This window comes from Zalophus californianus, chromosome 14 (genome assembly GCF_009762305.2).
Source record: "Zalophus californianus isolate mZalCal1 chromosome 14, mZalCal1.pri.v2, whole genome shotgun sequence".
Taxonomy (NCBI): Eukaryota; Metazoa; Chordata; class Mammalia; order Carnivora; family Otariidae; genus Zalophus; species Zalophus californianus.
In genome coordinates this window covers 2,934,657-3,053,227 of record NC_045608.1, presented here as the reverse complement: position 1 = coordinate 3,053,227, position 118,571 = coordinate 2,934,657, and the positions used below count along the sequence as shown (strand labels likewise).

The 118,571-nt window shown below is 49.4% G+C and overlaps 1 protein-coding gene across 1 annotated transcript; it reads left to right on the top strand.

The window, feature by feature from the left end:
• Window positions 1–6,027: 6,027 nt before the first annotated feature.
• GLT1D1 (glycosyltransferase 1 domain containing 1) lies at window positions 6,028–85,604 on the top strand. The gene is made up of 12 exons (XM_027576248.2): window positions 6,028–6,157; window positions 17,391–17,539; window positions 26,434–26,539; window positions 31,843–31,894; window positions 48,194–48,230; window positions 49,791–49,847; window positions 57,214–57,309; window positions 57,887–57,936; window positions 69,429–69,472; window positions 70,660–70,780; window positions 80,485–80,583; window positions 85,010–85,604. The coding sequence occupies exons 1-12, from the start codon at window positions 6,090–6,092 to the stop codon at window positions 85,169–85,171; spliced, it is 1,041 nt and encodes a 346-aa protein (XP_027432049.1). The 5' UTR covers window positions 6,028–6,089; the 3' UTR covers window positions 85,172–85,604.
• Window positions 85,605–118,571: the final 32,967 nt, after the last annotated feature.

Here is a 118,571-nt window from a genome sequence, read left to right as displayed (position 1 = left end):
ATGATTCAGCTCGTGATACTAAGGGCATGCCCAACACATGGAGAAAAGAAGGGATTATTCGGTGAATTCTGTTGGGGTGAGCGACTATACACAGGGGAAAAACAGGCTTCACATTTCAGACTAGCATAAATTCTAGCATAAATTTTCTCTCAAAAACATTACATGAAACTATTGGCAAACAGAAAATCTCAGGGCAGGGAACGCTTTCCTAAGCCTAACACCAAGGCCATAAGCCATAACAGAAAACATTAATTGATCTGGCTGCGTAAAAACTTAAAACTTATTTGCATAAAAAAGGATAACTGCAGTTGGCAGCAAACAGACTTTAAAAATACTTGAAATATGTATGACAAAGTTAATGTCTTTATAAGTTCTTGGAATCTTACGGGATTTCTTGGGTAAATATCCAATAAATAAAACTGGCAAAGTGAATGTTCAGGCGTCGTAGAAGAGAGCGGTCCTCCGGTGCTGCTCAGCATCTCTTCTGCTAGGGGCACCTCGCTTTTCAGCTTCTGGGGTGGTACAGGCAGGACTGGCCGTCCCCTAGGCTAGCTGTGATCATGGTCATGTGACCTAAGCCCATCCAATGGCAGGATTCTATCTGTTGAGCTACAGTGATAGGCTCAAAGACGGACCCCATTTTGGTCTAATCAGAGCTGATCCCTTGACTTATTCTGGAGGACCAGGAATGAACTGTTCCTTCTTCTCGATTTGTAATTCTAAAGATATAAGCCTAGAGTTGCCAGGGGCCATCTTGTAAAACTTAGGAATGAAACAACTCAGAAAAAAGTAGGGATGAAGAGAGAAAGACCTTGTTTGAAAAAGACATGTTCCAGGTCTAGGTTCTGCCTATCGCCTAAAGTAGCTTTTTTCTTGGACATTTCAGTTGTGAGCCCATGACTTCCCTTTCTGATTAAGCAATTGTGCCTTTCAGTCCCTTGCAATTGGAAAAGTTCCAGCCAATACAAGCAATACATACACATGCATGCACACACACACGGAAAGAAAATGCCCTTCAAGGGAAAAAAAAAAAAAAGTCAAGTTACACCAGTAATTTAAAAATGCAGAAAGAGGGGACATGTCACTTGAGCTGAAAAATAGTCAGTGTTGGCAATTGTTGGGCAGTCAAGTGAGGGTACTCATAAATGGTCAACGGAGAGGTAAATTTGGTACAAAGTTTTTGGAGGGCAATTGGCTGTTTATATCAAAACCACATTTGCCTACACTGAACGTGCAGTGCCACTGCTAGAAATTTAAAAATGCATGCAGAGACTTAGCTATAAAGTGTTCATCACAGTGTTGCTTAAAAAGCAAAAAAAAAAAAAAAGGGCGCCTGGGTGGCTCGGTTGGGCAACTGCCTTCGGCTCAGGTCATGATCCTGGAGTCCCGGGATCGAGTCCCGCGTCGGTCGGGCTCCCTGCTCAGCGGGGAGTCTGCTTCTCCCTCTGACCCTCTTCCCTCTCGTGCTCTCTCTCAAATAAATAAATAAAATCTAAAAAAAAAAGGAAACAGCAAGGCACTGATTAAATTATAGTGCATGGGTACACTGGGATACTATGTAGTCATTGAAATGATGCAGGATTCTGAGGTGGAAACACATTCAAGATTCACTGTGTTCGTTTTCTATTGTTACAAAACAAATTACCACAACTCTGTGGGGGCTCAGGCAACACCGTGTCAGCTCACGGCTGTGGGAGCCACAGGCTGGGCATGCTGGCTGGTTTCCGGCTCGGGGTCCCGAGCAGAAGTGAAGGTGCGGGCTGGGCTAAGGTCTCTTCTGGAGCTCTTTGTGGCTCCTGTGATCGTGGCTGAATGTAGTCCTGTGAGGTGGGGAGGAGAGGCCCACTTCCTGCTGGCTCTCAGCTGGGGGCTGCTCATAACCCTGAGCCCATCTGCGCTCTGTGCACCTGGCCGCCTTTGGCCCCAGTGCCAGCCCCAGAGACTCCAGAGGATCCCTCACACCGGAGTCTTGGAGACATCAGGAAATGTGCAGCGCCGTTCAGTGACTGGGTGAGACTCACCCTGTACGACCTCCCTATTCTAAGGGTGACTAATTTGGAAATTTAATCCACAAATTCTCTTCACCTCATCACATGGATGGGCATTTGATTGAATAACTGGAAGAAGGCATAAATCAGGAGGCTGGAAATCTTGGGGCCATGTTAGAATGTGGCCTCACATGGGGCAACCCTGTCGCGACCCCTCTCTGAGAGCTTTTTCTGTATCCTTGCTTAATAAACTTCTGTCGCTTTACTCACTAAAAAAGGTGGGGGGGGGGAATTGCCTACCACGATTATTAAGTTTTAAAAAAAGGCAAACAACAAAAAACCCATATAAAACATTTTTGCTTTTTGTAATGAAATGACAAACACAAAGCAAAGCAATAGAAGTCGACAACAACAAGGTCCTGTGTTCCTGGGTCCGTATAGCGGGGCTGAAGGGACTCTAGAGCCTGTACGGTCTGCATCACTTTGGGAGACGTGCACCTCCTCGAATCTCCCGTTTCTCCTGTAAAGTGCTGAGAACAGGAGTACCTGCAACCTAGGGTTGGGGGGAGGACGGGGGGGATGGGCACTGCCAGCTGTGTGATGGGCACCATGATTTATTCATTGAGCCTGGAAAAACTTGAGACCAGAGTATTCATAGCGGTTATCTTAGGGCGGTGGGATTCTGTGATGTTATCTGTGTGTGTTAATCCTCTGTGTGTGTGTAATATAAATGAAAAAGGGGCACCTGGGTGGCTCAGTCGGTTAAGTGTCCAACTCTGGATTTTGGTTCAGGTCATGATCTCAGGTCATGAGATAGACCCCTGCATCAGGCTCTGCACTCAGTGGGGAGTTGCCTTGAGATTCTCTCTCCTTCTGCCCCTCCCACTGCTCACATGCTCATGCTCCCTCTCTCTCAAGTTAAATCTTAAAAAAAAAATAGTAAAAGTTTAAAAGAATAAACACAGGTCAGTGCTCACAATAGGGTGTTGTTAGCATCAGTTAACCTCTGATGTGCAGTGATGGGACCTCTGTCTCCCGCATCGTGAGAACCGTGAAGCCCTAGAGCTGCAGCAGAGCTCTCAGATGTCCTGCCCCAGTTGGCAATGATGAGCAGCTTTGGGATGAGCGTCCTTGCACTGCAGAGTTAAGAACGCAGTACACCCCACCTTCAACACAGCAGTGGGAAGAAAGGCCCACTTTTTTTGCCAGAAGCTCAAAGGGAAAATTGTTTAGTTCTGGTTTACTTCCCCATGTTCATTAAGCAAGACTGGAAGAAACTAGTTATTTTAGACCAACAGCTTGCTTTTGTATTTGGTCACATTCGAGTGCTGTCAGTGAGACAGGAAGAGAGAGCACAACAGTTCTGCCTGCGCCTTTTGTGTTTAGGAAGATCTCTCTCCCTGTCTCCCCCCTGCCCCCCCCCCTTCACACACATACACACACATCCCATAGTTGTAGTTCTCAGTATGGTGGGGAAGAATGATCCTACAGAGATTGGAATCTGCTAGAAAAAGAGGAGAGTGCCCCACTTGTTAATGTCATGAAGGCAAAAAAAAATGTCAGGTGCTGATTTTTGTCATGAACCATTTCTAAAGTCAATATGCCCATGGTGCTCTCCCCTGAAATGCTATACTTTTATACAGGGTAGATAATAAACTTTCATTTTCCTTGGTGCCGTGAACTAGAGAAATAGTCTGAGCAAACACTATGATGAAAGAAAAAACAGATTTTGCTTTACATCTATTTTAAGACCCTTATGTTAGAAGCATCTGGAGAAATCTTATGAGAGGCTTACAACCTTTTCTGTTCTAGCTGTGCCCCCCCCAGTAATTATTTCTGTATTACCCCATAATAACACATTTTTTGTCTTTGTACCCTTTTCTATTACCTACTTGGGAGAATCATAAAAGACTTCACCAAAATGACCTAATTAGCTATGATACTGTGTAGTCTTTCTTGTCTTATAAATGGGTAAGCTGAAGCAATGAATGAATAAAGTAAGGGGCCCTCAAAGATATGTCGGAACCTCTTACCTTACAGGCGTATTTCAGAAAAATCCAATAAAAGTGAATTTCAGCCTAGGAAATCCTATTGCAGCACTGACTTCCATTAAAAAAATCAGGAATGCGGGCGCCTGGGTGGCTCACTTGGTTAGGCGACTGCTTTCGGCTCAGGTCATGATCCTGGAGTCCGGGGATCGAGTCCCGCATCGGGCTCCCTGCTCGGTGGGGAGTCTGCTGACCCTCTTCCCTCTCGTGTTCTCTATCTCTCATTCTCTCTCTCTCTCAAATAAATAAATAAAATCTTTAAAAAATATCAGGAATGCATTATCATAGGAGTAAAATTTCACAGCAGTGCACAGTCAGTGATTTCATTTAATTCAGCAAACATCTACCAAGTGCCTTCTCCACCCACAACATGGTCCCAGGCAAGTGGAAGTTGGAGCATGAGTGAGCTCAGACCCCTGGAGACAAAGGGGCTGGCTGCTGATTATTATGCAGGCTGGGACCAGCATGGGGGAAGGGACAAAGAGCCATGGGGGTAGAAGTGGGGAATAAATAGTGCCTTGTGCGGGAGCCAGGGCCTTCATACACACATTTTTGAAATGGGCCAGTTAGTGGGTCGAGTGGTTGCCCCGAAAAAGATATGTCCACATCCAGGTCCTTAGAACCTGTGTTCTGTCTTAGTGACCATTTGATGCAGGGCGACAGTGCGCCCCACTAACAGACTGTACTTCCCGGCTGCCGTGGATGGAAGATGTGGTCATGTACTCTATAAGATAAAGGCTTCAGCCGTGTGACACTCCAGGAGCTCCTAAATGCACCATGTCGGGTGCACCCTTGTGCCCACCCTCCCTGCTGCCTGGAGCCTGACTGATGGGCCGGGCTGCGGCCGTCATGCCGCACTTTAGGGACATGTTGAGAACAGAGGCCGGACCCTGGGATGCTGGACTTCGAAGCCTGGGTCCCTGGTGATGGTGGAGCCATGAAATAAACGAGTTTCTTCACGTTCAGGTGGAGATCATGAAGGAACTGAAGTGAGCCTCCACCACTGTGGTGCGCTGAAGAGCTCAGGCCCCCTGTGTCAGACCGAACCAGGACGCTAGACTGGTGGGACTCCAAAATCTGGGAGCTGGCGCACCTAAGCCAAGACACAGCCCTGTCAGTGCCTCGGGGTTAAGGTTCCGAAATGGAAACGTCAGAACAACCAATCACAAATGGTCAACCAGGCTTTCAGCTGGAGCCAATTAACATACTTCCTTTGATTCTGCATTTTCCGTATGAAAGTCTCTCCGGGAGTTCCTGCCCCTCCCCCACCAGCCATTTCCAGTTCAGTACTGCTCCATTGGAGTCAACTTTGGCTCAAATAAACTGAAAAATCTTACTATGCCTCAGTTTATCTTTTAACACATCTAAAGGGGACAAGACAGCTCCTTCTTATATCTAGTGGACTGTGGAAATGGTTTAAGATTGCCACATCTCTGATTTTTCAAGCCATTCAAGAGACCCTGGTCCTGATACTCCTGGGGCAGACTCTGACCACCCTGGTGCCCACGAGGCCGTCCATGGTTCCTGAGGGAGGGCATCTGCAGTCACCCCTGCTGCTGGTCCCTGTGGGAGGGGACCCAAAATCACCGCTGGTGCTAGTCCCCAAGGGAGCAGACCTACAGCCTCCTCCCCATGGGAGTGGACCCATGAGAGTACACCTGTGATCTCTTCTGGTTCCCATGGGAGGGACCCGAGGAACCCCTGGTGCTCGTCCCGTGGGAGCGGTCCTTGTACAAATGGCCCCGCGAACCCCGGGGCCCGGGGCCCCGGTCCCCGCGGGAGAGGCCTCGCGCTACCCTCTCTCCCCCGCTTCCCGCGCGCCGGGAACCCGGTGCCAGAAGCGGCGAGCGCGGGCGCGGCCTCAGGAGCGGCGGGCGGGACCGACCCAGCGCCACCGCTCGCCGCCCGGGCGCCCGCCCCCCACCCCCTACCCCTGTCCGCGTCCCCGCCCCCAGTCCCCCCCCCCCCCCCCGCCCGGGTCCGCGCTCCCGCCCCCGCCTCCGGGCCAGGTCCGCGGCGGCGGCGGCGGCGGCGGCAGGCGGTCGATGGCGGCATGCGGCTCCTGTTCCTGGCCGTACTGCGGCGGCACACCGGCAACGCCGTCACGGCCGAGCGCGTCCGGTAGGTGCGGGCGCCGGCCGAGCATCCGCGTTGTGAGCGCGGCGCGCTCGGTGGCCCCCCCCCCCCCGGCCGCCCCGACTGCGCGCCCAAACGGACTGGCGGGCGCGCAGGGGGCCTGGGCGGGCGCGGGGAGGCGGCGGCCCGCGGGGGGGCGCGGGGAGGTGGGGTCCGCGGGCGCGCAGGGCCCAGCCCCGGCCCAGGTGCCCCGGCCCCGCGTGGACGCGGCTGTCCTCACGCGCACCCACTGGCCTCTGGGGTTGTCTGGGGTTGCGGGGGGGGGACTCCGCTTAGGACCCCGCACTAGGGCAGGATGGTAGGGAGAAGGCGCTGCAGGGGCTGCCGGCCTGCTCCGCACGCACATCTTCCGTGCCTGGTTCATTGATGCTTTCTGTGCATTAGGAGCGCCCTAGGCTTGGGGACTCTGCAAGGAGAACCGAGGTCGGGTCTGCGTGACGCTTACATTGCCGTGGGGCAGAAGAGAGTAAAAGCGCATGGATGCCTGCCGTGACCGACGCAATGTATATAACCTAACAGGGTTAGGGGCTGCTCGTGCACGGGAGCTGTTTCAGGCAGGGAGGCCCTGGGGAGGCCTCCCTGCCTAAGTGACGTTTGTGCAGAATCCTGAGTGCGAAGGAGGGTCCCCGGGAGCCTGGAGCTGGGGAGGGTTTCCAGGCCCAGGGTGCAGCAAACGTGCAAGCGCTCCCTCATCCTTCGGGTGGGCCCTGCTGACCGAGGGGGCCTCCCACCTCTGCTCCCAGCATACCCTGTTCCATCTCCCCCTCCTGTGTGCTCACCTTCTCAACACTTACCTTCTGCTGCAATGATCTAGTCATGTGCTTATTTGTGTTTTTTCTCTTCTCCTTTCTGCACTGTAAGCCCCTCAGGGCACGCACAGACCAGAGTAGTGCCTGAAGCTTAACGGAGAGTCATTGTTGCTGTTTTTAACTGACTTGCTTCATGAAATTTCTCAACTTACTTCCCCTCAGTGGGTCTGTTTCCCCATCATTAAAATGAACGACTGGGGGCAAAGCCAACCCTTTAATGTCCCTTTCCACTTAAAGATGTCACAGTTCTCCACCAGAGTATAAGTGGCAATGACTGATAGAGGATAAATCAGTTTTCTGAGGCTTACGATTAGGATTTCACAATGAGGATTTTCATCATACAGGTTTATCTTCAGTCTAATTTCAGTGCCCCTGCTTTCACTCATGGGCACACGGAGGGAGGAAGTGCCCTGTGGCCTCTGCTCTGATGAAGCACATTCTAGCAGGGGGTCCACAGAATTAGAGGAGGCAGTTTCAAATGGTGGTGAGGGCCACAGGCGGGCTGGGCCGGGAGCCGTTCTGACTTGGTGATGGTTAAGCTCAGACCTCTGTGACCAAAAGCAGCAGCTCGCTCTGATCTGGGAAGATGGTTCGGGAGGGGGTAATAGCAAGAGCACAGGTCCCGAGGCCAGACCGAGGTTGACAAGCCTGAGAAGCAGAAGGCGGGGTTCTCTGGAATCTAGTGCTTCCGGGGCAGCGGGGGGGGGGGGGCACACGGGGGGCAGTGCCTGGAAGGGGGGTCAGAGAGAGATGCCAGATCCTGTTAGGGAACTAGAGAAAGCATCTCTTTGTTTAACATTTTGTTCCCGATGTGAACTGTACATATGAACCCCAATATTCCAAAGGCCCCTAGGCGCCCCCAGCCCAAAATGTCAGTAGTGCTGAGACAAACCCCGCTCTGGGTGGAGTGGGTAGACATGGCTGGAGACGTGGGCAGGACCCATGTCATCCGGGACCCGTGGTTTTGTGCCACGAACAGAATGAAGCCACCAAAAGCGATCCAGCATGTCCTGAGCTGAAGGCAAACGCCCAACGACTGAGCCACCCAGGCACCCCAAAAGCGATCCAGTTTTGAAGAAGGTCGTTTGAGCTGTGTTTTGGAGGGTGGATTGGGGGGGCAGAGGAGGTGAGCATTTGGGTCTGACATATTTCAGAAGTAAAGTAAACAGGGCTTGGCTGTTGAATGTGGAGCATGTCGCATAACAAAACCACAACTATTTAGTAAGGAAATTACCGTCCTTTATTCAAGGGAAAACGACCCATGGATCAGGGATTCCCTGCCTCACCAGCCGGTCGCACTTCTGTGGGATTTGGGGCTAGAGCGAGGTTCATGGAGCCTTAGAAGCAGCTCGGCGGGGACAGTCCTGGCTGGCTGGGAGGTCGGGGTTCCTCTAGCTAGCAGAGCTAGCAGGTCCTGCCTGCGAGGGGCAGGTGAGCTGGCTAAACCGAGCTGGAGGAGCCCGACTGGCCTGTGTTGGATTTCCTCAACAGAGATGCATTTCCTGGCCAACTGCGGCTCGGGTTTGGGACGTGGGCCAGGCCACCGGGCAGCCTCTGTATTTTGTGGGTCCTGCTGGATGCAGTGGTTTAGCCGGTGTAGGCAATAGCCGGAGGGAGGGTGTTGGGGAGGAATGGTCCGTGTGGGGATCGATAAGCAGAGTGACTGTTTTATTGTCTCTGCGCACTTTGCCCTTCCATAGACCTGCGTGCCACGTGGGGGAGTCCGTTCACCTTGTGCCTGACCCAGCAGCTGTTAGTTAAGCCTTTCTACATACCTTCATCGGGCACCTCCTTCTGGAGTGGTTTCTGAAGCCCTGCGAATGTTAGAGGGTTTGTTCATTAGCGTGAGGCATTCAGGAATAATTATCGCTGTTGAGGGTCTTTGGTTTGCTGGAAGGGTTAAGGGGGCCCCTGTGTGAACACGAGGTCGGGGAGCCCGCACCCCTGTCCCCACTGCGGCGCCACACTCCACTGCCCAGGTTGGCTAGTCTGGCTCTCAGAGTGGTCCAGCGAGGGGACCGGGGTTCCCCGCTCACCTCCCATCCCCTGAAGCTACAGCCATTTTCCAGAAGAACCTGACAGTGATCCTGACAATGCCTCTAAATCAGGCAGATGTGTTCAGGTCAGTTCCTAACAAAAAAGATCACAAGGAAAAGCTGCTCTGGTAAGTTAAAAACAGGATCAGGAACCTGGGGAACAAAGTTCTCTAGAGAACAAAGTTCATTTCATGGGTGATGGAGAAATAAATTGCACAAGTAATGGATGTGAAAAAAAATATTCAGAGTTGTTGTAGTGAAATAGTGGTGGGTCCACAGTTTGAAAGGGCGCTGAACTCAGGTGGGAGGCCGGTCCTCAGAGCCCTGGAATAATCAGCCAAGGCTGGGCCAAGTTGGGCCCACAGGCCAACCAGACGCAGTGGCTGTTTCGTGAGGAAAATCTGGGGGACAGGGCGGCGCCCTGCGGCGCTGGTTGCCGCCTCCCCATCCCCCCCGTGGCAGTGGCAGATCTGGGCAGTTGGATGGGGACCCAAAGCTCTGCAGTCTCCAGCCCCTTCCAGGAAAGGGTTTCTGACCCCCGTTGTACACGGCGCTCGCCAGAGTACCGGCGCCAGGCCTGCGGTTTTGTCGGCAAAGCTCCTCGGGTTCAGGCCGCTCCGGTCGGAGAAGGGAATTCTGAGGGTCATTGTGGCCCACGGATGCACGTGTTGGCGTCTGCATGAATGTGGGGAGCTGGCCTTGGAGCCGAGGGTGCGGCTGGCTTGTTCTCCTCTGGCACAGGTGCGTGGGGTAACAGAAGCAAACAGAAGCGGTGTGGAAAGGTGTGTCAGGAAGGGAGGGGAGGAAGTGCAGAGCGGCCCGCCTGCAGGCCAGGGCTGACTCCCATCCCCACGGCTGCCCGCTCTTCGGACCTCTGGATTCTGCTGTGATCGCCCGACCCTTGGGAAGAAGAGCCCGAAGGAAAGTTCTCTAGGCTTCTAGCTCTTCTTTAGCAGATGCCAAGGAAACTTCGGACGTCTGTGAAGTCAGTAGGAAAAGGCTTTACTGTTCCCCCTCAAGTAATAGTTTTTGAAAGTCACTTAATATTTTCATTCAGCAAGTATTTATTATTGAGTGTCTCCAGTAGGGCATGGTGCCCGAGGGTGCCCTCTGTCTCCCGAGCACACGGCCATCAGCTCTGTGCTCAGCAGGTGATTGCAGAGAAGGTTCTAGCATTCCTGCATGGCAGACGAACAACATACATTTGCAGAAATGGCTCAGTTAATTGCCTTGTGATCTGTGCAGGAAGAAGTGCAGGGTGATGAAAGGAGCAGGCCTTCTGGAGGGTCTGGGGAGCTCCCCTGAGAAATAGCTTTTTCTTTCTCCTACAGTTTGCTTTATTGAGATATAGTTCATGTACCAAAAAAATTCACACTTTCAAGGTGTGCAATTCAGTGCTTTTTGGTATATTCGTAAAGTCACGGAGTCATCTCTACGGTCTGATTCCAGAACATTTGTCTCACCAGATGCCCCAGCCCCCACTCGTCTGCTCTCTGTCTGCGTGGCTCTGTTTCTTCTGCACACTCCTGTACATGTGACCACCCACCATGCGGCCCTTCCCGAGGACTGTGCGTACGCATCACTGCCGGACCCTCTGATAGCCGAGGCGTTCCGGGGTGGGCACCACGTTGTGTTTGTCTCATCCTCGATCCTCGGGTGGAGGCCACTTGGGAAGTGGAAGGGAATAGCGCCCACGTTGATAGATGGGCTAGGTAATGGATGACTCTCTAAGCCAGAGCCCGGCAGGTGAGCTCGGTGAGGACCGAGATAGCTGGGAATGGCATTCCCGGCCATGGGAACCATCTGTGCGGAGGCCCAGGGGTGGGAGAAGCAGGGGCACCGAGTGCGGCCTGAGAGTAGCTGGCTGGGCAGGTGGAGCCACGGTGAGGGTTCTGGACACAGAGCGCTCACAGGACCGCAGGCCTGGGAGAGGAGAGGGCTGGCTCTGCGGCCTGGTGAGCACCCAGCCCCGTGTTCACGGAGTGCGGCCACACGCCCACGGGTGGCTGTGTGCTGCGAGCGTGCCCCGTGTGCCCGTCCGACCATGGGGACACTTCTGGCCCAGAGTGGGGCCCACGCGTGTCAGAGCCAGGGCTGCGATGGGCAGACGTGGGGCTGGGAAGCAGGTGGCTCTGGGGGAGCCGAGGGAGGGGCATGTTCAAGTTCCAGGGGTGGGTAGCCACCCCGGTGATGCGAGGGGTCCCTGAAATCATGGGCCCGAGCCGCGGCCGTCCCACACCCACCGCACTCTCCCACGCCGCTGCAGCGGCGGCCACCAGGAGGTGGGTGGCTGGGGCGTCCTGCGCTTGCCTTGCCAGACGTACCTGGGGCGCTACAAAAGGCCAGCAGAGGAGGGGTTAAGGTATTGACAAGCAACTCACTAGACCAACAGGAAAAGGAATCTTTGTGGGGCTGGGAGGACACGCAGGAGGGGCTGCTGGCGGCAGGCGTGGAGGCCGGGGCCTGGGAGCTCTATGAGGTCAGAGGTCTTTGTGGTTGAAGTGATTGAGGAGCCTGGGGAAAGATAATGATTGTGCTCAGAGACTGGATGACTTTAGGAAGAGCTGGATGTAGCAAGCAAGTTATGCATCAAATGCCAATAAAAGCTCTAAGCTGCTTGTCTGCAGCGGTATCAGAGATTTTCAGCTTTAAGTAAGTGGAAACCCAACCCCAACTGCCTGGACAGTGAAGGGAATTTAGCGGCTTATCCGATAAAAGGTCTGGAGGTGGGGCAGTCTTCAGGCTTGATTTTGCAGCGAAGATGCTAAGGACAGGAGTCTGCTTCTTGCCCCTTCTTGGGTCCACTTCCCATTCTTGCTAGGTTTTCCTTGCCGGCACCTCCCATGTCAGGCCTTGCAAGAAGGAGGGTCTGAGTCTCTGCAGGGGCAAGTGAGGGCCCCCAAGTCCTAGAGCTGCATGTCTGTGGTGGGAGGACCGCCAGCTGGGGTGCTCTGATTGCCCTGAGCCAGCAGGAGCACCTCTACCTGGGGCTAGGGCACTTCCCACTCAGATGGGCGACAGGGACATTCACAGTTTTGGGAAGAGGGGACATGGGAATGCACACTCCAGAGGCCACAGACCCGGCAGGTGTGAGAGCTTCACTAAGTCTCATAAAGGAAGGGGGAAAGCAGACGGCAGACGTCCATGAACTTTTGAAGATTTAAGGGAATAACAAATGTTGGCACTGAAGGAGCAAGAAATACATTTGGGAACATTAAAATCAGGAAGTTTTCCATAGAAATTCAAATACCAATCCTCCCTTGGTAAGATGGCAGAACCGGCAAAGGTGAGGAGCATGTCTGCCTGGTACCAATAGAAGCAATTTGAATGCCCCCCTCATTTTACATATTCTGGTGGTCACATTAAACAAAGCACAAAGAAATGGATAAAATTAATTGTAATACATTCTTTGGAACTCAGTATTTCCAAATACCATGTCAATATGTCATCAATACAGAAATTATTAGTGAGCCGTGTGCATATTTTACACTTAGCGCATCTCTCTTCAGGCCCTTAGCGCATCTCTCTTCAGGCGAGCTCATCACGCCTCATGGTTGTCACTAGCCTCCCCCCACAACCCCATTCATATTTCATTAGCCCCATCTCAGCAGACACTGGGGCTTGGGACACTTCCTGATCTGGTCATTTTGCCTGTTTTCTTGTGGAACTTTGCATTCTTTTAAAAAGACTGGCTTCACCACAGTAATCTCTTGAGCACCAGAATCCCATTTAAAAGGTAGATAGACTTTACAGTTTAGAAAACACATTGACATCACTATTCTAAGTAACACGCTGTCCTGCAAATGTGTTATTATCTCCCTTAATCCACAGAAGGTTACATGGGGCAGTGTCCTCTCTAGTTCACCATTCCAAACTAGAACCTGTGAATTTGTGCAGGCTGTCACACAAGGGCCTCCATCTTCATGAGCACCCTCATCATTCCAAGACCAGCATGATTTCTTTTATACATTAGAAATTCTTGAAATACTGTCCAGAGAGCACCATTTTACTCCAGCCCCCGCCAACTTTCCCCCACCAGAAACAGCACATCCCTGCTTCTCCCCCGTAGGTGCTGTGTCACTGGGCCTGGCCAGGGGCTCACGCCCTGAGAGGCCCACGGGGTGGGACAGCCCCGAAGAGTACTAGGGCCCTGTTCCCATCTCGGGGTCACACAGGGTCACATGGGGATAGAACAGAATGCAGTTGGTATTGCCTACCCTCGTTAAGTTCCTCCTGCAATTTTTTTAATCCAGACATCATAGTTTATGCAAGTTTGCCTAAGTTAAACACACACAAATGAGCAAGGTTCTCTACTCCCTCAGTTAGAGGATGGTTTTCAGCCAGGTGGAAGCAGGTAAATCCTACTGAATCTGAAGTCGGGCATGTGCAAATGGGTTCATCTCTTCCCAGAACTGCCAAATCATGCTTAAGATCTCTTAATTTGTGAGAGATGCATTCCTTCTCAAAACAGCCTTCAGTCGGGGCACCTACGTGGCTCAGTCGGTTAAGCATCTGCCTTCGGCTCAGGTCATGATCTCAGGGTCCTGGGATCGAGTCCCACGTCAGGTTCTCCGCTCAGCAGGAGTCTGCTTCTCCCTCTGCTCCTCCCCACCGCTTGTGTTCTCTCTCTCTCTCTCTCTCAAATAAGTAAAATTAAAAAAAAAAAAAAAAAGCCTTCAAATAAACCAGAACTCCTTGGACATATTAGGTGCTCACAGAGTTTATTTGAATCACATGATCACTTAAAGAAGGAAGAGGGACAGAGCAGCTTAAGGGCATTAAAAGTCAACCAGAAACAAGGGTAAACTCTTAGTCACAGAGAATTAAGATTAAAAAAAAATTGTTTTGGGATATTTATAAGATCGTAACGTTAGTGTTGAAATGTCATTTAAAAATATGTTTAAAAGACCAAGAACAACCCATTATGTGTACCTAACCACCTCCATTCCATATGTCCTATCTTATCAATTCTTCATAAGACAGAAATCTCTCAGGAATGGATTCTCTAAGTAGAAATCCAACTGCTTCTTTTCCATTTATCAACACATTCGTTTTTGGTTTCTCATTTCCTAGAGTTTTAAGAAAATGGAATAACAACTACTCACCCATGCTCAGAAGCACACTGGATTCTTATTTTTGTAAAATACTAACTTTGAGGCTGATGAAAGCTGGCTCTGTTTGTCCCTTGCTCACAGCCCTTGCAGAAGAGTTGAGGTGGGGTGAGGTGGGGAGGGGCAGTGTTCCCGGCTAATAATGACTGATCAACATTAACAGTGGAGATGGTAAGATCGAGATACTCGTTGTACTTCAATAGCTTAAGCAAGATCTCCGCTTCTTATTTGCCCAGTGACAGCTGCAGCATTGTGCATTTAATTACAGAGAGAGAGAACAATTATCATTTGCAGAGTAGCGCAGGTGATGATGCTCACCCTACTCCCCAGAGTGGCTGTGAGCAAGATGTTTGAATCTGCTCTTGCCTCAAGAGTTCCTGAGCATGGGCGCCTGGGTGGCTCAGTCGTTAAGCATCTGCCTTCGGCTCGGGTCATGATCCCGGGGTCCTGGGATGGAGTCCCACGATGGGCTCCCTACTCAGCGGGAAGCCTGCTTCTCCCTCTGCCTCTCCCCCTGCTTGTGTTCCCTCTCTCGCTGTCTTTCTCTCTGTGTCAAATAAATAAATAAAATATTAAAAAAAAAAAAAAAAAGAAAGGGCGCCTGGGTGGCTCAGGCGGTTGGGCGACTGCCTTCGGCTCAGGTCATGATCCTGGAGTCCCGGGATCGAGTCCCGCATCGGGCTCCCTGCTCAGCGGGGAGTCTGCTTCTCCCTCTGACCCTCCCCCCCCATGCTCTCTCTCTCATTCTCTCTCTCAAATAAATAAATAAAATCTTAAAAAAAAAAAAGTTCCTGAGCTTGTGTGTGGCTCCCACATCGCAAACAACTTGGCCATTTTATGACCACTTTGCTTGAAGATTCTAGCTCCTTCATTCTTTTATTCTTATCCTTATTTGTTTTGTACACTATTACTCCTAAATGCAAGCCCCTAGTTCACCTGGTGTTTAGCTAAAGAAATAACAATCTGTTTTATGGCTGGAGTAAAAAAAAAAAAAAAAAAGAAGGGCTATGTTGGATTTGAACTTTGTACTAGAGCGACTTCTGGATGATTTTAGAGATGCTTGAGGGTAATTTTCAGGGAACTTGATGGTCACCTACGTGCTGGCTTTGTAATGGAAGCCTAAGTGCGATGGGAAGGATCGCAAGAGAGACTCTGCACAGTGGTGGTGGTGGGATCGGGGGCTGTGGGGTCTCCCAGGAGTTTGCATTAGGAAATGGACAGTCATGGCCACGGGCACTCAGAATGCACGCTGAATTGGGCATCTCGCAAGTAGAAGAGTGGGTCTGGAGCTAAGGTGGGTGGAGTGGGGGGCGGCCGGCACGCGGGCTATGAAGGGCGCCCACTGCGTGCCAGGCTAAGGCGTTTGGGCTTGATCCCGGAGACGCATTCAGCCATCAGTTCATTCAAGAAGCAAGGCAGATTCGGGCCCCATTCTCCCAGAGTTGTTGGCTGAGCTGGCTACCCTGGGAGGCCCGGGTGGGTTCGTTGATGTACACGTGCACGCACACCTCCAACAACTATAAAATATAACATCTGCCCATGCGTAAAATCCGGCAACACGAAAGGGCGTGTCCCTGTTTCTCCTCCGTAGACATAATCATTGGTATCTATTTCTTATGTGCCCTACAGATACTCCATGCACACACACTATATATACACAAAGTATTCTTCACTTCACCTCCTCTTCATTAAGGACATTATCTTGGAGTTGATGCTAAATTACACTTGACCCTTGAACAACTCGGGGTTTGAACTGCATGGGTCCACTTACATGTGGAGTTTTTTTTCTATAAATAAGAGTACAGGACTGTAAATATATTTTCTCTTCCTTATGATTTCCCAAATAACCTTTTCTTTTCTCCAGTTTATTGTAAGAATACAGTATATAATATGTATGACATGCGACATCTGTGTTAATCAACTGTTTATGTTAGTGGGAAGGCTTCCAGTCAGCAGTAGGCGGTTAGTGAAGTTTTGGGGGAGTCAGAGTTATATGTGGATTTTTGACTGCATGTGGAGGTGGTGACGCCCCAACCCCCACGTCGTTCAGGAGTCAACTGTATTTCACTGCGATCTACTGCATCCCTTTTTTGGCAGCAGAGCTTGGTGGTGTCGAACGTGCCTTAATGTAGCAAGTTCCCTACTGACGCGCACTGAGGTTGTGTCCAGTCTGTTTGGGGAGTGAGACGCAGCTGCAGAACCTCGTCTGGGGGGCATGTTTTTGCACGCATATCCAAGGGTAGTTTGGGAATTGATTCCTGGAAGTGGAGGTGTTTGGTGACAGTTTGTGCGTCTGAAGTACCCTAGCTGTGGCTTCATTACCCACCAGAATTTGTACCAGTTTACCCGCTCAGAATAATGGACAGGCGTGTTTATTTCACAAAGCCTTAGGCAGACTTTTGATCTTTACAAATATTCTACGTAAAAAAGATGACTGAAGTCCAGCACCATTTCCTGTATCTAAAAGCCCAGTTGAATTTCTTTTTCGAGGGCCTGCAATTTTAGGTCCATCCCTAATTTGCCATCAAGTTGTTACTTGTTTTTTTTTTTCTTATTGATTTATGAGAGCTCTTTATTTATTAAGTAAATTAGCTTCTTTCTTTCTGTTAAGTGTTTTAAGTAGTCTTTCTCAGTTTCTTATCTGTCTTTTGATTTTGCTCATGCTGTGTCATCATTCAGAAAATTTCTTTTATTAGATTTGTATTTTAGATTTATGTTACAAGGAGCTGAACCAGGATGAAAAGAAAGATATGTTCTTGAAAGATATTTTGGAGGCAGAATGGAAAGGCCATGAAATATCTTTAGAAGCTGTGATAATGGGTGACTTTGGAAGTCTTTATTAAGAACTGGATGTCAGATGCCTAAAAGCAAACTTTGGGTATCATCCATAATTAAGGGACAGGAGAAAAAAGGTGGAGTCAAGGAAATTTAAAAAAGGAGCTTTCTGGCCCAGCAAATGCCACTGAATACTCTCAGTGTGTGCCTTTTGTCTCAGGACTGAATTAGCCCTCATCCCGCTGGCCTTGGTCCAGCAGAGGTCCCAGGGACCAGACACTGGTGGGCGAATCATTATTGCCACTGATGGTGAGCCTTGTCCTGTATTTTAGGAGGGTTGCCCCTACAGGACAATTCAGAAGATACAGTTTATTAACTTTTTGATTTAAATAATCTTTTGATTTAAGATGTTCATCCCCGTAGCCACCTGTGGCGTATTTCTCCTTTGCCCTCATCTTTTTTTCTCTGTTTATATTTTTTGGTAAAGGGACCATCTAGAAGCTGCCGGCCATGTATGTCTTCTGAAAGATGCCTTTGACCTGGAAAGCTCATCTGAAATCGCCCACCTCATCAAGGCTGAGAACTTAGAGGCAGCATTGGCTCTTCACCTGTACAGAGGAGGCCGACTCTTGCAAGGTAATCTTCTTTCTCTCCAAAGGTGAAACACTGGAAATCATGGAAACCAGAAGCACTTACAGCGTCAAATAAAACAGTTGAGGGGCGCCTGGGCGGCCAGTCGGTGAAGCGTCTGCCTTCGGCTCAGGTCATGATCCCGGGGTCCTGGGATCGAGCCCCACGTCATTGGGCTCCTGCTCGGCGGGGAGCCTGCTTCTCCCTCTGCCTCTGCTGCTCCCCCTGCTCGTGCTCTCTCTCTGTCTGTCTCTCTCATGAATAAATAAATCTTTAAAAAAACACAACAGAGCTGAGATCTCAGTTCATCCTGTTGACCCGGTTCAAACCTGGAAGGATCACCCTCATCTTCTTTGCGTTGTCCTTCTTAGGGCCTCATTTTCCAAAAGGATGTAACTCTGCCGACAAGAATGGATGTGTGCTGAAGCCGTTGTACCGCCTCCCCAGAGAGCTGTCCTGAATGTCCTGAGGTACAGCTCCTCACTCAGAGTATAATTTTCAAAAGTCAAACATACGCGCCTCTTAGAAACACAGAATGGGCACGTATGAAACATTTTATTCCACTGATTTACTAACAAGGCAAACACTAAGATCCTGAAGTAGCTTAAAGAGCACCTGAGGAACTGGGAGTTGAGTGGGTGCTTTAATGGAAAATATGAAACTAGCTTGCTAGGTTAGCTACGGAGCAGGGTCACGTGCGATGGGCCCTCCGGGACATTAGTCAGGGCTCTCCAGAGAGACGAGCCCAGGAGTCTGTGTGTACAGACACACAGAAGAGGAGATTTATCACGGAGACGGGCTTACGGGATGACGGAGGCCCAGAAGTCTCGCGGCCTGCCCTCTGGAAGCTGGAGACCCTTTCCGTCCGGGTCTGAAGGTCTGAGAATCTGGGGGCTGCTGGTGTCAGTCGCTGTTTGAGTCGGAAAGCCCGAGAGCTGGGAGCCGGCATGGGGGAAGATGGATGTCTCGGCTCAACCTCGCCCTTCTGCTCCAGAGGCCTTGAGCAGATGGGGTAACACCCACTTGCCTCAGTGAGGGCGGCCATCTTCCTCCCTCAGTCTGCCAATTCAAATGCTAGTCTCAGCCGGAAACACCCCCACAGACACATGCAGAAATAATGCTTTACCGGCTGTCTGGTTGTCCCTGAGCTCAAACATAGCGTTAACCATCACCACCGCACAGAAATGATTTACATCGCTACTTGACCCAGACCAGCAAAGTACGTATTTTTTTAAGTAAGCTCTACATCCAACATGGTACTTGCCCTCGGAACCCTGAGATCCTGCCATTTGCAACAATGTGGATGGAACTGGAGGGTATTATGCTCAGCGAAATAAGTCAATCAGAGAAAGATAATTATCGTATGATCTCAGTCCTATGTGGGATTTAAGAAAGAAAACAGATGAACATAGGGAAAGGAAAGGAAAAATGACAAAAACAGAGAGGGAGGCAAACCATAAGAGACTCTTAATCATAGCAAACAAACAGGGTTGCTGGAGGGGAGGGGGGCTGGGGGAAGGGGTACCTGGGTGAGGGGCTTTAAGGAGGGCATGTGATGTAATGAGCACTGGGTGTTATACGAAACTGATGAGTCACTAAATTCTGCCCCCGGAACTAATAATACACTATATGCTAACTAAATTTAATTTAAATAAATTAAAAAAAAAACAAACCCAGAGTCCAGTGCTCTCAGGCCGAGCCAGCCAGGCACCCCAAACTGCAAAGTATTTGATGCAACTTCACAGAGTGTGAGCTCTTAATTAGTAGTAAATAGTGAAGTTGAACAACAGTACCCTCTCTCTTAAAAACTTGACAGCTCAGTCCCCGGGGGACCCTAAAACACAGTTCCCTCGGTCACTGAAAGGACATGCACGCACCTCGTTTTGACTTCAGCTACAGCTGGGGGCTCTTTCTTAACACTCCCGAGGCCGATGTGACTTCCGTGAAAGCACAGAGGCACCAAGTGAAGGCAGAAGAGACCACTGCGTTGTAGCTGACCGATGAGTGCCTTTTCGCAAACGTGGATTAACTGACATGGCAGTGGCATCACATTTCAGGAGGCGGGATGTCATTTGAGGGCCAAAATGATCTACGGTCATCTTCATAGGAGAATGGAGCTTCCGTCAGCAGAATGTGCCAAGCTTCGGAAATTTCCGGCAGTCTCATTGCTAAAGGTGACTTTCTGCCTCACTTCCTCTTCCTGCTCTCCCTCCCACCTTCTGCCCGCAACAGGGAGCTGGGGCTCACTGGCTGGGGCCTCACTGGATGCTCGCTTCCTGCCTGGGCACATTGGACAAGGTGCTGTTTTTAAAATCTAAGCTGCTACATGCCCACTTCAGTCTCCCCCCAGCACAGAGTGAATGTAACTAAATGATCAAGCACAAAAAGGAAACCTTTGTCCCACTTCTCATTCCAGCTGTCTAATTTGTTATCCGCGGAGACAACTAGTTATCATTTCCTTGTGTATTCTCCTGGAAATGTATTACAGGGACTGTGCTAGTTATCTGTCATTATGTAACAAATTACCCCCGAAAGTGAGTGACTTGCATTTACATGTAATAGTTTCTGTGGGTGACTAGTAGTGAGTGACTTGCATTTATATGCATTTATATGTAATATAATGCATTTATATGTAATAGTTTCCGTGGGTGACTAGTAGTGACTTGCATTTATATGCATTTATATGTAATATAATGCATTTATATGTAATAGTTTCCGTGAGTCTGGAATTCAGAAACAGCTGTGCTGATTCTGTCTCAGGGTCTCTGGTGAGGCTGTAGTCAAGACCACGTAGGATGTGCTCCGGCTGAGGCTGAGTCATCTGGAGGCCCGACTGGTCCCACACGAGCCACCTGCTGTCAGCAGGAGGCCCCAGTTTCTCACCACGTGGGCCTCTGCCGAGGTTGCTGAGTGTCCTCAAGACATGGCAGCCAGCTTCTCCAAGAGACAGCCATCGAAGGGAAAGCGCATTGGAAGCTGATTGGCCTATTATGACCCATCCTTGGAAGCCCTAGGTTCCAGAGCATCTCCTGCTTACACCAATCAGCCCTCTGGGGCATGGGAGGGGACGTCATTGAGCGTGACCACCAGGGGCTGGCCTCCATGTAAGCCCAGGCACATATCTGTACGTATCTCCTCCTTGAAAAAAAACATAAGTGGGAGCATGCTATAAATAGCGTCTTGCTTTTTACCACGATGCATCTGGAGATTTTTCTGCAGCCACACGTGTACAGATCTGCCTCCTTCTGTCAATGCTTGCAGAACCTTCCAAGCATGGGAACACCCATCATCTTGCCAGTCTTCGATTAAGGGACATCGGAGTTGTCTTCCATGTTTTTCTCCCACAGTCATGGCAGCGAATATCTCTGTATGGACGTCTCAGCTTAGGAACCTTTGAGAATCTACCTGTGTCTCCTTATCTTTGCAACCCCGCTTGAACCATCAGCACAAACTGCTTCTATCAGTGGGGAGGGTGTTCGTGAAAGTCTTACTCCCAAGAGCTCTTTTCCTCTGAACAAGCATGACTTGGGATTCTGTTGCAAGTGTCCTGGGAAACAGAGTCTGAGGTCGATCTCAAAATAGGAAGGAAGTGCAGGGGCCAGGGTATCGTTCATAGCTCTTAAAGCTCTTGGAAGTCTTTACAAGGTTGTCACTGACCGTTGTAGGTCAGTTTTGCACTCATAAGCCTTCAGGCACTAGAGTTGGTGAGATCTGTTTACCATCAGGTGTATTATTGTCCATCAAACTATGTGTTTTTAATGTCTTGCACACATACACGTGGAGTATGCTCTATGTCCACAAATGGAACGACACTGTAAGTACACACAGCTGAGTGATCTTTCCAAATCAGCAGAGCTCCTCCTGCCCTTTTTCCTGGCTGTGTGGTATTCCACCAGAAGAATGCACCATGTTTATTAAAAATCTGTCTCATGTTTTGCTATTGCAGGTAAGGCCACAGCAAGTTTGATTGTATTTTTTACTTTGTTCTGGGGGGATTTTGGTGGATTAAATTCCTCGAATAACCTGTGGCCAGAGGACTGTGTATCTTTCATTGGGATTGACAGGGACATGCCCCAGAAAGGTCAGTCCAGTCCGTGCTCAACCAACAGACGGAAGGACCTGTTTCCTCTCGCTCTGGTCATATCACCAGGTTTTCTCCTTCAAAGTCCAGTTCTTCTCCATTTTGCCATTTCTTGGCCTTTGCTTCAACTAAATGGAGGAAAACCACAAAGTCAGCTAAAGCTTTGCCTCTCTCACAAGTGGTAGGAGGGGAGAAGCCCTCTCTAGAACCCGTGGCACGAGGGGACCGGGTCTTCCTGCTTTGGTCTAACAAATGCCAGGACCCGAAGCGGCACCACTGTTAGTAAACATAGTCTGACTTCGGCTTATCCCCAGTTGTCGTCTCCATGGTCTTTACGTATTTCTCAAGCTCATCTCTTTGAAAGCACCCTCTCCCTGAGCAGCCAGCCATGAACAGCATCACAGCCGCCGTCGGCAGGTAGAGAAGGCGCTGCACACCTTGTGATTCTCACCCGATGCATCGAGGGGCCTCTGTCTCCTCCGTTCTCTACGCTGAGCTGCCCTGTGCTGACAGCCGGCGGGGCATGATTTCCGACATTTCTAAGTCTTCCATGGATTCAGCTATTACAGATTTTAAAGATATATATTTTTTAAGATTTGTTTATTTTAGACAGGGAGAGAGCATGAGCGGGAGGGGCAGAGGGAGAGGATCTCAAGCCGACTCCATGTTCAGCGCAGAGCCCAACTCGGGGCTCGATCTCACGACCTTAAGATCACAACCTGAGCCAAAACTAAGAGTCAGACACTTAACCGACGGCACCACCCAGGCACCCCTAGATGAAACTATATTAAAATATAGAGCATTTAATGATTAAAAAAAAAGTTACATGATTTAGAAACTTCCCACAAGTACAAAGAAGGAAATAGAGCCCCTTGAATTTCACTACCCAGATGTGCCTGCTATTTCCTGGACGTATTCGGTTTTACCGATTTTGTGTTTTTCTTCAAAATTAACTTTACAGAAAAAAGATCCACTCTTACAATATAAACTTGCAACTTCTTTTAAAGTAATATTAATTGATGCTCCCTGGGCTAAGCACCGTGGATGCTGTGTCTGACATTCTCATCTTTCTCTGCAATTTGTGGCTGTATTTCTAAAATCGCGATCGTACCACAGTGTAGCAACCTGTCTTACCTACTGGTGTCAGGAACACTTCCGCCGTCATTGAATGGCCTTTGACGGCATGACTAGGAACAGTCATATCTATCTGTTTGCACTACCCCCCTCAATTGTAAACGACGTTGTGATGAGCAGGCGTCTGCAGAGCCCGTTCACTTTAGGATTTTCTAAGTGTAGCACGGCCTCCCCACAGGATGTATCTGTGCATTTTTACTGCAGATACATATTGGCAATTAATAACTGGCCACACTTACATGTCTGTGCATAGTAAATATATCTAAATAAAACCTTAACGGCATGGACAAATGGAAGCTTGCTTTTCTTTTTAAAAACCAGTATTTTCTGAGTGAATAATTAAGTAAATAAAATTGCTAAGAAGAATATTCAAGCGATGAGAAATAGCGCCGTAACAATATTAATATTTATTGTAGCTATTTTGCAGGCACAATGCAAGTATTTTTTTTCTAAATATGAATCTTAATGTTTTATTTAAGTCATGGACCAATTACCAGATTAATTTTGAAGTAACAGGTTGCCCGTGTTCTTCCGTCTTGGACATGTCTGTGAAAGGCGTTCGACGTGTACACCTACCGGTCTTTCAAGTGCATGGGAAGAGAACTTTGTACCTATCCCCGTCTAAAACGTAACAGAAGTCTGCTCCCATGCAGGATGCTTCCTGGGCTCTCCTTCATCTGGCATAAATGGCACACAAAGAAAACGTGCCCCGTGATCCGACAGTGGCAGAAAACTGGATGAGAAGCACTTTCATGAAGCTCTTTCTTTTTCTCATTGAGAATCGGCTTCAGGCTTGAACCTGCTGAGGAAGCAGGTGAAGTCAGGTGGCTGATTAAAGAGCCAGGTTCAGGAAACTGTGATGTTTTTTCTCAGCAGACTTCTGGGAATGACAAATTTTCAGCAGAGGCACTGATCGATGAAATAGGGCCAGTTGCTTGGGCGGCTCCAAGTAAATGCACTTGGAAAGTAGTTTGCAGACCACTTTTCAGGCTCAGTTCATTTCCACAAAGGCTGTTTGAAGATTTAACTTGTAGCAGGCATTGTATCAGGAGCAAGGGGTACAAAATTAATAAGCCATGGTGCCTGTTCTCGAGGATTTTCCAGTCTACAAATCAATCCTAAAGCCTATGATACGTGGTATGGCATTGGAGTGGGGGGATTTACTTCCGATGGACCCAGAGAAGACTTCAGAGAGGAGGGCATGCCTGAGTGAGGTTTTGAAGGGTCAGTAGGAGTTTGCAGACATTTTATATGCATCATGCTGTAGCAGAGGACTTCTAGAATTTTCCACTCATAATTATGGATGCATTGCCATTAAGACTAACACGCTAACTTATTTAAAGCTTTGTCTTCTCATCAATAGAATGAATATTGAAAAAATAGGAAAGCAAATGAAATATCCCACATTCCATTCCCCCGAGCGCTAATTTAATTCAGCGAGCTTCTGGATTTATATATTTACAAAACGTGTTCGGCGGAAAGCACGGTGACACCAGTATCACATACAGAGTCCGTCCTGTGTGTGTGCGTCATATGTACTGAGTCATTTAACTGCACGGGTAAGTCAGCTAATTAGCTTGACCTCCATTTCACAGATGAGATGGCTGAGGTTCAGAGAAACCTGGTGACTCGCTCAAAGTTGTACATTTTCCAAGTGGAGAACCAGATTCTGACCCAGGATGGTGTGGAGTCAAAGTCTGACGTTTTTTCTTACTCAGTTTGATTTGATGTATTTGAGCGGTTGCCAGTAGGCAGGCCGCTCGCAGGCCGATCACTTAATTACTGAATGTTCTCATAACTTTGGAGCAGCGTCTGTGGTGCTCGGTGTGTATCTTTCTGGTGTCTACTGTTCTGTCTTTGGAGATTTCACTGAAAAAATGCTTTTTCTGCGATTTCTCTGACCCTAATTTTCCTAAACTGGCAGTTTTTATGGGGGGGGGGTGCTGTATTAGTTTCCTATTGCGTTGTCACGATTTACCACAAACCCAGTGGCATAAAACACACGTTTGTTGTCCTCTAGCTCAAGGTCAGAAAGCGGAAATGGGTCTCACGCGGCTAAAACCAAGATGTTGGCGGGACTGTGTTTCTGTGTGGAGTCTTCTGTGGCAAATCCGCTTCCTTATTTTCCGCCTCCTGGAGGGACCCACACTCCCTGGTTCATGGACCCTCCCAACCTCAGAGTCCGCACCGGCCCGGCCAGTGCCCCCCCACCAGACACGGCAGCTCGGGGAGCTCCTCCTCTGCCTGCCTCCTCCACATGTAAGGACCCCGTGATTACACTGCCCCACCTGGGTGGTCCAGGATAATCTCTCCCATTCAGGGTTAGCTGACTGGCACCCTCAATTCTAAATAGCCTAATTTGCCTTTCCCCTGAAACATTTCTAGGATCCAGGAATTAGGAACAGACATCTTTGGGGGTCATTATTCTTCCCACCTCACACCTCTCTCCGGCCCCCAGAGCTTCGTGTCAGTCCTACATGCTAAACCCGTTCACTGTCTCTCAACATCCCCCTGTGTGCTGCGTATTCGTTCATTGAGTTTATACACACACACACACACACATATATGAATGTTTATCATTTTTACACAATACATGCATACTCTGTTAACCAGCTTGCACTTGATTTTTCTCATGTGATAGATTTTTTTCAGTCTTTTTATGTCTGTGTACACATACACACAACCCCATATGCTTCCATTTTTTCTTTTTTTTTTAAAGGCTGGTCTTCACCAACGTGTCTGAGTTGTTTTCCGTCTTTTGCTCTTCCTAGCAGCCTCGCTGTGCCTGTGGGTGCTACTGTTGGGCTTTAGTATCTAGAGGCTGAATTCGTAGCCATCAGATTCCAGGGGAAGAGCCACCTCACCAGAGAGAAAAAAGAGAATCTGCTCATTTGCATTGACAGGAATAATTCTAAGGCAAATAAAAGGAAAGAAGAGTACCCTTTGAGGGACCTACTGAATCTCAGGAGGGATCGCTCGTTCGAAAAAGCCCTCTCAGGTCTGGTCTAGTTGGTGGTTTGCCAACCAGTGTCTCTTGAAATTTTTGGTTGACCTTTGGAAGTCCCTTTGGAGTGGCTTCTGCCGAGCACATCATTTAGCTCGATCTGTGCACGCCTGATGCCTCATTTGTCTGTGCTCATCAAACGTCCCTTGACTAAGCCTGTCACCGGCACAGAACAGACTTGCTCCCTGGTGAATCCACCCACACGTCACACGCACTTGTGTGTGGTTCGCAGGACAAAGAGCTGCATGCTCCCTGAAGTCATAGTGGCCTGGGTGCCTGACATCTCCCCTGGGTCCTCGGGACCACGGCACCTGCTGCTGGCATCCCCAGCCGGGCTGCATTTAACCTGCTCTTTTTCTGTCATAAATGCTCATTTCCCGGGAGCAATCAGCTTGGTTTTGATAGATGGCGGCCAGCACTATTTTTCATTTGTTAAAATGTAAAGCTAATTGATTTTAAATGGTGCTGGCACCAGGGGTCTGACATGATTAATCCCCATGTCCTGTTATGTATAATAGTGATTCCTATTCTGCTCCTCAGGTAAGCTGGAGAAAATGAAACAAACACCAAAACACGGTCCCCCAAGTTGAGGGAACACGGTTTCACATTTGCTCTGGGACGGGATGGCGAGGGCTGTTTCCAAAGCTACGCTCTGCTTCGTTAACTGTCGTAATTTTGCAGGTCATGGAATCCCTTTTGGAATCATCTTTGGTGGAACTGATTTAAATGAAGATGTTAACCAGAGAGAAAAAAATGAAGTGATGGGAAAGGTCCTCGAAGAAGCCAGGTAATGCCAAAGAGAACCTCACAGGAGTTAAGCATTTGGGGGGAGTTCGCTGAAACCAAAAGATTAGGAAGGCTGTTGTCTGGGAGATTCCCATCTTACCATAATAAAGCCAGTCTCTTTTTCTCATTTCATTTTTTTTCCTTTCATTTGCACATTTTAATTTTGCCACGAAGAGTCACGGTAAACAACTTCTTGTATGGGAATAACTGTTCAGCGACAGTTCACTTTGGGCCAACCTCCTCAGTAGTCCTGCCGGGGGTCGGCGCCGCACTGTGGTCCGCTTAGGGAACGGCACACACCAACTCCAGCTCCTTGAGCACATGCATCAGCATGGACTCTGAATGTTTGGGGCCTGGCTCGGAACTCCGTGGATTTCTGAGCTCTGTAAAACCGTCTGGGAGGGGGTCACAGTGGGCATTTGGGGCAGGACAGTCATTCATCGTGGGGGCCCTGCTGCACGTCCCGGAGCCCAGCTGGTCACTGCCCGTCGGCGACACCTGCCGGCCGCTGCAGCTGCCGTCGGACATGTTTCTAGCCCCTGGGGTGGGGAGTTGCCGCCCCAGTCCAGAATCCGGAGCTGCACTCCCCAACGTTTCCCTTGTCCGGGCACACTTGGAAAATCATATTTGTACAGCATTGTGAGCTAGAAGGACAGGCGGGGAAATCACCCCCATTCCTCTGTAACATGAAGATGATCATAACACGTAACATAATAACAGTATAGAAATCCTCTATGTCCATATGAAAGTTGTTTAAAAAGAAGTCAAAACAAAACCCAAATAGTCACTTGGCCTAAAGCCAAGAGCTCTTCTGTTCATCAGTGAAGAGGCGGCTGGCAGGCTTCCTGGGGTGATTCCACGGAAGGGTCGAGACAGTGCCACGTGGTCTGTCCCTCCCGGGCCACAGAGCAAGTCTTACCTGACCGTGGAATCACCCTGAACCCAAAGTTTACCAAGACCTCAACCTCTCAGCTCTTGTAAATTTTTGAATCGTTGTAAAAACAAAACAAAACAAAACAAAAACAATACAAAGCAGGCGATCGATTTTTTTTTTTTTTTTTTGATGTGGACAAACCGCTTTATTAGTTATTTAAAAAACCACTTGGTTGGGGCGCCTGGGTGGCTCAGTTGTTAAGCGTCTGCCTTCGGCTCGGGTCATGGTCCCAGGGTCCTGGATCGAGCCCCGCATCGGGCTCCCTGCTCTGCGGGGAGTCTGCTTCTCCCTCTCCCGCTCCCCCGGCTTGTGTTCCCTCTCTCGCTGTGTCTCTCTCTGTCAAATGAATAAATAAAATCTTAAAAAAAATAAAAATAAAAAACCACTTGGTTGAGGCATGACTGACATGCAAAGAGCTGTATTTAATGTATGTAAACAGCTCGATGAGTTTGAAGATGAGTCTCCGTCAGTGAAACCATCATCAGGGTCTGTGGCATAAACACCTCGGTCCCCTCCGAGAGCTTCCTCCCACCCTCTCTGTTACTATTATCGTGATAAGCGCACTTCACATGAAATCTACCCTCTTCGCAAACTCCTAAGTGCCCCTTACAGCATCGTGAACTGAGGAGGCCTCCAGGACCTGCTCACCTTGTACCAGTGAAACCTCGTGCCCTTGGATGAATCTCTTCCCGTTCCTGCCTCCCCCGGCTCCCGGCCACCACCATCCTACTGTCTGCTTCTAGGAGTTGGACGATTTTAGATTCTCACATCAGCGGGATCATACAATATCTGTCCTTCTATGTCTGGCTCACTTCGCTGAGCATCATGTCCTCCAGGTTCAGCCGTGTGGTTGCAAATGGCAGGATTTCCTCTTTCTTCAAGGCGCAATGATATTCCAGTGCGTGTGTTTACTACACTTTATCCATTTGTCTGTCCATGGACACTTAGGTTGCTCCCATGCCCCCCAATGAATGGCCAACCACGAAATGTCTGTGGCTCATCTCTAACCCTCTCGCGGCTGAGAAGGGTGTTCAGGGAATCCAGAACTCTGCGTCTTTCTGTCCCTGGAGCGTCCCTGATCCTTTACAAAGGATGCACTCCAGGTTCTAGGGTACAGCCCAAGGCAACCCCATCGCCTTTTCCTATGGCGGGAGTCAGTCTTGCTCCTGAAAACTAGGGTTACTGTGGGATATAATTCCATTTCAGGACCCACTTCTTCCTGAGAACTTCCTGGACATAAATGTGGCCATACAACCTTGTCCGAATAAAGTGCGCCAGTGTGCGCATCAGATGGAGAGACAGAATTACAGTAAACAAAGGTAGACAGAGTTTGGGTCGATCTTGAAACGTGATCTGCCATGATAGGTTTTCTCGATGTTGTTGCTCTTAGACTCTGAAAATTAATTACCTTTTGATTCATGCAGTTTGCACTGTCTTACGGAAGCGAAATAATTCTGCTAGGTAGAAATGATATTGAATGAATTCATCTTATGGATTATTGTTAGCATTATTCATTGCATTGTTATTAAAACACATTGAATTTCATTTGGGAGGAGTATTGATTGAAATCAGTGGGCAGGGAAGTCAGATGAATCCTAGATTTCTTGTCAGACAGCGTACGGCGTACTTTTCTGTAAAATAAAGTATTGAACTTGTCTCACTTTATAATGAGTTTCATTTTTAATTAAATACTTTTAAATAGTTACATTTTTCTTATGAGGTATATTTTTGAACTTTTTTTGTATTTAAAACTTTTTTTCTGTATGATATAGTATTGAAATTACTTCAGCATCAGCTTTTGGCTTGTATTATAATATGATAAGTATTTGGTAATTATGAATACCAAATTAGGTAAGGAGTTTGAAACTTGTGGAGGTTGTTTTGTGAAGGATCATCCGGGTGCACCTTAGAAAAACTTAATATTGCCCACAAATGAGCAAAAGAGAGTTTATATGAAATAAATTGCCTAAGAAATAGTTTCACAATTAGGAAATATATAGCACATGACAGGTTAGACCATGTGAAATTATAGGTCAAAATGGCTCAGTATCAGTCATTTCATACGGTTGTTCCTGAAGATTTTTTTGACCAACAAAATCACATGTGAAAGTGAGTACATTTTGAAATGGCAATATTCATCCCACAGGGCAAAAGTGGTAGTTTTACATTTTTTTGCTAAGAAATGTGCTATTTTTATTTTCTGAGGATTGTGGGGTCAGAAACCCTCTTATTGGTCATCGCCTAGGTAGGTGCGTATAAACCCAGGGCCGGGGTCTCTGTAGGGAGGGGCCGCAAGGACGAAGGTGTTACCTGCCACTCCGGGATAAACGGAAACGAGCAAGCTCACTCGGTCCGCCCGCTGACTCCCGAAACGTGTCCGTGTGCACTCTTCCTGAGGAAGGCCTCTCCGAGGCTCTCCTTGTCCGCTCTGGTCTTCAGCCGGGCCGTAGATCCCCGACGCCTGGTCCGGCGCGAACGGGGCATGCCGCCGGACAGGGTGACGGGCTGGGGACAGTAACAACAGCTGCTGGGCAGGGGTGCCCGAGCGCCTCTTCCGCGGTCAGCACCATGCACCTGATCTTCCTTCTTCCCTTGCTCTGACCCACGTCCTGTTGGAATGTAAGGCAGGACTCCCATCCGTGCGCTTGTTCATTTATTCAGTCTGTGGGCATTTTTGCCTGCCTGCTGGGTGCCAGGCAGGTGCTGGGGGAGTCACAGCGCACAGAGCGACGTCCCAGCCCATGCGGGGCAGGCGTGGGGAGGCGGTCATGCTTGCCAAAGGAGCGGATCAACCTTCCATGAGCGATCCTCAGGCTGCACTGTGCATTTATCTAGAGACGCTGTTATGGGGTGAAAGGCGTGATCCTCTTGTCATTGACCTTATTCTGTGCTCCCCAGTTTTTCTCTACTTTTGGGGTCTCCTCTTTTTTTCTTTTCTTTTTTGTAGGTTTGAAGCTGTCCAGTAGTCTGGTCGCTGGCCACGTGGGGTGCTCGAACCCCTTGCGCAAGTCATGGCGGTCGTGTTAGTCCTGGTAGAAAACAGTAACGAACTATCCGTTGGGCGTTGAATTCCCTGGGGACCAGGAGCCGCGGTGGCAGCTTACACACACCGTGCTCCTTGTTGGCGCCTCACGGTTTCCCACGAAGGAAGGTCCCTGCACTGTCCTTGCATTACGCCGTAGCTCTGGCTCAGAATAGTTTGTTCGCGCTCCCTGCCCACGTCCAGGGGCTCGGGGAGCGTCTCACGAGGGATGCGGGCGCACCCATCACCGCTGGGTCAGCCCACACCAGCTGCGTGCGGGGCACGGGGCGTGAAGGTGGCCCCGGTGCAAGGGGTTATGCCCTCGGTGCCTCCCCACTGCTCTTTGTCACGCCCACACAGAAGACAAGAGGTTTCCTCTTTCCTCCATTCATTCCTCCTTAAATCCGGGGCGTGTGAATGACGGGCGGGGATGGGTGGAAGGTGGTGGGGAGGGAAGGCTTGGAGAAGACAGGCAGGGGAAGGGGGGCTCCGGAGCCCACCCTTTGGGATGGGAAGAAATCGACTGTTACGGCGTCTTGGTCATGACCACTGTTACTGTGGAGTCTGCCTCATGGGGATTTTCCATTTCCACTACTCCTTCGGCATTTATTCACTGGAATTCTGAAAGGAAGAGCTGTTCCCGTTGGTCCCATGTGCTAGTCACTTCTTTGTGTGTATCAGTATGGACACGTGGGTATTTATTTTACTCTATGGGGTACCTGTCACTGTAATGTATTTGGGCGCTCAAATCATCCCCGCCTTGGCCACGGTAGGTGCTTTGAGCTGACTCTGGTGTTCTCCCAGCCTGCCCTCACCAGTTTCGAGCAATTTCTTACTGCCTGGCCACCATAAGATGACGTTCCTGGTTCATCCCATGTGTATCCGGCCTTACTTCTGGAAACAGCCATCGCTTGATAAATGTATACATTAACATTCCTGATCCACGTGCGTTCGGTAAATTTTGGGAATACTTTACCACAGCCTTCCCGCGCTGAAGCTAGTGGACTGGAGAGCCAGTCCTCGGATGTTCCGAGTGGATTAACTAAATCCTCTGCGTCTCCCCTGCATCTGGCTTTCTGACTTTTTCCCTGCTTCTCTGACCTTGCATGGAAGGAACAACAACAAAAAATTGAAATGTGGAGCTCCATGTGTTTATTTCGTGCATATACAACTTGTTTTGATGTGAGTGGAGACTGAACTGGAGGGCCACTGACCGCACGTGATGAAGATGGATGGCACTTGAAATTCAGCTTCTTACCTTGTCTCTCACAATTTGTTCCAAAGAGCTGTTCCCTAGTTAATTGAATTCTGCCCTAATTGTTTTCCTTATTTTTGTTCATCTTACTAGATTTGCTGTCGCTTTCACAGAGTCAATGAAGGAAACGGCGCAGACACAGTGGGTATGTGTTGATTTTGCTGTCGTGCTGGCTGAGCTGGGGAGGTGGCAGGGGAAGCTGGGGAGGTGGCAGGGGTGAGGGCTGCCTGGCACTTGGATGGGAACGGACAGTGTTTCTGTTGTGGCCACAAGAGTGTATGATGCCTCCCGCATACGGACGGTTTTTTAATTTGTGTAGATACTCTTAAGACTTGACTGATTTTTTTTTTTTTTATATTGCTGCCAAACAGCAAAAATAGCCCAATCGCCGAATATTTTTATGTTCTGTTTTCTTTTGACATGCTCAGAATGGGTGATTTCCAGGCTCTGCTCTAAAGGTTGCAGCCGCCCCACGTGCATGGAGAGCAGTGATCTTTTCGGTGGTAGATGTAGTTTGCAAGGCTGGACTATTTATCCGAAGAGCTTGCAGGAGAAGAGGACTTTGTAGCTCTATGTTAGGTCCCTTACTGACTCTGACTCGTGGTGACTTGGTGGCAGGTGGATGAGCCGGTGGGAGCTGAGCTCTCAGCGGGGAGTGACGGAAGCCGCGGTAGGGCTGGCATCTGCAGAACAAAAACAGCCAACCCAGGGGCCACTTTGCCCGGCAACCCACGAGCATGAGACTCTGCTGTTCGCCAGCGCTGTGGGTCCCCATGCGGGGCCAGCTCATCCGCTGTGCCCCCACGTATGCCCTTACCACTTGTCGGCATTATTCCTGTTGGGGTGTTGTACAGGTTCTATACTTTGTGTAGAATTTCGATCTGTAAAATCTAGTGCATGGAGACTGCTGCGTGGGGCGAAGGCACATGCAGTGCTCTGTGGGCCCGGTGGTCCCTGAGCAAGGCTCCAACCACTGCGCATGTGCGGATGCGTTCTTCCCTATGGCCGGAGCGTGCCTACCTCCTTCTTCACATCAAACATTCCCCAGGGAAGAACTGAGGGCAATTTAATAAACTGAAAATCTCAGAATAACAAATGACAAGCTTCCTGGTTTTCTGTTGTACCAGTTTGACTGGGCAGTGTCAGCACGGGGATCCCTCTCTCTTCCCGGGCCCCCACAATGCAAGCCTGTTTGCATCATAACACAGAGACAGTGTTTGCCTTCCTCAACTTTGGGAACTCCGTAAAACCGCCAACCCTTCATCCTAATGAAGGCAGCGGCCCCCATCTGAGCCAATCCTTGATTATTCACACCACCCCTTGTAGTTAAAAACAAAATCACTTTAAGATCTCCTTGATGAAGCCATAAACAATTTTCTTAAATATTAACCTTTGAATACATGTGTTCTGAATGTTCCGTGTGATGACACAGGAAGTGTGCATACTGCTGTCTGCTGCAATTCTGGATGAGGTATGGCATTTACCTAGAGGCTCTCATGTGCTTGAGTCGCAAACTGAACCAGATACATCTTCACACGATTTTGTATCCGAAAGAATAACTGGCAGGCAAACTGGTGATTCGGATGTGGGCATCTGTTAGACAGTTTCTTAAAAATGAGTGGATCGAGCCAGTCACATTAAGCAAAACCACTGGCGATAATGTTTGAATTGTTGAGCAACTATGAGAACTTTGGAAAGCACCCCGTGGTCAGCAGCATCCCCAGGCGTAAAGACCTCCCTGGTGAGATCAGCAGTCATATGAACAAGCAGGATTTTTGTGTTGATGTTGTGTAATGATACGCTTCGCCATTTGGAAGATCTGCATGACTCAGTGAACCTGGTCTGCCATCCCTCGTGAGGTTCTGCAGCAGGAGAGAGCAGGCACCAGGGAGAAAGCCTTCTTGGAACTTGTGCTTGATTAATGTTTGCTCCTGGCCTCATGGCCCAAGCAAGTCGAGGAGTGGGGATCCAGTCGTCCTCATAATGGGAGGGTCTTCGAGGTGGCTCTGCAGGGGCGCGGATGCAGGGGGGGATGCACTTGGTGCTTGTCCTGGCCTTCACCCTATGTGGTCATGAGCTCCTTGAGGACAGGGACAAAGTGGGGTTCACTAGTGCATCCCCAGAGGGTAACACACATCCTCGTGTTCAGTAAATATTTGTTGAATTTACCAGGGACGGACCCTTTTATAGAACTTTTTATTACAGAAATTTCTACACATGAGCAAAAGTAGCAAGAACAGAAGGGTGCACTGTACCCACCACCTGCTTAAATTCTTCCATTCTTACTTAACCTACTGTCATTCTCCCCCTGGCACAGGCACACACACACGCACACATACACGCACACGCAGGCATGCACTCGCACACACACGCACACATACACGCACACGCAGGCATGCACTCGCACACACACGCACACATACACGCACACGCAGGCATGCACTCGCGCGCGCTCACACGCACACGCAGGCATGCACTCACGCGCGCACACACACATGCACACATACACGCAAACGCAGGCATGTACTCACGCCCACACGCACACGCAGGCATGCACTCGCACACACCCGCACACATACACACACGCGCAGGCATGCACTCACACGCACACATACACGCACACACAGGCATGCACTCGCACACACGCACACGCACACACACATGCACACATACACGCACACACAGGCATGCACTCACACGCACACATACACGCACACACAGGCATGCACTCGCACACACGCACACGCAGGCATGCACTCGCACATACACGCACACGCAGGCATGCACTCGCACACACACATGCACACAGACATGCACACACGCACGCACGCACTTATTTTTTGGAATATTTTTTTAAAAGTACAGCCATCGTGCCATTTTACCTGTAAATGCACTTTGATAAAGATTTCTTTAACTTATGTACCAGGTTCTGGTTAAATTTTTGTGTGAAAAGACCAAAGCACGTAAGGAAGAAATAAAGTGGGACTCAAGGATATCAACATGATTTAAGATTTTTATCAATACATTTTGGAAGAACTCCAGTGAAGGAATTTGGAAAGGGAGAGGAGTGGACTCTCCGAGTCCCAGACGCACTGAATTAGAGACACCTACTGGACTCAGGTGTAACTATGGGGACCGCAGCTGCAGTGTGAGGCTGGCCTCGGGAGAGGGCGCCCGTGCAGGTTCGGAGCCCGAGTCAGCGGTGCAAAGTGGTCACTGACTGGGAACAGTTCTTCCTCCGTGAGCTGCTCTTTCAGGCAGTGAGAAGGGAACCGGCCTGAGGGCATAGAGCAGCCCAGTCCAGGCGGGTGGGACCGTCGTGGTGAGGATGTGCCCGTGGAAGGGCCATCTTCTGTCTCGGAGCCAAGTCCGCCCTTCGCTGTCACTCAGACGCACTGGGTGATCCTGGGTCAGGGGTCTCTGTTTTCAGGAAGATACTCTTCCAAGTATCTGACAAAGTATTAAAAAAAAAAAAAAAAAGTCGAGCAGGCAGCAAAAGTTTAGTCTTCGGTGATGATGGAAGAGACACTATAATAAAAGCTAATGATAAGGAAAGGGTGTTTCTGGTTTTAGAGTTTATAGCGGTGGGGGTTAGTTATTAGATTCGAATGTGAGCCTGTTTTTTTAATACAGCTTTCTGTCCTTTTTTTGGTGAATGATTTTTCAATAAAGTTCTTTTCAATACCTTTATCTGATTAGTTTTTACAAATAAAACGTACGTATAAATAATGTAAAGCTTCATTATTCAGCCACATTTGTATAATTATTTTAGATGGATTTTTGTAGAGTGATGATTTTTACTTATGTATTCCACACAGCGATGTTTCTTGAGTAATTAAATTTGGCTCTTCATTATCGAATTGCCAGGTTTTGTTCTTAATTTTGTGTTCTTTGTTTTAGGGAGCAGGCCTGACTCAAGGTGTCATTCAGTTAATCCCACCTAATTATTATCAAATCAGAATCAGATTTCAATAATCCCAGATTAGAAAGATTTATGGCATTTGCTTCTTATTGCACAGAACTCACTGGTTATTCTACTCATGGTTACGGTTTATTCTAGGGAGGTCATAGACTTTATCAGGCTATAATCAGCCACTTGGAAAACTGTGTAGGGCAAAGGCACCCTTGCCTTCTTCCCCGTGGAGTCAAGCCATTCTACCCTCTGGTTATTGATCTGAGACAGTATCGGCAGAGGATTGCCAGCCAGAGAAGCTTACTCAAGCTGAGCATCCAACATCTTTATTGGCGCTTCATTCTGTAGGCTTGACTGATTGGTGAACTGCCCACAGTAGAAGCCAGTGTCCAAGTGGACAAATGCCACTCGACTCCAAGTCCCCCCCCCAAACTTCGTGGGTGGTTTTTGTGGTATGGCCGGCTCCCACCCGAAGACCAATGATTGGGACTGACCCCACCCTAAACAAAGACACTCCTATCAGGTCTCACGCAAAGGACAAGTTCTTTTTCTTTTTTAATTTTTTTATTGTTATGTTAATCACCATACATTACATCATTAGCTTTTGATGTAGTGTTCCATGATTCATTGTTTGTGCATAACACCCAGTGCTCCATGCAAAATGTGCCCTCTTTAATACCCATCACCAGGCTAACCCATCCCCCCACCCCGCTCCCCTCTAGAACCCTCAGTTTGTTTTCCAGAGTCCATCCTCTCTCATCGTTCGTCTCCCCCTACAACTTACGCCCCTTCATTCTTCCCCTCCTTCTATCTTCTCCTTTTTTTTTCTTAACATATATTGCATTATTTGTTTCAGAAGTACTGATCTGTGATTCAACAGTCTTGCACAATTCACAGCGCTCACCATAGCACATACCCTCCCCAATGTCTATCACCCAGCCACCCCCTCCCTCCCACCCCCCACCACTCCAGCAACCCTCAGTTTGTTTCCTGAGATTAAGAATTCCTCATATCAGTGAGGTCATGTGATACATGTCTTTCTCTGATTGACTTATTTCACTCAGTGTAACACCTTCCAGTTCCATCCACGTCGTTGCAAATGGCAAGATCTCATTCCTTTTGATGGCTGCATAATATTCCATTGTGTATATATACCACTTCTTCTTTATCCATTCATCTGTCGATGGACATCTTGCCTCTTTCCACAGTTTGGCTATTGTGGACATTGCTGCTATAAACATTGGGGTGCACGTACCCCTTCGGATCCCTACATTTGTATCTTTGTGGTAAATACCCAGTAGTGCAATTGCTGGATCGTAGGGTAGCTCTATTTTCAACTGTTGGAGGAACCTCCACACTGTTTTCCAGAGGGGTTGCACCAGCTTGCATTCCCACCAACAGTGTAGGGGGGTTCCCCTTTCTCCGCATCCCCGCCAACATCTGTCGTTTCCTGACTTGTTCATTTTAGCCATTCTGACCGGTGGGAGGTGGTATCTCATGGAGGTTTTGATTTGGATTTCCCTGATGCCGAGCGATGGTGAGCACTTTTTCATGTGTCTGTTGGCCATTTGGATGTCCTCTTTGGAAAAATGTCTGTTCATGTCTTCTGCTCATTTCTTGATTGGGTTATTTGTTCTTTGGGTGTTGAGTTTGATAAGTTCTTTATAGATTTTGAATACTAGCCCTTTATCTGATATGTCATTTGCAAATATTTTCTCCCATTCTGTCGGTTGTCTTTTGGTTTTGTGGACTGTTTCTTTTGCTGTGCAAAAGCTTTTTATCTTGATGAAATCCCAATAGTTCATTTTTGCCCTTGCTTCCCTTGCCTTTGGCGATGTTTCTAGGAAGAAATTGCTGCGGCTGAGGTCGAAGAGGTTGCTGCCTGTGTTCTCCTTTAGGATTTTGATGGACTCCTGTCTCACACTGAGGTCTTTCAACCATTTGGAGTCTATTTTTCTGTGTGGTGTAAGGAAATGGTCCAGTTTCATTCTTCTGCATGTGGCTGTCCAATTTTCCCAACACCATTTGTTGAAGAGACTGTCTTTTTGACATTGGACATTCTTTCCTGCTTTGTCAAAGATGAGTTGATCATAGAGTTGAGGGACCATATCTGGGCTCTCTATTCTGTTCCATTGATCTATGTGTCTGTTTTTGTGCGAGTACCATATTGTCTTGATGATGACAGCTTTGTAATAGAGCTGGAAGTCCGGAATTGTGATGCCACCAGTTTTACTTTTCTTTTTCAATACTCCTGTGGCTATTCAGGGTCTCTTCTGGTTCCATACAAATTTTAGGATTTGTTCCATTTCTTTGAAAAAAGTGGATGGTATTTTGATGGGGATTGCATTGAATGTGTAGATTGCTCTAGGTAGCACTGACATCTTCACAATGTTTGTTCTTCCAATCCATGAGCATGGAATGTTTTTCCATTTCTTTGTGTCTTTTTCGATTTCTTTCATGAGTATTTTATAGTTTTCTGAGTACAGATCTTTTGCCTCTTTGGTTAAATTTATTCCTAGGTATCTTACGGTTTTGGGTGCAATTGTAAATGGGATCGACTCCTTGATTTGTCTCTCTTCTGTCTTGTTGCTGTATAGGAATGCCACTGATTTCTGTGCATTGATTTTATAGCCTGCTACTTGACTGAATTCCTGTATGAGTTCTAGTAGTTTTGGGGTGGAGTCTTTTGGGTTTTCCACATACAGTATCATATCATCTGCAAAGAGTGAGAGTTTGACTTCCTCTTTGCTGATTTGGATGCCTTTGATTTCTTTTTGTTGTCTGATTGCTGTGGCTAGGACTTCTAATACTATGTTGAATAGCAGTGGTGAGAGTGGACATCCCTGCCGCGTTCCTGACCTTAGGGGAAAAGTTCTCAGCTTTTCCCCATTGAGAATGATATTCGCTGTAGGTTTTTCGTAGATGGCTTTTATGATATTGAGGTATGTACCCTCTATCCCTATCCTCTGAAGAGTTTTGATCAAGAAAGGATGCTGTACTTTGTCAAATGCTTTTACTGCATCTATTGAGAGGATCATATGATTCTTGTTCTTTCTTTTGTTAATGTATTGTATCACGTTGATTGATTTGTGGATGTTGAACCAACCTTGCAGCCCAGGGATAAATCCCACTTGGTCATGGTGAATAATCCTTTTAATGTACTGTTGCATCCTATTGGCAAGTATTTTGGTGAGAAGTTTTGCATCCATGTTCATCAAGGATATTGGTCTATAATTCTCCTTTTTGATGGGGTCTTTGGTTTTGGGATCAAGGTAATGGTGGCCTCATAAAATGAGATTGGAAGTTTTCCTTCCATTTCTATTTTTTGGAACAGTTTCAGGACAATAGGTATTAATTCTTCTTTAAATGTTTGGTAGAATTCCCCTGGGAAGTCATCTGGCCCCGGGCTTTTGTTTCTTGGGAGATTTTTGATGACTGCTTCAATTTCCTTAGTGGTTATAGGTCTGTTCAGGATTTCTATTTCTTCCTGGTTCAGTTTTGGTAGTTGATACATTTCTAGGAATGCATCCATTTCTTCCAGGTTATCTAATTTGCTGGCATAGAGTTGCTCATAATATGTTCTTATAATTGTTTGTATTTCTTTGGTGTTCATTGTGATCTCTCCTCTTTCATTCATGATTTTGTTGATTTGGGTCATTTCTCTTTTCTTTTTGATCAGTCTGGCCAGGGGTTTATCAGTCTTCTTAATTCTTTCAAAGAACCAGCTCCTAGTTTCGTTGATATGTTCTACTGTTCTTTTGGTTTCTATTTCATTGATTTCTGCTCTGATCTTTATTATTTCTCTTCTCCTGCTGGGTTTAGGCTTTATTTGCTGTTTTTTCTCTAGCTCCTTTAGGTGTAGGGTTAGGTTGTGTATTTGAGCCCTTTCTTGTTTCTTGAGAAAGGCTTCTATTGCTATATACTTTCCTCTCAGGACTGCCTTTGCTGTATCCCAAGGATTTTGAACAGTTGTGTTTTCATTTTCATTGGTTTCCATGAATTTTTTTAATTCTTCTTTAATTTCTGGTTGACCCATTCATTCTTTAGTAGGATGCTCCTTAGCCTCCATGTATTTGAGTTCTTTCCGACTTTCCTCTTGTGATTGAGTTCTAGTTTCAAAGCATTGTGGTCTGAAAATATGCAGGGAATGATCCCAATCTTTTGGTACCAGTTGAGACCTGATTTGTGACCTAGGATGTGATCAGTTCTGGAGAATGTTCCATGGGCACTAGAGAAGAATGTGTATTCTGCTTTGGGATGGAATGTTCTGAATATGTCTGTGAAGTTCATTTGGTCCAGTGTTTCATTTAAAGTCTTTATTTCCTTGTTGATCTTTTGCTTAGATGATCTGTCCATTTCAGTCAGGGGGGTGTTAAAGTCCCCCACTATTATTGTAGTGTTGTCAATGTGTTTCTTTCCTTTGTTATTAATTTCCATATAAAATTGGCTGCTCCCACGTTAGAGGCATAGATATTTACAATTGTTAGATCTTCTTGGATAGACCCTTTAAGTAGGATATAGTGTCCTTCTTCATCTCTTATTACAGTCTTTGTTTTAAAATCTAGTTTGTCTGATATAAGGATTGCCACCCCAGCTTTCTTTTGGTGTCCATTAGCATGGTAAATGGTTTTCCACCCCCTCACTTTCAATCTGGGGGTGTCTTTGGGTCTAAAATGAGTCTCTTGCAGACAGCATATTGATGGGTCTTGTTTTTTAATCCAATCTGATAGCCTGTGTCTTTTGATTGGGGCATTGAGCCCATTTACATTCAGAGTAACTATTGAAAGATATGAATTTAGTGCCATTGTATTGCCTGTAAGGTGACTGTTACTGTATATTGTCTCTGTTCCTGTCTGATCTATGCTGCTTTTAGGCTCTCTCTTTGCTTAGAGGACCCCTTTCCATATTTCTTGGAGGGCCGGTTTCGTGTTGGCAAATTCCTTTAGTTTTTGTTTGTCCTGGAAGATTTTAATTTCTCCTTCTATTTTCAAAGACAGCCTAGCTGGATATAGTATTCTTGGCTGCAGATTTTTCTCGTTTAGTGCTCTGAAGGTATCATGCCGGTCCTTTCTGGCCTGCCAGGTCTCTGTGGATAGGTCTGTTGTCAATCTAATGTTCCTACCATTGTAGGTTACATATCTCTTCTCCCGAGCTGCTTTCAGGATTTTCTCTTTGTCTCTGAGACTCGTAAGTTTTACTATTAGATGTCGGGGGGTTGACCTATTTTTATTGATTTTGAGAGGGGTTCTCTGTGCCTCCTGGATTTTGATGCCTGTTTCCTTCCCCACATTAGGGAAGTTCTCTGCTATAATTTGCTCCAATATACCTTCTGCCCCCCCCTCTCTCTCTTCTTCTTCTGGGATCCCAATTATTCTAATGTTGTTTCGTCTTATCGTATCGCTTATCTCTCGAATTCTGCCCTCATGATCCTGTAGTTGTTTCTCTTTTTCTCAGCCTCTTTCTTTTCCACCATTTGGTCTTCTATATCGCTGATTCTCTCTTCTGCCTCATTTATCCTAGCAGTTAGTGCCCCCATTTTTGATTGCACCTCATTAATAGCCTTTTTGATTTCGACTTGGTTAGATTTTAGTTCTTTTATTTCTCCGGAAGGGGTTTCTCTAATAACTTCCACGCTTTTTTCAAGCCCAGCTAGTATCTTTAAAGTCACGATTCTGAACTCTAGGTCCGACATCGTACTAATGTCCGTATTGAGTAGGTCCCTGGCAGACGGTACTACCTCTTGTTCTTTTTGCTGAGGTGATTTTTTTCATCTTGTCATTTTGTCCAGAGGAGACTAGATGAATGAGAGAACAAAATGCTAACAGGTTAACAACATCCCCAGCAAATATACTCTATACAAATCAGAAAAGACCTGAAACCAGGGGAAAAGAAAGGGAAAGAAAGAAAAAAGAAAGAGGAAAAAAACAAGAAAAAGATAAAAACAGACAAAAACAGAGCAAAACAAAAAAAACAGAATATGATCAAATATGATCAGGCTAGTGCATAGATCAGTGCCACACACTGGATTTTGGGCGTATTTTGGTCTGTTAGAAGAAAGTGCCTCCTAAAATTTTAAAGGAAGAAAGACTTATATATGTACAAAATAAGGGTTGATACAATGAAGGGATGGATGATGACTGTAAAGATGAAAATTATAAAAGATTTTATAAAAGGAGTTGATAAGTTGTTTGAAAAAAGAAAGATTTTTTTAAAAAAAAGGGAGAGAATATGATCCGGCAGGAGACTAGAACAAAGCCATACACTAGTGATTTAGGGTGTATTTTGATCTGTTAGAAGAAACTGTATCTCAAAATTTTAAAGAGAGAACAACTTATATATATATGCCAAAAATAAGGGTAACTACTATGAAGGGATAAAATATGACTCTAAAAACGAAAAATAAAAGTTTTTCTTTTTTTAAAAAAGGGATTGATAAGATGTTGGTTGAAAAAGGGAAAAAGAAAAATTCAAAAATAAAACAGTTAAAACAATTATCTTTGAAAAACTAATGAATCATGGTAAAAAAGCCATGAATTGTGTGTGCAATATTCCCCTAGCGCTGGAGTTCTCCCGTTCTCCTTGATCGGTAAACTTGGTCTTGTCTTGCTGGCTGTTCGTGCTGATCTTCTGGGGGAGGGGCCTGTTGCCGTGGTTCCCAAATGTCTTTGCCGGAGGCGGAATTGCCCCGCCCTTGTCCGTCCGGGCTAAGCAAGCTGCTCCGGTTTGCTCTCAGGAGCTTTTGTTCCCTGCAAGCTCTCGGTACAGCTTTGGAGGACCAGGGTGAAAATGGTGGCCTCCCAATCTCCACCCGGAGGAGCTGAGAACTCGGGGCCCCGCTCCTCAGTGCGCCCCCAGAGAAAAGCAGTCACTCCCGTGTCCCCGGTCTCCGGCCGCACTCCATGCTCACCCGGCCTGTGACCGAGCGTTTCTGTCTCTGGCACCCGACCCCGCTCGGAGTCTCCAAACCCAGCAGATCCCTGCAGTGCGCTCCTGCGCCGCTCCTCCCGGGGGAGGAAGGGGAGTCTCCCCGGATCTGCTGCTTGTTGGGTCCCTGCTGGAGGAGCCGTGCCCCGACTGGGCCGCGGATCACAGTTTATGGCATCCCCGAGCTGAGCGCCCGCGCCTCGGCTCCGTCTCTGCAGCCGGCTTCCCCGCTCCGATCCCTGGGAGCTCTGCCACACTCAGGCTCCCCCGGTCTTTCTGTGACCCCGAGGGTCCTGAGACCACACTGTCCCGCGAGGATTCCACCCCCCGCTTAGCCACTGGAGCGACGTCCCTCCGCGGAGCCAACTTCTAAAAGGTCCGATTTTGTGCTCCGTGGCTCTAGCACTTGCCAGAAGCGGCCGACAGAGGCCCCCTCCCCCGCCGTCTATCCTCCCGAATATCGCCTCGGAATCACTTCTCCGCACGTCCTACCTTCCAGTAAGGGGTCGCTTCTCTGTTCAGAGAGTTGTTGCTACTCTCCTGTTCGATCTCCTGTTGAGTTCGTAGGTGTTCAGAATGGTTTGATCCCTATTCAGCTGAATTCCTGAGACCAGACGAAATCCAGGTCTCCTACTCCTCCGCCATCTTGCTCCGCCCCCCAAAGGCCAAGTTCTTTATTGCACACTGTCTATATCCAGAATCTTATTATTTCAACATGTGATCAATATAAAAATGACAAATGAGATAGGTTTTTTTTGTTTTTTGTTTTTCGTTTTTTTGCATGAAGTCTTCAAAGCCTAGTGTACTTTTGCACTCAGGACACATCTCCTTTCAGACCAGCCCTGGTGTGGCTGGAGGCTGCCGCATTGGTCAGCCCAGCTCTGCACATACAAGTGGGGGATGACCTCTTTCAAGATTGCTCAGACACGTGCTCACACAGCATCAGGCCGTGAGAGACATCTTAAAAGAAATGTCCCCAGAAGGGGTACTGTGTCATCCCCGGGTTCCTTTCAGCCCTCTCAGAAAGCCGGGCACTACTCTGGAGGCTGTTTATGATCCCCTACCTATCTCTGGCTGATGACACAAATTAGTTTGATTGGATTTCAATAAGGATGGCTTTATGTTGTCTGTTTGAATTTGAAATGCCTTTGTTTGGGCTTGCCGTTATTTTTTTAGTGTTGTTTATATCAACCTTAATGTGATGTCGTACCTATTTTGTGAAGGGCGCAGTCCCGGTGGTTCTTCACCAGGTCTGCGTGCTGCATCGTTAATATTTATCACACAAGTTCAACACTGGTCGTGTTTTGGGAAAACACTGCTCTGTTGGTTTGTGAAATTATAACCTTGATTTGGCATTTTTAGGAATTTGATTCACTACTCACTGCTAACTTTGATGTATGCCTTATGGAAATGTAAAGCTGGTCTATACGGAGTGTTGGTTTCTTATGATGGTACGTAACAGACATTCAGCATGCAAATCTGTGTTAGAAGTTAAGGTTTCTTTCTCTGAATTCACCAGACTTTCATCAGAAAATTTGATTATTTAACAAGGAAGGAAAAAGAAAAGTAAAGCAAATGAGGTATGTGTCGTAACGGAAGGCTTTTCTCTCCACAGAAGCAAAGATCTTGGGTTTACTAGGTCTCCGTTGGGTTCAAACCCCCATAGGCCTCCAGAAAATTCAACTGCACTGTCGACCAGCTTTTTCCAAGAAGTACTCTGCTAACAGGACTTTCCCCAAATTCAAATATTTATTTATGAGCTAGCTGGTTTTTTAAACATCTTGAGTTTGAGTAAATGTTGCTTGAAGAGGTTATCAAATTCGAGAAAGCACGAGGATATAAGCAGAATGGCCCATCTGTACTCTTTGCCGAGGTTAGTGCTGAGCTAAGCCTTCTGGTGTCATTACTTTTTGGAGATTTTATTTATTTATTTATGTTGCATAGTTTGGAGACGGTGCCTCCCCAGCTTCTGGGGAACCAGTGTTGTGCCTCACCTCGGCACCCGTTAAAGAAAAATAACTTTCTTGAAGCAGTTTTGTGTGAGGCCATAGTGGACTTTTACTTTCAGTGTGTGCATGTGCTCATCAATATTCTTTTGGAAATTAAAATGCAGAAAGCAAGACAGATCTCACGGGCTATCACATGGTGAGCTCCCAGAGCCGACGCAGGTGTTAGCGCCTGCCTCTCGCAATGAGCTGCGCGTCCACTGATCGCTGAACTCTGTGTACCGAGCGCATGTTGTCCTGTGAACGCCTTACCCCTTCCTTCTGCATGGCCCGTTGCCCTGTACCTGACGATCTCTGAAAATCAGGCTGGCAGCAGCAGGAACCCACAGACCACAGCTTTGTTATGGTTTCCCCCGAACTTTGGAAACCTAAAACCCTGCATCTCAGGGGGTTCATCCTTAGATGCCCTCTTTGTCTGCGGCCCTCCCCGCAAATACTCTGTAGGAGAAACTCCAGGGACTGATCGTACCCTAGGAAGCTAATCATTTTTAATAACTTCTGTTAAGATTGGCTTTCCTCCGAGAGTTCTTGATGGAACTGGAAGTGTTCTTTGCATTTTTCTTCCCCAAATGAGATCCCTGGGAATTGAAAAGTTTTAGTGTCATTCTAAGGATGAAAAACTCATCAGTTCCAGAGCCCAGACCCCCGCCCCCCTTCATGAGCTCATGACCTGGGGGCTCAGACATCTGGAATGATCAGAATTGCTTCGAATTCATCAAATCACCAAGGCACAGAACGGCGGGGGGAGCTTTTGAATAACATCAATAATCCCCAGTTATTTACTCCATAGATGTAACTGTTTCTTAAAAAAAAAAAAAAAAAAAAAAAAAAAGCCTTCCCTCCGGTTTTCCTCCTGGCATTCCTATTTCTTGCATTGCCAGCCAGCTTTGGATTCCACAGGACCGGATCCCGATCCAGTCTTCGGAGACACTCCTCACCCCATTCACGTGTTTTTCTTTTCTCTTTTATTTTCTTTCCTTGCTTAAAAACCAACTTCTAAGGGAACAGGGTGGAGGGAGAAGGAAGGGAACCACATCCCCTGAAAAAACCCCAATTCCGGTGCGTTTTTTTGACATAGGTATATTTTGAGAGCTTTCCACCTTCGAGCCATGATTGTTCTAAAGCAATTTGTAGCTCTTTTAAAAATGTTTTTTCACAAAGCCACCGTCAGAAACTGCATTGTTATTTCAAAATAAAAATTAATATTTGTCACCCACACACCCTGCGATTGTATGTATATTTCAAAAATAACGTTTACTGTGGTTTCTACTTATGGAGAGCTGAATTTCAGAAGGTTATGTAAATTTTAAAAATGGGGTATCTATTTGTTGTTGCTCTCTGTTACTCCATTATAAAAAGGCATGAATTAGCGTTTGGGTCTGTTAGAAGGTCATGTGCATTTATAAGTATCTACCCAACAGGACACTGGCTTTTTATATCTAGGAATGGGCCAAATTTAGTAATGGTTTCTCATAGACACCATGGCGCATACTCCCTCCCCACCCCCTACACACACACACACACACACACACACAAGCACACACACACACACAAGCACACACGCACACACACACACACACAAGCACACACACACACACAAGCACACACGCACACACGCACACAAGCACACACGCACACACACACACACACAAAAGCACACACAAGCACACACACACACACACAAGCACACACACACAAGCACACACGCACACAAGCACACACGCACACACACACACACACAAGCACACACACACACAAGCACACACACACACAAGCACACACACAAGCACACACACACACACACAAGCACACACACACACACAAGCACACACGCACACACGCACACAAGCACACACGCACACACACACACACACAAAAGCACACACAAGCACACACACACACACACAAGCACACACACACACACAAGCACACACACACACACAAGCACACACACAAGCACACACACACACACACACACAAGCACACACACACACACACACACACACACACAGAGCCTTTTTCATTTTCTGCATCAATGAGCCAATCTTGCAAGGGAAGTGATGTACAAGAATTTTGACTCTTCTATTATTTCAAGGCAAGAGAAACAACAATAAATATTGAGCAAAGAAAGCTAATTTGTATTTAGAGCATTTCAATATAGATAATGCTTTTCAAAATCAATACAAGCCAGTTGGCTTTTGCCAGATTTCTTTTATTATAAAGATTAAAAATAAACCAGTCCAGATATTTTTTATATTGTAACTATTTTCTTGACTTACAAGGATAAGATCTTAAAATATCATTCATAACGTTTTAAATGTCCATATAGGACTTGATATTTATTTTCTCATGGTTTGAGTAGATTTAAGAGAAATAATGCTCAAAGATATGTAAAGACCAGCAGATAAATCCAGAAATTTCTACATAGAGTCCATTCATTCTGCTTATGGAGTTGGGATGCCAGTTTATTTTTGTTTGTTTCAGAAGGAATTTTCTTGAAGGGAGCATTGTGGGTTTATGCATTTCTAATTGCAGATGGAGCATATTTCTAATGGAAACAGAGGCAAGGCAAAAACCCTATTTTGCCTTCCCTTAATTAATCAAATCTATGTAGAATTATATTGAATCTGTTTTTGTCAAACGCTGGTATTCACTTTAAAGTTTAAATACCAGGCTGACATGTTTTTGCCAGTGTGTTAGCATCCCTTTCTCAGGGCTGCTCGAAGAAGCAGCAGGCCTAACCTCCTCTGCGCACCAATAAAAGTCTCTTCAGCTTTCCAGTGAAATTACAATTACACAAAAGGAGTAGGTTAGGGCTCTGGACTTCAGTTTCTAATTTCAAATTGTTGCTATCAGCCATTTTTTCCATTAAAATTAACATTTTTTTCACTAGTAAGGAGGAGAATTTTTTAAACATTTTTTTTTAAGGCTTACTATTTTAAGGGCATTTTAAAAGGGGGCGCATCCCCGCTGTGTGGTGAGCTGAGGAGGGCGGTCCGGGCGTTAGAGGTCTCAGCTACAGAACGTAACGGGAAGGACAGAAACGAAGCCAACTGAGTCGCGTCTGTGTAGGGAGTCGCAGCCCTCTGCCCTGAACACGGCGGGATGCCGCACCTCCCAGCCCCTTCCCTCTCCTCCCAGCCTCCCTCCCCCTCCCCATTTCTTCCCCACGTTTTGGGGGCTGGGTAGTGTACTCCTTCCATTCAAGGACTTGTGTCCCCAAACCAGGGTTCCCGAACGCCTGCCTCCAGCTTCCACACACGACAGGCTCCCCACGGGCTCGGCCATCGGCATGTTCACGGTCTGAGCTTCCGTAACTTCCTACTGATGTAGTAAGCATACAGTCATCATCATGCATAAGGCCTCGTCTAAGGGAGCTCTTCTTTTGTGCTTACCTTGAAGATGCCGTGTTTTTAAGGGGCTACCCCCCAATAAAAGGGAAGGAACTCTCTGCTCTTAGAAAGTAACTAGTGTGTGAACAGCTGTGTGGATGATGCTTTGTGACGTGTTCCAAAGCGATGGTCTCATGGCCTTATTTCTAAAAAGCAGTTGCAATGGACTATCCAATTTACTCTTTCCCTTTCTCCTTTCTTTTCAAAAGCCGCATGCCAGGGGTAAGATCTACGTCCAGAGTCAAGGTAAGAATTTTAAAATTTACGTATTCTTAAAAGATGAATCTTTTTAGAGACATGTACTGACGTGTTTGTGGATGAAATAATATGGTGCCTTAGATTTACCTATTAATAATTAGTAGAATGGATGTGCCTTTTATTTCCTAATGTGAAGATAAAGGACAAATACAACAACATTATAAAAGAACAATTTAAAATGCAGGTCCTTTAACATTTTCGACCAGTAGAAGGACAATGTGCTCTCTCAGGGGTATGTTTACAAAAGGAGAAAGCTGAGCTTCTCGGTTTTAGTTGAACTTGGGGGGGAAAAGGAGCCCTTCTGCTCCAACCTCACCCCTTCCTGCCGTCAGGCAGGCAGTCCCTCCCTGACGGTGGCCTCCACAGCCTTTCGGGAAACCCTCAGCATCTGAACGCAGCGAGGGAACCACTGTATTCTTGTTTAAACAATAGGAATCATGGGAAGAAGCCGTTGCAAAGTGGAGCACGTAACCCACTGCAAGCTCGGGTCAGCGCAGGTGCCGAAGCCCAGAGGGGCACAGACCCCCGAGTCCTGCCTCAGCTGCACCGTGCATTATCACGGGTATGCATTCTCCAGTGCTTTCAGTGATATTTTTAGCAGAAGAATCACTTACCAAATAAGCCCTTTCTTGGAACACCCATTTTAAAAAAGATGCACCGAGTCTGTATGTATAAAAGGTGTCTCTAAGTGTCAGGGCAGGTGCGGGCCTGTCTTGGCCGGATCTATAGTGGAGGAGCACGCGGGCACACCAGGCAAACACAGGCTCTCACGCAGCCTCTACCACCTACACCCTGAGTCGCCGTGAACACCGTGTAACCTGTGTGAACCTCAGTTTTCAGCTGGATAAACTGGGGGAGTCAGTGTGCCTAGCAGGGCTTTAAGGGGTCCCAGGAGTGTGTGGTCTGCACCCCCCTAGGGTCTGTGCCCAGGGCGGACGTGCAGTGCACACTTGCTAAGTAGTATGAAAGTGAGCATCTGTGTCGTTTGGTGGAGAGGGTGACCTCAAAGGGACATTGCAGAGAGGCTTACATGACTTAATTTACATGGCCTAAAACTTCACGGATGTTTCCTGTTATCAGGATAAGCTGTTAAATGATGCCTTGAATTTCCTACATCTTAAATGTTCAATTCAGAGAATTTTAAACAAATCTGTTGGAGGAGATACCACAGATAGCAGGCAATCATGTGTGATGTGGAGAGGACCGGGATTAGGAATTTTAAACAGAGATGCAATTCATACATGGGGCTGCGATGTAGAAGCTGTTGCTTGCAGGCCTTTGTTAGAGACTCATGTTTCCTACCACCTGGAGGCTGTCCCACCCCGTGATGGATGGCGAGGTCCAAGGGGTTACCTTTCCTCACTGGGGACCCATGGGCTCCCTTTGAACCTCCCGTGCAGGAGGGATGAACAGGTGTTCACAAGGCACTCAGAACTCTGAGTTCTTTGTAAGAACCAAGTAGGAGACCATTATCTGAATGTCGACACAAGCTAGCTGGCTGCATCTCATCAACGTGGACTCTCTCTCTTTCTCTTTCCTTCGACCCAGGAGTCGTGACAGTACCAAACGCTGCCTTTAACTGGAACACCTTCCTTCACTGTTCAGGTGAGAGATGAGTCTTCTCACGAGATTTTGACCAGGGCTCATCCTGTCCAGTGGTGTCAGGTACATGGGGTGCTCACGTGGTTTTGGAAAAGAGGTTCTTCGGGTCCAACGGAACAAGGGGAGCGAGGATCGGGAACTGTGGTCAGGACACGCCTGACTTCTCTCTGTTCCTGAGTGTCCTCTTCTTTGGGGGAATGGGACGAAGAGCGGGTCTGGAGGAGGACTTTTAATCCATTCTGGGTCCAACTCGTCTGTGAGGTACATGTATCCATATGTGAATAATTTCTCCTGTGTCCTCTGCTTCACCTTTCCATTTTCTTCTAGTTTATCCATTTTTCGTTAGTGGTCAGCACTGTCTGAGCCCTGATCAAGAAACCTTTGCCTGCTCAAAGTTCACAAAAATATTTTCCGTTTCTTTTCCTCCAGAAGTTTTAGTGTTTTCGCTCTTTCATTCAGATTATAACCCAGCTGAAATTAATTTTTGCATGTGATATGAGATAGGGATCAAAATCCCTTTCTTTCTGAACCTTGTGCTAGTATCATTCCCTGAAACCTGCTGCAGGTTTATAGAATGTCAAGAAATCAGGTAGTGTGAGTCAGCAACTGCTTCACAATTGTTTCAGCTAATCTGGGTTTTTTGCATATCCGTAGACATTTCCACTCACCTTGTCAATCTCTAATAAAATCCCATGCGTTGATCTATAGATTGATTTAGGGAGAATGGATATCTTAAAATTAATTTGTCTTAAGGTCCATGAACATGATCTGTCTACTTTTTTTTTTAAAGATTTTATTTATTTATTTGAGAGAGAGAGAGAATGAGAGAGAGAGAGCACGAGAGGGAAGAGGGTCAGAGGGAGAAGCAGACTCCCCGCTGAGCAGGGAGCCCGATGCGGGACTCGATCCCGGGACTCCAGGATCATGACCTGAGCCGAAGGCAGTCGCTTAACCAACTGAGCCACCCAGGCGCCCAGATCTGTCTATTTTTTAAGTGTCATTTACCTTCCTAATAATTTTGACAGGTCCTTATGGTTTTTTAAAAAAGAACATTATTGGGGCGCCTGGGTGGCTCAGTCTGTTAAGCATCTGTCTTTGGCTCAGGTCATGATCTCAGGGTCCTGGGATCGAGTCCCGCATCGGGCTCCTTGCTCAGTGGGGAGCCTGCTTCTCCCTCTCCCTCTGCTGCTCCCCCTGCCTGTGCTCTCTCTCTGTGTCAAATAAATAAGATCTTTTAAAAAAGAAAAATTATTCTTAAGGATTTTATTAGTTTTGATGCTACTCAAGAGGTTTTTTAAATTTTATTTTTGAATTGTTTGTTGCTAGTATACAAAAGTAATTGATTTTTGACATTATATCCTGAAATCTTATAAACTTATTTCATTCTAATTACAGCATGAGTTTCAATTCCTTTGTAGTATTATTTTGAGTTCTACAAACTTATTTGACCAATCCCTTTTTAAACATTTTGATATACAGTGATGGAGGTGCTAGGATTTCAATCTTCATACATTTGCCCAATTGTTTTCTTTGGAACACCTAAAACCAGAACCTCTGGGTTAGATGATGCACGTAATCAGAGCTTTTGTGCATCACGCGTAATGTCTCCTGGAAAGGTAGCATCAGTGAGCATGTCCATCAGCGATGCTATGCCATTTTCCCTACACACAGTGTGGCCAACAGAATCTAGCCTTCGTATTTTCCATATATGGTATGATCTAAGTGCAGTCACGACGTTTAAACAAAATTTTGTTGTACAATATCTTTAAATATAGGGAGTTTTTTTGTCCACCCATGAGGCCCATAAGTGTATTCTCTGGGGACTATCATTGCCCTACAGGCCGACCAACCCAGTAATTCTGTGGAAGGTGTGGGAGCAGCTAACATTGACCCAACAAATGCAATATAAAGTTTAAGAACTCATCTGTTTTAACCTGTACCGCTTCTCGCAAGAGTTGACGGTGCAAGGGTGCTGTAGGGGTACAAGGGGGGTCTGACGTTACAAGCCTGACGTAAACTTCAGAGAGGAGCTGAAAATGCAAACCACAGGCCCTGTCCGAGCAAACATGCAGACCCTCCGAGCCTGTCTTCTCTCAGACAAGAAACCCCCACCGCCTACTGTATGTCAGCATTAGGTTCCCTTGGAAAAAGAAAATTTCTAAGCTTTTTATTAGAAACCATTTTCCAAGTGCATCCATCAGCCTCGAGGCCAGCAGCAGGGCTGCTCCCCACGTCACAGGAACCCCCGCCATCCCACTGCTCTGTCGCTCCAGGAAGTGCGGGCCATTATTCAGAACCAGCCAGCCTGCTGTAAATCGCCTGTTGGGAGGTTATTTTATATACAGAGCTTCTGTATATATCACGGGATGCCGCTGCGGTTGTGACCAACAGTCATCATGTCCAAAAGGAGAGGGATTTTTCATCAAGCCTGTAGTCTCTGGTGGATTGTTTCATTGGTCTTACTATGGAGTGATTAACGGAACAGCTGAGGGATCGCAAGACTCCTCAGACCCGCTGGGCGGCAGTTCCAACCTCACGTGCAGTTAGAAGCCGTGACTGTGGCCGGGACCCGCGGCAGAGGCAGGCGCGGTGGTGTCACGGTCACGGGCCCTGCTGGATCCTGGCGTCTGGTGGAGGCAGAATTAATTGGCATCTCTGGGTTTTATGACCAGGCGTCTGTTCTCATGTGCGGGGTCGTTCATCTTTGTCGTCTTTCAGACTCCAGAGATGGACTGTCTTCCCCACCCACCCTCGATCTCAGTCTGGCCTCCAGGGCCGTGATTGTGATTTGTCACTTGCACTTTGAGCTTCAGACAGTGAAAACAGAAGATCCGGTGAATTCGACGCAGACTACTAGTGATCAGATACTCACCCCCTGAATTCTTATGAACTGCTAACCTTGCAATCCCGGGGAGTGGGTGGGGAAGGGCTCATTTAACAGTGTGCATCAGTCCCCAAGGGCCACCGTCTGCTTCTTGGGTCTCCGGTGTGGGTTTTATGATGCATCCTCCTTTACAGTGTGTTGTAGGTCCTTCTGAGAATATCCAGTTTCCTTTCTAAGCCCCAGCTAACAAACTACTAAATCTTTGTAGTTTAAAACATTGAACAATGTTTATGCTAACCAGATTTCATGTTCCAACGAACCAGCTAGGGAAAAATAAAGAACAAAGTAGATTAAAGGCACTAAGTGGGATCGTTATAATTTTTCACGTGATATTTACATAGTTATTCTGATCAGAAGATACATGTAGGCATCAAGTCAGTTACCTTGGAGTTTTTCTGTGCATTTCCATGTCCAACTTGCATGTTGCTACGGTTCAATGATGCGTGATTTTTGCTTTTAAATGCCAATAACTGGGGCACCTGGGTGGCTCAGATGGCTAAGCAGCTGCCTTTGGCTCAGGTTGTGATCCCAGCGTCCTGGGATCGAGTCCCAAATCAGGCTCCTTGCTCAGCGGGAGCCTACTTCTCCCTCCGTCTCCTCCCTCTGCTTGTGCTCTCTCTCTCTTAATAAATAAATAAAATATTTAAAAATAAATAAATAAATCCCAATAACCGATGCATCTAAAACAGCGATTCTTTGTAAGCCACCAAACCCAAAAACTATGAATGCTTAAATTTGACCATACCTTCCTGATTGTCTGTTTTGTTTGTACTTCTATTGTTAACGTGCCTATTTAATGTTCTTTGCTCTCCTTCTGTAAACTGTATTTATATTTCTACGTGGAGACTAGAATATGCCAAGCTCGGATGATAGTATTTGTCCTCCTTGGCGGTGCCTAGGGAAATCCTTTTGTTTTTCATGTGGAAAATTCATGTTACCAGATCCCTTGATATTTTCACAGCCCCCAAATCAGATTTTCTGGCTAAAATTCACTGCGTCTAATGCGCTCAACTGAAGTCCTTGGGTTCTTTTCTCCTTATAATAACCCATGGAAAAGAAATAAATGAACAGAGCAGCTAGAACAGAAGACGGGCAAGAAAGTGGCTTCGTGCGGGTCCGGTTAGTGCCGTGGAGCCAGCTGATGAGTCAGGCAGAGGGCTGGGCAGCGTGGCGGGCGCTCAGCCCGTGGGGACCAATCCTGTGCCAGCCCGCGAGAGCGACTCACTCTGTTTTGAAGATAAAAATACCATTCTCCAGGAAGTGGCAATCAGAAGGACAGATGTGAATCCGTGCATTTGTGAGGGATGAGTTTAGACTCTGACGTGTGTTCAAGCTGGATGTTCACAAACAACGGGAAGAAAAGTAAGTTTGGAGCCAAAAGGAAGAAATGAAACCCACTAAAACATTAGCTAGGCTCCTCCTTTGCCTCCAGACGTCTATGGGCTGACCTCTGTTAGTTCTGCCTTGAAATTTAAGAATGGCCACCATACGTGCCTCCAGCCGTGGCCGGGCACGTAGGTGGAGTGGGGGCTTCCACGTGCCAGGCTGCGGCACGTGCTTTCTCAATCATGACTTCCCAATCCTTGTCTCTAGAAAACAATACTGCTGTGGGTGAGAAGCGCACAGAAGTTACTCAAACCCAAATGCTGTCTCTGCGTTTTGTTTTTTAAATCTTGTAAATTCTAAAATAAGGCAAAGCATTTAGTCCTTTGTGCTGCCGTGGGCTAATTTCATTTCCTAAGTTCTCATGACATTTAATCTCCAACCAGGAAGAAGATGAGGTCAAAGACAAAAGAACAGAAGGTTAGCTCTGTCCCCCTCCAGGGTCTGGTGAGTCAGGGCTCTCAAAATCAGGGAGTGAGTTGGGGACCAGCACTTTCATTTTTTTATTTTTAAAATTTTTTTAAGGAGGCTCCACACTTAGTGTGGGGGCCGATGCGGGGCTTGAACTCACAACCCTGAGGTCGAAACCTGAGCTGAGATCAAGAGTCAGATGCTTGGGGCTCCTGGGTGGCTCAGTCGTTAAGCGTCTGCCTTCGGCTCAGGTCATGATCCCAGGGTCCTGGGATCGAGCCCCACATCGGGCTCCCTGCTCCGCGGGAAGCCTGCTTCTCCCTCTCCCACTCCCCCTGCTTGTGTTCCCTCTCTCGCTGTGTCTCTCTCTGTCAAATAAATAAAATCTTAAAAAAAAAAGAGTCAGATGCTAAACTGATTGAGCCACCCAGGTACCCCAGGAACCAGCACTTTAAAAAACTGAAATGAGATAGAAAACATCAGAGTTCCTCGTGTGTAATGAGGCTAATTTGGGGGGTTGCTGCGTGAGTACGTAAAAACACATATATCTCGTGTCCAAGGTTTCAATACCGTACTGTTTCTCCAGGCTGGCTTCCTGGGGGCCACGGGGTAGGGTTAGGTGGAGGCTCACTTACCTAGCATCACTGGAGCAGAAGGCCCACGGGTGTCCCAAACCACGCATCACAGCGTGGGGACAGAATAGGTTTCCAACATCTGTGCCTGTCACACAGAAGCAAATGGAGTCTCTCTACCAAGACAGCACATCGGTTCCTAAAATAGTGCTCGCTTTGGCTACCATCTCTGTGTGTGTGTTCTGCTATTGTACCTTTTTTTCAATCCATCACGACAGGTTTCCTGATCTCCCCTTTTGGGTACATTCGTGTGTCCCCTTCTACCTTCCTTCTTCTGCTCTTCTTCTTACGTACTTGAGCAGATGTTCCGGGGTCCTCGTGATGGCGGCGTCCGTGACGGTGGGCCCTACCAGGGGCTCACATGTGCAGACACAGCGCGTCAGCGCCTCCCTCACCGGCAGTTCTCGTGCGCGTGCGCCCTGTGCCCGGGCTCAGGCTTCCTCCGGTAGTTAAGAGGGCGTCCCCTGGCTTTCTCCTCGTCTCTCTGTTATCTTTCCGTTGTCACTGATAACTATTTTTCGTGAAGGCGCTTTTAATTTTTGTCCTCATCCGACATTCACTCTCTGGCTTCAGCTTTACGCATGGTTCTTGTCTCGGAAGGAGGGATTTATCTGTCTCACACCTGACCTTCCTGTTCCTTAAAGGAATTCTTCAACATTATCATTCATTCAAGGGAATAGCTTGTCTCCCGGCCTCAGATTCCTCTGATCTGGGATTTGAATTCTGCACGTAGCTTCTAGCTTAGACTTTTGGTCAAAGAGTAAGTTTTGTATTCCTAGGGTTAGTTCTGGGGTACTCAGAACAGTGGGGCAATGCTTGACAGACATGCCGCACCTCAGCGAAACTGTCAGTGGTTACTGCAGAGACCGTGGGGCATTTTGAGGGCCCTTCTCAGGGGGTTGCCCCAGCCTTAACATGTGAGCAGACGCTGTCTCAGACCTGGTTGTGCGTGGTCAGTGCGCAGCGTGTGTGGTCTCATGGACGTGACATCAGTGTGTCCCCTCGGTCACTCTGATGACCCTGCTGTGCAAGGCTCACAGAAGCACCGAGAAACTGACAGCTTCTGCAGTAAGGAATGGGTGAAATAACATGTGTGAAGGAAAACCTCACCTGCATGAGGTCAGATTTTATCCCCAATTACATGCGTCTGGAAACGATGAAGTCTTAGATTAGCTTGTGTTAATTATACAGATAATTTCTATCGAATCACTTGCCTGTTGCTGCGCATCAAGCCACCTCAACGTAAAGGGGCTTAAAAGAGCCCCCAGTTTCCGGTGACCGTGTGGGCTGGCAGCTGGGCCCGGGCCGGGGGGCAGCTCCCGCGGGCCTCACCTGTCTGCTGCTGGGTCCGCGCTCCCTTCACGTGGGCCTAGGCCTGCAACTCCTGTGTGGCCTCCTCGGCGGGGGCAGCCGGGCCTCTCCCTGCAGAGCCTCGTCCTCAAGGAGGCAGCCGGCCTGGTCCTCTGGGTGGTGGTGCTCTGGGGGGCGACAGACAGTGACACGGGGCTTCCCACGGCCGAGACTCGGAAGTCACTCGCTGTCCTTCCACTGGGCTCTGTTGGCCGACACTAACCACCAGGCCAGCCTGGAGCCGAGGGGCCAAGAAGCTGTTCCACCTCTCACTGAGGGGAGCCACTGTGTGACCTAAACCCTTTATTTCACGTACCCGTGGGCACGTCCGCACTCAGTGTGTGCACCTCAGTGAACACATGCGGACTCGGGAATACCTTACTACATAAAGCGCCCCTCTACTTGCAGGAAGAAAATCTCTTCTAACCAGAATTGTACCCAAATATTTTCCAGGGCCCGTGGCTCACATTTCCGTAAGAACTGCCCCTTCTTCACTGTACAGTCCAGTTACTGGGCTAAACTCAGCTCAGGTTCACCCACCGGGAGGAGCAGTCCATTCACGCAGTGAATTGTGTGAAGGTTGCGGGGAGGCAGGGGCAGAGGTCGGAGCCCTGTGGCTCACACCTGACCTTCCTGTCTCGGGGTCTTTGCTCCCATGGTATACAGCTGCCTCCTCTCCATTGAAAATATCTGAACTCTTCTCTTGCAGGGATTAAGCAAAATGCTGATAATTTACACATCTTTCTCCTGGTGTGTGGACTTAGACAAGTTAAGGACCCTCTTTACTTGGTGGACGCGTTCTCAGGTACATTTTGTTTACAGAATTCTGTTTGGGGACTGCTCTCAGCGTTCCTCTCTGTAGGACTTTCAATTTTGCTGTCTCCATCTTTCCACATGAGCAGAACTGATTCTAGGTGGTTCCTCTGGAAACAACCAGAAAAATAGGAGCACTGGGTAGTGATCTCACTCATTTCTACTTTCCTGTGCCCTCGGCTTCTGAGGAAATCACAAAAACAGTGAATAATTGTAAGAATAACATAATCTTATCTGGAAACGTTTTACACACGTCAGTTTGTAGGACACGTTTCGAGATTTGCTGTGTTGCTTGAGTTACCCCAAAGTCCATATTGGCTTGTGGAGTCATTGCTTCTCATCGTCCAGTACGGGAGAGATCTGGGTAACGCATAACATTCTAGAAAAAGCATTTTACTTATAAGCATACGATGTCCAATGTTTACATTTCAAATACATAGAATTTGTTATGAATGAGAACAAAATGATATGAAATAATTTATATTAGCACGTAATTAACATTAAACTTAATTATGTTTCCATCTGTGGCATAAAACCAGTAAAATTTTTTTTCTCTTTTTCTTCCCAAGAATGGCATCAAGAAGAGCCTAATGTTTACATGGTGATCGTGGGTCCTGAAGTAAGTTGATGCACCGCAAACTTTACTCTCATTTCTGTCTTCATCTTTATACTTTTTATGTATTTTCTAAAATTAGTTGACATTCCTCTTCTAACCAAACTATTTTTTTCCTGTTTAAGTAACTGAAGTCTGCCTTTTTAAAAATGAAAACCAAGATTAAAGATGACGAGGCTGTGTAAATATTTACAGCTAATTTATTGCTATAAAGGGTAGGTTTTTATGGAAATGCAGAGGAGTCACATCAGGAGAAAGTTCTGTGACGTGAATGTTAGTCTAAGTTGGTGCAGAAGGCATGCATTGTAGGTGGTCCACGTTATCTCTGAAGCTCCTTTAAACTGCATGGCAAACCAACACAGAGCTATTTCTTCAACCGAGCACCAGATCAGCTAGTTGACTTGCTTTTAGGAGCCAAGGGGTATGGGAAATAAGGGGTGTGGGAAATAAGGGGTGCGGGCAATAACTATGTATAAGCACAGGGAGATGCTCGTCCCCTACCAGTGGAAAGCCTGGAGACCCTGCGTCTCATTCTACCGGCCTCCAGGAGAGTCGCTGGTCCCCTCAGTGATGGGGGTCAAGCACGTGCAGCTCTGTCCCACACGCAGGCTGAGCACTCAGGATTCGGAGAATCAGGGTGGAGATGTCTCTTGAGAATGAACCTTGATTTACTCCAAGCAGTGTGGAAAATGAAGCAGGCTTTGTGCTTCCTGCAGGATGGGGTGGGACATCGCAGGAGCAACTCCCGTCCTCCGGGGGGTGTCTGTGCTGGGCGGCAGAGGGCACCTCCTGGGGAAACGCATCGCTCACTTCCTTGATCCTGTTCGCCAAACCGGGATAGTGGAGCTTGCGACCTTGCCATGTCACCCACTTTATTCATCAGGGGTGCCCTTGAGAACTTGAGCCAGTGGATTCCCACACGACGAGGAGTCTTACCTGTTTTGCACGCACTCCTGTGAGTTTCCCAGCTCCCTGGGGACACGCACAGCACACAGTGGGGGACACACACTTGTCTCTGTACTCTCAGATTTTGGAGACAATACGTTTACCTGGAAAAAAGCCACCTAACCTAATAAAACTATCAAGGGCTCGAATCTGCCACGTGGAAAATGTATCACCCCATAGACCATCCATATGTTCGGTTCAGCATGCACGTACACACACGTGCCCGCACACGCATATGCACACTACACGCACACTCATGCTCGGCACCAGTCTTCCGATGGCAACAAGACAGCCCCCCGGTGCCCTGCTCTATGTTAAGTCCCGTAGCGGCAGAGTTGTTTGTGATGATGACGATTTTAATTCTGTTCCCATCCTGCTGTCTGAAGGGCATTACTGAAAGAAAAAGTTTGAGTTTGATGCTGAAATCCTTCCTGAGAGAGAGGGCCTCAGGCTTACAAAGAATTTAGTGATGTGGTTTCTTATTTCCATTTACATGACGATGTTCTGTTTATGGCGCGTGATGCTGGCTTTCCAACTATGAAAATTTTCTTTAAAAATAAATTGAATTGGCTTCAAAAAAGTATTAAATAAGCAGCCATACAGATGGTACGCAGATACGAGATTATGAAAACGCACGCAAACGGCCAGAGTTTGGGAAACAGTTGTTACAAAGTGTTCGTGTCCGGGCACAAGAAACCCCAAAACGAAGTCTTGGTGGACAGAAACGTGCACCGGTGCCGCGCTGAAGACAACCCGCTTCCTCCGCCTGGCTCTGTGCTTCCATTTCTGTGTAAGGAAACCTGCCGGGAGGCTCGGGAACACACCGAAAGCAGGGAACGCGTGACTGCAACCCCTTCCCAGGGAATGGTGACCCGGGAGGCGCTGGTGCAACGGCCAGGGGGCGGGGCGGCTGGCCCAGGTGGCTGGCCCTGGATCCACCTGTGACCCGTCCTTCACCCCGTCGCCAGCCGGGGACCCTGCTTGCTGAGGGCTTCTCCAGCCGTAGTCTCCAGGAGAGATACAGCTGTTACTTTGTTGTTTCTACTGAACAATGAGGGCTGGTGCTCCTGTCCCAGAGGAGAGCAGGCTTTTCTACCACCTGCTATGGGAACACATCACTTCCCTCTAACCTGCGCTTGCCTACTTTTGAAGGAAGAGTGCATGCACAGAAATGTGTCTCTTTCCCCCCTAATTTCAGTGCAGGGAAGCCTTGGGCTCAGGCTAGAGGACAGGCAGCCAGACGAGGGCAGAGACTGCGGCCAGGGCGGGAGCACTAAGGGGGCAGCGGTTCCTGCATCCAGGCATCCCGCTGCGGACGTGCCCCCCTGGGTCCCACCTGCGGCTCCTCCAGTGCCAAGGGAGACAGCGTCTTCCACACCTCAGTCCGGTCTGGGTATTGTGGCGTCGCGCCCTTCCCAGGCCTGAAGACAGAAGCCACGGCTTCGGGTCTGACCAGTTCATAGCTGTCTGGTCCCTTTGGGCGGCTGCAACAGAATCCCATGGATGGGCTGGCGGACCAGCACCAGAGATTTGTTTCTCCTGGTCCTGGACGCCGGAAGGCTGAGATGGAGGTGCCGGGGAGGTCTCTTCCTGGCTCGAGGACACTCTCTGGGGTCATTTGTGAGACCTGATCCCGTCATGTAAGACTGGTCCTGTTCCCGAGGCCTCCACCTTCGTGACCCACTCACCTCCCAAATCCTCACCTCTTGACACCATCGTCTTTGGGGGTTAGGATTTCAGGGTATGCATTTGGGACGTGGGGGACACAACATTGAGGCCACAGCAATATCCCTACCTCATAAAAGGTTTTTATCAAATCTTAGGGGAAAACAAAAAGCTGCCATCCAAACCATGATGTCATCTCAGCAAACAGGATAATTTGAGCTTCTAAATAAGGCAGCATCGAATCCAGCGAGTCACAAACTCCTTCAGACAAGTTTTCTTCTTGATTCTGTGTGTCCCGGGATGCATCTGGACACACATCTCAGATCCTCCACTAAGTCGAACAGGCTGGTGTCTAAGGTTTCCTTGTTTGCTTCCTAACTGTAACCCGGGGTCTGCTGCTGAGTGTCCACCAACCGGTGCTCATGGGGAGCAGGGCAGGGGAGCCCTGTTTTCTGAAAGCCCAACTGGCCTATTTCCACGGTGTAGAAGCTTCTGCCACGGCCAGTTCCCAGTTATTGGGGGATGTCTCTGAAGAGAGTTAAGACGTGTGTGTGCATGCGCAGCCAGTGGGGGCAGGCAGAACCAACCCAGCACAGCGTATGTGCACGCGAATGCACACGCACGCACACACTAGGCAAGCTTTACTAGACAACGCTTCTCTCGCTTCACGCAGCTCTGCACTCTGGTCCTTGTTCTTGAAGCGGGCTCCATGCCCAGCATGGAGCCCAACACGGTGCTTGAACTCACAACCCTGAGAGAAGACCTGAGCCGAGATCAAGCGTTGGCCGCTTAACTGTGGTCCTTTTTAAAAGACTGTCCTGTGCCATCCTTTGCTATGTGATGCAATTCTATTCCATGTCATTCTTAAAAAGCTTGTTTTTACCCAAAAATCGATTTCATGATTTGCTTCCTAATCTGAAGTATGAAAATCACTGACTTGGCCATGCTGGATGGTGTGTGTGTGTGTGTGTGTGTGTGAGAGAGAGAGAGAGAGTCCCACTAAATGTATGTCCCCTCCAAGGCCAGCGCACAGCGGCTTCTGCAGCAAGAGCCTCTCCCCAGACGCAGGCCTGGCTCTGTCGGGACCAGACACGTATGCTCCCGCTGACCGCCCCGCCGAACCCAGCCCTCCCCTTCACCGTTAAAAGATCTCCAGACATCTGTCAGCTTTCATGGTCAAGGATTCAATCTGACATCATGTCTGAAGACCAAACAAAGACAGGGGTCAAACAACTTTACACTTGCATTTGAATCCTTGCTACAACATTATTGGTAGGAATTTGGAAATGGATTTGCGAGGTGGGTCAGAGGTCAAACCTTGGGACACACTGAAACTCATGCTTTCACAACTGTGTCATGTAAGAGATTGAACACCCCGAATGTTACCATTATTTGTGGCATCTGATGTGTGTCCACTCCTCATTCTGTGTCCCCCTTTGTTAACCGTGAAGCTCAGTGGCTGAATAAACTCTCTAGGTACGAATCACACACTTTCAGAGGTCACGTGCTGGCCTCTCAGTACAAAGCTGCATTGACTGGGTGAGCTAAGGCGTCTGGAACAGCGCAACGTCTCTTATTAGGGAATCATTGTGGTGCACACAGCAGTGGTCCCTCTAGGGCCTTTCTCTGCATGGAGCCCCATCACACGGGACATACCAGCGAAGAAGAGACAGCACCGTTCAGCTAGCACCCCTCAGCTGCAAACGTCACTCCAACTCCAGCAAATGCAACTTAAGCAAGATGACAAGAACCACCAAGAGAATAGTTGGGAGGCTGGAGACCAGAAATTCCAGAGGCCGGCGAGTCTTAGCCGGGAACGTTCTGTTCAAGGCACCCCACTGGGGAAAAATGAGCTCCACCCGCTTCTTAGTCTCCGGATCCTTCTGTTCAAGGCCCACGATCCAGCTTGGGTTGCGTCCCACCCTTTTGTGAGGAGAGGACCAGGTACCCAGTTCCACTTTGACCACCTGTGTCCAGGGGAGGAGGTGAGGAAGAACCAAAGGAAGGGGGGCTCTGGCAGAAGAGGGGGTTACTGAAGGGTCAAAGGAGAAAGCAGATGTTCGCGGCACGTGCAGAGGCCGTCTGTCCTGACGTGTGGACAAAGAGAAGACGTTTATCGGTCAGCTGATGGTCCCTGGCATCGCCTCAGTGCTTTCCTTCAGGGAAACGGGAAGAATGCCCCTTAGCGGGGAACACTGTGCTCCGTTGGCATAACGTGCCGTGTCCTTCTCCGGATGTGATGTGTGGCAGTGATGGTGAGCAGAGTCTCAACAGGAGATTGGGCTACCATGATTTATGCTATTGTTCGTTCACGAGACCAGTACGCATGTTATAAATGTGTACGTGTGTGTGTGCGTGGATGTTTATGTATACAGAACCTGACTTCTTTATTCGGTCCTTCAAGAAATACTTACTGAGTGCCACTGTGTCGGAGGCACGTGGACGCATCCCAGTGCCTAGAGCAGACATGATGCCTGCCATCACGGAGCATGTAGTCCAGTCAGACCGATGGGGGTTGTGTCCGCAAAGGAGCCCAGGGCTGGGCTCCTGGTACTGCCCCAGAGGGCGGGGACCACACTGCCCTTCTGAATATCACCATTCCGCTCGCCAAGTAGCTTTTACCGACTCTGGCAACCGTTTATAAAATAGTAGTGCAAATGTTCTTAGGTCGCTTGAAAAATCACTGGTGCTGTGTATGTTTTATTTTTTTTTATTTTTTTATTGTTATGTTAATCACCATATATTACATCATTAGTTTTTGGTGCAGTGTTCCATGAGTCATTGTTTGTGCATAACACCCAGTGCTCCATGCAGAACGTGCCCTCCTCAATACCCATCACCAGGCTAACCCATCCCCCTACCCCCCTCCCCTCTAGAACCCTCAGTTTGTTTTTCAGAGTCCATCGTCTCTCATGGTTCGTCTCCCCCCCTGACTTACTCCCCTTCATTCTTCCTCTCCTGCTATCTTCTTCTTTTTCTTTTTTCTTAACATATGTTGCATTATTTGTTTCAGAAGTACAGATCTGTGATTCAACAGTCTTGCACAATTCACAGCGCTCACCATAGCACATACCCTCCCCAATGTCTATCACCCAGCCACCCCATCCCTCCCACCCCTGTTTTATTTTTTAGATGCCATACATAGGTTTATTTTTGTGGCAATTCTTAGGAAGAACATTTTAAAATGGGATCTCCGTCCCATACGGAATCTACATAATCATTCATTGCTGCTCACTGCTGGCCAGTGAGTTAACACCTTTAGAACAAGTGGCCTCATCCGTGCTCTGCAAAGAGTAGTTCTGCGTGGCTATGTGGTGCAGTGGTTGCAAGCACGGACTCTGGAGTCAGCTGGGTGCTCCTCGCTTCTCTGTGCCTCAGCTTCCCCATCTGCAAAGTAGGCATGACCAAGACAATGCCACCTGCCTCACCCGTGGCACCTTTCCCGTGGGGGCTGAGTATTGGCACGGTGCCTGGAACGGTACCTGGCTCACAGGCAGCATCCTATGACGTCATGTGGAAAAGAGCCGCCTGTGTGACTCTTCCCTTTCTGCACGGACACGCCAGGATTCACTTTAGCTGCAGGATGGTCTGAGTCTGGCTTTGGTTTTCTATTAAAGCTTCTTTGATCTCTCAGTTCAACCATTTTAGCAAAGCGTGTGGCTTCTGCTTCTGGGAAGGTCTTGAGTGGGTGCGTTTGCTGGTGCTCTTTGATAAGGAGTGTGGCACGTGCATTCAGTCTGAGCATGGCAGCTTAATAACATCTCACAGTAACTTCTTAGATCAAAGATGATTTTCCTTAAGCTTGGGAGTGGAAACAATATCTTTTGCTCAGAAATAAATAAGCTCAGAGGGAGGAAATGAGAATTTTCTTTGCTGCTTGCAATGCTTTTACTTTTTAAAATTTCATAACATGTGCTTTCGTTACATAAAAAATGTACCCTTCTTTTTTTTCTTTATCTTGTATTTTGTTCCACTTGGCTTCACTGGGAGATTTGAAAATGAACTGATGCAGAAGGTAAATCCAGAAAAGTTTAATGCAGTTTGTACTTCCAACCTTCAGCTGAATTTTAGTTAACATGCTAGGTATTTCAGCAGACTTTTAAAATTTTCCTTGATGAATTACTTTTCTCTAAACAGTTAATTATGAGAGCAGAAGCATGCTAACAAAATTAAAAATGAGGGATCTCTAGAAATGATCATAAAAAATGTGAATTTGAGAATTACAATGGAAAGCCAAAAGAAGGCTTTCATTAGGCTGTTTGCTTTTTCATGATAGGGGTTATAATGTAATTCAATTGTTTAAGATCATTTCAACAGAAAGAATCAGGAATTCGAGAAACGAAGGCAAGGGCCAGCTGGAAACCACGCACACCACGCACTTAGCAAATATTATGGAGCCGAGAACTGTGTGCAAGACACTGGGCCTGGCCTTGGAGGGAAAGGGGCACTCATATGGGGGCGAGGTGGGCAAGCAGCAGGCAAGGCAGGCCTGCGTTTGGTAGCAGGTGGAAGGAAAGTGGGGGAGGAGATGTCATTTCTTGTTTAGATGACCGGGCAAAATCTCCCCCGGAGGTGACCTCGGCCTGTGCCCTGGGGATGAATAGGTTTTAGGGACGGAGGAGGGGGGCGTTCCTGGTGGCGAGAATGGCAACAATCAGAGAGGGAGGGAAACAGAAAGCTACAGACAGGATATTGTGGGGAAATAAACAGATAAGCAGGTAGTTATTCTATAATCCACGTTGGCTTTGTATGAACTCGTTGGTAAAATCCCTGAGCAGATAGCAGAGAGGCGGTGAAGTGTGGTTTTAAGAACTCGGTCTCCTGGCCCAGCACGTTCTAGCTGCGTGATCCTGGTTAAACTGCAGGAGCTCCCTGACCCTCACTGTCCTCTTGTGTAAAGCGGGGCAGTCATACCAGGATCACTGGCAAGAAGTAAGCTGATGCATATAGAAAACTTAGCGTAGGTTAGGTCCAGAGTATGTGGCAAGTACATTCTGACTCTTAATAGCAGTAAACAACAAATCGTCCAGAAGTATGAGTTTTTCCTTTAAAGATCTTTCAAGAGTAGGAGTGTGTTACAGCCTCCACGGGTCCATCTCTAACCCTGGTATTGCTTCTAGCTGGCCCAGCTCCACCAAAGGAGAAGGGGCAGGTTAAGGAGGCCTCAGAACAGGGTTCTTGTAGAGTCTCCTGCCTGCAGGTTGACAAGTCGACCCGGAGCAAAGTACAGCAGGCTACAAAAGCCGCATGCAAGCAATCGCCCCCTGCTGGCGGCTGAAGAAACCTCATCCTTCCAGGCCTGCCCCGGGGTATACTGGAAACTGTCCTCATCGCTGCAAGTGATGCTCCAACTTCACTTCTGACTTCTGGTGCGGGAATTGCCTGCGACTTCCAACAGATCTGAACTTCCAGAGCTTAGCTGTTGGTGCTTTGCAAAAGATGACTTGTGAGGCCTATCTGGCTGTCCACTTAGAAGACACCAACCTGTGTGCTATCCACACCAAGTGTGTAATAATGTTGCCTGAAGACACACAGCACGCCCCATGCGTGGAGAACGTACTCAGGAATCCTCTATGATGGGAAACAGTTCATTCTCAAAAAAAAAAAAAACAAAAAAAAAACAAAACGGGCACCTGGGTGGCTCAGTCGGTTAAGTGTCTGCCTTCGACTCAGGTCATGATCTCGGGGTCCTGGGATCGAGCCCCACGTCGGGCTCCCTGCTCAGAGCTCGTGTGCATGCTCTCTCTCTCTCCCCTCTCAAATGAATTAAAAAAAAAAAATCTTAAAAACAAAAACCAGAAAAACCCCACAAAAGGTTCTCTTCTTGTTATTGGTACTCCTGAACATAAGATTTTTTTCCCCATGGGGTCAGAAAGTACCTGAGTATGTGACTGTGAATGGAAACACAGGGGGCAGAAATCAGATCTTGGCAGCGTTTCCACTTTGATTTGTGTGCAAATTTTTATTTTTATTTTTTTAAGATTTTATTTATTTATTTGACAGAGAGAGAACACAAGCAGGGGGAGCAGCAGAGGGAGAAGCAGACTCCCCGCTGAGCAGGGAGCCAGATACAGGACTTGATCCCAGGACTCTGGAATCATGACCTGAGCCAAAGGCAGACGCTTCACTGCCCAGGCGCCCCCCGTGTGCAAATTTTTAATATAAAAGTGGAGACGTAAAGCATTTGTGCAGGTCAAAATGCTTCAGCAAGAAACTTCAGCAACTGAATTTTTTCTTAAAGATTTATTTATTTATTTGAAAGAGAGAGAATGAGATAGAGAGAGAGCACATGAGATGGGGGAGGGTCAGAGGGAGAAGCAGGCTTCCTGCTGAGCAGGGAGCCCGATGCGGAACTCGATCCCGGGACTCCAGGATCATGACCTGAGCCGAAGGCAGTCGCTTAACCAGCTGAGCCACCCAGGCGCCCCAGCAACTGAATTTTATAACAATTATACACAAACATGCTAAGTGTTTCTGCATCGTGCAAGCATCTGGATTTTCTTAGAGCAAGCAGATCATTTATGGACGGCACCTAAATGGTGACTGCCACGTCTGTATCCTGCACGGGATCGCACCCACACAGTCTCTTCTCCCTGCCTGTCCTGCACACATCTGTCCTCAGTGCTGTTCCTGTAACTTTCCTCTTAAAATACATTAAACTCTAAAAACATTTTTTCTGGGGAGAGTTTCAGTGTTCCTTATGCATCCAGATTTGCTGTGTTAGCTTCCTGGGATGCATCTCAGTCAATGCCAGTGGTTTGAAGGATCTGGGGTCCAACACACATGTGGCATTCCTTGCCAAAAGAAACTGAAATGAAGTTTCTGGAAGACACATTTTTTCCAGTTGGCATGATAAAGTATAGGGATATTGTCATAGTCATTAAACCGACTTGTTCTGTAATTCCTAATACCTACCGCTAACGTGTGAATGAGAATAGAAATTGAATCTGTGTTCGCAGCTCACTCATCAGGAGAACAGGACGAGGTGGCAGACACTGTATTAGTAAAATGTGTTTAAGCCCTCCTCTCTCTGTATCTTTGAGAAGTGCCCAGAATTTGGTGTCCCATGGGCATCAACTTCAGAACAGTGTGCACTCATTGCTGACAGCACCGGCGCAGAGATGGCCCAGGCAAAGCCGCGGTCTGCTGGCTGAGTGCGCACTTGGGCGAGTCAGAGGTGTGAGTGCACGCTGCGGCTCCATCCGAGCGGGAGGCCTGTGACAGTGGGACAGCGTCCCCTCACGTCCTCCAGGGCCTCTGAGAGCAAGCCACATGCACAGGCCGGTGCTCCAGTCCGGCCTCCGAGGGTCGAGAATGTGCGCGTCCCTGTGCGAACACTGTGACAGCCGCCGGGCCCTGGGGCGTCTTGCTCATCACCGCTCGGTCCTGGCTGTGGAGACGGGTGGCAGCGTCTCTGGGGCAGCGTGCATGTGAGTGACGCCTACAGATCTTCTTGGTCCAGGGCCGAGATCTGAGCTGTCACGTGCATTCTTTCCAGAAGGGTATTTAACGTTTCCTTCTGTGCCCCTAAGCAGGTACCACGTCCTGGGCAGTCACGGGCGCTGACGCTCCCCACCATCCCAAGGCCCCGTGACGACTCTCACTATGCAGCCAAGGAACTGAGGCCCAGAGACGTCCCCCAACACAGGCACAGCCGGGAGCTGGCGAGTGGCCGGGGGATCTGAGCCCCACTCGGTCCGTACCGCCTCTCCTTCTGGTCCTTACACATCTACGAGTGGGTCTGCTTAAAACTGAGGCCTCTCTGCAAGCAGTAAAATTCACTGCTGTTGCAGAGCAGGTGGACACACAGCCTTCAACCGCTGCGTTACTTCAATGTGCCAATCGGCAAGGTGCAAAGGGACAGAACACGGGCCCTGTCCTGGACACAGTGCCTCTGGGTGTGAAACAGGAGGAAGAGCCAGGCTCAAGGACACTAGGCTGTGACTAACTACAAAGTTTTACCTGGCTTTTTTTTTTTTTTTTTTGAGATATAATTCCTATGCCATCAAAATCACCATGTTAAAGTATGTAATCCAGTGTTTTTTACTATATTCACAGAGCTTTGCAACCATCACCCTAATTCAGGTACATTCTCATCACCCCCAAAGAACCCCCAGACTTGTTAGCAGCCACGCCACACTGTCTGCACCCCCTCAGTCCCTGGCAATCACCTACCTACTTCCTTTCTCCTCGGATTTGCTCATTCTGGGTGTTGCATGGAAATGGACTCACCTAGTACGTGGCCTTTAGCGCCCGGCCTCGTGCACGGGATGTCATGTCCTCTGGGGTCCTCCACGGTGTGGGAGGTGCCGGTGCTTCATTCCTTCCTGTGACTGAGTTATATTCCCTTGTGTGGATGGACCCATGTGTTTGTCCACACATCAGCTTGATGGACGTGCCCTTGGCTTGAAAATTGTGTTTCTGGGAAGGCTTCCTGTCAAAATAAAATTTTAATTCTGTCAGGTCCTTTGTCTTACATCTGCTAAGGATTCCATTTCATTCTGCCTCAAAGGTTTCATGACAGAATCCACCCCTGCAATGAATCACGCAGATCTTTCCTTCCGTTGGAGTGTCGTGGGGCCGGCAGACTGCCCGTGGCTGGGCCTGACTTCTGCTTCGAGCCCCTGACCCGCGGGGCTGCAGTAGGCTCTCGGGGGACGCGCCCGTCAGCAGACAGGAGGACGCGTGCACTTCTCCGAGCTCCTCCCCAGCGCTCCTCTCTCCCTGCCTATGTTGTGTGGTAGTGGAGTCAGGGTATTAGTTCCTGTTGGGTTTGACTTTTTCCTTCCTGAGTTGCTGAGTCTGCCTCTGTGGCCATGATATGCCGTTCTCCTGAGACTTAGGCTCACGAAAGGCTTTTCCTAAAATCTACCTTTGTCTCTTTTCAGGTCGACCCAGTGTTTACAAGGGAAGTAAAAGCCAAAGTGAAGGGGTAAGTGGAAGAAGCAAACAAGCATTTTGCAAGAGAGGAAGCCCAGCGGCCAATCCATCACCCCCATCCCCATGCTTGCGCCGCACTCCCTGCACCCAGGTTCCGTTCCCGGCACTCACGGATGCCGCCTCTTGTAACCTCCCCACGACTCCGGGGGGTCCGGGCGCTCTTACTCCCCCCACTCGACAGGAAGGATGCTGTGCTAGTAGCGTGAGCAATGCCCTCGGGAGTGGAGATGCCCAACCTCCCTCGCTCAGGGAAATGCCGATGAAAACCGCTCTGAAGTTATAATTTCCACTGATCACATTGGCAGAAACTAAAAGACCTAAGGTATCAAGCGCTTGGTAGTACCGTGGGGAACGACGGTGCGTTTGCCGGCCCGCTGCAGACGCTCCAGAACACAGGCTGAAACACGTTGTGGCTAATTGCTCACGTAAGAAGCGACCAGATGTAGTTGGCCCAGGACCACATCCTCAGGGTGACAGGTGGCCCCAGGGCCCCTCCAGCACATTCCGAGTGTTCAGTGGGGACCCAGGAAAGGGCGGGGACCAGAAGGGTCATCTCCCGTTTAGGTCAGCCCCCTTTTAGTTGGTTTCCTCACGGTACCCCAGGACGGCCCCTCCATGTCACTGGCCACCGTCAGCACAGGGGGCTGCGAAGTACTGATTTCATCCCCCTAGATACGTGGGCGTCTTTATATTGCTCAGAGACCCAGAGCACTCGCAGGTAAAACCGGAGGCAGCTATGTGAGTGGCGGAGAGGGTGTTGGAGGACACGAATCAGTGTTGCTGGATTAAAAAAAATAAGACAAAACCTGTACGATGTGTCCACTCCGGGCAGTGGGCACCTGGGTGCTTGTTGTATTCCCCTTCTAGCATTTCTGTTTATTTTATGTCCATTACTGTCCCTATTAGTATTTTTTTAAACAATCATTTTAGAAATGGTCACATCATTAGAAAAAGTGGCCAGCACCTTATGTTTGACTTCTGATACCTGGGGGGCATGATTCACGACGTCGGAGGTTCATCAGGGGCGGGGCAGGGCAGAGACCCTCCTCCCCATACAGTGCCGTCCATAATGCCGACCTCTCCATCTGAAGAATTGCTGTCCTCCCTCCAGCCCGCCCCCCCCCCCCCCACCGCCACAAGACTCCGAGCGGCAAAGAGCTGTCCCTGCTTCTATTTCAGGACGGCTGGGGTGCGGCTGCTGGGAGAGATGCCCCAGGAGGACCTACACGCAGCGCTGAAGAACTGCTTCGCGGTGGTGAACAGCTCCGTGTCCGAGGGCATGTCTGCGGCGATTCTGGAGGTAATGACCCAGCCTGAGCCCCAGAGGGGGGGCCAGGAAGCCTCACGTCCCTCCTGTTCTCCTTTACAAGGCGGTGTCCTTGTCAATCGAGGTCTGCGGCTTTGCACCTCTCAGAGCCTTAGAAAGCAAAACAGCCTTTCTTTGGAACCTCAAAAGTAGTTTTTAAGTTCTGAGACTTAAAAAAAAAAATCATTTATTTCTCTTTACCATTTGTCCTTGGCAGCTACAAAATAAAATGAAACTAGGTCACCTCTCTGACCCTCTAAATATCTTAGATGGGAGGGCGCTTTGGTTGTAAGAGGTGGGGCCAGGAAATGGGATGAAGGTGTGTGTGGGCAAGAAGCCTCCTTCTTCCTGATTTTCTTCTCCTCCTTTTCAGTGTGCTCTATAACCTCAGAATTCAGGGGACAACAGTGGTGGGGCTTGCGCATGTGGCGGGGGGGCGCACCATGGAGCCGGGGTGACAGGTGCACGGGGAGGGGGTGGGCAGGGGCATGAGGGGAGAGCTGATCCCCTCGTCTAGCATTCGGCTCCAGAAAGGACTTTTTCTTCTTTTGCTGTCACATCCTTGCGGGCTGGACTCCCGTTCAAGAGCAAGCTCGGCACAGGGTGGCCTCCGTTTGCTCCGTCCAGACCCGTGCTCAGTCCCGGAGTTCCCCCAGAACATCTGGTCACAAGTCACAGCACGCGTGTGGTCACGAGCAGTCACGTACAGCTCCGAACACGTGCCGTGCGCACGACAGAGGTGCCTCATTAGGGACTAGCTCACGATACAACCTGCTCGAGAGAAGGAAGCGCCAGCCATTGGGCCTCTGGGCCTCTGAAGCGGGTTTCACGTGTTCTCACTGGGGGAGAAATGCCTGCTTAGAGCGAAGCCATCCTTCCGTCCTATTGGTAACACCCATTTCTTCCTTTGGACACTAACTGAATTTACTGCACTTGCTGGCAGAAGGTACAATTTAGTGTTTCACACAGCACAGTAAATCACGAAAGCAGCCAAAAAAAAATAACCCTCCCTAAACTGAAGGACCAACTGTTGTCTCATGCCAAATATTTCCTGTGGCCTCCTTTAAAAAAAAGCAAAACGTAAAACCTGAAGCAACACCGGGAGCCAGGGGTAGAAGCTGCACATCCACGCCTCGAAGCCAGAGCATGCAGTGTGGACCATGACCCGCTCGTCTTCAGGCGGAGACCCCTGAGCCGGGCGGGTGGCGTCGTCCAGCCACGGGAGCTGCGCCCTTCGCCTTCACACCCCCCGACAGCTTCAGAAAGGCATGTTCTTATCCCACCCATCCTTGAGCTGGTGCTGAGCTGCTCCTTTGTATGTAAATACACATTTTCTTGCTCAAGTTCCCAAGAAAAAGTGAAGTAAAATTCAGGAATGATTTCATCACTGGCGCCCAGTGCATCTCACTGCGGATGAATTGCTGTCAAACCTCATTTCCTTCAAAGGCAAGGCAGCTGTTAGCGAATGTGACTGTCTTAAATGTTGATGTTGTGCTCCTTGTGCAAACTCCAAAATAACCTTTGGGTTGAAGGTTTTGAATGAAGCTGATTTCAGGGGAGTGGTCTGGGTGCATTTCATTAGAATCCATTCAGATAACCCAAGTGGTTAATTACAGAACGAACGCATATCACTTTTGAAGGAAGGACTCTTTCGACCTCCCAGAATTAGCTTTGTTTTCTTATGGAAGCATATAAAAATCTCATTTGCTAAAATACATCTCTAACTGAGAAATTCCAAAAATCAAGCTCGAGCTGAAAGTGTGGGCAGTAGAGGGAATATTCCTACAGCAAATCTGTGGTTTCCAGTTTGGGCTGATGATGGAGTTGCACCGAATGAAGTTGAAATAATACAGAAAAGTATGTTCTTACCTCAGTCCTCCTCACCCAGAACGCGCGCGCGCACACACACACACGCGCACACACACGCACGCGCACACACGCGCACACGTGCGCGCGCACACACACGCACGCGCACACACGCGCACACGTGCGCGCGCGCACACACACTCTGCCCTCCTGGTCGGTTTCTGCTGCCTAGGGGGAAGGAAGGCTGTATTCTAAAGCCAAGAGTAACAAGATAATGCTCCAGCTCTTAGCTTCCAGGCCCAGACCCTCGTGACTGAAGCCTCCCTGAAGGGCTCTGCAAGCACAGATGTGACTCTGTGCCCTTTGGGCTGTGGCAGTTTCAAAGTGTGTCAGGTGTGTGGCCTGGCTGTGCCCTTCCCACTTTACAGAGTGAAGGGCCTTTTGAGGCATCACAATGAGAAGGATGTCACAGGCATTTAGTGCGGGGTGAGGGGGAGAGGCCTGCAGGGAGGTGAAGTATTTTTCAAGGCGCAAGACTGTCTCTTGCATCCTAGAGTTGCTCCGCAAATGCCCTGGGCCGCCGCGCTGAGCAGCTTTCTAGCCCCGGCAATGGAAGATCCGAATGCAGCGCATGTGTGTCAGGAGGACGCTCAGACCCGCCTCGTCCCCACCTGACAGGCAGCGGTCCCTGTACTGGACATGTGCTAGTCAAGGCTGTGAAAACCCAAGCAAACCTCTCCACAAGAAAATCCGGAATTCCAGAAATCAGAATTCCCTCCGTAAATACAGGTGACAGTGCCCACGCTTCACAGCCCGTGCTTTCACGGCTTTGGCGGAGGGAGCCCCGGCAGCCGCATCTGGAGGAGATATGCACGTGGAGGGGAGGCAGGGTCTCTGGAATCATCTGGCAGCTCTGCAGAAAATGGGGCACGAGCTACAAAGCTTCCGTTCAAGGTGGAATCAGAGGTTTCCATCCACTGATGACAGGTGGAGGAGCTCCCACGGGCAGAAATCGGATGCGGGCGGACTGAACCTGGCACAGACACCGTTCACTGTCGGAACCCCGGACCCAGGTCTGGACTACCGTCCACCCCCCGTGCACTGCACGAGCCCTGTCTGTGTTCACCAGTGGAAAGCGTGTGCAGGGTACACGCACCCATCTCCCTACGCCGTCGAGCACAAGACGCCGCCGCCGGGCCGGGTCTTGTCTGGACCCACTTTTCGCCCTTGTCCGGCCCTGGGACCCTGCCTTTCTTCCAGGCAGCTTGTTTTTAAGGAGGTGATGTCACGCTTTGAGAAAGCGACGTAAGAATCAATCATCAGATTCCTGAGTGCCGTGTCTTGGCCGTATGAAAACAGCCTTCCCACCTGCTTCTCCCTTCTGAAGACATTTCCTTTCCTAGCAACAGTTTAGTTTTGAAGAGAGGACTTCAGAGTCCGTTGTCTGTGAATACAGGACATCAGGTCCCCTTTAAGCGGCTTTCGCTCCACCCCCAGGCCTCGGGGGAAGGGGAGCCTGGAAACAGTCATCACATTAACATTCCCGTACATTCTTTCCTTCCACCAGGGTGTGCTGGGTGCATGAGGTGAACTGGCTCTGGGCTGGGCTCTGGAGACACAACAAGTGAGCAGGACACAGAAAAGTCCTGGATCCTAGGGAATTTATGCCCATTTGGAGCAGAAAGAACGAACTGGAAAACCGGAATTGAGGCCATCCATAAATAAATATAAGCAGCTCCGGGCAGGAAACGAAGGGGGGCGCCATGTGACAGGGTGGGAGGCGAGGCCATGGTCAGCCGTCGGGGAGGGAATGCTGGTCAGTGGTGAGTGTGAGCCGAGTGTCCAGGTCCTAACTCCCAGGACCTCTTCTGGACACGGGGTCTCTACAGAGGCAGTCGCGTTAAGAAGAGTCATTAGGGTGGACCCCGAGCCACTGTGCGGGGTGTCCTGGTAAGAAGAGGGATTTGGACAGACCCAGGAAGAAGAGAGCATCTCCGGGCCAAGGAGGGAGCCCTGGGCCAGATCCTTCCCCACACCCTCAGAAGCAATGGCCCCAGAGCCTCGCTCTCGGACTCCCGGCCTCCGGAACCGTGGCGGCACCTTCCCTGGTTTCAGCCGCCCTGTCTGCGGTGCCATGTTTCCTGAGCACACTCGTGCAACGGGAGTGTGGCCTTGAACTCGGCCCTGAACGAGGAGAAAAGCCTTCCCGATCCGCGGGAAGAGAACCTGCTGGAGGGAACAGCAGGAGTATTACTAGTGGAGGGACCAGAACCAGATACATTCCCGGTCCGTGGCTGGTGCTCTGCCTGACCGTAAGCCGCCCTCCTCCCAGGGGCGATGGCGTGGCTTTTGCAGAAAACATTCCCAACCCGCCACAGCAGCCATCCCGCAGGAGACACTCGCCACGTGAGGACATGTGTCACGCGACCTCACTTGTCCCCGATGAAGGCAATCTCTAGTAAGTGCTATTTCCATACAGCCAAGACAAGGCACTAAAGAAAGAAAAAGCCAGAAAATTTATCACCGGACCGAAAACAAAGACATTTTCGAGATGAAGAAAAACTCATTAATTTATGTTCTATGACATCACCACACTTACATATAACATTTTATTTGATTTAGTACTGTAGCAATAAAATGTTAGCAATGAAGTATTCACTTACTGGGCAACTAAATTTATTGAAAAACAATCTGTGGGCATGTCTTTTATAAATCGCGATTTGGGGCTTTTGTCCCTGACTATAGGACACACTCTGAATAAATTCAGAGGTCTTTTGCACTTTTTAAAATGCTTCTTTAATACAACAATTTTATTGAGATGTAATTCACATAACAAGCATACATCTGTTCACTCACTTAAAGCATTAGTTCAGTCAAAGTGTGCAGTTCAGGAGTTTTTAGTATATTCCCATGTTGTGAGCCCTCAGCATTATCAATTTTAGGAAATTTTCGTCACCCCAGAAAGAAATCCTGGACACATCCTCAGTCACTCGCTGTTTCCCCCCAGTGTGCCCCCCACGCCAAGCCCAGCCTGAGGCAACCACCAGTCTACTCTCTGTCGTTCCAGATCTGCCTCCTCCCATTTCCTATAAAGGGAGTCTGACGACATGGGGACTTTTGGGACCTGCTTCTGTCACCGACATAATGCTTTCATGCTGCAGGACGTGTCTGGACCGCATTCCTTTGTATTTGTGAAATATGCCATTGTACAGACACACGGCCTTCCGTGTCTGCTCACGGGTTCGTGGACATCTGGGCTGGGTCCACTTCTTGGCTATGATGAATACTGCTGTGAACCTCGGTGTACACGTGCTTGCTTGGCCACATGGTTCTGTTTCTTTTGGGTCTGTATCCAGAGGTGGAGTTGCTGGGTCCCATGGGAACTCTATGTTTAACCCTCTGAGGAGGAGCCACACTGTTTTCAAAGCGGCACCATCTCATAGCCCACCAGCAGGTTTGGACTCAGAGTTCGAACCCCTGTTGTTCAAGGGTCAGCTGTGTATAAAGGAACCAGGATTCAGACCCAAGCAGGAGAGCTTCAGTGCATGCACTTTAAGGAAATTATCATTTTGACTTAAAAGTTTAAAACCCAGAGAAATAAAAAAACAGTACAATGAGTAGCTGAAGACCCTTCACCTGTGCTCACCTCTGTGCTCCATCTCCCCCACCTCCTCTGAGACAGACAGACAGACAGACACACGTACACATGCATTCATATGATACCTCAAATTTAAGTCCCTGTCTCTCTTCCACGTTTATATCCCCCTTTTCCTCAGCCATACCCTGGTTCCCAAAAATGTGGTCAGAGAACATACTTTTTATGATTTCAGTCTTTTTGAATATACTGTCCTATTTATTTGGATTTAGCACATGATGCGTCCTGGAGAAAGAACTGTGTGTACTTGGGAAGAATGGGTCTTCTGTAGCCACTGGAGGGTGTACTGTAAATATCAGGTTAAGTGGGTTAGTGCTGTTCAGGGCTTCTGTCTCCCTGATGGTTGTCTGTCCAGTTGTTCTATCAGTTATTGAGAGTGGGGTTTCGAGAGGTCTTATTATTATGATTAAATTGCCTGTTTCTCCTTTCAGTTCTGTCAGTTTTTGCTTCAGGTGCTGTGGGGCTCTGTCCTTAGGTGTGTGCACACTTATAATTTTTATGTTTTCCTGATGTATTGGTCCTTTTCTCACTATGAGATGCCCCTCTTTGTCTCCAGGAACAGTTCTTGGCCTCAAGGCCATTTTGTCTGGTGTTAGAACCACCAGGGCAGCTCTGTGGTTACTGTTCACAGGTACATTTTCTCATCCTTTTACTTTCAAACTTTTGTGTCTTTGAATCCAAAGTGTATCTCTTGTAGGCAGTGAATACAGTTGAGTTTTGCTGTTTTTACCCAGTCTGACAATCTCTGCCTTTTGATGTGCTGTTTAATCCATTCACGTTTAATGTAGTAACTGCAGTGGTTGGTTTCCATGATTTTTTTATGTGCTGCTGGATTCTGTTTGCTACTCTTTTCTTTAGGTTTTTATGGAGAGATTTAGACATGAGGATGGCCTATGGCTTCCTTTCCCATGCCCTCTGTCTCATCCTTTGGTATTATTGTTGAACTTGTTTCATAACAATTACTTGGAATGTTTCTTTCCTTTTCTGTTACTTGGAACAGTTCCTGTAGCACTAGGATGATGCAGTCTGATGATTTTGCAGAATTCCCTTGTGACACCATCTGAGATGATCCTTTTGTTGTAGATGGTTTCCTGGATAACTTTTGTTTCTCTTCTAGAAATTCATCTGTTTAAGCTCTTCTACTTCTACCAGGGTTAATTGGGTGAGAAGCATTCTTCCTGGTAACTACCCATTTCAGCTAGGTTTGCAAATTTATTTGCAAAGACTTCTGTAAATATTCTCCTATGACTGTAAAATTCTTCTGAGTTTCAGTGGTCTGTTCCCCCTCGGTCTGTCTGGTTTTGCTTTCTCCTTTCTTGTGATCAGGGTTGCTGGTAACTTCTTTATTTCACTGATTTTTTTTCGGAGAAAATCCATTTGAATATATCAGTTGCTTTGCTTTTGCTTTCTACTTCATTAATTGCTGCTTTTATTATTGCTTTCCTTCTACTTCCTTTGGTTTGATATATTGTTTCCTTTTTATGGCCTTTTGTGTCAAGCAAGGCTCCCCTACTGTGCAGTACCACCTCACTATCCCCCCTCAACCAACTGCTCCCCTGACCTGAGACTCCTGCTTCCTGCCATTTCCAGGTTGATAACAAACATTTGTCCAACAAGTGGACAATGAATGGACAATTCTCTGTGGTGTGCAGCCTTCCATGTAGGATGGGTGCTCAGTGAGCACTGACTGAGTTGATATACAAGTAAGTCTACGCAACAGGAGGGCTGAGAATAAGATCTTCCTTGCCTGAAACAGGGATTTAAACTCTGTTATCTCTCAGGATTGGCTGGCCGGTCCTGTGATTCTCTGGTCATCGGTTTCATAAATCCACATTTGTCTATCTCTACATCTGTAGACAGCTCCTCTTGATCTCTGTGTCTGCCACAGATTCTTCACAAATACACTGGTGCTTATCCAAAATCAGAGAATAAATGTACCCTTTGAGTATGAAAATGCTGTGGGGGCCGCCTGGAGCAGAAGCACCCTGACATGTCGATCACCCTCTTTCTGAGCTCTGCCCTGACGTAAGATGGTGGGTGACAAGGCAGTCTCAAAGGTCTCACCCATGCGCAGGATGCGGCAGTTAGTTGACAAATGTCTAAAAGTGAAATCACAGTGTGTTGCGCTAGTTTAATGAGCCAGCAACCCACGCTGTGTGACAAGTGGAGAGACAAGCCATATGACTGCTAGCATCACTCACCATAATTATGTTATGACCTCGTAACTGATGTAGCTGAGGTGCTAGTCAGCTTACGCCACAAACCACATAAGGGTATTTGTGCAAAATGACATCTGAATTTTTCATGTGCTGCGGAGAGGAGAGTTTAGTCCCTCATTTCCAAAAGATGCAACCAAGACCCAGGGAGACATCCAGGACCACATCAGTGCGCTTGCTACCTCAGTGGTTCCTGGGCTGCCCAGGGGAATCATGGGAGCAACTTTCATGAATGCCTGATTGTGGGGCAGAGCAGGGTGGGGTGGGAGCCCGGTCAGGGTTCCTCATCACTCCAAGTGATAGTGCTGCACTCTGAGGGTGACACCCACCCACCGTGTGGGCCCAGAGCAAAGACAGTAAGACCAAGATCTTCATTCAAGACCAAGGCCTCTTGATCCTGGCCCCATGCTGTCTTCCAGGATGCCAGACTGCACCTGCAGTGTGTCAGAACCGGGGCCCACCCGACTCCCACCCAGGAGTCTGAAAGCCCTTGTGACTCTGGCGCTGGGATGTGGCCATTTCAGGTTACTTTTCCCCTGTGCTGTGAGCTGCCTCGTTCCCAGGTGTGATGACCACCGAAGACCATCCCACGACCCAGACCGTGGAATGACAACGGAATATCTGACTTGAAGACCGTCCATGCTCTTGAAACACCAACAAGAGATCCTGACAGAGAGAGACCCATCGTCGCTGCGCTGGAGAAGCAGCTGGGCGGCTGGCGAAGAGCAGGACGGCGGGGACTCTGATCCATACGTCAAACCAGCTCTCCCACTTTCCCCGATGGTGGGAACAGAATAGACTCAGAGGCGTGCCGACAGCAAGGGTGTTGCCAGCTCTGCATTCTCTAGGGCCTAGATCTTAAACTCCAAGTAGACTGGGATGATGTAGGGGATGAAGAAAGAGAAAACCAGACAAGCCTACCGAGACAACGGCTGGCGGTTACGGTGGCTGCAGTGGACAGCACTGACTCGGGATTCATTCAGTATAGATGCTTCTAGGGCATCGGCTCCACTATGTTTACTGAGCATCTACTGTGTGTCACACCGTGCTCTGGGTGCTTGGGTGTCGCTGGAGCACCCGCCAGAGGAAGTCCTCTGTGTCACAGAGCTTCTGGCTGCGGCTGCAGGTGGGTAACTTTACATTTCTGAAAATGGAATGTCACTCCTTCGTGACCGAATGTTTATTACATGAAGGGAGATGCCACAGGCAGAATCAGAGTGCCTAAAACATACTTCCGTAGAGTAACAGCCAGATTATTGGTCTGCTGTTGGCGCCAGCCAGTCCTGCCCGTGGACACCAAGTTGCAAAGGGATGTCCCTCTTATGTGCTGAAGGGCACCTGCCGTAGGAGGGGTGAGTGGTCCCAGGTCCAAGTAGCCCCAGGAGGCTCAATGTAGGAGGCCAAAGTAGAGCCTTCCAGGTCAGGCTCCCCAAAACCACAAGAGAACCAGAGAGATGCTGCCTTGCCGGGGACGTGAGGCCGGCTCTGCCCGCTGGGCTCTTGGGCCTCTTTTGAGGTCTTGATGCCAGTTTGTGCTGGGCTGTGGATGCCGTGTGCTGATCCAGACCGTGGGGAACAGAAAGCCTGCTTAGCGAATAATCGGGGTGATAAATCATGCTCCTTCTTACTCTTGTCTGCGTGCCAGAGAGACATGCCCAATCCTCCTGCTCTGTTCACATGGCTTGTGCTGGGGGAAAATGACTCATCGGGGGAGTAATGAGGATAATTAAGGATGTGTTCTGCAAACTGTCACTGCACAAGTGTCAAGTGCACATTTGGAGAGAGGGGGTTTCTTCGTGACATTGCGGTAATCACGTCAAAGTTTTGCGGGATAGAGCTCTCCAGAACCGGCAACAGTAAGTAATTACAATGCAGTATGTACTTTGAGAGTGGAATGTTTCGATCGGGTGAGGTTCCGGAGGTCCGGAGGGCATAGATGTTACTCTCCCCCACCCGGGCTCATCCGGCCAGAGAAGCTCTTGACCACCACTGCCCACCTGTCTCCTCTCTCCCGTCCCCAGGCGATGGATCTGGAAGTCCCCGTGCTGGCAAGGCACATCCCCGGGAACGCGGCAGTGGTGAAGCATGAGGTCACAGGGCTGTTGTTTTCAGACCCACAGGTAAGGAAGGGTTTGTCTGGAACGGTTTCCATCGGCGTTGCCCTCACCAGTCCGGGGTTCCCGTCTTTTGGCCAGTGCCCAGCGCCCCCTCCCAGTGGCGGGAGCCCTGTGTGCAGCGTGTCAGCTGTGGCCACAGGGGCACCTGTGTGACTTGGAAAAACCTAGAACAGAGACCCAAACCCAAGACCTGCTCCTGTTCCTGACTCTGCCTCCGACGAGCGGCATGGCCTTGAGCATGTCAGGTCACCTCTGAGATGCTTGGGTTTCTGATCTCCAAGCAGGGGCTCTTCAGATACAATCTTAGACTTCTAGGACACCTACTGGTTTTCAGAAGATTGCCATATATCTGATCATTGTAATACAAAACAATGTACAGAATAAGCCAGTGCTTGTGCGTATGCGTGCACATCCACATGCGTTTCAAAATAATATATGGGATGGTGCAGCAGAGGGCGGGCAAGGCCAAGGCACACGCGTGTGTGGGGACCTCCAGGAAGTGCGTGAAGCGGTCTGGAGTCTGCCCGTTGTGTCTGCCTGCAGTTGGCCCTTGGGGAAGGCGGGCAGGGCGTGTGGCTCTGAGCTCATCATCCCTGCTGCCTCCTGGAGGGGTGATGGGGGCAGACGAAGGGACACACAGGGCTGTGTGTTCACGGCACATGGCCGGGGCTCCGGACCTGTTGTCACCACGGGAGAGACACGGCCGCAGCTGCCACCTACCATCCGGTGGCAGGAAATAAGTCTCTTAGGCCTGAGTTTTGTCCTTTGAGTCTTTAAAAATTAGGTGCTGTCTACCAGCATCTTTATTAAGCATATGTTATATTCAAGAGTATAGGGATTTATACTTAAAAATTATAGTCGAGTCAAATAATTGAAAATTCAGTTTTCAGATTCCTGCAGCGGATGCTTCATCCGAGACAGCTTTCCCTTTCCCTTTCTCTTGCTCTGACCATGCTCACCTCTTTTCCCTGTGGCCTGGGGCGCTGGCTCCCGTGCGACTGTCCAGCCAAAGGCATCCTGGCCACTAACCCTTCCCTTTCGGCAGCAACGCCTGTGAGCCAGAGAGGATCAGGACCAGAAGAGCAGACGGGAGTTATTGTCGCTTCTCCAAACAAAGGCTTATTGCTTTTTGCCACCTTCTGTGAGCCTGGAAATCAACGCCCACCAGGCTTTTAGGTCAGACAGTGTTGCCTCCACTCTGGCAGAGAGATTTTATTTTCATCTCCCCAAACACAGCGTCTGTTTATTTTGTAGCTCAACTCCAGAGGCTCTGACTTTGTCAGTGTGTCCGAACACGAGGACAGAAGCATGCTGGCTGTCTTACAGAGTGTCCGGCAAGGGATTCCTTCTGACACTTGCCGACGAGTGTCCCCCCAACCCCGACAGGGTCGCGTCACCCCCGCTCCCAGACACGGCGCCGCGCCACACAAAGTCAGGGACTTATTTTGATTCTAAAACATGAACGCTGGTGTCACAAAGGATGTTTAAAAAAAAGAGAGCACTTTAGATTTCACATGGGGGGAGGCTGCGTTTTTTAACACACTGAAAAGTGCACTAAGACGCGGCTGTCACAGGCAGCTTTGTTTTGTCTTTACGCTCACGACCGGACTCGACCGAGCGCAGGGTGGGAAGCCTGCCTCCAAAACAAAATGCATTTTAAATAAGCCAGGCACGTGGTTAGAGGCACCGCGAACGAGGGGCTCAGGTGCACGAACCGCTGGCTGGCTGCCAGAGTGTGGAAGGTTGATTTCAAATCTGTATTCCGATACGGATCCGGAGCAGCATTTCACTTGCTAAAGGGGGACTCGCGGGCCAGAGAGCCAGCCTACCCAGGGTGATGCACGCGTGTAAGCTGTGAATGCGCTGCCGTCTGAGGCGGATCTGGAGTCGGCAGCTCAGTGTGAGCTCTCCGTCCCTGACGGAGATGACAGAGGAACCGGATAGGAAGAGGGAAGGTCGCCAATCGCTCACACCTGCCAGACCCCCCCCGCCACCTTACCCTTCGAAACAGCAAACAAACCTCACACAGGCTTTGCCTGAAGGACCTCAGTGGTTGTCAAAGGGCATCCCTTATCCTCTTATTTTGTGAACCTTTGTATAAAACTAAACCAACAGCGGGGGCAGAGTCCTGACCTTCCCTCTGAGAGTGTAGCCCATACTCCGTGGTGGTCCGTGCCTGGGCCCTCGCTCCCTGTCCCCTTCCCGGTGCCTGTGGCGCCCTGCGGCCCCATCTTCACACCCCATGACAACCTATGCATCATAGGCACGGTCGGGGACAGGCTGCTGCCCACGCACGGTGTCCTGAGAGCCCACGCCTTCTGGCCGTCAGGTTCAGGTTCGTGGCCAAGCTAGCTCTGTGTGCAGGCACTGTCTCCCAGGGCTCCTGGCGGCTCCGAGTCTGGCCATAGAAGGTGAAAGATCAAGGCTAATCCGGTTAATGCCTTGGTCAGCCCCGACAGTAGCAGGGAGGTCTTGAGGGAAGAGGCGTGTGGTCAGTCAGTATGGCTGTGGGAGGTGTGGGGGGAGAACAGAGAAGAAGTGGGTTTGAGAAAGGCTCCCGTGAGGCCAGGCGGCTCGTGCTCTCGTGTCTGGGGCCCACGCGGGAGACCACGTGCCCCGGGTGAGCGAAGGGCCCGCACAGGGCCCATTGCCGGCTGCCCTGGGCCCACAGGCCCAAGTCACAGCCCTTGCTGTGTTTGAAGAGAGGCTGGAATTCCCAAAGTATACTTGGATTGTGCCCATTTGTAAATGTTGATAATTCAGTCGGCTGTTAGTTTAGATGCTCTGTGGGCCTATCCCACCGTCCAACCATCCAGGGGAAGATCTGCTGGGCAGCTACCAGTTAGACATCTGCTCTGGATGAGGCCTGTCCCCTCTCTGAGCGTGTGAGGGATGGGGCTGTCACACGGCAGCGACATTCCCAGCAAGGTCATGTCCGAGGCGGCGTAGTCCTAGCTGGGGACGTCTTGCCTTCCAGACACAAGAGAAGGCTGGGGGTCCTCAGGTATCTCGGGAGCGAGGGTCTCACCAGCCAGAAAGAAGAGTCTGGGCTTCGTGTGCCAGGACAAGCATAGTGGGTTCTGTCTCTGCAAGACGAGGCAGGGGAACTGGGTCCCTCATGCACCAGATGAGTTACAGAACTCTCCCTGAGGCCCTGCTATGCACTGAGTGAGGTCCTGGAGGTAGAAGCTGGGAGGGAAAGGGTCCAAGCCACACGTGGGGTTTGGGGGCCAGGCAGGGTGGCTCTGGGATAGGGCCGCACAGCCTCTTCCCAAGCACCACGGGCACCACCCCCGTCGGATGTCGTAGGGATCGGCTCCTGGGACTCTCACAGGTTCTGCCCAGCGAGGATGGGGCCGGCCCCGACGGACGAGGTGCCCCGCAGGGAAGGGCCCTTGTGGCAGCAGAGCCCCACGCAGGAAGCTGGGGCATGATGGCGAGCGTGCGGGGAGCAAGGGGGCGCAGTGTGCCACGTGCCGGGCCTGCAGGGAATGAGGGGGACGAACAGGAACCATGAGGTGCACGGGACGCGGGAGTGTGGTGGGCATGGTGCTGATGCAGCCCCCACGGTCTCTGTCTCCTGGAGTTAGGTTGTGATGGCCACACATTTTTTTTATAGAAAAATCGACAACATAAAAATTAAATGACGAAGTATCACAGTTGAGCATTTGGAGACAACCTCCTATTTCTGCAGGACACATGCAGGTGGGATGCATTCCCTTTCCCATTTGGACGGGGCTCTCTGTAGCCTCTTGGTTGTCACGGGTGGTGAATCCATCCGCTCTCTGCTCCAGTTTCTCTGTCTGAGAATGGGCTCATGGGACAGCCCAGAGTCCCAGTCCCTTTCTGCAATACCAAAATCCAAAAAGCGCCTGAAAAGCAATTTGATTTTTTGGGAGTTTGGTGCCAAAACTCACTTGGCAGCAAACTCGTATCTGAGCTGATGTGAAGTTATTTGTGGCTTTGTTTATCCTGCTTCGCCTGACTAGTCGTATGTTTTGATCTGGAAATTGTGGCATGTTGCGTATGGGGCACCACTTAGAGCCACCGCGGGGCACACGGTGAAGACAGAGGGCACAAACCCCATCATCAAATCCCCCCATGCTGACTTCCGGACAGCAGGCACGTGATGGAGGCTGCTGATGGTGATGATGTGTGGCCGGTCCGACCCCACTGTCCTCCCTCGGCAGAGAGGAGAGTGGGGGGCTTTCTCCTTGACCCAGTCGGGAGCATAAGAGGATTAACGTTCCCACCATGTGGGCCAGAGCCGGGCACTGTCCTGTCTCCACCTCATCCCCCTAAGGGCCGTGCCCCCAGAGCACGGGAGGCCGACGAGGGAGGGGCTGGGAGCTAACCCAGGCACAGGCGTTTGCAAATCCCCGTTGGCCAATTATTTACACCCGTTTCTCTTCCACCTCCTTCTTTGCAGGAGTTTGTTCAATTAGCAAAGAGACTGGTTCATGATCCTGCGTTGGAAAAAGAAATTGTGGCCAATGGAAGGGAGTATGTGAGAAGGTGTCACTCGTGGCAGGCGGAAAGAGACACCTATCAGAACCTCGTCCAGAACCTCGAGGGAAGCATCAGGGAGTAAGGGCACTCGCCTGGTGGTGTCACGCGCTCGCCCGGGGCCACCGCGGACGCACGGACCTGGGTGAATACCAGAGACAGAGTTCTGGGCCAGTGGGGCCAGTCCGGTTCACATCACGCCAATTTCAATGGAATCACTGATAAACAACAGTTATAAGGCAGAACCTCGTCCAAAACCTGTCAGGACTTCCAGAGAACATCCTGGATGTGTCTACCAGATCAGCTCCTGAGCGCAAGAGCTTCTGGGGGCTCCTGGGGGCCGGGCAGGGGGAGGCGGGGAGAGAGGGGTATTAGCCGCTATGGGACTTAGAGGCAAGCCGCACAGCAGACACGTCCCACCTGCCTTCTGATGACCTGTAACTCATTGTTCAAAACCAGCAACTAAAGTCCAACGTGTCCACAGAAGGGAGTCCACAGAATAAAGTGTGTCACCGTCAGCCCACGGACATAGCCGCTGTATGTTCATGTTCATGTTGTGACCAGCATCCAAGAGAAACCACCCCCCCCCGACCCCAGTCCCAGCCCTGAACACACAGGTACTGACGCTCGAGCATCTCCTGAAGGGCGGTTTATGCACAATCACCAAGTTAATGCCAAAGTGTAGACGTGAAACTGTGCTTTCCCACAAGCATTGTACACGGCTCCAGTTTCATACTCAGTTAACTCTATGTTTCAACATTTTGTGTATCGGTTTCAGTTTGCTGAGGCCCATGTTTGAATGATCCAGGAGTAAGTCTCCAGAGAGTACCGAGGCACCATGACCTCCGAATACAGGGAGGAAATGCACAGAATGGGGTGCCGTGTTTTGCGGCAAAGAGGCGCCGCTTCCTCTTGGCTTCTGGGCCTGCATCTTGGGTTAGCTCCGCCCTTGCCCCTTCCCCACTTTCCCCGGGGTGCTGTGCCACAGGGCCTGCTGGATGGGCAGCTTCCTGGCATCTCCAGCTTTACCGAGCAGACTGTGCGGGCTCAGCTGGCAGCCGGTGCTTGGGAGCTGAACCTGCCTGCCTGTCATTGATCTGTAGCTCTCAACGGTGTCCGGAGAGTTGCTCTTTACGCATTTTTCCTATGAAGACACAGTGTCTTCTTCCTCCCACTGCCTGTGTCTCCCCACGGCCCACCCTCACTTCCCTTCTGACCCAGTGTCCTCTTGGAAAGTCAGGGGGCCCGTGTGGGAATGACACACAGAAGGCCTCCCTACACAAATCGTGGTGCCCGGGCCTCATTCCTGACCAGTCACATCAGCTCTCGGGGCTGGAGGCACCCAGGCCTGAGCTCTCCAGCGACCCAACACTGCCACCAAGACCGACAGGACAGCTACTGCCTTAAAGGGTCCCTCTGGATAGGGACTGGAATTCGACAGAAAACGAACATCTGAGAAGAGGCTAGATGATGACTTCGTATTGAAAAGTGAATCCAGAAGGAAGAAGGTAGGTTAAATTCACCTGATGTTTAACACGCTTGATCTATGCCGGCAGAACTGAAACTCTAAGTGCAGGGCCAAGAAATAGTTCCCACCAACAAGTAAATAACAAGCAAGACAATGCCCAGGACTTGGTCAGTGCTCCCCAGAGCTTCTCCTTCCTCTGGTCTGCAACGTCTGTCCCGTGGTCCTTGGAGGCTGTCTCACCCTTGCCAGCTACCTGGTTCTAAGCCGCCAGGGACCCAGCCTGTGGTTCAGGTCACTCCCCAGCACCTGTCCATCCACATCAGGAAACCCCTCACTTCCCACAAGATGTGCAATTTTACTTCTCAGTTGATTTCCAGAGGTGGTGGCATTTAAACTCTTTGACCATGAAATAGTGAGAGGGACCAACTCTACGCAGGTATAGACAACCAGAGGATGTCACTGAGGATTACACCTGGTTGTACTTGATCAGAAATTCAAGGTAACAGTGGTATAAGCAGGAGAGAAACGTGTGTTTTCTCTCCCAAGTCCAGGGATTAACCACACGTGTGGTGTTCCCGGGGGGGGACAGGAACTCGGACCCTCCATCCTCTTGTCTTTCCCCCCCAGTACATGGCCACCTCTACCTCACGCAGCAGGGTGGCTGCCCACGTGCTGCCATCACACCTGATTTCCAAGTTGCAGGAGGGTGGAAGGAAGGCAGGAACAGAGACTTACCTATCTGCTTTCTTTCAGGACAATTCCCACCTCAACTCACACACTGTGTCCCACACCCAGTTGCCAGGGACACATGGAAATGCAGGCTTCACTCCTAGCAGCTATGCACCCAGTTAAAAACCGGGGCGGGGGGGGTCCATTATCAAAAGAGACAAGGAGGTTGCACATCAAGAGACGGTCTGCAGGTGTCGTGGCCATTAAGATATGCTGTTAGTAGGCTCTGCAGCCCCAGGCATCCTACTTATTACCAACCACTGGGTACCTTTTAATGCCAAGAGAAATGTTTTCCACAAGGTTTTAGTTTACTTTTAAGGCCATCCAGACACGGCTCACCTTCCCTGCCCAAGATCTCATTTCTATACAAGCTCTCAGCCAGTGCAGTGTATCCATTAGTACTTCTCACCCTGCAGCATCTGAATTAAAGACTGAGTCAAAGATCACATGGGTTTTCCCCTGAATCTCCTACTAAAATGTTCATTCCCACCGGGGGAACACCCGACAGACCCTGGAAGACACGACAAAGCGAGGAAGCGTACTGACGATGTATATGTGATCTCGGCCACTCTGGAAGTTCTCATGGTCGCCCCGGATGTGTAAACAGGTCATTGTTCACGTTGCAAGGTCTTGGGAAACTGAACTCTTTTTGGGAGGGATCCATGAGTCAGAGTTTGGTGAGGAACAAGGAAGAATTTACATTCATCAGAAGATACAGCAAAGTTCCTTCTTGCCTCCTGTTTGGCCTCTACAAATAGTGTTTAAAACAAAAACCCCTTGTGGTCAGTTATCGGTGGGAACTCCCCGCGTGCGGCCTGCTTGAGCGTGATACACCGAGTCACGCGCACAGGCAGGTGTGAGCACCGCCGCGTGAGGTTAGGGAAAGCCAGCCTCTGCAGGTCTGGTGATCAGATGGTCCTGGTTTTAGATGGCGAATTGAATCCCTAAGCAGGACATGGGGACACCCTCCCTGCTTCCCGGTGGGGGTGGTTTTCTTCTGTCTTCCTATGGCCTAGGTAGCCACGCCCCCTTTCCTCCAGCGAGGAGTTCCTGGGAGAGCAAAGTCAGGCCCCCTGCTCTTGCTCCTGGGGCCTGCAGCCTAGCCAAGAACAAACGGAGCTCCCTCCCCTGCCTGGAGCCAAGCCACACAGAGCCCTTGGGGCCAGAGTCAGCGAGGACACAAGGGACAGAGCAGCGAAGCCCCAGGATTCTCAGAATAGAAACCATGGCCAAAAGGGAGGACAAGCAGTTTCTAAGAGAATCTCACAGACTCTAAAGGAACCTCTGGCACAAGTGAATACAGAGAAGGTGGGGGTGTCCTTTAGTTCAAAGGCGTGACCTCACCTTTATCTCTGACTGCATCTATTTTAAAGAGATTACCTTACAATCTACTTCTTTCAGACTAGTGGGTAGGCCTTGAAAAATCCAGACTAAGAAACGTCTTTCCAAAAATGTATTCGATTCGGCTAAATCACAAAAGCTTTCTCTGTAGGAAGGAAAAAAGGGTGGTGCAGCCTTTCTCCGGAGAGGGCCTGGAATCACCGTGCACGGCCCAAAGTCTCTGCAATCAGAAGGAGCGCACTCCACTAAAAATGGATTTTCTTCTTTAGCATCTCATATAAAAATATGCTAAGTATTTCCCCAAACCAGAAAGGTTAGCAACCAGACATCCCCAAGAAACCGGGGAGCCAGGAGCCTAGTCATTCTGCATGAGGAGCTTGTCTTGGTTTTTGGTGCCCGTTCCTCCATTTTAGAAATACCTGGAAAAACCGCTTACAAAGTCTAAAGATCTGCTGATTTCCAGCCACTAAGAAGGCTTCCTTCCCTCTGTCCTTTTCTGGCCCCTCTTCCCGGACCTCTAGACGCATTTAGAAGCTCAGCAGGCATATCAACAACTGTGACTGGAAAGGCACCTGCATTTGTGACTTGGGTGGGCTGTCACTGACAGCGAGTTTCAGGTGAACCCGTGTCCCAGGCGTGGTGCTCAGTGCGGTTAACAGCGACCTTCCCCCAAGTCCCGAGCTCCTGGAGAACAACAGAGGTTGAGAAATGTCCCCAACTTTCACGTTCCAGAAAGGACTTGCTGCAGAGGACCCCCTTCCCCACACGACTGGGGTGCACCCAAAGCCAGCGCACCTGTTCCCGAATCCCCACCCGGTCTCATCAGGGATGGGCTGATGTGCTTTTCCCCACTGATCAACCAGACCACGTGCCTGCTCGCCACGCTGTGTCCAAGCTTCCCTGTCCTTCCTGGGCCTGTCCGGTCTCCGCTGAGCCAGCAGACCACCCCCACCACCACTATATCCCCCATCCCATACTTTCCAGCCTTGTGGGCTCCCCCCCGTAAAGTAGAAGCCCGTATGCTGGAACCCACAGCTGCCTACAGCTCTTGGCGGTCAGTCCTCCCTCTTGTCAGAATCCTCAAGAATCCTTTCGGAGAACATCCCTCTGTACTGAACAGGATTTGTTCCCCATCAGGCAGTGCCCTCCCCGCAATATCCAGTGCTCACGAGAGCCCCGGATCTCACTCTTGTCTCTCCCGGACAGGGAGAGATGATGCTCCCATCCAGCATCATCTGAGGTATGCTAAGGGGTCAGACAGGTGTTCCACCCAGGTCCGAGGGAGCTGAAGGGGGCCAGAATATGCGGCCCCAAAACATGCCCCTTTGGTGCCTGGATTATTTTGAGCTGGAGACCACTGGGAACGAACAGATGCAGAAAGAAGGCTTCTTGGAGCTTTGCCTTATCTAAGAGCAGACACTTCTGAGAAATGAGGTTGGCCATAAATCCCCCATCCCCGGGGAGTTTTACAGCCACGGAGAAGCCGGAACGTGAGAGTCAAGCTGGCCTGCACAAATGAACTTTACTAAATAAACCTTATCTACCTCGAGTTCCCATGTATATTGACCTTCCCACACGTTACTGCCCAAGAAGCTCAAAACGCTTTTCCTTCAGGCTTGTCCCTTCTCCACAAATGTATTGCCCTTTGTTCAAACGGGTTTTGTAAAAGACTGCAGGTCTGACCACCACTTTGGGGTGCTCATTTTATTTCTGTGAGCCCCCCTCCCCCCCCCCCGCCGCCGGATATGCGTAAGAAATAACCCTTTCTTCCTCTTCATGGGACTTGATTTGCAGGTCCTCAGTCACAGAACCAACAAGGGATTTTCCTCCCCTCGGAGCCATCAGATTTAACATTAGCAGATTTATTTGAAATAAGTTACCAAGTTAAGAATTGTTATTTCTTAATAAGTAGAATGGAGATGGAATTTTGATCAATAGGACTTAAATACTTAAATAAGACTTGTTTCTAGAATATTTTTAATAGTTTGGAAACAGCTATTTGAATAACCTCATAAGCTGAGATTCTGCCTTTATGCAAATTTTTTTATGTTTTGGTGGCAGAATAATATGTCAACATATTAACTGATAAGTATATATTTTTTGCATGCACATACATGCATAATTCTTTATGCAAATAAGACCATTCTGAGCTTATTGGATTTGGGGATGGAGATGGGCACATTCACCACCAAATACAGTAAGAAAGAGTCAAAAAGGCTTTCCGTTTCTGAGGAGGCTTTTGAATTTCCTGGGAGAGAAAACAAGTCTTGAAAACTGAAGCTTTTGAATCACAAAGCAGGAGTGTTTGAAACAGAAAGGTTTTAACGTTCAAAATGCAAGGTCTGGACAAGTATCAGAAGCAAAGTCCTGAAGGACCCGAGGCATACTTTACTTATCAGAACAGAAAGAATTGGATGAGGAGTCAGGTGATCAGGCACCTGGAGGGAGAGGGCCTGGAGCAGAGCCTGAAGCTGGATGCAGGAGAGGGATGTGGAGCCCTGCTGCCCACCCTCCACCTTGCCTGGGGCCTGAACTAAATTCCAGACCCTCCTCTCGGTGCATTAACGGAAGCTCTGAGGTAGGGTAAAACCAAGGGATCAGCTAGATAGATTTTCCTCACCGTTCGCAAGAGGGTGGGGCATGGCCTGCCTCCAGGGCCCCAGGGGAGCACCAGGGGAGGCAGCGGGAAGGGGGCGAGCGTGGGCAGGAGCCTTTACTGTGGCCTTCACACGCAGGAAGGAATGGGCTAACCAGGGGCAGCAGGATTAGGGCTGGCCAGTATGAGTGATTTCCACGGACTCTGGGACAAAGCAACTGTCTCTGCTTGTTGGCACTCATGGGATCAGGCCAGAGGGAGAGGGAGAGTGCCCTGAGTGTGAGAGCCCAAAAGGAGGGTGGCTGGGTGTGCCTCCAGATTGGATGGTGTGTGTGTGTGTGTGTGTGTGTGTGTGTGTGTGTGTGTGTGTGTGACCAGGGAGGCAGGAGGTCAAGGCAAGGTGGCTCAGGCATATCACTGGCTTGTCCAGAACAAGGCAGGTCCACATATGTAAGGAGGACCCATGTTAAAGCATCAAATTTACCAAAGCTAGGAACATGGCTCATACAGCACCAGGGACCAGGGAGGGAAGGAGGGGGGCGGCGACTCTGAAATGGTTGAGTTTAAACCTGATATGCAAGGTTCTAAGGACAATCCCAGATGCTATAGAGAGCTATGTGCCAGGCGTGATTCTGGGTGTTTCCTGTTGATTTAGCCTCACCATAATCCTAAGAAACACGTGTTCTTATGATTCCCGTTGTACATATGAGGAGACCTGGGTGTGAGGAGGCAGAGGAAAGGCAGAAGGGACAAGTCGGCCGGGAGGGGAGCAGATGAGTGTGGTGAGCAATGCAGCAACGGGAGGAGGGGGGCTCAGTGCCGTCTGACTGGCCGCAGACGCTGGGAGGCGCCCTTCCGATTCCCCTCCAGGAGGGAGACGCAGTGCTGCCATTCCTCGGAAACTGCAGGCAGACCCCTCCACCTTCTCCGGTGACGGCCTGAGCCCTGAGAGTCCCTTCCTTTTCTTCCAAGACAGTCTCTGCGTTGGGGTCTGCCTCCTGGGAAGCTCGACCTGGGACAGTTCCCGAAAGCTAACATCACACCGAGCTTGTACCTGATACATGACCTGAGTAAAGTCTGCAGGCACCACATGCAACTTTCCACACCTGGGGCGAACTCGTCTCGCTTGAGAGAGTGGCAAATGTCTCTTACTCCGGGAGCGCGGAATCTTCCCAAACTCTCATTCAGAAAACAATTGTGTAGGAAATGCGGGGTCCTGCTTTACCGGCCCCACCTATGGAGGAATGAGGTGGAGCTCCCTAGGACCCCTACCACTGGAGAAAGTTTTAAAAATTGTAAAATACGATCAGGTAAAACCATACACATTGTGGTTGCACTGCAGTATGACAAAGATCACTTTTTATTATCTGATTTTGCAGACTTCTACATGTGTGGGTACTAAATAATATATATGTACATATATATATAAAACACAACACATAATCTCTTCCTCTGGCCACAATAAGTTGGTCCAGGAATGACCATCTGAACCACGACAGGCAACCAGAATCTTTCTCTGAGAATTTTGAGCTGGGAAGAAGAGGGGAAAACGCAACAAATGGAAGGGCAAAATGAGAAATGGAGAGAGACAGGGACAGAGACAGAAATGGGGACAAGGACAGAGGCAAGGACAGGGACAGAAACAGGGACAGAGACAGAGACAGGGACAGAGACAGGGACAGGGACAGGGACAGAAACAGGGACAGGGACAGGGACAGAGAGAGGGACAGGGACAGAAACAGGGACAGGGACAGGGACAGAGACAGGGACAGGGACAGAGACAGGGACAGGGACAGGGACAGGGGTTTTAAAGGCGTTCAATTCCCAGATGCCGGTTCCAGCCCTTTGGTTCCAAGTGACACCCTTATCTTTAAAACAAATGCTCTCCTCTGCTTCTGTTACTTTCGGTTGAACGGCAATGACAAGAGGCTTGTAATTACCCCCTGAGCGTGGGTGCTCGAGGCTATTTGGAAGACTGTGTTGTCACTGGAACAGGGCGCTGGCAGGTGGAGTCCAGTCAGGCTTAGCGCCGGCGTCACCAAATCCTGGGGTGCGGTCCAGACCACTGAGAACCCTGTGGTGCCCTCCTCAACCTGCCAGAGCTGCTTGGTACGGACCCACCAGCTGTGAGACTCTCAGCAAGTGGACTCACTGTCGGTGTCCCAAACCTGCTCTCTCCTTTTTGCTTACTACCAACCCCGATTTTGTTCAAGGAGGTGATGTGCCCAGCTAAAAACACAAACCATGAGTCCAAGTTCTATGCAGAATTTTGCAGGTGTGACATTACAAGAGACAGACAGCTTCTGCCCTTGATCTCTCCCCTTTATGTTCAGAACTCAGGCACGACGCTTGGCACTCCAACAGCCATCTTGCAAGCATGAGGATGGTAGGAAGGAAGGTGGCAGCAGGGATGCTCCTGAAGGGTATCTCCAGGGTCTGTTTCCATGGCTGCAGTAACCCTTCTGTTTTTTTTTTAAAAAATCCTGTCATATTTTTAAACGTCTCGTCGTAGAGAATGTTGAACACACATAAAAGCAGACCTAACATGATGATCTGCCCACGGAGCCACCACCCATTCCCAACAACATACTTTATCAGTCAGGGTCCCAAAGGAAACCGATGGTCACTCCACCTTTGAGAAGAGGGCTGTTCATACAGGTGTGGGCAGAGCACGGGAGAGCCACCTTGAGGGGTGCATATCTTTACCTGAAGGAGTGGGGAGGGGGTGATGACCAGAACCCGGAGAGGACCCTCGGCAGGAGCTGCAGCCTTTAGGGGAGGCATGCAGCCCGGCTCCCATGGGTTCCTGCAGGGAGCAGCACCCCATCCCGGCCCCAGGGCAGAGCCCAGCTGGAAGCACAGGGTCAGCAAGCCCGGGGCGGAGCGTGGACGGAGAGCAGTGTGTGCACAGTGTATGCAGGGGCACGCGGATGATATCCAGCTCCATTAGTTCTGAGGGCTGCCGTAACAAATGACCACAAATATAAAATATGTATGAACAGAATATATATTTAATGAATTTATGATTTGTAAATTGTACAATTTATCGTTTGATTACAAATATTTATAAAATAATTAATATGCATTTATAAGTTCATAAATAAATAAAAATCAAAATTTTACTTTAAAATGAAATTAACTAATTTTACTAATACAGGTAAAATATCTATAAATAAAAATTATAACATAGTCTTTGACCTAGCAATTTCACTTTCTGGAATTTATCCTTAAAACATAGTCAGGGGTGATTAAAAAGATTTATGTAGAGGGTAAAGCCATCACAGAATTAATTGTAATACCTAAGATTTCAAACAATGCAAATATCCAGAAATAACCAATTAATTAATGAAGCTATCACATGGTTATAACACGGGAGTGTGTGCAACCTTTAGAAATTATATTATAAATGATGTAACTCGACAGGGAGGGAGGCGCCGTACTACACGCAGTATGACCTCAGTTTTACTAAAACTTACGCATGTGTGTATAACCCGGAACATAACGGTACAGGTGCATGGACTGGAGGGATGAGGTGAGGGGTGGATATTTATTTTCTTAGGCATTTTTTTTCTGTGGCTTTCTAGTTTCCCGAAGTAAGCGTGTATTATTTTGTTGTAGGTTAAAAACCATTTTTTTTTTTTAATGAAGGAAACAAAGCAGGGAAATTCACCACCAAGCCCCGACTCCTCCGTCTCTCGGTGACTATTTCTCAAGTCCCGCCAGGTCCAAAAACTAACATGCCGTGCCTACATGTTATTTCTGGAACAAACCAGCCGAGACATGACATAAAATGAAGGGCATCCCTCCCTCTTGTTTCCGGGTGTCTCACTGGAGCTGTCTCTTCAAAAACAGTCTTGAAATCATCAAAAGCTAGTATCATGTTTTGTTGTAGTATTTCCCAGGGCTTCTTGGTTTAAGGCTGTATTTTGATCTTCTCGGAAGTAGTTAAGGAAATGGTAGCAAAGCAGGAGATGGACATAAAAGTAAGGCGCATCCCAAACACAGTCTTGGAATCGAAAGGTGAACTGTTCATTTCATATCCAGGCCAGCTCCCGACTTCCATCTGCGAGGGTTTTGAGGGGGGAGATCTGGATTCACTCTCCTGTCAGACGTGGCATGCTGTATGGCCAATGCACGTCTTTTCAACCCAGATGAAATTAACCGTTTTGTGACTGTCAGCTTCTCAGCCATGTCCAGTGGGTAGAAGACCCTCCCGTGTGAAGTCCTGACATTTGGTAGCAAGTGTGCTCAGTGGATTAATGGCAGACACTGGGGACGCTGGCTTCAATTCACGGGATCTCAGGGTGATCTAAGCATCTAATAGCCAGCCCAGCAGCACCAAATTAACCAAATCTGAGCTCTCAGAGCTTAAATTTCCTTCCGCTATTTAATGATCTCAGTTACGAGAATTTGAAAATCTCCAGAGAAGGGAGGCTTTGTTTTTCCTGGTGGAGGGCAAGGGTGATGAACTGCATTGGGAAAGGAAGATAGCCTCCTTCTACATGAGCCATTTGTAACTCCAGTCAACTCAAAAACATTAATTAGTACCTCATTATAATTGCATACAAAAGCATCATCCATCTTTGGACTTTCTTGTCTCAGAGACAATGCTGCAGTTGGGGGAAAACCTTTCTGGCTCATCTTTTTCGCCCATAACATTTCCATGAAAAAAACAAAGGAACAGTTTGTCAAGGGCTTGTCCCAGCGATGGAGGCCTCCATGTGGAAACCAACTATTTAATGCCTCAGTGGGCCCCAAGGATTTTCCATTAAGTTGTCCAGTGTCATCTCATCATTCTGGGAAGGAGTCCCCTTTCTTCTGTTCTTCTGGGCCGGATGGAAGCCAGACACTCGACAGTCCACACTTGCCCCATCTCAGCACCCTGTTTTGTGGTTGGAGAAGAATTCTCAGGGCTCACTCTCAAGATGCATTATTTACTACTTTGCTCTTAACTGATTTGTGAGCACAACTTTCAATGGTTTGTTCTTTCAAAATGGACACTGGGTGATGCTCCCCAGGCCTGCTTTGGGCTCCCAACTGCCTACCGCTCTGATCTCATCCCTCACACAGGATTCGCGCACGTAGCCACGCATGCGTGGTCCCGACAAGTAACTGCTGGGCACTTAGTATGAGCCAGAGCCTGTTGCAGACACTGGGGGGCTGTAGCCATGAAGCTCTTCGCCCTCGCGAGCGGTTATATTCTGGTGCACAGAGTCAAACCATACACCAGCACAGAAATCCATTTATAAAAGTATGTTTTCAGGTGGTGGTTAAGTGTGGCAAGGAGATGAAACAGGGCTTGAGAGTGGCCGGGGTCTGGGTGAGCAGGGTGAGATGTGTGGGCCCTGGGTTGGGGAGGGGCACTCGCTGAGGTGGGGATGATGGGAAGGACGGAGGTGTGCAAGTAGCTGGGGAGGGAGCCACACAACGCAGGGAGAGTAAATGCCAACGCAGTGGGGTGAAAGGGGGCCCCCGCACCCGGAGAGCCAGAGAGGCGGCCGCTGGGGGTGGAGCTCACGAGTAAAGCGCAGAGCGATGGCGATGAGCTTGGGTCTCAGGTGGAATATAGGGAGCAGAGTGGGTGCAGGGGGAGACAAGCCAAGGTGGAGGTTTGCGGAGGAAGGCAGGCGGGGGAGCAGAGAAAGGGTCAACCTAGGGTATATTTCGGGGATGGGACTAATGGAGTGTGGTGTTACCCAGATGTGGAGGGCACAGTCAGGGGTGCCCCCTCTGCTTCTGCTCTGGCAGCCGGAGCGGCGGGTGTGGAGGCGGCCCTGAGCCTGCCCGCTGCCACCTGATGCCCTTCCCCCAGGCCACAGGACCTTGGCTGTATGAGGGACGGCCCCTTACCCAGCTGACTGTCCACATGTTCTGGCTTCCCTTGACCACGCAACCAAGTCCCGGTCGATCAGAAAAAAGCAGCAGCCCTGGGAGGAATTTCCAGAAAGATCTCTCACAGGAAGCAGCCCCGGAGCCTCACCTCCTCTGTTTACTTGGAACGAATTTATGTAATAGTCGAAGGTCGTCGGAGCTCCAGAGTTCACTCGCGGCCTTGCAGTAGAAGCCTGGGTCCCTGGTGAGTCTGTGGGTTCCTGCGGGTTCACCACGCCAGCTTCTGCTGTGTGAGCCGTCAGAGCCCGGTGTGTTTGCGTGCTGCCGCCCTTTTTCCACGCAGCTGCACCTACTGGGGGGGGATGGAGGTAGAGAGCACATCCCGAGAGTCTGGGCAGCGTGTTACAGATGCCCTCCAGACAACCAGCTAGAGGTGTCAAGGGGAGATTTATGTGCACGAGACTGGAGTGTGGGGTTAATTAATTAGTTAATTATCAATCCTGATACAGCACAATAGGAAATAAGTCTGCTTTTCATGTCCTACAAGAAAATCACTTCATCAGCTTTGCAAAATCAAAGAACAAGGACTGTCTTTCGGGAAACGTTCCAAACCAACAATGGCGGGGTCTCACTTCTCCTAATGGGTTCAGTTTGCGCTCGGGCCCAGGTGGGGGTCCCTCTGTGGCTTGTAGGTCCCTGGCCCGGCTATGGGGGCAGGGCGGGGCCTCCTGCCAACACCCACCCCTGTGGCCCCGAGGCTTTCCAGAGGTGCCAGAGCAACAGCCTGGAGGGTAGGGGCTCTGCTGTAAGGTCACTGTGATCGAGAAGGACAGGCTCCAGGCGGACATCGGCCGCCTGCCCTGTGGGGCCAGGTCTGCTTTTACAGAGATCTCAGCGAGGCTGTCACCATTGGGAAAAGCAGTGACTGCGGACTCTCGTGTGCTTCCCGGGCACCAAGCACCGGCCCTTAGCCAGCCTACAGTAGCCACCCGCTTCCAGCTGGGCTGCAGGGGCCTGGGGGCCACGTGTTGATGGCGCCCCAGGGCAGCCAAAGTTCCTGGGACCTGAGAGCAGCCCCCTGGCATCTCACTGAACGGGCACAGTGGAACCAGCTCTGAGGTGCCAGGAGGACACAGGGAGGGGAAGGACGTGCCCAAGGTCGCGAAGCTGGCTAAGGGTGGGGGTGTGGGACCCACAGCAGTCCTACAACGTGCAGACCACATTGTCTGGCCTTCGGGAGAGAGGGGACAGAGGGAAGAGAAGGGTCTGTGGTGAGTGCTTCCTGGGGCTGAGCACAGCACGTGTTTCTCTACAGAGAAACGAGGGTGGGCATCTGCCGGACACAGGGGGCATTGTTAGGGCTGTTGCAGATCTACAAGGCTTCAGGGAGATGGAACCAAGGGGATGGGTATCCCTTCATAAGGCACGTCTTTTACCAGCTTTCTGGATAAAGGTCATTTATAGTTTAAGCTTAATTTAATCAAGTTCTAGCAGACATAGTGGGTCTGAACTATTTTCAGAGACTACTTATGCCACAAAAAGGTCCAAGTTATTACCAGGGCCCTGAGGAAATTAAATAAGAACCAGTAACTTTAATCTAACCTCAGTGATGCAGCAGAATTTATGTGTGCAAACAGGCTCACCCATGCTCACGTAGCTCTAAGCCTTGCACAGAGAAACATTGTCCCCATGGGCTTACGGGAGCTACTGTAGCTTCTCCTATCCTTGGACTGAATTGGAAATACCAATATGTAACATTAATATCAGCTACTGTGTATTTTATTTTTTAAAAGGGTTTATCTATTTTGAGAGAGCACACCTGCGAGAGAGTGCAAGTGGGGGGAGGGGCAGAGGGAGCCGGGGAATCTCACAGAGCCAGATGCGGGGCTTGATCCCAGGACCGTGACATCATGACCTGAGCCGGAATCAAGAGTCGGACGCTTAACAGACTAAACAACCCAGACGCCCCTACTACCTATTTTAAAAACAGGCTTGAAGGCCTGAGGATGAAAGGTACAGCACAGGGAGCGTACTCAATGGTATTGTGATAGTGTTGTGTGGGGACAGCTGGTCGCTACACTTGTGGTGAGCTGATTTAGCACAATGTACAGACCTGTCCGATCACGATGTTGTACACCTGAAACTAATGTGACATTGGATCAACTATACTTCAGTTAAAAAAAAAAAAATGGTTTGTAGTTCCGTAAGATCAGGCATATATTTCACATATGTTAACCTTTTTTTTTTTTTTAAGTGCTGGAAACCAGAAGCACATCTCCTGCATTAGTTCACTTAGTCCTTAGTCCTTCTATCCACACTGTGCGGCATGAGCTATGACCACTGCCCATTGTGCGGATAAGGAAACTGAGGCACAGCGAGTGGATAACTCACTGGAGCTCTGGGGCTCAGACATGCAGTCTGGTTCTGGGGACCCCCACCTCAGCCACATGCTGGGCTCCTTCTTGGTGGAATTGGGGAGGTTGATTTCCAAACTAATTAGGAGGCATCTGCCCTCATTCCCATCGGCACTGGTTCCTAGAGCCTCGAGAACAAATGACCACACACTCAGTGGCCTAAAGCAGTTGTCTTCGGACAGTTCTGGACTCAGAAGTCCTAACATCAAGGTGTTGGTAGAGCTGCCCTCATTCTGGAGGCTCTCGGAGAGAATGATTTCCTTTCCTTCCCAGTGTGAGGGGCTGCCCTCCTGGCCTTAGGGACCCTTCCTCCGCCTTTGAAACCAGCAGCTCAGCATCTTCTGACCTCACCTCTCCTCTGCCCGTGAGCCCCCGTGTCCCTCCCGTCACAATCTGTGGGCACACGGGCCCCCTGGATGATCTGGGACCATCTCCTTGCCTCAAGATCCTGAACTTAATCACATCTGCTAAGTCTCACTGGGCCATGGAAGGCAACATACCCATCCACAGGCTTCAGGGATTAGGATGTGGACTTCTGGGGGGCGGTGTTCACATTCTATTGACCACATCATCTAAATCAAGAGCTGGGGAGAGATGCCTGCAACTAATCTGATTCACCCACATTCCTGGCTTTTGCAAACCCATTTGCGCTGTGTCATTCTGAGATTCAAGCAGTAAACCCATGTGATCAGCTGCACTTCTCAGTGGACGGTTATTAAATCCTACAGTGCACATTTGTGACCACATCTTGCACTGAGTAGGTTCTTAGTAAGATTTTGTGGAATCTGAGTGATAACAGTGACAGCCTGAACATATATTGTTCACCTTTGTTCCAGGCATGGTTCTGTCCTGTTAATATGAATCTGCATATTCTGGAGGAAGGCAGGAAAGCCCTCTCTATGGTGTGAACGTATTACAGAACTTCCATTTTTGCTAAGCCTATTCACTTTTCCCATTATTTTCAAGGTCTGCAGTCTACAGAAATAACTCCCAGTGGTGTTGGGCTTCTAATTTCAACTTCCGTAGATGACTGTTTCCCTGGGAATAGGAGCAAAGATTAAAATTGGGCCTGAACAGTTGGAATTTAACAGGTGTCAATGAACCATTTCCTTTAATCGCCCTTCTGAAAGCCTAATTGCTCTTTTCCACACTTTGGCTTTCATTAAAATGATCAGCAAAGGTATCAGAGAGGAGTCCAGACGGAGAGGTGCTAAGACTGCAAACATGGCCTCAGTGCCTTGCCAACACGAAAGTCTCGTCTCCCCGCCCCTGGGTGGGGGGAACCACTGTCTGGCCTTTGACTTACTTTGGCCAACAGAATGCAGCAGAACCAGTGTCTTGTGAGTTCTGGGTCTGGACCCCAAGAAGACTTGTACTCTACTCATGGCTTTCATGGGAACCTCCCAAACCAGCACATGAATGAGCGCAGAGCAGCCTGCTGGGGGATGAGAGCCCTCTTGGAGCAGAGGAACCACTCCAGCTGAGCTGCCCCACACCATCTGACGCAGCCGACCAGGCAGCGGAGAGCAGACCTGTGAGCCAGCCCAGCCACAATCTGCACGCTATTCAGGAGCAACACTTATAATAATTAAATCAACCACTAAAATAAATTATAGGGGCGCCTGGGGGGCTCAGTCGGTGAAGCGTCCGCCTTTGGCTCAGGTCACGATCTCAGGGTCCTGGGATGGAGTCCCATATCAGGCTCCCTGCTCAGCCAGAAGCCTGCTTCTCCCTCTCCCTTTGCCCCTGCCCCTGCTCGCGCTCACACATACTCTCTCTCTCAAATTAAAAAAAAAAAAACTTAAAAAAATTATAATTAAAAACTACATCATGTATTACAATTAATAAATGACAATAAAAACTACAACGTTTCATTTTTATGTCACAGACTTTTGGTCGGGTCTGTTATGCAATAACAGGTAACAAAACAGAAGGTAAACTTTGCAGGAGCTCCTCGGGCTAGATCTAAATGAATCACTGAGACGCTGCAATGTTGCTGTCAACATTTTCAAGCACCGTATTTTTTATCTAGTTCTCATTCAGAGGTTGGGACGTGATCTAAATGAGTCAATATTTGAAACATCTCATAAGAAAAGCCCAAATCTGATGTCTTTCAAGAAAACAAAACTGTCTGTCGATGCTGAGTGTGCCTTCTCCAGGGGCAGGGATGCGGGGGCGACTCCTGCCCGCTGCTGTGCACGCCTCCACCCTGCCCGCCAAGCTCCGAGTCCGGCTGCCCACGGCAGAGCTCAAAGTGTGATGTGACCGTGCGGGACACTGGCGCTCTGACCTCTGGCCTGCCTTGCTCATTTAAGGTTGTGCGTTCCATGACCAGGCTGCTCTGTATTGAGACCCGATTGTGCCACCCACCATCCGTAGTGACAGGTACATTGCTTGGACTGCTTTATGCCTCGGTGTCCTCATCTGTAAAATGGGGATATGCAGGTAACCTACTTTATAGGCTTATTGTGAAGTTCAAATAACTTAAGGTATGCATGGTGATTTGTCCATGCCTGGCACCCTGGAAGCATTCTGTGTTTCAGTTATTTATTATGATTCTTCGCTGTGTTCTGTAGGTACGTGAGTTTTCAACCCCCGCTCTAATCCCCACCTACTGCTTGATTGTGCACTCCGGTCCTGTGTTGTGAAGCTAGGCCAGTAAAATGAAAGGACAGCAGTTGGCAAATACATTGGAGACGCTGTAGGATTCCTAACAGAGAGATTTCCAATTCTCTGTTGAGTTTTCCACAGACTCCACAGCCGGAAACATCTCTATGGCCATGTTGCCTTTAAGAAAAGCCCATGAGTGTCGTCACTTTGGAAGACGGTTTGGCGGAAAACACTAAAATGAAAGATGTGATGTCCCGGGGCCAAGAAACCCCTTTTCTGAACGGCTGCTCCAGAACAACACTTCTGTGAGTGCTCATACTGTCAGGACGGCATGTGCGCCGAAGTGGTAGCTTTTAAAAATTCAATGTTCAAAAAAATTAACAAACAACAAAGCTTTCTTTCTCCTGTAGTTCCAGGAATTTTAACACACGGATAGATTACGGCCCTAGCACCACAATCAGGACCCAGGAAATTCCCTCCTGCCGTCCCCCTCTGTGCCCGCCCGCCCTCCGCGCCTCTGGCCACTGTTACCACTTCTCCATCAGCTTACGTGTTGTCTGAGGCTTTTTTTCTGAGGACAGTGCAGAAGTGGAAGCAGATGACACGCCTTTTGAGACTGGCCAAAGTTATTTTTAATGACACAATATGGAAACCACCCTAAAATGATGCTCACAGGGGAAGAGTTACATAAGCAGGTGTAAACATCATATGAACCACCATGCATCAGTAAAAAATAAATAAGATAGGCATATATGTACCAACACTGATAGAATTCCAGGGTGTACTATTCTATAAAAAATCGCCAACACATAACGTTCACTATATTACCACTTATGTGAATTCCCTCCCCTATACCTAGGCTCTACATCAACACACAAGGGCCTGACAGGGAAGACCCCACTAGATGAGGGGGGCGTGATCTGACAGGGCCGAAGTGCTCCCCACTGACAGCCGACCCGCGTGCTTCTCCCCCGCCCCCACAGCCCGCACCTCCACCGCCGGCCCTGGTGCCCTGTGAAAGCTCCCGGCTCCGTGACACGTGCTAGGATAGAGGGTCTCCAGCATGATCCCCCCAATTCTGGTATTCACATCCTCTGTCCTTACCTAACTGAGATACCACATTCTACAGTAATTACCCCCCCTTAGTCTCCTGTCTTACCATGTGTTAGATTCACCTAGAGAAAACCACCCCTAGCTCAATCTTAACTCTCATTTACTTCATGGCTGCATCCAGGCAGGTAAAGACGGTTGGGGAAAAGCCCCACCTGTGCCCGCTGATAACCTTCTGTGGATCCTCAGAGCACCCCAGCCCTCCCTAAGACAGGCGCTCCCTGTTCACTGAGAAACGCAGTCCTAGACAGGAGAGAGTTTCACAAGCCCCTAGCACCACACCCGTCATCCTGTTCCTATGACTGATTCGAGTTCTGATTGAGGGTCAACCCTCTCCTTGAACCCTGGATCCCATCTGTCACCTACTTAAGGACATTCTCATTCCAAAAGTTGTCCCCTGGCCCCCTTGCAATATTATTTTCCTTCTTTCTGCTGGATCAGCAATGCAATCAACTTTAATATTGCTAATTTTTAAGGAAATCTCTATAGCTCTTTCCTCTTTCCATAACATTTGCTTCTCTCAATTCCTTTGATGGCACTTCTTTGCTCCTCGCATTCAAGCAGAACCACTCTCGTCCAGACCACCAAGTGGGTAAGTCGGGTTCTGCAGAAAATCAGAACCAGCAGTATATATATATCACCCCGCACGCGCGCGCACACACTCACACGTCACTTGTGTTTGTTGTCTGTCTCTCTCTCCACGGGCATGCAAATCCCAGGAGGGAAGAGACTTGATATTTGTTACTGATCACTTTCTCACTAGCTAGCACAGGGCAATGTGCAAACTCTATTTGTTAATATATAAACCCATGGGCTCTGTTTTCCTCCTCATGCCCTTCAAATTCCTTTCCCCAAAACAGCTAGACTTTTGAAAGAAACGGGTCACTATATAACCAGAAAACAGGAGTAGCAGACAATTTCTTATTATATCCAAGGGACGCGGGTACAAGAAAGAACCAGAGGCACGTTAGCAGATGAGGTTTTCTCTCTGCCTTAATCTAGGAAAACATTACCACTGGTTGGGGCAGGAGATGGAACAGAAGCATTCTGCAGACAGGATTGAGATGGAGGTAGTGAGTGTCTTCCATGGACAATGTGGAAACCCTGAGAAAGCTGGTTCAGCAGCCAGATTTACTTCTCCCTCCTGTCCAGGGAGGACGTTTGACCTAGAGATGGCCAGGGAGACGTCTGGTTTTGATGTGCAAGAGCAATCTCCAGATGGGCTCAAAGACTCTGTAAGACTGTTGGAGCCTAGGACACTCGGGAGAGCTGTGGTACGTGAATATAAAAGAGCTTCCCTCTCTTGGCTACCGAGAGATCAGGAAAAACTGAGTGGACTTCCCTCTCTGGGTACTAACAGCTGCACATATCCCCTGGCAGGATTATAGGAGAGGACTATGGCAAAGGTGCTGCCCAGCTGGACTATGTGTTCCCGGGGCAGATATGAGCCCTTATGGTTTTACGATGTGCCTAAAGAGACACATCAGGTGTAAGCTGGTTCAGGGTCGAGGATGAGCATCTCAACTAGGGCATCTTGGGCACTGCCCAGATCCTAGCTGAAGACACCGGGAATGGGAATAAGGGCAACGCCGGGTCTGGGCGGTTGTATTAGTCAGGCTAGGTTAACTGATGCAACCGTGGCAAACCCAGTCTGGTTCTGGTTCTTGTTCGTGTTCAGAGCAGGTGTATGAAGGCATCCTTCCACGTGGTGATGCTGGGACTGAGGTTCTTTCCACCTCATGGTTCTGTCCTCCAGGGATTCTCCATTCCGCTGGCGGATGGGGAACGAGAGCTAAAAGGTTTCTACACGCCAGGCCTTAATTGGCACATATTACCTCCATGCACATCGAGTTGAATGAATCCCAGGCATTTGTTTTATTGAACGGCGAGGGACACCAGGACATATAGTTTAGCTGTGCTCCCAAGAGAAAAAGAAATTGGGTTTTGGAGAACCCCCCAGAGCGTATGCCATGGTCACCCTACTGAACAGGCGCATGTCCTTGCTGTGCGTCACCGTTGGGTAGGACCGGGTTCACCTACGCTAGCCAGCATCGGAAGCAGGGGTGTGAGGTCAAGGAGGACAGCGATGCGGGGGGAACGAGACACATCAGAGAGGGAGACAGCCAGGTGATGAATCTGCGAATGCTAGCTTCAGAGCCTTTACCGGATCACCTGGAAGTGCATCCCTTGCTGCGCAAACTGTTGGTAAGTATTTTTAGCAAGGCCAAAAGTTCCCTTAAGCACCATAATTATCTCAGTTGGAGACATCAGGAGAGTTTAAAGCTAAAGAAGAATTTAGTCTGCCGCAAGCGTGGTAATAAGGTTCACTCTGTGCTGTTTTTATGGCTTCAGAACAGAACATTCCTGCAGCCACCTTTACATATGGATGGAGGACTCAATTGTCCTTTGGGGAGCTGTAGAGACATAATTTCTCTTCAGTAGAGCAGGCTAAGTTATTCTGACCCACACAGCTCACACCTCAGGAGGGAAGAAAATAAATCAGCACTCTCTGGAAAATCTTCCCTCATTAGGCCCGGCTCTGATAAGGCCCCGGTGGGTCTGGCTGGTCTGAAGGCCACACACAAGCCGACTTCCCCAGAAATAAAAGAAACCTGAGGTTATGCAAAAGGCTTGCTTGGAAACTGGGGGCTGTCTGAAGGGAAACGGATCCCCGCAGGAGAGAGGTGGTCAGTTGGAATCAATGGGCTGAGAGAGAGGAGGTGGAGCGTATGCACGGGGAGGGGGAGGGAATGTGGCGCGGATGCGGACAGCCAGGTGCACGCACCTGTCTGCACAGGGACATACACACTGTTACGCACCTCTGGGGCCACACACCGTCATGACATGTTGTCATATTTACGCAGCCAAACACAAAAAATAATTGCAGTAAATGCACTAAGTGAACGCTTCACGTGGTTCCTCATTCTTAGACCAGCAAATACTTCTGCTGCAAACCTTTGAAAAACACATGGATTGCAGAGATTTATTACTTTATTTTGGAATGGTGGATGAGGGATTGTAGATCGGGGAGGATGCATCGAAGCTTAGCACATCCCCAGGCATGAACAAGAACTCAGCAGACCTCGATGTTACGTTTTAGGAGTTGGAAAGGGTTTAGAACATCCCTCTGGCAGAGGCAGTGAGAAAGGACTGAGGAGCGACAGTGACAGGCCAGCAGAACATTGCAGAGCCGGAACTGGGTGGTGCTCAACCCACCTGCTCCTACCATGGGAGTAAGCTGGGTGTGCGTGAGGAGCGTGTACTTTGGCACCGGATAACCTTGCCTGGGACCCCCAGCCCCAGTATCTCTTCGTGCACGACCTTGGACAAGACACCTGACCTTGCTGTGCCTCCCGGGCCACATCTGTGCCCCAGAGATGCTAAGTGCTCTTTCCTTTGCGGCAGCCGTGACGATACACCACTTTTGTTAGTGAGGAGTGGACGGTGCAGATGCTGCATTTGGGGAAAAGCGTGTACGCCCAGGGGACAGTCAGGGAAGGAAATTGTTCTAGGGGACATTATTACAGTCACACTCAGAGAATGCAGACTCCTGCGACAGGCTCAGAGAGGTAAGATGCCTCACCTGATGTCACACAGGAAATCCTTCACGAAGCCTGCCTTGGGACTTCTGTCCTCTCATTTCTGGTGCTGTCTTTCCCTGCCATATTCCTTTATTTTTCTAATACAGGAGCAAACAATCCTGCATTTCTTGGGATCAGAGTCAGTGTGAATTCAGGGGGACTGGAAACGTGATGTAGTAAGGACAAGGGACTGGGACCACATTTACAAATCTGTGGCTAGTGCAGCATTTACCCCTGAGAGCCAGTGCCCCACACGTGAGCTGCGAGGCACGAATACAAGTCATGTCCCCAAAGGCAGACAGATCTAGACCACTCTGCGAGCGTGCGGTCTCTGGCCCTGGGGCAGAATTTAGAAATGGCTGTCCCCAAGTGTCCTGTGCTTTAAGATGCAGGCCCCAAAGGCTGCTAAGCTATTCAGAATGAGGCTGCTGTGCCCTTCCCACCAGGGATGCCATCTGCGTGGGGAAATCCGTGGTATGAGGCAGAGCTCCAGAGATAGCTGCACACAGTAGAAATCACGGCACCCGGTGCGCCGACACGGAGGCACCAGGTGGGATCATTTGGAGAAGTATTTTTGGCTGCCCAGTCTTTGGACCTTATCGTGCCTCCATTAAAAAAAAAAAAAAATCATTCCAAAGTAGTTTCTGTTGCTTGCATTAAAGAAATCCCATGGAAAGAAATGGAATCAAAACCACTGTGGTTTTGGTTTTTTTTTTTTTTTAAGTTTTCATTTTGTCTCACTCCATTCATTTTTTAAGTCATGGTAAAACATGAATAACATAGTATTTATCACTTAGCCACTCCTGACGTGCAAGCCGGCGACATGACATAGGCTCACACTACTGTGCAACTATCCCTACTCTCTACACCCAGATTGCTTCCGGCGTCCCCGGAAGAAACCTCGCACCCCTGAGGCTATGGCTCCCGGCCTTTCTGCCCATCAATTCTTGCTCCTCTGCATCTGGCTTATCCTACTACGCATAGCATGCTCAAGGACCACCCATCCTGTAGCATGGTATCAATACTTCACTTCCTTTTGCGGATGAGTAATATCCCGTTGTAGCTGCAGACCACATTTTGCTGATCCATTCATCTGTCGACGGATGCCTGGCTTGTTTGCACCTCTCTGCCCTTGTGCCTGATGCTCCTAGGAGCGCAGGTGTACAAATAACTGTTTGAGTCTCTGTTTTCAATTCTGCAGAATCATTCTTGCCAATCCCGCGTGAGGCCCCATGCTGGACCCCCCCACAGCTGTCCCTGTATGGGAAATCCAGCACTTTGCTTTTCATTACACCCATACCATTTTCTTTTCCTCTGAACAAGTTATCAGGGAATTTGCTGAATTTAATTGTCCCTACTTTACTTTAGGGTTCTTCTCACTAGTTTTTCAGCAAGCCCCTCTTATCACTTCTGGAAAATTATATGCTCATTTATAACTAGGATGTCACCTAAGGCATTCCCTTCCTGCCACTGTCCCCAGCCCCCACTGAAAATGAACCAGTCCCGTGTGCCACCTTGCAGAGCAATGTTGAGCCATGTCTTGTTGAGCCATGTATAAAACAATGGATTAGAGTCACTTTCCTCTAGCAATATACTGCATTCACCTAAAACCTAAAGCATCTTAACAGAAAGCAATTTCTTTTCTTTTTTTTTTTTAGGGGGGAGGAGGTGCAGAGAGACAGGGAGAATCTCAAGCAGACTCCCCACTGAGCACAGAGCTGGACACGGGGCTCCATCTCATGACCCTGAGATCATGACCTCAGCCAAAATTAAGAGTCACATGCTTAACGGCCTGAGTCACCCAGGCGCCCCTCAAAGCGATTTCTAATGCAGGGATCTGTGGCATCTAGCCACCTAGATGGAAGGAAGATTTGAATTGGAGGGCTTTTTTAGGTGTAGGAAGCCACCTCACCCAGGTTGCCATCAGTCGGGGCTGTGAGCTGTGCACTGAGAAGCACCTGCAGCCAGCCACAGATGTGGCCCATGCCTCCCAGCCTGGCAGCTTTGCTGAAGGCCCGACTGGTGCTGAGAGAGGAGCTGCTCTTCACAGCCGCCGGCTGCTATTAACAGCCAGAATATCCCCTCAAAGGTCACTGTTGTCGTCGAAAGATGTGACATTTTTTCAGATGGTTAATGACGAGCTGGGGATTTGAAGTGTGTAGGTCTGTGGTGTTCAGATCAGGGAAAGACATATGGCTCAAAGTAGAATTTCAGACCACGGGGGAATCAGGACAAACTTGCTCCTGCCCCTCCAACAGGCCGCCAGGAGTCACGGGTCCCAACACTGGGGTGTCGGCTGGTCCTTTCCTTGGATGGGGCCCGGACCCAGGCCGTCCATTCTTTCCTTGAGGAGTGATTTTTAAGTTCTCATTGTCCCTAGTATGGACACCAGCAAACTGCAGACGCAGTGCTGACATGCCCCACCTGTAGGGGGAGCACCCCTCTCTCCCAGCGGGCCTCCTCGTTCACCCCTCCATGGTCCACACCCCACCCAGCCCTCCAGAGCCATCCTGTACAAGATGCAGACAAGACTCCGGCCCAACCACGAGCTCCTCCTCGCACTTAGAGGCGTCCCCATCACAGCCAGGCAGCCCCGGCCAGAGCCCCGGTCTCCTGCCCTCCTCCAGCCCCTGGACATGCTGCATTTTGGCCCAAGGGGTCCCCTTTCCTGTATAACCAGCCCGTCTCTGCTCAGAAGGCTGGCCCACATGTCGCATCCTCTGGGGACACCTCGTTGAGCACTTTCTCCAAAGGGCTGTCCACGCGGGGATGTTCACGTATCACCCAGTGGCGGGATCCGAAATGGCCTTGTGCATTTACTGCTTCCCTCCAGCTGGGTGGGTGCTTCTCCCTCACCTTTTACTATGGGAGCCGCGTAAGAGCGCTCATGCTGGCGGTGCTGTGCCCAATGCCGCGAACCCTTCCCTGCCTGCAGTAGGTGACGGACGGGCATCCCAAGAACGGATGAATAAGCACCTCATGGGGCTGCTAGCGAATTGCATGATGCCCCGTCTGTAAAGCCCCTCGCGTGGGCTGCGCGCAAAGCTGGGGCTGTGCTCACGTCATCTATCCTTATGACTAAGAGGTGCCAGGGGACGGTACAAACTGCAAACTGGTGGCCTCCGGCTCACATCTGAGCCCAGGCTGACTTGGTATGGTTTTCAGAATGTTTTTAAAAATTGAGTCAGTATTAAAATATTGGAGAGTTTATGTTAAATCTTGGTTTCTAGATACTTTTCCACTCCCTATTACCCCCCACAAAACTCTGGCAACACCAGACTCCTACTTCACATGGCAACCTCTGGGTGGCTCTGGGCAGCACCTGCTCCTTGTCACCTGGCCCCCGGGAGCATCTGAGTTTGTAGGATGAATAGGGGCGCGATGATCACAGCAGGAGCCTTGATTCCTAAGGGTCCGTCTTTCTGCAGCAAGGGGAAGTTTAGGCAGGAGAACCATAGTAGATCTAATCTTCCCTCCACTTGAATCAGGCCCGTGGGGGTCATGGATCTGGCTAACACATCTGTGGGTGATGTTGGCCACACGCTTGCCCCTCAAGAAGCAGACAGCCACCAGCTTTCTGCACCCATCCTGCCAGGGACAGCGATTCCAGTCTACCTGCAGGTCCTGGCCTTCTGACTCTCCGATGCTGGGAAGCAGGCAGCGTCCCACACTGCCACCTAGCTCCCCACCATGAGCCAGGAGAAGGGCAGAGACAAGTATAAGTCTGACTGCTGGACACCGCAACCGTGGCCAGGGAGCTCTCGCAGAGGCCCTGTCACTCCCAATCTGCTCTGGCCAGGCCCCCTCCCCCAACTAGTGAATAACAAAGAGCCCCCAGACCTCCTGACTGCCCACCATGTGTGCACACAGGGGACAAACGGCCTCTAGTGGCGCAGCGACCCTGGGGCCTTCCTGAGCACGTGCGAGGTGTGGCCCAGCAGTCACTCAGCCCAGGGCCCCTTCAGACACGGGAGTGGCCACACAGCAATTGCAGTGAGAAAGCATCCTGGCCGCCGTGGGCCAGCAGGCTTTCCGGGCTGTCACGCTGCAAATTTACGTTGCTCCAGGACTCGGGAGTGGAGTGGCAGGAGTGACAGGCTTGCCCGGTGGCTCTCGGCTGCAGAGGCTAACAGATCTCTCCCTGTTCTGGGAGAAGGGGCTGGGGAGGGCTGGCTCCAAACATGCCCTTTCACACAATGGGTCTTTTACTTGAGCTCCCTGTTATAATTAGCCAGCACAGCTAGGTGTTTCCTTTCCAGAATCAGGCCAGTAAAGAGGTGGCTGGCAAGAAGCATTCTCTGGAGCTGTGTATCGTGCCACTTGCAGAGGGCAGGTGTGCTCAGATTTCCCCCCAAACGGAGAGTGGAGAAAAGGGAGTCCCAGTCCTCCCTGACGTGCTGCTCTGCTTCTCGACACTTCCCTTCACACACGGAAGCGCACGCGTCCAGGAACACACGTGCACATACATCCTCTCCTTACTGCGCGGCACTAGGGGAAGACATTGTCAGAAAAGGTGTTTCGATTCAAGGTGCCAGATTTTAGTTGGTCAGGCAGAACCTCCAGCACGTTGCTTTTCTTTGAGCTCTAATGTCACCCAGAACACGGTAGAACGCTTCTTCGGTGGGTCCTGCTCTTCACCCCGCCCAGTGCTATCTGCGTGGGACAAACAGGTCCCCCCAAAGTTGTGTTTACTCAGAACCTCAGATGCGACCTTATTTGGAAATTCGGTCTTCATAGGTGTAATTAGTTAAGGATCTCAAGAAGAAGTCACCTTGAATTTAGAGCCTAAATCCAAGGACTAGTGTCTTCATAAGAAAAGGAGTGGGAGAAAGACACTGGGGAAGGAGGCCACGTGAAGACAGAGGCAGAGGAACGCCTGAGCCCACCCGGAGATGGAAGAGGCAGGACGCGTTCTCCCCTAGAGCCTTGGTGAGGACACGGCACTGCCCACATCCTGATTTCAGACTCGCTGCCTCCACGACAGCAAGAGAGCACATTTTTGTTGTTTGAAGCTGCTCGGTTGGTGGCATTTGTTACAGCAGCCCCAGGAAACAAACAGGCTCTGTGAGGGATGTGAAAAGCCCTAGATTGTAATTATTGGTCTTTTTCATTCGACAGTAAGCCTCTATATTTGATTCTGATCGTGACATGTAGTTGGCAAGATTCAGAGCTTGATGAATGAGTGAGCAAGACAGTGAATGAATGGATGGGGCTGCACGAGACCGTGGTGCTGATGGAGCCACTGAGGCATCATCCCACCAGGAGCCATGGCCCTGTCTCTGGACTGAGAACAGACAGAGGGAATGAACCTTGCCTGCAGCCCCCTTATCCTCATTCTGGTCCTGAGAATGGTGGTGTCAGATTACCAAGGCTCCTGTTTGGGCCTAATGCCCAGAGCTGCCTCTTGAGGGCACACACCTCTAAGAAGTAATGCTGCCTGCTGGAACTATGAGAAGCAATGTGGGAGTGAGCGTATCTCCTGTTTGCACAGCCCTGCTGCCTCACAGCACCCCGCTCAATCACGACCTTGCGCACAGGGGAGGTGTGAGGAGGCGGCCTCCTACCGGGCTAACCCTCTGCACACCTGGCAACAGTGACCCAGATGTCCACCCTCACCATCTGCCCTTTGGCTGTCTGGTCTACGCTGAATGCAGCACACGTGTTTGGGGACAAGAAAAAGTCACAATCTCAGTCTGTGATGGCTGCTTTGTAAGTAAGTGTTTACAGCCCTCGACCTTTCTGGGCGTCGCGGAGCCGGGTCACTCAGAGGAGGGGGGCCCTCTGCGGCGCCCGGGGGGGGTCTCGGCGGCGCCCGGTCACCCGGAGGGGGGTGGTCTCGGCGGCGCCCGGTCACCCGGAGGGGGGTGGTCTCGGCGGCGCCCGGTCACCCGGAGGGGGGCTCTCGGTGGCGTCCGGTCACCCGGAGGGGGGTGGTCTCGGCGGCGCCCGGTCACCCGGAGGGGGGTGGTCTCGGCGGCGCCCGGTCACCCGGAGGGGGGGTCTCGGCGGCGCCCGGTCACCCGGAGGGCGCCCTTGGCGGCGCCTGGCTTCCTGGAGGGGAGCAGGTCGGTAAGACGGGCCTCCTGGAAGCGCCGCGTGTCTGGGGCAAGGCCACCAGGCAGGTGAGAAATCGGCCCCCAGGGGTGGGACCCGTGCCTTCAGACAGCCCCTCGGCGGGACAAGCCGGGGAGGAAGAGCCCCTCCGCCGGGACGGTGAAAAGCGGTTACAGCGCCGCCTCGGCAGCTGCAGGGAAACGTAACGTGTGAGGCCCGGGCAGCGTGATGCTGGGGTCTGCAAGCTGCAGGAAGTCTGTCCATTCAGCTGAGTAAATGAACCGGGGACCTACCTCCCAGCTGCGAGGAGAGGCCCGCGGACGGGGGACTCTGCCCCTGTGTCGGTCACGGCATCCCCGCCCTCCTTTCGGGAATTTTCCTCCCACACGCGAGCCAGGCTCCAAAGAGGTCATGTGACTCCCGCCCAGCCAATCAGAAGACGGCATCCTCAGGGCCATGGTGATTGGCTCAGGGCTGGACACATGACCCAGTCAGGAGCCAGTGAGGCTCAAGCTCTGGACATTAACCAGAAGGGCCCGGAAGAGGAGGAGGGTCGCTGCGTCCGAGACTGGCCGGGGCGCTGCGCTCGCCGGGGCCGCTCCGGGGCCTCTGTTTCTGGGGCCGGCTGAGCCGCCGCACTGAGGCCCTGAGGAAGGCCGCGTCTGGGTGACGCCAGCCCCGGGAACCCTGCCCTCTGGTTCCAGCAGCCCGGGCTGGGGCAGAGCTGGGTGCAGCGGGGGCCGCCGGGTGGCCAGGCTGGCCGAGGGACGAAGCGCCGTTCCCCCGCCCGGTTCTGCCAACCCCCGGCCGCCCCGGGTGCTCGGGGGCCGCCCTTCTCTGGGGTTCACACCCGTCAGTCACCGTGTATTTTCCCCAGACTTTCGTAACCCCAGAGGCGCCCCGTAGTTCCAGAAGTTTCTGCCCGGTGGATGGCTCCTGTGGCAGAGAGAGGCGCTGCCCTCTCATCGGGAGCTTGTCTCCGAGCTGTGTTTTCCAGGAAGCGTGCCTGCAGACAGCCGGTTCCGTCGGTGTGATCCGTGACCGTCTCACGGGTTGATTTAGACCGTCTCCGGAGGATCAGCGGACGCGGCGCCGGGGGTTCTTGCCACGTTCTTTGGGTGTCAGTGACAGGGGCTGACTTTGACCGGCTTAGGGAGGAATGGACTTTTTTAGAAGGTTATGGGGTGTCTCACAAAACGGAACATCAGGCTGAAAATCTGGACTTGGGCCGGATGGGAAAGAACAAGGCAGCAGAACCGCGCTTGGTCGCAGGCACGGAGGGCACCTGCGGGGACCCCCCTTGGGGGTGGAGCGGGTGTCTGGATTGACAGCGCCACCTGCCTCCAAAAGATGGCGTGAAGCTCCCGAAGCAGATTTGGGATGCTGCTACCCCCCAAAAAAGGGGTGAACAGCAAAACGGCTCATGACCACTAGACCCTCTTCTGACCTACCCTCTCCTGATGGACACAGGAGTTGTATTAAAAATATTTAACGACTCGTGTAACACCGGCCAGTCAGGACGTGGCAGTCCGCCACAGGGACAACTCCACTGGCCACACCCGCTGAACAGCAGCCCGGACTGCAGGCATACGCCCTCCCACTCCCACAGAATCTTTTCCTGTCCTGGAGGCTAGGAAAGTCAGCGTTAAAACACGCTGGTTTCTGGTTTACCTTGTCTTCCTCCTCTGTACATTCTCTGGATAATTTTGGAACCAGCGTGTCTAATGGGATGAGCACCGGGTTCGGAATTCTGACAATCTGTCATTCCAACTCACCTTCTTACATTGGGCTCTGTTGTTTTATTTGGCCCTCAGATTTCCCATCACGAAACTGGGGCTCTGGTCCTTTAAATCTAATTGAATTTGACGACTGTTTCTTAAAATCCTATTCACCTAGCATCTCTCTGCGCTGGATGACAAATTCATCAGCTGTCAAAAAGCAACATTTCCTGAGTAAGACAGCCACTCGTCTTGTGGCTGCCCCATTAGATGGAAAAGCAAGGTCGCCGAGGACTTGAAGATCCCTGTCTCTCACAGTGATGAAAGTTACAAGAACACACACTTGTGCTGCTTGTTTAGCATTTCTGCTCTCAGAGCTGGCTGTACCTGGAGAAATCTGCTTCCTCCAAAGAAAAAAAAAGAAAGAAAAAACAAAGCCAAACTGTGTCTCTTTCATCTGGGCGAACAACAGCTTAATTGCTTCAGCCATTTAGTTACCAAATGCAGTGATATGTTCACTAATGAAATGTTTCATGCTATTTGGATCCTTTGAGGGGAGAAAAGGAAAAAAAAAAATCTCACCCCAATGCATAAATCAAGTTAAATAATTTCTGTTCTTTTCTAAGGAAACCTTTTCCACCCTTTGTGTGTTATATTATCTGTGTCAAACAGACGTTGGCAGAGGGAGAGATGGCAGGACACTCTAAGCACATTTAATGAAGTAGCTCCAAATATTGTATCAAAATAAGTGAAGTGAATAATGCAAGAGCTCATTCCTGCTTTTTTGTTTTTTGTTTTTTTTACAAGCCCTCCAGTGTGTGCGAGGCACAAGCAGTGGCGACTCAGACGGAGGGGTGAGTTGGAAGGTGCCCTGGTAACAACAGGCAGCCGCACGGCTGTGCTCAGTGTCAGCAATTCTGCAGTCAAATGCTCTACCACTGAGCTGTACCCCCAGTGTCAGCAATTCTTTGGGTCCAGGAGCCACGAAGGAATGGGAAGGTGGGAGAAGAATCACAGCCCTTTCCAAGTCCAAGTTTCTGCTCTGGATTCCACCAGATAGAGCAGAAGATAGGTTCCTGGGATTGAAGTCTTCCTGGATCCGTGGGGGGACCGCCTGCGGGAAATGTCATCTTCCAGGAGAGCGTTGCTCAGAAGCTGGTTCCCACCGTGGTGGTCCCTTGGCGTTTTCAGGTGGCAGCACTGAGATCCTTCGCGGGAAGCCTCCCTGGGTGTGGTTCTGCCTGTGGGAGACTGAGCTGCTCTGTCTGACATCGAGGGGTCGGTCACCTGCCTCTTTCTCCAGGAGTTCTGATTCTTGAGCAGCAGGTGCAGGATGCAGGGCCTCCGGGGTCAACCCCATGGCAGGGACACCAGTGCTTCTGTGACCGTTGCTGTGACACCCCGTATCTAGTGCTCTGTCATCCCCTTGGTTTCTGCTCATTCATTCCCTTTATTCTCTGAGCTCTGATATCTTCCCAGTAATGGGTCAGTTCCTGTTCCCTGTAACCTCATGCTTACCAACCATGCCCAACAAACTACTTAGAAGAAAATGTCATTTGTTTTGCCTCATGGAAAAAGTTGCAGAGATTTTTAAAAAACATCCTGGGGCTGAAGATGAGAAGGCCGTGCTCAGCAAATTCATTGAGTTCTTGCCACATGCTAGGAATTGCTCTAAGTAACTTATTTCTTATAAGTTATAAAATTATATAAATATACTAATTATTAAGTAAAACAGTTACCGGGGGTCCCCTCAGCAGCCTCTCCAAACAGAACGGCTGACAGCAATCCCATTTCCCTGCTGTCCATGGTATTATGCTCCACGGTGTCCTATCACTTTAGATGGCACCGCAGACTGGACCCATTATTAATTTGGAAACAACGGGGTTGGCATTCGCTGCTTTTAACGGTAATCCGGTGGCCATGTTCCCTCCGTGTAGGTCCCTGTGTAAAGCTAACTATGCCTGGTCCCTCTCAGGCCTTATGGAATGTAGATTCCTTCTGTCCAAAGACTCCATGACACAGCACAGCTCTGCACCTGTCTTGCTTTGTCATTTTCATGTAACTTACGGACAACATGGTAAAATACGTAATCACTCAACGTGGCTCATGCAATTGAGGAGCTGTGGTGTACTCGAAGCAGTTTTTGAAATCAGGAGAGGTGGTCATGGCGTACTCTTGGAGTAACATAGCTGGGGATGTGGGAGGTTTGGTAAACCCCCACCTGTGGCTTCCCCCAGCCCTGGGCAGGCCTGACACCCTGTCACCACTTCCCTTGGGGGAGTAAGAACCTTTATGGAGTATCGCCCTGCCCAGACCCCTGGAAACCACGCATGAAAATATATCCTCTGCATTCACTGCCAAATCTGTGACTCATATAAGATTAGTGCATCAGACTGTTCCCTTCTTCTCCCTCAAGCTTCAGCCTCTGTTCTTCACCAGACCACTTAAGTTCATCTCGATGCCTTGCTGCAGCTTTTTCAGCTTGGCCAACCTCGTCACCTTGCAGATTTGGAAATGCGGTTTAGCGTCTTGCTCCCAGACTCCTCCGCCGCAGAGCGAGGTTGAAATGGGAGGGCCTGCGTCTGGATGAGTGCATCCACCCTTCTCTATTCTCTAGTGAGTTAATAAGCACTGCAGACAGGTCTATTCATCTGCATCTAGCTTATTGTGGTAACGACCAAGCTGAGTAAGCTCTGGGCTCAGCCTCGGTGTCATAAATGCATGATCACCAGCCCAGCCCAGTTACCAGATTGAGGAGCCGCAATTAATATAACTTTTTGCACAGGACATTTAATCTGTGGCTATAAATCACAAGGAACATCCATTGTTTTCAGCTAAGGTGCACTCAACTGAATCACCCAGAAGGTACAGCCTTGCCTAAACAGCTGAATGCTTTGAAAACAGAAACAGAAAGGGAAGAAATTAAAAGGAGCGGGTCTTCTCTGTAGTAGACATTACATAGATATAAGGCGGGTTGTCACCTTGAGCGGGTGTGTGTGAGTGTGTTTGCGCACCACGTGTATCTACAGAAGGGGGTTGAGAATGCAGGCTCCGGAGGCACATCCTGGGTAAGTTACCTATGGGCTGTGTGATCTTGGGCAAGTATCAGGGAGCTCAGAACTTGAGCCCAGGCGTTCTGGCTCCAAGGCCTTGCCTCAAACCACTTGGCTGCACTGCTTCTCCAGCGTGGTAATAAATGGCAAGTCAGGAAGACAAATGTCCTTCCCACCCGCCCTTTGTCCTGTGACCCCCTCCAGAGTCAAATGTAGTTACTAATTTCTTTTTTTTTAACGATTTTATTTATTTGTTTGACAGAGAGACACGGCGAGAGAGGGAACGCAAGCAGGGGGAGCGGGAGAGGGAGAAGCAGGCTTCCCGCGGAGCAGGGAGCCCGATGTGGGGCTCGATCCCAGGACCCTGGGATCACGACCTGAGCCGAAGGCAGACACTTAATGACTGAGCCACCCAGGCGCCCCTGTAGTTACTAATGTCTTATGTGGCCTCCCGGTAATACAGATTTCCACTGGGCAAGCATCTGACATCTTTATATTTGTACACATTTGACTTAACAACAGGACATAGTGTCCCATGTCCTGGGGATAGTCTTCATTCCTTTAACATGCTTTACATAAACTCCATTACATAGAGCTGTCCCTGGTGTGAGACATGGTGTGGCCACTCCTGCTAGCGTGACCTTATGCTGGTGAACTAGGAGGTGGGCAGCTCAGCCAACAACCAGATTGCCTTTCCAAAGCCAACCACAATGACAGCACCCCCTTTGATGGCTCTGTTCCCCGGACACCATCACACTCCCAGAGACACCATGGGCCCAATATAACCCCATGGACCCTACATAACCATGGAGCTTAATAAGTATTTGTTTAGCTCACAAATCTGTGCTTTGGCTGCACACTCCTTCTGGTCTTGGCTGTGTTTACTATTGTTTCAACTGTCAGACTGACATTGCTGATTGTGACCGGTGTCCAGGGCTTTGGCTAGAACCATGCCATTGCCTCTACTGCATCCATGACT

Bases quoted from the DNA above. Each gene is read 5' to 3' on its own strand.
- GLT1D1 (XM_027576248.2), top strand. From the start codon at position 6,090: ATGCGGCTCCTGTTCCTGGCCGTACTGCGGCGGCACACCGGCAACGCC. The intron at 17,540-26,433 runs GTAATCTTCTTT...GTAATTTTGCAG, and splicing joins AGGAGGCCGACTCTTGCAAG to GTCATGGAATCCCTTTTGGA. The intron at 69,473-70,659 runs GTAAGTGGAAGA...CTTCTATTTCAG, and splicing joins GTAAAAGCCAAAGTGAAGGG to GACGGCTGGGGTGCGGCTGC.